The 130496-nt window shown below is 33.4% G+C and overlaps 5 protein-coding genes and 1 non-coding gene across 7 annotated transcripts; 4 read left to right on the top strand and 2 right to left on the bottom strand.

Annotated features, from left to right (window-relative positions):
- Positions 1 to 2420: 2420 nt before the first annotated feature.
- Positions 2421 to 3334, bottom strand: Dhfr (dihydrofolate reductase). Its single transcript, XM_077436205.1, has 3 exons — positions 3144 to 3334; positions 2777 to 3059; positions 2421 to 2697 (listed from the first exon to the last, which is right to left on the bottom strand). The coding sequence occupies exons 1-3, from the start codon at positions 3227 to 3229 to the stop codon at positions 2494 to 2496; spliced, it is 573 nt and encodes a 190-aa protein (XP_077292331.1). The 5' UTR covers positions 3230 to 3334; the 3' UTR covers positions 2421 to 2493.
- An 8625-nt stretch (positions 3335 to 11959) lies between these two features.
- LOC143915279 (putative transporter YutK) lies at positions 11960 to 32038 on the top strand. Of its 2 annotated transcripts, none has more exons than XM_077435838.1 (14): positions 11960 to 12311; positions 24803 to 24903; positions 24975 to 25013; positions 25136 to 25343; positions 25420 to 25591; positions 26792 to 27053; positions 27127 to 27216; positions 27304 to 27465; positions 27938 to 28031; positions 28257 to 28416; positions 28485 to 28696; positions 28772 to 28887; positions 30675 to 30855; positions 31117 to 32038. In XM_077435838.1, exons 2-14 carry the CDS (start codon positions 24853 to 24855, stop codon positions 31209 to 31211), a joined length of 1842 nt encoding a protein of 613 aa, XP_077291964.1. In that variant the 5' UTR covers positions 11960 to 12311; positions 24803 to 24852; the 3' UTR covers positions 31212 to 32038. The 2 variants fall into 2 exon arrangements, with proteins under 2 accessions (XP_077291964.1, XP_077291965.1); XM_077435839.1 differs by having other exon boundaries at positions 11967 to 12311; positions 24978 to 25013.
- Positions 32039 to 32187: 149 nt separating this feature from the next.
- On the top strand, positions 32188 to 32306 carry LOC143916271 (5S ribosomal RNA). The gene has a single exon (XR_013260961.1). It is a non-coding gene; the product is annotated as a 5S ribosomal RNA (ribosomal RNA).
- Positions 32307 to 40978: 8672 nt separating this feature from the next.
- On the top strand, positions 40979 to 52358 carry Hdc (histidine decarboxylase). Its single transcript, XM_077437163.1, has 17 exons — positions 40979 to 41006; positions 42316 to 42488; positions 43578 to 43691; positions 43766 to 43888; positions 43962 to 44130; positions 44207 to 44316; positions 49325 to 49464; positions 49535 to 49624; positions 49694 to 49764; positions 49841 to 49860; positions 49927 to 50025; positions 50098 to 50176; positions 50382 to 50546; positions 50606 to 50713; positions 51245 to 51415; positions 51510 to 51683; positions 51745 to 52358. The coding sequence occupies exons 1-17, from the start codon at positions 40979 to 40981 to the stop codon at positions 52356 to 52358; spliced, it is 2448 nt and encodes an 815-aa protein (XP_077293289.1).
- An 8038-nt stretch (positions 52359 to 60396) lies between these two features.
- On the top strand, positions 60397 to 111589 carry LOC143915281 (uncharacterized). Its single transcript, XM_077435841.1, has 6 exons — positions 60397 to 60551; positions 77451 to 79214; positions 96076 to 96187; positions 99482 to 99735; positions 110859 to 111026; positions 111093 to 111589. Exons 2-6 carry the CDS (start codon positions 78326 to 78328, stop codon positions 111320 to 111322), a joined length of 1653 nt encoding a protein of 550 aa, XP_077291967.1. The 5' UTR covers positions 60397 to 60551; positions 77451 to 78325; the 3' UTR covers positions 111323 to 111589.
- A 1561-nt stretch (positions 111590 to 113150) lies between these two features.
- On the bottom strand, positions 113151 to 129449 carry MetRS (methionyl-tRNA synthetase 1). Its single transcript, XM_077435953.1, has 21 exons — positions 129143 to 129449; positions 128831 to 128960; positions 128615 to 128756; positions 128395 to 128544; positions 128218 to 128321; positions 128010 to 128138; positions 127805 to 127921; positions 127254 to 127329; positions 125919 to 126046; positions 125742 to 125846; positions 125493 to 125670; positions 125240 to 125404; positions 116689 to 116790; positions 116483 to 116600; positions 116336 to 116406; positions 115901 to 116147; positions 115690 to 115822; positions 115477 to 115623; positions 115212 to 115404; positions 113791 to 113910; positions 113151 to 113717 (listed from the first exon to the last, which is right to left on the bottom strand). Exons 1-21 carry the CDS (start codon positions 129249 to 129251, stop codon positions 113649 to 113651), a joined length of 2733 nt encoding a protein of 910 aa, XP_077292079.1. The 5' UTR covers positions 129252 to 129449; the 3' UTR covers positions 113151 to 113648.
- Positions 129450 to 130496: the final 1047 nt, after the last annotated feature.

Below are 130496 nucleotides of genomic sequence, written 5' to 3'. Positions count from 1 at the left end.
ATGTTACATATTGATGATGTAATTTTCTGCAAATATAATACATATATATATGTATATAGTTGTTATTATAAAATCGTTGCTACTGACGCGTTTGAAAAATAAGTTGAAGTTTGATTAGCACTGCACTAGAGAAGTTGTTGTTGTTGTGTTACATAAAATATATACATATGTATATCAATTGTTAGAAGCTTAGTCGTTACTGCATATACTCGTTTATTCATAGTTTGATTTTTGTTTATTTTTTTTCATAACCTATGAGTATAAATGCAAGAAAATAATAAGGAATGTTGTACGATTGAACTTTGTAAATTTTGATTATGATATTACGATTCGTTTATTTTTTTTGATCTATGTAATATACATACATATATAATCCGGGTCAATTTAACACATTCCAGACCAATAATAAAAAGTTTGTGTATTATTACTATTATAATGATATATGTGATGAAGATGAAAGTATATATATTTACACGTTTAAGTATAGAGTTTAAGGCCTTTCTGAGCGAATTATTCGGCTTACATTACATACATAGATTTAATGCTAGATATATATTTATTTTCAACTTATACAAACGTTAGCATGAATGTTCCTTTACTTTTTATTAACAAAAAAATATGTAAACAGTACAATTTTCTTTCAAGTACATTCCATTTTATATACGCGAAGAAGTTCTAGTCGGAGATGAATATGTATTATGTTTATATTTGTATATTATATTTTGTAGACACACACAAGTGACACGCCGCGTACGATATATTATCACAGTTGTCGTGCGCGGAGAGAATATTACAGTTTGATATGTTCCGTATGTAAGGTAGTGTCGGTTGCGGAGAGATAATCAGCAGAACGATTTGCTTTCAGAGTCGACGCTAGCAGCTGAATAGGTTTATATGATATGTAGCTATTTTCAATATTTATCAGAAGCCTACGAAAATTATAACGTGTTTAACGGAGACAAATGTGAACTTTGACATCGGTATGATGTTCATAATGTGTTTTGTGATTGTCATTCGTTGATTTATATCATACAGGCGGGGCCGTAAATAATGGAGCAAATCGGGAATATTTATGATTTTTACTGTATATTTCATTTTTTGTGTATGTATATTGATTTTTTTTTTATGGTTGTGGCTATTTGCAGGTACTATATCTGCGAATTATTGGCTATTTGCAGGTAATATATCTGCGAATCATTGGCTATTTGCAGGTACTATATCTGCTACTGGCGCATGCGCATGAACTTATAATCCGATTATAATTTCTTACATTTAATATATGCTGGACTTGTTTAATTAATCGTCCATTATACATAACGAGGCAAATAAATTTCGTACGTTATTATAATAGATATATATCATTTAGGTAGTTCGTGGCTTGTACTTGTATGTAGGTATTATACGTTGTATATGATAATAATTTTCTAACAATTAATAATATTAACTAATTTGGATTATATTTTTTACTCTACGTCACTTTACGAGTTCGAACTAAATATTAAGAGGTTTAAAACAAAAATTTAACAGTAAACACGCTAACAGTGACAGTTCACGCGCATGCGCAGAAGGCTTTGCGTCTGTCGCAGATGTAGTACCTGCAAATAGCCAATAATTCGCAGATATATTACCTGCAAATAGCCAATAATTTGCAGATATAGTACCTGCAAATAGCCACAACCTTTTTTTATTGTATTTATGTATATATTTGTATGAAATGGTTCTCCAAAGTTGTTATATATTTCGGTCAAATTAATCAGTGCTCCGTTACTTACGGGGCCCGTTTTGTTCAAACGTTACAGCAATATTTTTCACAGTAACTTTAAATCAAATATATTTGACTATTGCACGTTGATCGTAAAATGCTTTAAATATATATAGGCCTTGACGTAGTGGACGTTATTTAAAAAGAAATGATTATATTTGATATATTCACATATTTTACTGAATAATTATTGCAAGTTGCATTCAGTACGTTCATTCTGCACTAAATTATTCCGTCTTTGGTTTTTGGCGAGGTTTAAATTTGCCTTTGAATCAAAACAGGGCTGCCGTTCCTTTGAAATGTGTTAAAAAATATGACATAGTATTATTTAATTATTATTATATAATAGATTGTATGTCTATATATAAATATATATATATATATGTATATTATTATTATTATATTTTTGAAAATGATGTTGTCGCGTGAATAGAAAAATGGATTATTTACACTTTACGGCTGTTGATGATTATTGAAAAATTTTATTAAAATGTTTTGCGTAAAGATTATTAAAAAAAATTCTATTATATTTAGGCAAAGAGAGTTGAAACGTTATCGATGAAATAATCTTCCTGTTTAGAAAAAGTTATCGTAAGAATGGTACTTAAAAAATATACATATGATTGTTATTGCAATAATAAAGAAAAATATAAAGAGTCTAGTACAAAGCAATATCGATTTTATTATAAAAATATAAATTTCCAAATCCGATCCGATCCAAACGTTCTTTCTCAAACGATCCTTTTATATATTCTGAAATAATATTCAACATCATTCTCCGATTGTTTTTCAATAGGCACTGGAATGGCTTCCGCACTGTGATCGTCTAATAATTTAAATCCTTCTCCAATTTCCGGAAAGAAAGTATCACAATCGAAACTCTTCCGTATTTCCGTCAGGTAGATTTGATCACAACAGGGATGATTTATAGCTTCCTGTAATCAAACAACCAAATTATAATCCTAGCTATTGTATGCATGCATTACAGTGTGTGTGTGTGTGTAGTATTATGACCTTATAGATATGAGATCCTCCGATTATCCATATCTTCTCGATATTCTCATTAGTGGCAACGGCTTTGACAGCTTCGTCCAGGCTGCCGAATACCATGACATCGCTAGGAACTGTCGATTTTAACACATCGGGTTGTTTTGTGAGGACGAGGTTGAGGCGTCCGGAGAAGGGTCTGTACTTTTCGGGGACGCTGTCCCAAGTACGTCGTCCCATTATAACCAAGTTTTGCTTTGTGGGATCTATGGTCGTTTTGGTCATTCTGTTGAAGTACGCCATTTCTTTTCTGGAGGAAACGATGTGTTTGTAGTTTTGAGGTTATAAGTTATCAATAGGTGAGTATGATTTGTGTGTGTGTATAGATATTTACTTCAGTTTCCATGGAATGTCGTTGTTTTTACCGATTCCCATGTTTTCACAAGCGGCTGCTATCAGATTTAATCGAATATTGGACATTTTTAAACAGGATTGTAAGTGTCTGTGTCAAACTGACAGTTGTTGCTGACGTTGAATTTGGCGCTGAGTTTATTGTGCTATTTCGGTGCGTGGCCAAAACAGCTTAAATTAATATTGTATATTTTTATTTTCTTGCCTTCTTTTACAATATTTTTTTTTATATAATTTTACTTTTTTTTCTATTGAATGTTTTATTGTATCTTTCTTTCATCACGTCTTTAATTAATTTATAAACTACTAATATAATATAGTCTTTGATTCCTTTTGACTTTTGATTTTATATTCTAAAAAAATCGATTCACTATATTAAAAAAATATATATACTAAAAATTTACGAGAATATCGAGAAACATTCCGAGAAAATTAGATTCTCGAATCTCGAGAGTCAAAAATAGTCGAGAAATCACAACCTCTATTCCGCACTGCACCGGTAGCAAGCTGCATACGCCAGGAAATATTCTCCTTTGACATTTTAACTATGTATATGATCACAATAAGTCATAGCGAAAGAAAAGTATAGACGGTGTGGGTGTATTTACATCAATTTGCCAATATTTATATACAAGAGAACCGAAAACCGAACCTGAACCGATATACATTTTTTTAACCGAAATGGGAACGAAAAAAATATCGATTTGGGTCCCTGAAAATTAATATCTATACGTAAATTAAATGTCGACTCGTAAAACTGAAATATGTACATACATCTTATACATAACGTTTCGGTGATTACTGGTCACAAAGTGCTCCCCCAAAAGTCACTAAAATCTCTATAACGGAACATCTGGCAGCCGAAAAGTCCATCATACTAACGATAACTATTGTTGCGTAGGGGTGGGTGGAAGATCCAAGTAAAAGGCCAAAGTTATGTCACAGCATTTATTGGTGATTAAGGAGATACACGCACTGGCAGTGCTCCGTCCAGAATGTCTTGATATGGTCTAAGTACCTACTTATAAAGGAACAGGTCGCTCAGGGCATCTTCGACGTCCGGTTACTTCCCTATTGCTTAAGCATGTACCCGGATATATATTCCCACGACACTTAGGGCCGGGCCGCACCGTGCAACTTTGTCGGCCGACTAGTTGCGCGACACGAAAAATGTATAGAAATGTGTGCGACAAAGAAGTTGACGGGTGTGGCATGTCTCATCTACCTGCATGCATTGGTCTGGTCGCCCTCAGCAAAGTTGTTCGCGAGTTGAGCGGTGCGGCCCGGCCCTTAGTCCCACGCTATCGGTCACTTCTGAGAACTCCACGGGAATGCGACCGAGTGCCGCTACTACGCCAATTCGGTGGCCATTGCTTAGCCTACTTGTACTTAGTCTGCAGACAATCCTCGAAACCAATTATAACGGTCGCACAGTGTCAGGGATGCGCCTCGGCCTAATCCGATTGCACTTAACCGGCGGCTCTTTTTAGTATACGCTACACTATCATACTAACGAGAACTTGAGTGCCAAATATTGCGTATTCACGATTTTAATGGCAAATATTGTCTTTGTGACTAATAATCCAATTACCCTTATAAGTTATAACATACTTCGAATTAGTTCATTATTTATTACTTTGGTTGGTTATTAAAATAGTAAAAATAACGATATGTAAAAAGAATTTTATAAAATTCTTAGTGTTGCTACCCGGCTTTGCCCGTGTTTTTGTGACTAAAAAATAACATAAAAATACTGGACTGACCATCTATGCATATAAAAATACTGACCAAAAATTGATTACTATGTACATATGAAACAAATATACAAATGTATACACAAATACATAAATAATAATTCAAACATCTTCGCCTGTTAAGAAAAACTTCATGCTTCATGCATATATTTACATTCTAAACAACGATTTGGGTCTGTCCTCGTGGGAGATTGGATCGTTATCATTGACGGATTGAATTCTTCAATTGAAACAGTGACTTCAGTAACTTCTTCCGGTGTTGCGAAGTACCTCCTTAGAGAAATCGGAATATAACCAATATATTTGTTTTCAGGTGGAATACATTGATTTGAAGAGCGGTCACAAACAGCCATTGAAGCCATTAAATCAAGCTCGTTCTGATTTCTCAGCAGTGACACTTCGTCGCGGTTCGTCCACTGATGTCTACGCCATTGGTGGTTTTGTAGTAACGAATATCGAAAAAAATACGGGAGATATTTTATCTTCAGTGGAAAGGTGATTAAATAATTAATAATCATCACCAGATCGATTGAAAGAGAAGTTGACGATTATTGATTTCGATCAGGTGGAGCAGCAAGACTGGGGATTGGTAGATCGTCGCTCCATTGTTGGTGCCCGTTGATGATCAAAGTGGTTCTGTCATCGCCGATAAAATATACATAACAGGCGGGCGTACATTTGAAAATGAAAAAGCTATATCTACGAATAAAGTGCAGATGTATTCAGTGGAGACCAATTCTTGGACTTACCACGCTCAGATGATTCAGGCAAGACGTGGTCATTCGGTGAATATATCAATAAATTAACTATGTAACGCGACGTTCTCCCGAGTGTCCCTTCAGTTGGTAGCGGTAGTAATATTTAGGGTGGCACCAGTGACTTTACCGCGCCAACACCATGCTCCTCTCGAGCGCATCGAGAGCGAGTCTCTCATCCGCCAGCCACCGTCGAAGAAAGATCTCTCCTGTGCACGTCTCCACGGGGAGACGGGGCCCAGAGATCCGCCATCTTACTGAAGAACCGCTGTGAGGTCGAGTGCAGCATCACTCCCTCCCAAGAGTACCAGCCCAACGTCCCCTGTATTCCTCACGCCGTTTCCGGAGAAACATCAGCCGTGAGAGGACCCGACCACGAGGAAGCTGTTATCAACGAGACGATTTGCAGTCAGGAACCTCCCCGACTATATATAAACTGTATCCCAAGGTTAGTTCACGTTTCCCTATAACCCCACTCTTGGAAGAAGAACGACATATCCGCCCTCTGCATCACCCACCGCGAGATCAGATAAGCGCGCGTAAAACCATTCGTTACAACTACATATTGCAAATAATACAAAACTCTCCAAAATAAAATGAACTAAATTTTGATTGTCACCATTTTAGAGCGCCGCATTCAAAGAGAAACTTTACGTCGCTGGTGGTTTTATTTGGGAAACTTATACTCGTCTATAGACTGTGGAGCATTACGATCCAAATGCAAATGTGTGGACAGCATTTGGACCAAACTACCGAAACCTGTAGAAGGAATCAGTCTCTGCTGTTTCCAAAATAAACTGCTTAACATGGGTGAGCTTTTTTACGGCTTAAGTTGAATCTTAAATGTAGGATCAATTTTGTACAGACGCCAGGGGTCCTCAACTCGAGAGACACCTGAAGTCGGTTTTGTAAGATAGCTCGTGGTAAGCGTGGGCGGGGCTGGTTTCCTCAAGGTGCCTTCCTTTATCGTCGGTGGTCTGGTCTCTGCTGATATCGGCTGTTCTGCTCTGTCCCTTTCTCCTTCGTAGGTCGTAAATCTGATCACAATGATTATATTTCCACGTTGAATATATATAGAGCAACCAGGGGGGAAGAAGGGGGGGGGGAGTCAACCAAGAAACCACGCGTGCCTTTTGAGGTTATCCACGCGTAGCTGAGTTGTCTGCCTTCTGGACGAAGACAGACCAGGCTTCCTCTGGCGCACACCGGACGGATACTGGAGCTGGTCTCCAAGTATCGTCAACCATCACCAGTGGACGAGCTGGTGATTTCGGTGGCGAGGAGCTAACTGCGTGTTTATGCCGAAGCCGTTGGCGAGCAACTGTCAGTAGTGGGTGGCCAGCACAAAAATATATCGGCCAAATCGTGGGTCGTAAGGCCCCGAAAGCCGATCATCAGACATAGTCTGAACAAATTTATTGTTGTGATTTTCAGGTGGACACGATGGATATGGTCGTTTAAGTGATGTTTGGGAATATGACGGACGGTCAAATCTTGGAAAGCTTCAACAAGTCATACAAGTTATAGCAGAACGAGAGATGATGCGATTGCACATGTCATTCCATATGATTCGATTATTTAATCGACTGCAGTTTTTTGTGTATTATTTGAAAATTAATTAATTAATAATAATAATCATTACATGTATTTAAGTATACTTTTTTAAATATTTGATATAAGAATTTTCCAAGAGTTTCAAAAACATATTTAAATATAAATTCTTATATCCATTAATTCTATCTTTCCCAAATATATGTATTAATTTTACCGATATATAAAAAAATATCGGTTCAGTTCCGGTTCGGGTCCCTATTAATTTTAAATATAATTAATTTCAATTTATTTAGAGACATCTATATAAATTTTTGAAATTTTTTTAAAGAATAACATTGACTTGAGACATCTATACAAATTTCATAAACAAATTTAATCGGTAGTAAATTTGAATTGTAGTATTATTTATATTTTGTTTGTAATAAAATTTAGATAGGGGTGTGTACTAAGTTGCATGAACGAGAATGGCAATAATTTGATATCTCATGTCAAATACCCCGTTTTTACGATCGACAAGTACGATATATACACGTGAGATTAGTTTTTTTTATTGTAGGTATGTACTAGCTTATCAACAAGATAGCAAATAAAATTTGAATGTACGTATGTATATTATATTTCGTTGTTAATTCATCTTTAAAACAAATCTCGATTGTACAACCTTATCACCATCATTATGACGTTCAATGAGATGGTTGAACTTTTCGAATGTCAGATCAAAATCACAGATTTTAGGACGTATGGTTGTATGGAGGATGAACGAATGAGACGACTGGCATGTTAATGCACGTGTTTATTATATGACAGCTGAAGACAGAGTGAGTAGTAGCTCTCCGAACCCAGCCGAGTTGGTTCCCACTCGCAGGAAGGCAACCAAACTCGACCATGTCGTATAAGCGAGCCGCCACATCACTCCCCCCCCAGCATCAGCGATACCAAAATTACAAAGAAACAAATTTTACCAAAAGAAAAAAATTATTGTTACACAAAGAGAAAAAATTATTACGTGGGGAGAAAAAAATTGTTGACGTGGGTCATCCGCTGTGTACATAGGTGTACCGCCCTGAATGGTCGGTAGATTCGAGGGCGGTGACGTCGCGAGCAGGACGGTGGGTGGTCCGATGGTCGCGCGATGCGATGCTGCGGCGGCGGCGCTCTTCCGAGGCTGATGTCGGTTGGTGGGGCGGCGGGGGCGGCAGGGGCATCGATGTGGTTGATGATACTCCGAGCTGGACTGTGAGTCGTTGTGGCTCGTGGAGGTGTTGTAGCGCTACCGCCCGTCTCGGCGTGACGACGCTCGTGGGGACGAACGGGGCCTTGATGATGATGATGATGATGATGGTGCTGAGGTGGTGTATGTCTTGTGGTGCTGGATGACCGTTCTATGTGTAGTGGATCGCGCATGACTCCACATCCAGCTGTCAAGATCGTCGTCTCATTCGCTCCCCCATTTTTTAAGAGCACCTGTCGTCGACGTTGTGGCTGGACGTCGGTAGGTAGGTAGGTAGCCGTGTCTGCTCGTTTATTGTCACCCGCGGGCCGCGACGCGTGTTGTTGATGGCGATGGGGGCGCGGCGGGTAGCTTCTCCCGCCTGACTCGGCGAGGCAGGGATGAGCGGCATGTTGAAATTGATCGAGGCTGCGTGGCTCGATGTCGGGGGTCACCAGTATGGAGGATGAACGAATGAGACGACTGGCATGTTAATGCACGTGTTTATTATATGACAGCTGAAGACAGAGTGAGTAGTAGCTCTCCGAACCCAGCCGAGTTGGTTCCCACTCGCAGGAAGGCAACCAAACTCGACCATGTCGTATAAGCGAGCCGCCACAGTTGGAATATAAAACGAATCACAGTCGACAGAAAGTATTTATTACCTTTTTGTAAAGTGTCATGTTGAAATTATGCGCGTTTAAAACCGGAATTTGTCAATATTTTCACGACTATCCAATAGATAATGCACCGAGATAAGTTTTACTGTCAAAACACGATATTTTTCAACGATTTCGTATGCTGAATTAATCACGCATCAACAATTCGTGTCTCAACGTATGCTAAACAAACGATGTGTTTAATTGCTTATTTTACGGTGGGTTTTAGGTAAGATTTGGTGGCGTATAATTCAGAAATTCGGAAAATAATGACATAAATATAACAAGAGTTGGGAGTTTAAAACGCACATTATATATGATTACCTACTCAGATAACCGATCTGATAAATTTTTATACGAGAGTATTGTATCCAATTCAACGTTATACTTGAATGTCGGGTATATGTACACATGCTAGTTAAGGCGAAAAGTCACTGAGTGGTACGTGTTTATTTTTAGATACTTTTAACCAGCAGCATGGACTAATGGTTGGCATATCTTCCTATGATCAGTTTGGTTATGATTGCGTTGCCAATTTTTCTGATTTTCATTGAAACGATTCCTGTAAAATTGGCTTTCCCTCCCCATATGAGTTATTATGTTATATCTCAAGGTTCGTCGGGTTTCTCTCTACAGATGTCTCTGTGGATGATTATTGTGTAGGTATAAAAATTTATATCGTTGTATAAATATTTGTTATTTGTATTGTATACGATGTTTGCAGTGCACATTGCTATGTGTGACCATAGATGCTTAAATACAACACACGTTCAATTGAATTCGAACATCTGCTGCCAGCAGATTTTTACGTTAAAATAGGTTGTTTGTATTTGAAAGCAATTGATTTTTGTCTGCGCATCTGTCAGTTGAATAGAAGTATCGTTCACACATGACAGCTATTGGTGAGTAACATTAGGTTACTAACGCAATCAGTGATAGATTTTCTTCGCTGGAGGCCGAGCCGTCACAAAAAAGGGTCGAGTTCCAAACTGCCCTCACCCGTCCTTTCCCAAATGAAGACAGAAACCATGCTTAATGTATTTTCGGAAATACGTACGTGCGCGCACAAACGCCTCATTGACTTTTTTCGCATAGGGTGGCAGATTTTAGCCAAACCCAACGAGAAAAATATTATGTAATATGACCAACCCAGCACTTCTCGTGGACCAAGTAAACAAACATTTATCGAGTTCCATCTTCTTAATTTTTTGTTAAAATGTAATGCTCACAATCTAAATGTCAAGCCACAATCTAAAATATTCAGCAGTTAAGGATTCTGCTATGGTTACAAATTCAGAAATTCAAATTAATGACACGGATTACACGACCCATGTTCAATGCTACCTGGAAAGGCTTAGCGGGTAGTATTATTGTTTACTTTGTGCATACATGCTCAAAATACAACGCCTTTCGGCATTTTTCAGGCCCATGGACTCGTTAGCAAAACGCCGATCGGCGTTGGTCAGCATTCAAGGGTTAAATATTCTAAAACTTCATAGATTTATACATTGCTTACCCCTGCGACAAATAGACCGAGCGTGAACCTATCAAAATATCTATCTAATATATAATTTTGAAAGAGACTTTGTATATATGTATGTATGTATATTTGCAACTGTCGTTGGGAACTATGTAAACAGGTAAGTTTCTATGACGATATATTTTCTTTTCGATTCAAATAAATTCGCCCCCGGCCCCGGGGGGCACCGAAGGCTCTAAGGGGCGCAGGCGCCGGATTCTGGTATACATATAATTTCGAAAGAGACATGTATATGTTTGTTTATTCGTGACAGTCAATTTAATAAAAAAAAACAAATGAATATTCAAATAAATTTATATAAAATAAAGCTATTCAAATAAAGTTAATAAAATGTTTACTATAAGATTAGTGATATTTAAGAGGTTTATATTACCGAGCGAAGCCGGGTAAAACCACTAGTACAAAATAAAGTTACAAATGAACATTCGACGATGCATATAAAGTGCATAGATTAACTTTCAACTTGATATCTTTATTTGCATTGTGCGTTTGAATCTTTAATGCATTCTATGAAAAGTGACAATGAGTAAAGTGTTGTCAAATACAGTCAAACCCATTTGATTTGATTTTTGATTTTTAAATGCTTTTTATTATTACGAAATTATGTTCACAATACATCTTATATCTATTTTAATAGCTACTGATCTACTGATCATTTTCTATTTTACAATTTAATTTAATTTGGTTAGTAATCATATTATTCTAATGTTAATCTACAGCATAATAGGAAAAAGAGCTCAAAAACCTATTTACAATCCTTATAAATGTTCATAATACATCTAATACATAATATTAATTAAAGACTCTTAAGTCGATGACTTAAAGCAGATTGTGTTTAGGTAATCTGTGTTTATACCTGAAGGGTATACACATTTTGTTGTAATCACCGAGACTCTTCACAAGTGTGCTAGTATGGTTATTAGTGATTCTGTCATAGAATATACTGGTTAGTTTGTTAGTAATGTCTTTAACAAATGGAATATTATATATGGCATGCAGTTTTTTCAAGTTAGGATATATGGGTGTATTATAAATTATTTTTAGGGATTTATTTTGTATTACTTGGAGCTTGGAAAGATTAGTATTCGAGGCGTTATTCCATACAGGTGAAGCAATCAAACCCATTTAAACTAATTTAAATGTATCACAAATTAAATAATGCATTAAGTATATTTTCGACAGCCATTATAATAACAGAAACAAATACTATAAAGGGGAAAGTGACAGATTTAATAGAAACGACTCAATAGGAATTTCGCACCGAACAGGTTTGAACACACATTCACTAACACCCACCCACTCGCTCGTCAATCAAATTGTAAATTTCATACATCAGAGAGCCCCTGACCAACATCCTCGAAGGTATGCAATGCATTGTATACTACATATTATAAATACAAATTATTGTATGTACGTATGTATGTTGGTGGGGGGTGGGAGGGGGGACGTGATTCGTCAAAGCGTCAATACGATACCTGCAACATACGATAGCGATACGTTCGACGTATACACACGTACTCTATGTACGTACGTTAAATGTGCCTGTTATTATATATATAAAGTGAGTGAAAACGAAGATGTCGGACATTGCGAAGATTAGCCAAGTTACAGTAAGATGATATCGTGTCATCGTTGTTTACAAGACTCCGCTGAACTATCGTCGACGCTCTCCCAATTCGGTAAGTCGACTATGTTTATGTTTTATAAGCTTTATAAATGTTAATCGTACTCGCCAATCAAAATGGTATAAAATTCACGGAAATACAGCTTAATAAAATTTTGATAAATGTGTCATTTTAAATTTTATTACTTGTATATTATCGTATAATGCGATTTATTTGAAAAATATCTCTTATCGACTGCGCTTTCAGGTTGAAACAAATCAATAGGTAATCAAAAACTATAGCGTTTCAGAGAATGTCATCAGTTTCCTAAAAAAAAAAATGGAAATCTTTCTTAACATTTAGCTTCAAAACTTAAGAAACCGAATTTTTTCACTAAATCGAAAACCGGCTTTTTACGGTTTTGTTTCCTCAAACTAACAAATTATGAATTTTAAATTTCTATGAAGGATCAAAAAAAAAGTGTATATCCAAACTTTCTTAGGGAATAGGCGTTTAAATATTATGCAAGCAGGGTTTCTCAACTAAGGCCGCAAAAATTTATTTTTAAGCAGGGTTTCTAAACCGGGCACAAAGGCACAAAGAGTATCAAATAAATTTATTCGCATTTATGAAATTATCATGTAGATATGACTGACAATTTCAAAACAGTAATTATTTTTGAAAACGCATTTGAAATTTATTGAAAAAATTGATTTTGCGCTGAATAGTCCATGCGCTGAATTGTCATCCGCTGAGTTGTCTGCGCCGAAAGGTCGGCGCTAAGTTGGTTTGCGCTGATTTGTCGTGCCACCGAATTTTAAATTTCTATGAAAGATCAAAAAAAATGTGTATATCCAAACTTTCTTAGGGAATAGGCGTATATATTTCTTTGGACAACAAAAAAAGGTACAGCACATAGTGGTGGCTTTGAGATTTAGTAATGGACCAGGTCTAAAATCCAATACAATATTATTGATAGTAGTTTCAATAACCTACACAATGCCTTTCAGAATTTTGGTATATTAGGTTTTCCATAATTTGTAGTTTTTGCGCGTTGAGGTATAAATAGTATAGAAAACGTTATCGTAATTTGTTATTAATTAATTTCCGAAACTTTCAATGGGTCGATAAGCTTTTGCTATTTTAACCTAAAACAGATGTTTAAAAATAAATTTGAAAGATGGAAATATTTTATAGTTTTCGAACACAAATTCATCTCAGACGAATTTGTCTTCAATTTGTTATTCACGATTCCACGATTACAATTTTTCTACAAGGTGAGAAATTATTTTTTTAATATAGTCTCGATAGTAGCTTATTTAAATCATTTAATTATTTGTGCGTATTCGGGATCTGCCATTTATAGCTGTGATATACACACATATATATATTTTTACAGATCGGTATTCATGGTGATCTCTATAGATGGTTCACCTCATACATTACGCGTCGATCACAGGCTGTCTCATTAAATGGATTTATATCGAAATGGATGAATATTCCTTCTGGTGTTCCACAAGGCTCCCTCTTGGGACCTCTATTATTCAATATTTTCATCTTCGATATTGAAAAATGTTTTCAGAATTCAAATGTACTATTATTTGCTGATGATATGAAGATTTTCAAGAGAATAGACAACCGAAATGATGCTTTGGCCCTACAAGATGATTTGTTCAGACTAGAGGCTTATTGCAGCATAAATAAGTTGGAAATTAATGTAGCAAAATGCTCCTGCATAACCTTCACCAGAAAACTATGTCCAGTTGACTTTCCTCATTCAATTAACGGACATAGACTCACAAGGGTATCGGAAATTAGGGATTTGGGAGTCTTTTTAAACTCTGATCTATCCTTTAGTAAACATATTGACAATGTTGTAGCTCGAGCGTCGAAGGCCCTCGGGTTCGTCATCCGGTCCTCCAAATGCTTTACTTCTATAAAATCATACAAAATACTATATTGTGCATACGTAAGAAGTATTGTTGAGTTTGCATCCCAAGTTTGGAACCCAGATTACTCTGGTGCAAGAGACAGATTGGAGCGCATTCAGAAGAGATTCCTGAGGTACGTCAGTAGCCGTTTTGGATTAACCTATACTTCCTATGAAGATGCTTGTAGGTGTCAGCATCTACTTCCTCTTGTCAAAAGAAGGGAGATAGCTGATATCTCAACAATTTTGAACATCCTTAACGGCTCGATTGACTGTCCTCAATTATTGAGCAGACTATCATTGCGTGTACCAAATAGAATGACTAGATGTAATGAGCTCCTTTACATACCTAATACTTTTTCTAATTATGGAAGAAGCTCATTCATCTGGCGTGCAAGCTCCACCGTCAACACACTAATCTTAACAATTTCTATGTTTGACTTATTTAATATTAATGCTATACAAGCTAGAGTAATTATTGCAAATTTGTTTTTCGATGATTAATTTTAATGAAAGTTTATGATTATGATTATGAATTTTTATTTTGATGTATTTATTTTGTCTTTTTGTTTTTTGTTAAATATTATATTTTTTATATTATTTCATAATTTTTATCATATTATTATTCTTATTATTCTGATATTTTTATTATACTGTTATTTCTATTTTTTTTCTTTTTTTGTTTTCTTTAACTATCTTACTCTATTATCATTTTTGTTTCTTATTTTAAATGTTTGAGCTTTTCTTTTTTTACCTATATGTGAAAATTATTAATGGTTTACTTTTTATATTTTTTTTACTATCAATCTAATAAACTGTAAACTGTAAATTTTCCAAATAAATAAAATAAAATAAAATAAAATATATATATATATATATATATATATATATATATATATATATATATATATATATATATATATATATAATACAAATTTTATTATTTCTAATAATAATATATAATAATGATCTTATGAGAGTTCATAATGTTTATAACTCAATTTAATTTATAATGGATTATTTTTTGCATATTTACAATTTTTTTTCAATATAAAAATTTAAAACTTAAAAAAATCTTAATTTTCGGAAACCGGTGAAAGCCGGTCGACCGGCTTTTTATTTTTAAAATACAGAAAACCGGTTTTTTCTTTCGGGCGGTTTTTTGGAACCCTTATAAATACATCCATAGCTTCGATGACATCTTCAGGTGAATCTTTAGATATTGTACGATGAAAATCACGAGTGGGAGTCTTATTTTCAAAATCATCGTGTTTTTAAATTAACACTGGATGATAATGATACGATCGAAAGCAGATACTGAGTAATAGCTAGTGTTAATCTGTCATTAACACTGTCTAGCGTTAATCCGTCAGATATTATACTGTCGTATTCTATTCGGTCAGTATTTGTGATGTTCCAGATAATCAAACTCTTTAAAGGTGTCAGTCATAAAAGATAGTTCTTATTTAGACGAAAACAAAAAGGCTGTAAAGTTTACGTATAGTTCTAATTGTTAAAATTTGATGGAATATTGATATTGGATTCTTTGTAGGCAAGTATTTTGATTTTAATTGTAACGTTGATCATTTTTTCGTATCATGGTTTATATGTGCAAGAAAAACCTTATCAATGTCGTTTGAAATTGAAAATAATGTTCTATTGTTTGTTTTTTTTTTCCATTTTAGTACAAATTTTTACGATATTAATTTGTTTTGATTGGTTATGTAAAACTTTGACGTGTTTGTTCAAATTGTTAGCATTTTGATATTTAAAACTGTTTTTCGAGTGTAGCCGGCCGCTTTAAATAATTAAACAATTAAACTAGTATTACCTAGTTACTATTAAAATTTTAATTAAACTCGTTTTAATTTTGTCATTCGTATGATACAGTATAAACATAAATAATTCAACACTCGTTCTGCTATTAAATAAATTATATAAACGAAAAATGTAATCTCAAATATTGTTTGTGGTATAAATATACATAGGTCTATCAAATTAAATTAATTTCTAAAAAAATACTATACATATGTATGTATGTAGATGTACGTAGTTTTATTTTATTCAAAGATTTGTAATTTTATATATAATATAATTTAATAATTTAAATATCATCAAATTTATCTCACACAGGAAGGTCAGTTGACCTTATTCTATTCGAATAAATAAATTTTCTAGTGTTTTTGAATTTATTAAACCGGATAAACGGGCTATATAATATGGCGATCGCTCACACGTTCATACGAAAATTACTCACATGGGAAATTGCTCACACGAAAATTCGCTATTTTTACTACATTGTCATTAATTTTAAATGTTGGTTCGCGGGTCTAAATTTGTGAGCTAATTTTCAACCACTTCCAGATTTGACTGATGCAACTTTCGTGTGACCGATATTCGTGTGAGCGATCGTCATGTGAGATATTTATTTTATTTTATTTTATTTTAAAAAATCAATACCACAGAGACTTGACAGGTTGCCCCAAAGCGTCAATGTGATTTTAATACAAATAATAAAAATCATAAAAATTACAAAAAAAACATCATAAAAAAAATAATAAAAATCATAAATAAAAAAAAAACATAAGAAAATAATAAAAATCATAAATAAAAAAAACATCATAAAAAAATAATAAAAATCAAGTAAAAAATATGTACACAAAATAAAAACAAAGAAATAAGATTGAAAAATTTATATCGTGCTATTTAGGATGTGTTCCACCAACTCAACATAACTGGCATCGAATAGGTCCAAGTATTGTGCCAGTAAGTTAAGGAGTCGAACAGCTCTCGAGAGGGGGGAGTTCATGAGCACGTTTGATTTAGCCCTAATTGGTAAAAATATATCATGTTTTCTTAAAACTCTACGATTTTCCGGGGCCCAGAATTTTAGTTTCTCCAGGATAGTGGGATTGTGAATCTCTCCTCTAAGTAATTTTACGAAATGTTTCCCAAGAAATAAATCTCTTCTCTTTGCCAGGGAGTTGAAACCCAAAGATCCCAAGACAAAGGCACTAGGGAACAGATATGGATAAAATCCAAATGTCTTCAGATATAAAAATCTAAGGAATTTCCTTTGGACTCGTTCCAACATTAGAGAGTAACGAAGTTGATAGGGAGACCATATAATGGAGCCAAACTCGAGCACACTGCGAACTAATGTACAATATAAGAGACGAATGGCAGTGAGCCCTAGTTCAGACGAATTACGGATTACGAATCCAAGGATTTTTGTTGCCCTATCACAGATATTCTCAATGTGAATGTTGAAACTCCAACTATTTTCGAAGACTATTCCCAGATCAGATATAAATAATTCTCTCTGAAGAAGAGAATCATGAAATTTATACGGATATTTAATAGGAGAACGAGAACGAGAGTAAGAAATGACCCGACACTTTAGGATATTGAAGGGAAGTTTATTAACATTAGCCCATTCATAAATAGAATTCAAATCCTCTTGCAAATAAAGAGCGTCAGGTAAATCAATTATTCTCTTATAGATTTTTAAGTCATCCGCATATAATAAAAATTTAGAATGGTGAATAGAAGATTGAATATCGTTGATAAATATTAGGAATAATAAAGGGCCAAGATTTGATCCTTGGGGAATCCCAGAAGTGGCAACATACTCATAAGAAAAGCAACTCCCAAACTTAACGAATTGACGTCGATCCTGTAAATAAGAAATAAAAAGACCAACAAGATTATAAGTAAATCCAATAAAACTTAATTTACTAACCAAAATTTTATGATCAACTTTATCAAACGCCTTCTCAAAATCAGTATATATTACATCCATTTGATTATTACAATCCAAAGTGCTGGTTATGTCATTAGAGAAACATAACAAGTTGGTAATAGCTGATCTGGCCGGACGAAAGCCATGCTGCTGATCAATGAGCATACTTTGAAAGTGATTAAAAATGTATCTGTGTAATATTACCTCAAACATTTTGGCTGGCGCTGACAAGATAGTTATTGGTCTGTAGTTCCTTACACAAGATTTATCGTCCTTCTTATGAATAGGAGTTACTTTAGAGCATTTCCATAAATTGGGGAATGAAGAGTTCCTTAGAATTAAATTAAAAATGAATTTTAAAGGTTCTAAGAGACTAACCTCACATCCTTTTAGGATGTAATTAGGGATGGAGTCAGGACCGGAAGAATAAATATTTTTTAACTTTAGAAAGCCATATTTCAGATCGGAAGAGTCAAGATGATTAATCGCTAAAGTGGGGAAAGTAAATTCCGAGTCATTGGTAGGTTCCATGGAATCAGTAGGATTATTGAAAACTGATTTAAAAAAGTCGGCAAATCCATTAGCAATGTTTTGATCACCCTCTAACAATCCAGAATCATTGTACATAATGGTCGTCTTTACACGATTTACACGTTTAGAATTGATGAAGTTCCAGAATTTCTTAGGGTTTTTAACTATGGAACTTTCACAATCAGCTACATAAACATTATATGCATTATTAATTAATTTCTTAATTTCCGTACGTAAAATACGGAAATTATTTAAGATAAGAGGATTGCTCGATTTCTTCCAGAGTTTATGTGTTTGATATTTACTTTTTAAGAGATTAATAATTTCTTTAGTAAACCAAGGCGGATAAATCCTTTTACTCGTCACTAATCCTTTCAACCGAAAACAATCATTAAAAATAGAATATATAATGTCATAGAAATTAGAGAGGGCCAAATTAACATCTTTGCACTCATAAACTCGCTCCCATTGACAATTACAAAGAATATCATTTAAATATTTGAAATCAACATTTGTAAATAACCATCCATTTAGGACAGAGGTATTAAGACAGTTATTTATTAAACGAAGTGAGGAATAAGTTATAGTTAATTTTAAATGAATATCAAGAGCAGGATGATAGCTGTCTTCAGGAACCAAGGAATCAACTGAATTTGAAATAATAATATTCTGACAATCTAAATTTGTTAATAGAAAATCCAACATGGAATTATTAAAATAGTTTCGAATAGTATTAATTTGTTTTAAGTTGAATAAAGATATAAAAAAATTAAGGTCATCAGGAAAACAGTTAGAAGAATTCAGATTAAAATCTCCAGATATAAAAATGCGACCATTACTTAAATGTGAATAATTAGATATAATTAAATCGAAAAATCGCTTATAAATATTTGGTGGAGATCTTGGTGGAAAATAAATAGTACATATGTATATAAAAAAAGGAATGTTAACAAATCTTAGTTTTAGCCATACACATTCATGAATGTCCTCAAGATGACTAAGTCTTTCAACCGAAATAATATTTGTATTTTTAACTGCTAGAAGAACACCACCACCTCTGGCAGATCTATCATGGCGATATATATTGAAACTGCTGTCAAGTACTTCGGCATCATGTACAGATGAGTTTAGCCATGTTTCAGTAATAGCAAGGACGTCAATAGATCTAGAAGCGGCGTTGTTGTAGAATTCCTTGAGTTTTGTATTTAAACCCCGCACATTTTGATAATAAAGTTTAATGTTACGGGTCACGGGTTTGGGCAATCGGTTTCGAAGAGATTTTTTGAGAAATAACCATTCTCTTATGCCAGTACCCATAGGCCAAAATTCAGGATTGATAATTATATTAAAAGTTTCAGTATCTACACTAATTTTAAATGACGAGCACATGTCAGTTTTAGCAACCTGAGAAACGTTGATTCTTTTATTTTTAATTTTATTTAATATGAACTGTTTCACAGTATCACAAGTGCAGTTATTTGCCAAATTAAAAACGTGTACATTCTTCAATTTCGGAATAGTGGCCACCTGTAAAGTTTTATCAGGTGCTCCAGATCCACGAGTGTATGGCAGTCTCCCAGAAGAAGTCCCAGCGACCTGACTGAACGAATTTGAAGGATCTACAGTAGAAGCAGAAGCAGGAGCACAAGAGACAGGAACATAATCAGATGTTGAAGCAGAAGCTGATGTAAGTGTAGCTGAAGATGAAGATGGCAGAGGTGAAGCAGTAGAAGATAGCGCTGCGACCTGACTGTAAGATTTCGCAGGTTTTATAGGAGAAGGAGGAGAAGCAGAAACAGAAACAGTAGAAGCAGAAACAGTAGCACACCCAGGAGTAGATGCTGAAGCTAAAGCAGACGCGAGTGAAGTTGAAGCTGAATAAGGCGGAGGTGAAACGGTAGAGGATGCCGCTATAACGTCATACGGGCATCTGACAGGTGTTTGTTTATGTACTGTAGTATTGTTACATTCAGTTGACAGTGTGGAGAGTTCTCGTAATGTTACCTCGCCCGATTGCAGAGTTGTAGGTTCAACAAAAACAGCTGGAGCCAGAGCTGCTGGAAAGGGACGACACATCATCCTCTTTATTTCACCGACATCAGTGTGGATAGTCTGGAGGGACTCCACAGCGATTTTTAGCGAGGCCAGGTTATTAAAAGCGACGCGTGCGATGGATACTATATTTTTAATTTCGTCGCTGATGTATCGCACCCTGTCCTTGGTAAGGACATTGGCACCAGATCCTTTTTTTGAAAGGTCCGCGAGTATTCTCTGGCTTATAGTAACAATATCCTCCATGGTAGAATGCGAACGATTTAACACGTCCAGACACAACGATAGCACAGATATGTACCATATGATATGTATATGATCTTATGTTACTGACGAAACTAAGTAAACGTCGAAAAATCAATCTAATCAATAAATACAAATTATTTCATATCTTTTACATATCGTATTAATTACATTTTATATAATATTTTGTTTTATTTTTCATTTTAACGTCGATTTATTTGAACATCACTATTGCAAAGTCCACATAATTTAGTAAAGCAATTTAAATGCGACACTATGTACGCAGTATATTAATAAAATGCGACAATATAATAATATCAACCTGACGTGCTTATTTTAGCCAAATAAAATCATAGGTAATTTGCTATTTTTAACCACACGTGTACATATTTAAGATACACATAGGAATGACTTCAGTTTTTATATTTGTAATGTACAGATTTCAATATACACCTTTAAGGTACATTTGAATGAAAAATGACTAAACATATTTAGATATAATATGCACAATCATATATTATACATATGTATTTGATTATCCAATGAAATGAAATGAATAATTAAATACATACAAAGTGAAGTTAATTAATATATCATATTTAAAAAGAATAATTCATTACAATTGTAATTGTAATATGTAGGTAGGCGATAGGGTTATATGTTTGTATATAATTTATTTTGACAATTCAATATGTACTTATTTGTAATTTTACGTGTTGCAATTTCAGCGAATTCACTGTTGAATCGGCTTAAGGAAAATCCACAATTTATTTTGCACGTATAGTTTTGCACCTACATATGTATGTACATACGAGTATATACATATGTACATTATAATATATACATCAATTTGTAATTGGTGATATATATATATAATTTTTTCAAGAACAAAGAATGCACATAAATAATTAAATAATCACCGATATCGAAACATTTTGGTATGAACTACATATTGGTAGACATTGTTTTAAATTATGTACAGTAGTTTGAAACAATAGACTTTATCATTTGAAATGCGTTAAAAGGAAGCTATAAGGATATTCAAATTGCATAATAAGTTTTACGAAAATAATAAATGACGTTTTCAATAACAAAAATGGTGGGGAATTACCCGTGTGTTTTACCTGTATTGAACTCTTTTTAGATAATATTGAAATATATTAACATACATATTATATACACATGTGTCATACAGTTGTAATTATCGATTAATAGTTTTGAATTTTATTAATTTTCGCAAATATACCTACATATGTATGTACATGTATGCTCATACAATACCCAGTTTGACCATATAATTTTTAAATGGCATACGTAAACTGCTAATAGTCTAAATTAACGTGTCGACATGAAAATTAACACACAAATGGAAAGTCTAGCGATGAAAATTTAAATGAACATTCTACGTGTCTACGATTATGATTGTAGCATAAAATCACATCACACAGTTGTAAAATACCGTCCGCGTGATTGACATGAACTATACATAGATATACATACCTACACCTGAATTAAGTGGAATTTGCAGCGCATCTCAGGACCGGAAGTCGATGATTTACCATCACAGGTAGTCGAAAATCCTGTTTTCTGAGTGCAATTTTTTTGCAATAATGCTGTCATACAAAAATTCACAAAATTTTTGTATAATATTTTCTCCGGTGTTACTTTGTAGTGTTGTTTGAATTTCGCACAGATATTTGATAGTTATCTATTATCTGTTATATTTTGGGAAGCCATCTAGAAGATATGTTTAATCTTATACTAGAGATGAAGATAAATATAATAATTCTTCGATGGGATTTATCGCGTTTAATAAATAGCTACATAAGTACATAAACGTAACATGTAACATGTGACTACTACAAAAAACGTGTTTTAATGTACCTTATCGTATTTTTCTTGGCGTTTCACGTGCATTTCGGATATACGTGTTTAATTTTTTTTATTTTTTAATACTTTCATGCATTCGATACTCATTGAGAAAATGAGATCAATCTCTTAAGTGGTATATGTACATATGTATGTACATACATATATAAAAGACGTGACAAAAAATACTGCAGGCATGTTTAAATTTATATATAATATGTGAAAAATCAATAGACGTACAATATAAGGCAAATTATGTATTAAGTAAGATAGAAATTATGATTCACAATCAGTAACAACAATAAACAGTTGGTAAATATAATAAATTTTCAGTACATTCAAGTCATTAAACCAATGGCTAGTAATTGTAATGAACGGTCAATATACATATGAACATATGTTATGCAAACCGATTGGTCAATTTATATTTAACGGTCAGTATTAAAATTAAATAATAAAAAAATTTTGACAGTTGGTTTCTAATTTGACATATGAAGTTTTTTTATGCTATTTGTTACGCATAATGAAACGATTTTCCAAAGCCAAAATCACGTGAGTGATTTTGTAATTTTTTTAGAATGGACATTTTGATTTCAACGAAAGTGTTTATCGACCGAACTGATTATCTGACCAAATTCCTACATAGCCACCGATCATTTCAGTTTAAAGCTAACTGCAATTAATAACTGATCAAAAATTAAGTTGCCATTATCAATACTTTAAAGAAGATAAGATCGAAAGACGAATTAAATTGGAATGGAATGAATTTGGGTTTATTTATGAAGCCATTTTTGGTTTCTGAACTGCTAGTTGCAAAATTGCAATGTTGTTTGCTAATTTTTTAGACTAATATGAACTTGAAAGATTTATATACGTGCTAATTTAAAATTAAAATATATAAATAAAAATGAAATATTGTTTTAAAAAAATACTGCTACAATATAATATATTGTTTAAAAAAAATACTACAAATCCGTTCCAAAACCTTATCAACTTTAAGTTAGTACATTAAGAATATATAGATATAAATTTTTAGCCTAATACATTTAGTAATGTGGAAAAAATTGTGTAGCCACAACACTTTTGGCTCTTCTAAGAGGAAAAAATCCCACTTCCGGCTTTTCAAACTTATTGATTTTTTTATTTAGATGAAATTGATGTAAATGATAATACTGGAGTTTTATTGTGAAGAGCAAATATTTTTAAATGGTCGAAAAAAATAATAGAAGAAAAGTGAACAAGAGTAAACTGTCACTTCTGGTTGTCGGATCTCGACCAAATTTTATATATTACTTGGTATAGAACTAAAACTTTTATATATGAAATTTCAGATTTATGGGCTTAAAGGTTTTTGTACGTCTTATGTAAAAATGTACGTCTTATCAATAAGCATTTCAATTTTTTTTCACCAAGGGCGTCATTTCAGTTTTTCCCACGGGGGGCAAAGTTTTTGACCAGTAAGGAATGACTTTCTAGGGGAGGGGGGGGGGTGTATTATATAAAAAAATGAGTGTAGGTATATTTATTTCAATCATTTATTCATTTATATATTTTTATCAATAAAATTAATAATTTTAAAGGATAAACGAGTTTTGCAAACCTTTTGTGTTTATATAATATAATACCTGACAGTGTTCTAAAGAATTTCAATATTCTATTTTTGTTGGTTTAATATTTTAATTCAAATTCATAATAATACATTAAACAACGTCGATAGCCCCGTTCCAATATAGTGGGGGGGGAGGGCGACTGCCCACCCCAACCTCCATCAAATGACGCCCCTGTCAGTAACTGATACGTTTCAGTGTGATAGGATTATCGGTGTTGGAATTATCTCCAAAATACACAGATATACATAGATACATACTTACACACACGTTTTCTAAAACATGATCAGTGATCGATTCCGAGTTCAAATCAGTCAAAAGCTCAAAGTTGAATTTTCGCATGATCACACAGCTTCATCTATTGTTACTACGTACACAGATAAAGGAGAAATATATAAAGAAACGTATACAAATTGAATATCATTGTCTGCGATTATTTGCGATTGCATATCATAATCTTTGATACTGATTTGTAATATTTATCCTAAAAAAACGACAATGGAATTGAAATATGTATCAATATATCTCAAATTAAGCATGTAGCTGGGCTCATTCATTAGTATTATTCAGATAAAATTTAATTCAATTTCAGGGCTATAGAATAAAACATCTCACACTGCAAACAACACCTGAACATTCAAAATGGATAACCCTGGCTTTACGGACGCAGAAATTCAAAAACCAACAAATCAAGTAATTGATTACGTTTTAAGCGATTTGTATTAATTTCGAATTATATTTTTGACATGATTTTCATTTGATAGCAGGACGAAAATGGTTTGCATCATAGAAAATCATTAAAGGTAACTAATTTTATAATTGCCATACTTTGGACACCATTACGCATTCGATGGCGTCCATTTTGTTTTAAATATACATTCATATATAACATTTATAAACATACTATGTTTATTTTCAATTTCAGAATGGAAATTTGGAAGCTATCGAGATGGAAGAGATGGAAGAACTGGAAGAAGAAAATGCGATATTCAAAAAAATCAATTCCATGTCCAAAGAAACTAAACAGTTTTTCAGCAAAAGGAAGCTCATGGTGAGATATGCGGCATTCGGATTATTGAACGCTTTGGTGTTTGCTTACTTTTTCGCAGCTCTCAACTATTGGTTTACTTACAGTAAGTATTGTCAGTAAATCACTGAAACAATCTACATAGATAGAATCGATCTAAAATTAATTTATTCGAATTTCAGATAGGAATAAGTGGGAATTTTGTGATGGATTTGGAATGTTGTTGATTCTGATGTCTCTGGTGTACTTTTTTCTGGTCTATTTCATCATTGTGAAGCCGTTCTTCGGCAAAGCCATCTACAGGCTGGTGCTAAAGCCCATTGATAACATCTACTTGAAGCTGTGGAGCATTTGGTAAATGAAACCGCTGATTGAAAGTATACGTAGATTAGTTCAGGTCACGTAACAACATACGTATTAAACGTAGACGTGTAAATACTGTTTGGCATTGGCAGAACAAAGATTGCTGAAAGCCATCATATTAGTAATGGAGTTCATATGCATCATATACGCAATTACCATTTAGGTATTTTGTAAAAGCCTATTTTGTAAGTATGAGAACAATTGTCATTGCGACGGTCTAGATCTACTTTTTAAATTGGGCGGAAATTCAAGTCAAAATTTGTCAGCGCATTTTAATATGCCTATTTATAACATCAATAATGAAAGTATTCAGTCAGAGAAATGTAATAATAATAGAAGTGGCTTTAGGTGTCATAGTGTTGTAAGATTGCGGTATGGCTATCGCCATACTAAATGCATTGTGCAACCTTTAACGATGCACTTTCCCACCTTGCGAGTAATATGAACAAATTTTTATCAAACACTAGCTGTATTACCCGGCTTCGCTCGGTATTTGTAATATAAACCGCTTAAACATGACTAATTTAATAGTAAACATTTTATTTAATTTATTTAAATAGTCGTTTGTTTTTTTTTTATTAAATTGACTGTCGAACAAACAAACATATATAGTAAGTCTCTTATAAAAAATTATATGTACTATCCCGGCGTCTGCGCCCTCTAGGGGGCGGAGCCCTATGGCTTCGCCTTCGGCGCCTACACCCCCGGGAACTTCGAATCCTTTGAATCGGAAAAAAACGATTTTTTTTTCGATTACGTCACGGATTTCTACGTACGAAGGATACATACATACATATATAAAAAATCTCTTTCCAAATTATATATTAGATACGTCGAACACCAAACACCAAACACGACTGTGGAGGAAACTAATTTAGTATGGCGATAGCCATACCGCAATTTTACAACACTATGTATGACGCCTAAAGCAACTCTTATTACTCTTATATTTCTATGTATTCAACTCTATTTGGGCTCAAATTCTTGTATATATGTATTAAAAAAATCGTTTTGACATTAATTATGTAAGATTTAGACGATTATATAATCGAAATCGACGATCTTCTGCAAGAATTGATTGTCAAAATGGTTCCGTATAAAATTGACTTACCATTGCTTGTGGAATGCAAATTACTGTCAATTTGTCAATTGTTATAAAATTAATATTAAATAATTGCTTTTTTGTTAAAGGATTTGTCGTTGGGTATTCTACTTGATCCTCGTGGCAGCTTTGGTAGTATTTTTGGTAATAGACACTGCAGGTTCCAGAGAACGACTAAAATCACTGATAGGCTTAGCAGTATTACTTCTTCTGGGCTTCATATTCTCCAAAAGTCCGACGAAAGTGATATGGAGGCCTGTCGTCTGGGGTGTGGCCCTACAATTCATCATGGGTCTCATCACCATAAGATGGAGCGTAGGTCGCGACATATTCCAGTGTATCGGTGATAAGGTTTGCTTACATCTACATATTTGTATGCGAAGTGGTACCCAAAACTTTGTCTCACAGTTTGTTTGCTTCTCAGGTTTCGACTTTTTTGATGTACTCCAACGATGGTAGCGCATTCGTCTTCAGTGATTTTCTCGTCCTCGAAAAGGGCGTGTTTGCGTTTCAAGTCAGTATATTTTTTGCGAACTGCAACTTAGGAATGCGGTCTGGAGATGGGGTTCACTAATTAGCTTGGTCGAATTCTGGTTTTTAGGTGTTGCCCGTGATCTTCTTCTTCAGTTTGATGATTGAAATCATGTTCCATTGGGGTGTGATGCAGTGGGTCTGTCTGAAGTTGGGTTGGTGCTTGCAAGTCACGATGGGAACCACCGTCTGCGAGAGTATCATCAGCGCGGCCAACACTTTCTTGGGAATGGTATGGTTTTTGTATTAGTTTAAATGTTATTACAATGCGAATTTCAGCCCAACACAGCTACATAGATAGCTTATTTTCCTAAATTGCATTCGATGAATATATAGCATATTTTTTTACCAGGAAGGCCTAATAGGTAAATCCCGATGCGACTTTCTGGTCAATTACAATCATCAATATACAATCTAAGAAAAATTTTAACAAAGCATCATAGAGCAGCAACCAGTGGGACTCGAGCCCGTAACCACTATGTTCGAAAGCAGTATATGTTAACTACTAGTCCATGCTGCTAGTTTAATGAAGTCGAGACCAATTTCAATAGATTTTTTGAATCTGAAAATGTTAGTTTAATTTAATTTCATCAAAATCGCTGGGCCTATTTTCAAGAAAACTAACAAACGTGCAATAATTTTCGTTTAATAGCATGTAGATTGTATGTATGTATGTATGTTTTATTTATTTTTAAATATTTCAGTCCGAGTCCCCTCTACTGATCAGACCCTACATACCAGATTTAACTAATTCAGAAATTCATTCTATTATGGCATCTGGTTTTGCAACAGTATCAGGTAAGAATTAAATTGACAAAATAATTAAAAAGTTCCTTTAGAATAAGGTCTAAAGTCAAAACAGGAACACATAGAATGTTTGTATAAAACTAGCATACGTGTAACTTGGAAAAGCTTCTTGGAAAAAGATATTTCAGTATTTTTAATTCTAGATATATGTATATACATATGTATACTAAGTTGATTGTAAATACTTATTAGATACTAAATTTAGTATCATTGCAGGTACTGTACTAGCTGCTTATATATCCTTCGGAGTGGAGCCAGCTCATCTCATCACAGCCAGCGTCATGTCAGCTCCAGCATCCCTGTGCTTTTCGAAATTATTCTTCCCCGAAACTGAAAAGTCCAAAACATCCGTAGACAACATTCAAATGTCCAAAAGGTAGATTTGACTGAAAAAAACTTGTATAAAAAGTGATGAGGGAAGATTTAATCTGCCGCTATTTTCAGTGACAATTCGTCTGCTTTGGATGCTGCAGCCAAAGGAGCGTCAGCAGCCATCTCATTAGTGTTAAACATAGCTGCGAATTTAATCGCTTTCGTATCTCTCGTCGCCTTTTTGAACGGTGTCCTCAACTGGCTGGGTGTCCTCATCGGCTGGGACTTCTTGACCTTTGAGTGGATCTTTGGGAAAATCTTCATACCGCTAAGTTGGGTCATGGGTATGTCTCATATTGAGTTTTAGTGTTGTTTTTGGGGTATTTTTTTAGTTTGGTACATTTTTATGGCATTTTTAGGTGTTCCTTGGGAAGAATGCGATTCGGTGGGTACCCTGATAGGGTTGAAGACAGTAGTTAACGAGTTCGTTGCTTATGAAAGACTTGGAAAGTTCAAGGAGCAAGGTCTCTTGAGTGTAAGTACCTCTAGAAATAAACTTGTATTTTATTTTGTAGAACCTTGTGATACTCAATACGAAGTCGTGTTCCAAAAGCAGTCAGAAATTTTTGGTTTTTTAAAACGTTTGTTTAATAAAACACTTTAATTGCCTTCAAAATACTCATTAAGCGTGTTTTTTTTAGATATCAAAGCAATTCTAAAACACTTCATTGTCCTTGAGCATTTTCGCTGTTTTCTGTTTAACATCTTCCATACTTTCAAAACTCTTCGGTTATCGTTTTGTTCAAGGGAAGAGAAGAAAGTTGAATAGTCCCAAATCAGGGTAGTAAGAAAAATGGAAAACAATGATCGTACCAGTTGTTTTTGTTGACAAAAAATTGTAAACTTCACGTCGTGTGCGGGCGTGTCACGACATAAGGTCCAAAGCTATAAGATCCAACGACAAGGGCACACTAAGGTTGGACGATTTTCGGTTGGACGTTTTTATCATCTGGGCTTTTTATTGTCTGGATCACTTAGCAGGTGGGCATTCTAATGGGTGGATCTTCTTTCGTGGTGCCCTTGTCGTTGGATCTGGACTGGTTGGCATTGGACTTTCTGTCGTGGAACCGTGTGCGGGTACGTTGTCGTGGTGCAAGAACCAATCACCTGTTTGTTGCAGTTTAGGGCTTTTAAACCTCATAAAGTTGTATAACCATATCAAGCCTTCCAGATAAAACTGGTAGTCGACTGTTTGGGCACTTGGGTGCTCGCGAGTCCCGTGTTGCTGATTCCAGAATATTTCTCTATTTTGCCTTTTGGGCATTTTTAGCGCCGGAATCCACATGTCATCGTGCGTACAGCGCACACAACACAAAACCGTGCTCCACTAGTGCGAGTTTTTAGCTCGAAATTATACCGATTTAAAGTTCATCACACTTCCAATTAACCCTTTTAAACGAAAACAAAAAATATTGTGGCCAGAACACTATCTCAATAAAGATGTTTCAATAGAAAATACTCAATATAAAATAGTATTAACAGTGGGAAAAAATCCCAAGTGAAAATACGTACTTTTGAATTTTGATTTGAACTGAATGACTAATTAGAGAGATTTGAAAGCTGAAAAGTACTACAAATGAAAGATAAAATACCCGACTATAGATTCCAATATTCATTTTGAACAGGAAATTGACAGATTTTGAGACATCGATCGAACAACACCGAGATAAAATCGCGCGATTTAAAAAACACATATATTTACGAATCTCGAGCCGATCAACATTTTTTATTACCAGATTCGTATTTACTGGGCATAGATCTATAAGAAAAGTCATATCTCGTCTCCGAACCATTTTTCGTGTCGAACAGTGTTAATATCCACAGAGACATCTATGGTCAATTTTGTAAATTTGCAGCATTTTAAACAATCAAGCGAAATTCGAGATTGTTGAAAACTCGAGATTTTGCGAGAAAATGGGTAAAGGTTGCCAATTTTTTGGAATGTGAAAACCAGATAAATGGGCAAACTCTGATAGGAAACGATCGACCTGGAGTCACAAATCCAGCAGAAACCAGTGGGATTTGAACCCGTGACCATTCTGTTCATATGCTAACCACTAGTTTATTCTGCTGGTTTTATGGTTGATATATACATATTTTTATGCTTATTCTACACCCTCAAAAGAAGATCATTCCATTATGAGACTTTCACATACAGACTTGTACTAAAAAAGGGTGTGAAAATATGTGAAGTTTTGTCTTCAGTTGATGTCATCGGCCAAGGTCCTTACCGATGAATAAGATTTTTTTTTTAATTTTCAGCCAAGAGGTGAAGGGATTGCGACTTATGCCTTATGCGGCTTTACAAACCCCAGTTCTGTCGGTATAATGGTTGGTGCTTTGAGTGCCATGGCTCCAAATAGAAGATCGGACATTGCCAACGTTGCTGTCAGAGGCTTTTTTGCCGGCTGTGCTGTTTGCTTCATGACAGCGTGCATAGCAGGTACTTTACATGACTTATTTTCAACGTCATAAGCATATGATTCGTTATCTATGTACATACATACCAAACATGAGATAATCACAATTGAATTTAATCACTTAAAATGCCACCGCGTATCTAGAATGATTTCTCACTCGGCAAAAACGAATAAGGTCACATTGTGGCCTTCTTTATGTATAAAATATACTCGAATCAACCTTGAATTGTTGTGTCAAATGCAAGAGTGGTGATTTTAACGATGACTCGTGTTTATTATTTCAGGGCTTTTGATGGATCCATCAGACTATGAAATGAGTAGTAATTCGACAAAAATTGCTACAACGATTGCTACAACAATTACTACAACACTAGCATAAGTGGTTTTTTTTATATTTAAAATGTACATATTAATGTATCGGTACTTAGAATAATGTTTAATTTATTAAAACTTGATATACATATAAGTGATTTATTTTAAATTATTCATATTGTGATAAATATTTGTATTCCTATTGTGAAGTATATTTGAATTGTTGATTAATATTAGTATCCAAATATTTTATTATTAAAAGGTTATTTTATTTCAAAATTTAGAATATTTAAAAAAAATTATGAGACATCTATCGATTTTATTTCAAATGTTAATTTTTAATGGAAAAAGGTGGATTTTCAAACTATAAGGAGTTTATGACAAAATTAGTCAATTCAGTGATTGAAAATGTATTATTCTCGACAATTTTCATATTTTCTAAGATAGCAAGAGTACATACATAGTTGCAAGTTTTATTCATTGATTAATATAAGATAAATTTACTTGAATTAAACTTCATAGAACGACGAATCTGTGATACCGCTCCATCTCCAATAATAATAGGAGAACAACTCATTGATATTTAGATCGACTTTACATTAAAGATAATATTATAAAGTTGACATTGCAAATTTATGGCTTCAAATCATGAATGAATATCCTGAGATTGCTAAACGAGCTGTGTACATACATAATATATGTGTGATCTGTATTCGCAGGGAAAATAGAGAAATAAATGGTTTGGTGAAATACAGTTGCAAATTACTAGGAATTTTGAATATATGCATATGGTTTGTAATAATAAAAAAAATAAAGTAAAAACATGTTCAGTGTAACTCAATTCTAGTCGTTGATTCTGTAATAACATTTTAAAGAAATAAATTCAATTTTACGAAAAACTTGTCTTCAAATTCTTAAAGCAAAATTCAAAATTAGGTTTTCAAAATAGTACTATTACTTACAATAAAAGGGTTTTAAAAATTAAAACTTTGATTTAATAATAAAAAAATAATTTAAGTAAGGTATTTAAGTGGCAAGCGTTCGCCAACGACCATACCACGTTGAATACACCGGTTCTCGTCCGATCACCGAAGTTAAGCAACATTGGGCGCGGTCAGTACTTGGATGGGTGACCGCTTGGGAACACCGCGTGCCGTTGGCCCCACTTTTACCATTTTTATTTTGTATTTCATTTTTAAGAACTTTTTTTATAATTCTCTGTTTTTATAAAACTCAAATTAATATTTAAAATCAGTATCTCTCACCATAAGAATATTTTTTGTCGTGGATTATGTTTTAATTGGTGGCATGACAAATCAGCGCAAACCAACTTAGCGCCGACCTTTCGGCGCAGACAACTCAGCGGATGACAATTCAGCGCATGGAATATTCAGCGCAAAATCAATTTTTTCAATAAGTTTCAAATTCGTTTTCAAAAATAATTACTCTATTGAAATTGTCGTTCATATTTACATGATAATTTCATAAATGCGAATAAATTTATTCGATACTCTTTGTGCCTTTGTGCCCGGTTTAGAAACCCTGCTTAAAAATAAATTTTTGCGGCCTTAGTTGAGAAACCCTGCTTGCGTAATATTTCAAGGTACAAAGAGTATCAAATAAATTTATTCGCATTTATGAAATTATCATGTAGATCTGACCGACAATTTTAATAGAGTAATTATTTTTGAAAACGCATTTGAAACTTATTGAAAAAATTGTTTTTGCGCTGAATTGTCCATGCGCTGAATTTTCATCCGCTGAGTTGTCTGCGCCGAAAGGTCGGCGCTGAGATGTCGGTGCACCGTTTTAATTGTATCGGACTATATATGCTTTTTATTTTTAAATAGCTGAACCCAGCATTCGTTGCAATGCTACTCATTTCGTTTATTGACGTGCTTTTGCATACATAATTTAATTTGTTTTTCCGTCTGGTGCGTACACGTATATATACAAACATCCCGTTTTTCCCGTTCCCGTGTTTGGGTGATTTTTTTACAGAAACCATTGCGGGCGTGCACACAATAACTCATGTAAGTCTCATCGCAATCGATTGAATGGTATAGGAACTATACGACATTGATTTTTACACATATAGATTACTAGTTGTTTTACTCGGCTTCGCTCAGTTTTTGTAATATAAACAGCTTAAACATGGCGAATCTAATAGTAAATATTCATTTGTTTGAATGTTCCACAAGCTTTGTCAGCCAAATATTTAGGACTGCATCTTGACTCAAGGCTTACGTGTAGTCATCATATTAAAAAAAAATAGAACAGATTCGAATGAAACAAAGAGAAATGCACTGGCTCATAGGAAGACACTCCAAATTAGACCTACACTCCAAAAAACTGATATACCAGACAATCGTGAAGCCAATATGGCATATGGCATATGGCATACAACTGTGGGGATGCAGTAAGCCATCCAACATCGAAAAAATGCAAAGATGTCAAAACCAGTGTCTGAGGATTATCACCGATGCATATCGCTTCGTCACAAATGAAGAGATCCACAAGGACCTTAAAATCCAAAAAGTAAATGAAGTCATCCGAGAATGCGCCGGGAGGCACGAGTTGAGACTGCTCCGTCACCCTAACATAGAAGCGTTGCAGCTACTGGACACAACTCACCAGCAGAGGCGTTTAAAGCGAAAAAAAGCCTCACGAATTGGTGTTCTGAATGTGAGAGATTCAGAAGCCCATTCACAATTTTGGGGGACGGAGTGATGATTCCGTAGTGCCCGTACATGACCTGAAGAGCCGCGACATCACTGGTGATGATTTATCGGGAATCGATAAGATGGCACCACAAAAAAAAAAAAATTGTTTGAATCGAAAAAAAATAATATTATTCAACTAATCTACTCGTCGTCAAAGATACTAACTTACATACAAAGTCTCTTTACAAATTATATGTATATTAGATTTCCCTCAATGTGGTTGGTTACATTTATTGGATTTTTTCTTGTAGATATATAATACTACATAAATGTATATTATTTATTTAAAATTGGACCATTGTGGCATTTCAGGAATCCCTAATATGTCATAATGGTCGAAAATATAACAAGGAGAAGATATAGAAAAAATATTAATATGTAGATACAGACAAAAATTAATTTATACATAATCATAAAACACAATTGCCTTAGCAATAGTAGAAATATCAAATATAGAATACATATTAGTATTTATGTATTTCACTCGTGAAACTTAATTTGAATACAAAACCGTGACATGTGTAAACATGATATTTTGTCATTCGTTTGTTTGTTGTGATAATATTTTGATGGTGCCATAAATATGTTTACAATATATTATAATTAAATTTTCAATACCTTATAGTGACATCTATTGAAAATAATCTTTACTATAATTTTAAATCAATAATAAAAAAAACTTTATAGAGACATCTTTTTAAATTAATTTTAACTATTAAATTTTCACTTTCGGAAAATTCATCGACATGGAGCTACATTTGTAAAAAAGAAATTTCTATTATGTATAATGGATTATTTTCACAGTATAGAACAATATTAATGACATTGAGATCTGCATAGATTCATATATCGATACGGATGACGAGACAAGTATCGATTATTCAATAATAGTCGATACAAGACATCTGACAATCAAGATATTTGCAACATCTTGTATATAACAGCAGTTTTAAAAAGTGATTTGTTATTTATATTTACATTTAAATATGTAAATGCGTATTTTAATCATATAAAATTTTTACTACAGTTTATATTGATATTAAGATATTATTATCATCAGATATATGTATGTATATGTACATTTGTCATTAAATCTAATATATAATTTTGAAAGAGACTTTTTATATATGTATACTAGCTGTATTACCCGGCTTCGCTCAGTGTTTATAATATAAACCGCTTAAACATGACTAAGCTAATTTAATTAAAAAAAAAAAAAAAATTAAAAAATTAAAAAAAAAAATAAAAAAAAAAATAAAAAAAAAATCAAAAAAAAAATCAAAAAAAAAATAAAAAAAAATCAAAAAAAAAATTTAAAAAAATCAAAAAAAAAAATCTTTTTTTTTTTTTTGCCTTCTAGGGCTTCGCCCTCGGCGCCCCCCTGAGCCTTTGCCTTCTAGGGCTTCGCCCCTCCACGCCCCATGAGCAATTGCCGTTTAGGGCTTCGCCCCCATGATCAGTTGCCTTTTAGGGCTTCGCCCCTCCGCGCCCCCATGATTAAAAGCCGTCTAGGGCTTCGCCCCCCTAAGTTAATGCCTTTTAGGGCTTCGCCCCCCGCGCCCCAAAGGTTAATTGCCGTTTAGGGCTTCGCCCCCCTTAGTTAATGCCTTTTAGGGCTTCGCCCCTCCGCACCCCCATGATTAAATGCCGTCTAGGGCTTCGCCCCCCTTAGTTAATGCCTTTTAGGGCTTCGCCCCCCGCGCCCCCAAGATTAATTGCCGTTTAGGGCTTCGCCCCCCTTAGTTAATGCCTTTTAGGGCTTCGCCCCTCCGCACCCCCATGATTAAATGCCGTCTAGGGCTTCGCCCCCCTTAGTTAATGCCTTTTAGGGCTTCGCCCCCCGCGCCCCCAAGATTAATTGCCGTTTAGGGCTTCGCCCCCCTTAGTTAATGCCTTTTAGGGCTTCGCCCCTCCGCGCCCCCATGGTTAAATGCCGTCTAGGGCTTCGCCCCCATGATCAGTTGCCTTTTAGGGCTTCGCCCCCCGCGCCCCCAAGATTAATTGCCGTTTAGGGCTTCGCCCCCCTTAGTTAATGCCTTTTAGGGCTTCGCCCCTCCGCGCCCCCATGATTAAATGCCGTCTAGGGCTTCGCCCCCATGATCAGTTGCCGATAAGGGCTTCGCCCCTCCACTTCCCCATGGTTAATTGCCGTCTAGGGCTTCGCCCCCCTTAACTAATGCCTTTTGGGGCTTCGCCCCTCCACGTCCCCATGATTAAATGCCGTCCAAGGCTTCGCCCCCATGATCAGTTGCCTTTTAGGGCTTCGCCCCCCACGCCCCCAAGATTAATTGCCGTTTAGGGCTTCGCCCCCCTTAGTTAATGCCTTTTAGGGCTTCGCCCCTCCGCACCCCCATGATTAAATGCCGTCTAGGGCTTCGCCCCCATGATCAGTTGCCTTTTAGGGCTTCGCCCCCCGCGCCCCCAAGATTAATTGCCGTTTAGGGCTTCGCCCCCCTTAGCTAATGCCTTTAAGGGCTTCGCCCCTCCGCGCCCCCATGATTAAATGCCGTCTAAGGCTTCGCCCCCATGATCAGTTGCCTTTTAGGGCTTCGCCCCTCCGCGCCCCCATGATTAATTGCCGTCTAGGGCTTCGCCCCCCTTAGTTAATGCCTATTAGGGCTTGCGCCCCATGAGGCTGGGCCCCCCGGGCCCCCTTCGGGGCCCCACGGGGCTGCGCCCCTTGTGGCGCCCCCTTTTGAGCCCCATGGGGCTGCGCCCCATGAGGCTGGGCCCCCCGGGCCCCCTTCGGGGCCCCACGGGGCTGCGCCCCTTGTGGCGCCCCCTTTTGAGCCTCATGGGGCTGCGCCCCATGAGGCTGGGCCCCCCGGGCCCCCTTCGGGGCCCCACGGGGCTGCGCCCCTTGTGGCGCCCCCTTTTGAGCCCCATGGGGCTGCGCCCCATGAGGCTCGGCCCCCCGGGCCCCCTTCGGGGCCCCACGGGGCTGTGCCCCTGTTGGCGCCCCCTTTTGAGCCCCATGGGGCTGCGCCCCATGAGGCTGGGGCCCCACGGGGCTGTGCCCCTTGTGGCGCCCCCTTTTGAGCCCCATGGGGCTGCGCCCCATGAGGCTGGGCCTCCCGGGCCCCCTTCGGGGCCCCACGGGGCTGCGCCCCTTGTGGCGCCCCCTTTTGAGCCCCATGGGGCTGCGCCCCATGAGGCTGGGGCCCCACGGGGCTGCGCCCCCCGGGCCCCCTTCGGGGCTGCGCCCCTTGTGGCGCCCCTGGCGGGGCCCCATGAAACTACTCGCCTTGCGCCCCCGCGGGGGTGAATCCATTGAATCGAAAAAAACAAATCGGCGCCCATGGATCGAAAAAAAAAAAAATCGAATCACGTGTTCGATGACGTCACCGATCTACGGACGACGACGAAGACGACGACGAAGACGACGACGACGACCAAGGATATTTACATACAAAGTCTCTTTCCAAATTATAGATTAGATAAGGTTTTTTGGTAATCGAAAATCAAATCAAATTTTCTACGACGACGATTCAATATAGTTGAATTATTATTTTTGGATTCAAATAAATTAAATAAAAAAAAAAAAATGAATATTTCTATTAGATTCGCCATGCTTAAGCTGTTTATATTACAAATACTGAGCGAAGCCAGGTAAAACAGCTAGTCTAATATATAATTTCGAAAGAGACTTTGTATGTATGTTAGTTTTGGATCGTAGAATCCGTGACGTTAAATTCAATAAAAAAACAAATGAATATTCAAATAAATTTAATCAAAATAAAACTATTCAAATAACTTTAATAAAATGTTTACTATTACATTAGCCATGTTTAAGCGGTTTATATTACAAATACCGAGCGAAGCCGAGTAAACCCACTAGTATAATATACGTAATATAGTGTCAAAATCCACTGGTAATTTAATTTACATTAGCAATTGCTACAAATAACGTCTGGAAATTTATATACATAATACAGTTGGAATTTTAATTAAATCGTCAATCAATAATAGCGCAAATGTACCTTTTATTATTATCATATTAAATACTATAATTGGTTGAAATGATTTCAGTATAAAAAAATAGTTCTATGATTTTCATGAATGAAAGTCGTTATACATTTATACAATCTACATACATATATAGATAAAATTGAATGTCTGTTTGTTTTTTGTTTGTCTCGTATAGGCTCCTAAACCACTCAACCGATTACGACGAAACGTTCAGGATTTGTTGTATGCATGTCCGGGAAGCTTACTGTGAAAAAACCTCTTTATAATGATATTCGTAATTACGATTTTACCGACGCTAAAGTCTGAAGCGTCATTGTGTAGTCAAAGAATTCGTTGGTAACCACGTTACCAGTTGGTTTATGACGACACGGCGTTGAAGAGACGTTTGTTGAGCTCCAACCATCACTTGAAAAGGGAACGGGAATTGCATGCCTTTTTCTGGCATTGCAACGCATGCCGGGGTTCAACTAGTATTATATAAAAGAATATACATTTTCTACCATATTGTAGTCAGTGTCGTGAGAAAATTTGCATCGAAGTTACATATCAATTTCGATTATTTTTTTAACAAATCCACATAAATATCGTGTCGAACCAAAGAATTTTAACAACCTGCATAAACAATTGGTTTAATTGTGCAATGGATTAAAAGATAGCACGCGCATTGATTGGAATTCAAAAACACACGATATTAAATCAATCAATCATTGTTAAGTCTGCTATTTATAAATAGTTAGCACGTATGTATATAAATTGAAATCTAGGAGTTATATATAAAGGCCACCCTGTTTCGATCTTCACTGTCAATACTTACAGTACACATACAGACACACACACAGAAGAAGGACAATGTAGTCTAGCAAGACAGACGAAGCAAAACGGATATATAAAGAGGAGTCAAAAGGACCTGTTGCCACAGTTTCCCACGGACTCCAGACTGTTTGCATCTCTCCCGAAAGAAAATTATACAGGTAACTTTACAAATTGAATATGGCGAATTTAAGCACAACGGTCAGAGTTCAGTATAACGTTAGTTCAAATCTCATTTTGCAACACGTCCAGTGCGAATTCGTAAACGGATTTCAAACCAACCCTATCCTATCTGCAGTAATATATACAACTAAATTTATTATTTTCCATGTACAAACTATTTTAGTATTAAATTTAAAAGCTGATTATTGAATAGTTTATATACATTAGATTTTTTTTCATTAGATTTTCTTATATATTGACGCATGTTTCATATTTAATTTGTACTCTTTATTTTCGTATGTTTTAAATATAGTTTTTGCAATTTTTTCCCTGTACTCTAAAGGGTCAATATATTGTGTTTTTAATGCGCCAATGTGAATATATATAATTTTTTTGGACGATTTAGTTAAATTTAATAATAAATGCAGTATCAATTCTGTGCCAAAACTATTCATTGAAGAATTATCGTGCTAAAGTAAATAGCATGCAATTTGCAGATATTTCATCATAATTAACAGCCACTTATTTCATCCACTGTTGGATAAAGGCCTCTCCAACAAGCTTCAATTCATATCTGTTTTGTGCAACTTTCATCCATATAATCTCATACGTATTTCTAATTAAATTCACCCATTTTCTTTGCACCTAACTTTCAACCCTTTACATTCTCTCGTGTGCCATTCTGGCACTTCTTTTTTTGATCTTGCATCCATTTTTCTAGCTACGTAACCCGCCCATCGTCATTAAAATCCCTTCACTCTCTCCAATAAAGACTTACATATGACAAAAAGTTATTTCCAATAGCGTAATTTGTGACACTTTGTGACAATATGTAGCAAAAATATGAGAAACGCGTGTTTATTTTAACGCTAGTAGGTAGTTCGGATTTTAACCCACATGTTTTGGTAAAAAAAACTCCAAATTTTTTAACCTAGGGATGAATAAAATAAATAATCAGTTCACGGTCAGTTTTCACCCTGCTAACGCACTTCACAAATTATTTATTATTGATTTGAAAATAGACTAAAGCTTCAAATTTTTTAAATAAAATATGTAAACTACTACTTTTGTGTATAATTTGTCGTGTTTTAACGTACTTTTAAATTTTTTTTTCAATTTTTAAACATTTTTTTTTAAATGGAGAAAAATCATTTCAAATGCTGTGAATATGGCCATTTCAACCCTTATTGGTATATCAATTACCCTTGTCATATTACGTTTCCTATCCGTTTCCTACCCTTGTCATATTCCGTTCCATACTTTATTATTAGACTTTATGTTACATTAATGTCTATTTTTCAATATATATAATATTAAATATAATATATTTGTATGTGTATATATGTATATATATATATATTTTCTATACGTATATAGACATTTTACTGAAGTAAATGATTTGTTCCGATATTTAAAACACTGCCCCGAAAAAATCAGGCCTTATATATATTATACATATGTAGGTACTAATCCTGCTCTGAGTACGCGATATCTACTATAATACGATTCAAATGAATATTATATTAAATGAATAACAATATTGATTCACGAAATTATCTAGTATTTGGTATAAAGATAGAATTTTTTTCTTTTTAATAATGTGACTATTAATCGTATCGATTTGAAGCCATACAAACTACGCACGATCCGTGGTGTAGTGTTTAAATAAAAGTGAATACGTAGATATTAAATTTGTAGTGATAAATAGTAATAATATTCGTTTGCATATATTACAAATGTATATTGTAATTTCGGAAGATAAAACAATAAATACTTTTATGTTTAAATTTAACAGTATAAAATACGAACGCAATTTTTTTTGATTTTATATACGTACATATTAGTATCGCTAGATTTTTCTTATACTATTTTAATAATTATATTATTAAAGTACATGTTTTATGGGAGTAATGATACAGAGTGACCGACGATGCCAAGACGATTATGCGATTAGAGCTGAGTCAGTAGGTACATGTGTGGGGTAATTCAGTGTTTCAGGTTGTTTTAGCATGAGATGTTCGTCTCTGTGCATATATTTTCAGCCCATCGTGTTGTAGAATAGAGTAAAATTTTCAATGAAAATTCTGCATTATGACGTAACAGAGTGTATTAACTAGTTATTGTTTGTTTTTCCTGCTAGATTGTGTGATTTTTCCGGTTTGAAAGGAACATGGATAGCAACGAATACAGAACTAGGGGTGAGTTTTGTTTGTAATACCGATTTTTCGACTATTTAACACATCTTTGTGATGAATATTGTATAATATATGTATGTATATATATTTTTTTTAAATAGCTCAATAATTTCAATTACACTGTTGGACACGAAAAATGGTTCAGAGACGAGATATAACTTTTCTTATAGATCTATGCCCAGTAAACATGAATCTGGTAATAAAAAATGTTGATTGGCTCGAGATTCGGAGATGTGTTTTTTTAATCGCGCGATTTTTCTATATCTTCGTGTTGTTCGGTCGATGTCTCAAAATTTGTCAATTTTATGTTCAAAATGAATATTGGAATCTATAGTCGGGTATTTTATCTTTTATTTGCAGTAATTTTCAGCTTTCAAATCTCTCTAAGTAGTCGTCCAGTTCAAATCAAAAGTCAAAAGTATGTATTTTCACTTGGGATTTTTTCCCACTGTTAATGCTATTTTATATTGAGTATTTTCTATTGAAACATGTTTATTGAGATAGTGTTCTGGCCACACTATTTTTAGTTTTCGTTTAAAAGGGTTAATTGAAAGTGTGCTGAATTTTTAATCGGTAAAATGGCGAGCTAAAAGCTTGTACTAATACTCGTATTAACACGAATCTTAATTGGATTAATAGGGATAATATATTAAATTGTCTTTATATGAGAATTAAATAAAATTCCATTTTTCTCAAACATATAAAAATGCCGATAAATATATGTAGGTTGAAATTCAGATTTTAAGATGTGGTTACAAAAAACGTTATTAAAGAATATAAATAATTACATTATATTCATTATAATTGCATTAAAAAACTCGGACTCTCAAATATGTGTATGATTTTTCCTCATACATGTCTTATGTATTGAATTTTCCGAGAATTGACCGTAAATATGTATATTTCTGAAACTTATTTATATGTGTACGGATCGGACAATATATTAAAGTCAGTGTCGATAAAACGACTTTAGTGCATATATACTGCGTCAGATCAACACCCCCAGCATCTCACTGAATTGATTCTACGAGAAAAGCCGAGCCTAATAAAAACATATGAGACCTTATGAGGGTTTTATTGGCACATGTAAATTCCTTTCTAAAGCTTTTCCGATACACACATCCACACGTGCAAGCCGGGAAATCCTATTTTATCTAAGCGTTAATCGAGTCCGGTTCGCCTTTGTGCTGCTGCAGATCGATTTGTCAATTTCTTTTTGCCAAGTCCTAGATGGAATCTTGACTGTGTTAAAAAGGAGACTAAAAAGAATAAAACAGCATTTTGACTGTTGGTTTTTCTTTATTGTGTTCAGGAAAAGAGATGGTGGACTACATTGCCGATTACTTGGACACTGTGTCGTCTCGAAGGGTTTTTCCCGATGTTCAGCCTGGTTTTCTTCACGCCCTTTTGCCGGAAAGTGCGCCGCTTGTTGGCGAGCCCTGGCCTGACATCATGGCTGATGTTGAAAGGGTCATCATGCCTGGAGTAATGATTTATACTAATACCAATTTAATAAGTAAAGTTAATAACAAAAAAGTCAAATTAAAAAGTTTTTTTTATCAAAATTGGATACTTAAATTTAAAAAGGTGTACTAATTAAATTGCTCAGCGTTACCTTGACGAATAAAATTTGGGAAAAAGATAAACATGTGTATATATTTGAAATGTAAGTGTATGTGATTGTATTATAGTTATTTATTTATTAAACCATTTTACACAGTGAAAAGAAAATGCTTTTGCAAGATAGGACAGGGATGCCAATTTCTAAGAACCGTTTCAATGAAAATTAGATAAATTTCCGAACTGTGATAGGAAATGATTGACCTGGAGTCACATATCCACGGTTTGGCCAGCAGCAACCAGTGAGAATCGAAACCGTGACCACATTATATGCTAAGTACTCATCCATGCTGCTGGTTAAAAAATATACTTAAAAACTTTTTCTGGATAGACTCGATGAAATTAATATATGTATTTTAGTGAATAAGGTGACCAAATGGTAGAAATTGATTCTAATTAATTTCTTACTACATATAGGTACATATATTAGTATATAGGTAATACCTATATAACAATGTATATATTATTGAACATTCTACACTGGACTTCGCTTAATTGGGCCTCCAGTTAACCAGATCAGCCAGTTATTTGGGACGAATCCCAAGGTTGATCCTTCAGATTCGCTTATTGTAGTCAGCCGGGTATTTGGGACAATTTTTTTGGCCCGATGTGTCACAATTATGAGGAATCCACTGTATTTAAGCAGGAACATTGTAAATCAGTGGTTAGCATGTAATACTTTCGATTGGGTGGTCACGGGTTCTATCCCTGGCTTTGTTGCTGACTAGACTCCAAGGTCGATTGTTTCCTATCAGAGTTTGCCAATTTATTTAATTTCATTGCAGAAACAGTTCCTATGTACCCACTTTATATTTGAATATGATTTTAAATTTATCATATATACATACGTATATGCAAGTTTAATACCATTGGTTTCACCTGGACAATAGCATTATGGAAAAATATAATAAAAAAAAGAAAACAGTTTTTATACTTAAATTTAAATTTTCAAAGGTTACCCATTGGCAAAGTCCTCATATGCATGCCTACTTTCCGGCATTGAATTCTTATCCATCACTTTTGGGAGATATGTTGGCAGATGCCATCAATTGCTTAGGATTTACATGGGTATGTTACATTGATTTCACTAGCATTATATCTGTTAAAAATAAAACTTTATATAATGAAATTGAAAATTCAAGGCATCGTCTCCGGCTTGCACCGAATTGGAGACAGTAATAATGAATTGGTTAGGTAAAATGATCGGACTTCCTGAAGACTTTCTGAGGCTGAAGAACGATAGTCCTGGAGGAGGAGTAATTCAAGTGAATACAAACACTGATTAAGTCAATTCAAACTTGGAACTTGTTTTAAATACATTCGTAAATTAATTCATAGACAACTGCTAGCGAATCTACGCTCATTTGCTTGTTGGCTGGAAGGTCCAGAATTATAAGGAGGCTGCAAGAAACCAATCCAGATTTAGAGGATGCTGAAATAAATGCTCGCCTCGTCGCCTATTGTTCCGATCAAGCTCACTCTTCTGTAGAAAAAGCTGGACTTATAGGTTAGTATCGTATTTTTTGAAATTTCGTTTGCAATTACTGTTGGTTTTATATAATACTAATGTTTGGACTTTATAGGACTGGTAAGGATGAGGTATATCGAAGCCGATGACAATTTGAGTATGAGAGGAGACAAATTGATCGAAGCCATGCAGAGGGATCGCGCCAAAGGGTTGATTCCATTTTGGGTGAGTTTTATTTGATTAAACTATACCAGTACCACTCAAACACTGGTCCGCGGCCCAGTTCTTGAGGTCGTGGACATAGACGTAATTAAAAAAAAAAACAATAGCCTAATGGTGCGTACGCACCAAGCCAACGAACGGCCCACAGGCCAACTTTTAAAACCAGTAGCGTACAAAATATCGAAATAAAAATTAAATTTAAAAATTGAAATTAAATATCAAAATTAAAACTATTATTATTATATTAAAATTAAATTCAAGTATCAAAATAAAATTATAATCATTATATTAAAATTAAAATTAAATATTGAAAGTTAAAACAGAACATGCACAATTTAAATAAATTTTCGAGATTGACCTAAAATTAGATCATCAACAATCACATACAGGTAATCCTCGACTTTTGTTTGTCGAAGATGTTTTGACTTACGAAGATACGCACTAAGATCGAAAAAAATCAAAGAATTATTATTTTTACTTCCCCGTAATGCGCAGTTACTGAGAATATATCATGTATTAGTATGGGTGATCCAACGATTTTTGCTAACCCGGGGTGTTGTCGGTCACATCAAACGGATTTTTTTATTCTTCAATTGTTTCTCTCGTCGAAATAAATCAAGTAATTAAATCATTTCAGAAGTAAAATTTATCGGATAATGTGTGATTATTAATTTTATTTCGACGAAAGAAAAAAAAACCCTTTGACAAATCACCGACATCCGACACCGCGTTTTTTTATGAATTGTTTTTTTTTTGTCGATCATCCACGTGGAAATAAAGTAACATGTCGTGACGACTTTAACAATATTTTTTTTCGCTCGTACGCAGAGAAATTATAATATTTCTCTGGTTTTAAATGCGGTATCGTCGTAATTCAAAACATTGTTGTAATTCAAAACATCAACGATGATCTAATTTTAGCTCAATCTCGCTCTTTAGCTTGATTTTGATATTTAATTTCAATTTTAAAATTTAATTTTTATTTCGATATTTTGTACGCTACTGCTGGTTAAAAAGTTGGCCCAAAATTGTCGTTGGTTTAGTCCGTAAGCACCATCAGACAACGTTGCATCATCTGATCCGTTATATAAATTATACAAAGACAGGCCCTGCAAACTCGAGATTATTTGGGATACTATGCCAATATATGGGCGCCGATTCTAAACGACTATTATCGCATGCTACTATACGTTGGTTGTCAAGGGGTAAAGTGCTGAGGGTGTCCAGTCAAAACCGCGCGGTCAATAAGGGCCACGACATAAACGCGCCGACGTTACCGCGCCGCGCCAAAAATCTGAATACAGTCAAAAGGCAAGTCTGAAATATAGCCAATATATGTAGGTAGTCGTCGAGTAGTCAATATATGTAGGTAGTAAAACATAGTCATACAACAAATTTTTGCTACTTTACATACTTGCATTTGAAACGATTGATAAAACTGTTGACTTGATAAGTCTGATTATAAATTGTGAAACTATCGAGATAACGCGCGTGCGCAACTTGCATCTGATAGTGGATTCTGGCGCGGTTTTGTCGCCGAGCAGTTTTTGCTGGCGCGGTTTTGTCGCGGCGCGTTAACGTCGGCGCGTTAATGTCAGGGCGTTTATTGACCGCGCGGAAAAGTCGGGGTACCACTGAAGATAGTGTTTCAGCTCAGGGATGAGATCGCTATATTTATATAACAAACCCAAAATCTTATGTATGTCAGAACAATTTCAAAACAGACATTTTTTTGCATTTTGAATGACCTTAACTTATCCATACAAGGAAGAATGACATCTTGTTTTAAAATAGCAGACAATACAGATGGGTTGAAACGAAAACTAAAATCATGGAAGATTCGTGTTTAGAAAGATTTGGGCTGATATTATTCACGAGGAGAGGAACTTAATAATACGTCTTTGCGCGATGTAATCATCCGCGAAAGGGAAAAAGGATGGATCCAAAACCATTTTTGCCATGGACTGATAATTGATGATTGATAATTTGGAAGATAAACTAATTGACTGCAAATCAAGAATTAAAAGTGTTTTGAAACCACAATTTCACTTGCGTTCTTTTGGATCAAATTGAAAGCAGAATTCCCAGATCTTTATGAACTTGTACTGAAAACTCTTTTACCATTTGCATCAAATTACCTTGGCGAGGCTGGTTTCTCAACCATGAGGTTAATTAAGACAACACATCGTAATAGTGTGGATATTCATGATTCGATAAAACTACGACTGGATAAGTTGTCTAATAACAAACAGGGTCATATGTCTCATTAGTTTTTCTTTTTATTTCATTTTCATTTTTCATCGTTGTATAACTACATATGTATATACATATTGTTCATCTTTGAAATAAATTAAATATATTTCACTACGTTTTATTTTAAAATATGATGCTAGTCCGTGAGAATTACTGAAAAATATATACTAGTCCACCAACTGAAAAAGTTTGAGTAGCACTGCACTATACAATAGTAATTTTAAATGAAGTCTTTTTACAAGCCTCTTATTAGCTTTCTTTCGCAAAACATTGTTTATTATATAATATGTCTAGTATGTAGTCATACTTTTAGTATATCAAATAAGTCGCATTTGCATCATTATTTTTATCTATGTAATTTATTTCAATAGATGGAACATACTAGAAAACCTTTTGTATTTATATACATATGTATTCCGTACAATTTTAACGATTCGTCGCTCTCCTCGGCAACAAGTATTTATATACATATACATGTATAATATTCATTTTAAGGGGTAGCAGGGGTGGCATTGGGGAGGGTATAGGATCAGTGTCCCGCGGGCCGCTAATCCCGCGCCGGCCCTGCTACAAATTGGTCTCTCAGGGACGAATTCTTATTACTTAGCGCAAATAAATAAGACCAACAACGGGACCAGATGCTCTGTCGGTGAATTAATACCAACTATGTATCAAATGAGAGCCAACGACAAGCAGCAAATAAAAATCCAAACGGTATTAATACAAAACGGAACCTTGGAGGTTTTATAATTAGAAAATATATTAGTGGATGACATTCAATCTGAAAAATTAACTTTTATTTTATCTACAATTCGATGAAGTATTTTTATCGTGACAAAATTCGACCTCAAAATTTTGAATGGGTTAGACATATACATATGTATATCTCTGTAGTATCGATCCTTTATCACGTTTCCACGGTTTTTAAAAAATGTATGTATATAAATACTTTTTTATACCCGAAGTAGTCCTAATTTTTTCTAAGTTCCTAAGAGTTTCGAGATTATTCCCGAAACTGCTCGTATTTATAAATTCAAACTTATTTTATTGATAACTATGTACAAACATACATAATAATAATAACTTTTTATTCCAAGCGAAAGGGAGAATAGTGCAATCCCCAATGCCCATATAAATAATGTATATGAGTATATATGGACATAGATAGTAAAAACATTATTGAAAAATAGTAAAGCAAAATAAATAAATATATAAATAATAATAATAATAATAAATGATAATAATAATAAATAATAATAATAAGAGCAATCAATTATCAATCAACTCAACATATGTAGTTTATGGGCGGTTAATTTCTAACGAATGATCAAATCAAATATAACGGATGATGTTTATTGTTATATGTAGTTTATTGTTTGACTTAATTTTATAACCTATCTATGTATGTATGTATTTTAATTTATAAATTTATTAAATTCATTCATTGGAGCATGACTTTTTTGAATATCAATATTCATATTAATAACATAATAAACATGATTTATATTTGTACCTACATATGTATGTATTTGAACTATAACTAAATAATCAGTAGCGGCTCGTGAGATTTCATAGTGGGGGGGCTGCAGAGATTATTCAGGCTGTAGTAGCTCGTTAACCAAACCGTTGATCGAATGAAAACAAAAATAGCTTGAATATGTACTTTACTGGGAGGTCTGCAGCCCCGCAGCCCATGTGGACGACAAAAATAGCATGCATTTGTACTGTATTGGGAGGACTGCAGCCCATATGGACGAGCCGCCACCGACCAAATTACATTTCTAAACTTAAATAATGAATTTACTGGAAAAATACTACATTTCATGTTTTAAAAAATATTTTTTCATTAATTTTAACTTAAAAGTTGGAATTTCAATAACAAACATGCATAATATATATTTTTAAAAAGTAACACATTGATAATATAATATTACCGCACATATGTATGTATGTAGAGAAAAATAGATATTACTAAAATAACACAAAAAAGTAATAATAACAATGAAAATGGTAATAATAATAATAATTCCATATATCAAAAAATTTATTTAAAAAGAAAACAAAACACATAAAAATAAGTAAAATAAATCAATAAATCACAATTATGCATACATTTATTCCGCCTATTAAACGGATAATTTTTTTTTTCGTAATTCATCATAAAATAAACGAAATGTATGTATGTGTAATTGTGGGGTCTACGTGACGATACAGAATGTTAAATTACAGAAAACACAAAAATCGGAAGGCAAAGATCGAAAATCGAAAGATCAAAAAAAAAATGGTGCATGGTAAACGGTACATACTCACTTAATTTGCGCGAGCAGGATACAACAGGAACAAGAGGAACATGCTTTTCCTCCCGTATTCTGCGCGCGCACATTAATACGGGAGGAAAAGCCTGTTCCACTTGTTCCTGTTGTATCCTGCTCGCGCAAATTAAGTGAGTATGTACTGTTTACCATGCACCATTTTTTTTATCTTTTGACTTAAGATCTTTCGATTTTCGATCTTTGCCTTCCGATATTTGCGTTTTCTGTCGTTTAACATTCTGTCTCGTCACGGAGACCGGTAATTGTGAAATGTACATATGTATATATAATGCTGTAATAACTGTAGATATACAAATATCTACAGTTATTACTGCATTATAAAATAAATATGTCGAGTAATGCTCGTAACTTTTTATGATTTACCTTTTAATTGGCATTCACACTTTCATTTCGTACCGCTTTTCATTTCAATATTATTCTCAAAGCTCTGCGCAACTTTGGGAACCACGGGAGCCTGTTCTTTCGACAATGTTCAGGAATTGGGACCGATCTGTAAAGAGGAATCTTTGTGGTTGCACATAGACGCAGCGTATGCAGGAAGCGCATTCATATGCCCCGAATTTAGGTAGATTCTGAACTTTTATCATATATCTACATATTTGTAAATTATTAATAATAAAAATGGTAAACATTAGGCACTGGATGACCGGAATCGAATACGCAGATTCCATTGCTTTCAATCCATCCAAATGGTTAATGGTACATTTCGATTGTACAGCATTATGGTGAGTACGATTCTACTATTCATATATTTCCAACATGATTGTTATTAATATGTAATAAATTTAATTTAGGGTTAAAAATAGCAAATCTCTGCATAGTACGTTCAACGTCAATCCTATATATCTCCAGCATGAAAATTCAGGTATTACATATTTTAACACCACGTATATTGAATTTAATTATTAAATAATTGAATTTATTTTTATTCCATTACACAGGTCATGCTATTGATTATATGGTAATATATATTTTTTGTCTGTTTTACAGTAATGATTTATAGTTATTGATGTTTGGATTTTTACAGCATTGGCAAATACCACTGAGCAAAAGGTTCCGCGCTCTAAAACTGTGGTTCGTAATAAGGAATTATGGAATTAGCGGTCTTCAAAAACACATACGAGAAGTATGTAATTGAATTTTTATTTTAATAATATTATTCTGGTTATATATTTTATTTTATTGATTAAAATTTTAGGGCGTGAGATTAGCTCAAAAGTTTGAAGCCTTAGTATTGGCCGATCCTAGGTTTGAAATACCAGCTGCCAGGCATTTAGGTGAGTTTATTTTAACTATCTCTTGTCGAGTGTAAATAATTTAAATAATACCTTTAAAGCAAAATTAGAATCAAAATACTATTATAATATATATGTACATAATATGCATCAAACAGGCATCACCAAAGTTAGGCATCATCAAAATCAATACTTTAGAACAATACACAGTCTTAATTTAATATTAATTAGTTTTAATGTATTCAAGGAATGGTAGTGTTTCGTCTGAAAGGTGCCAACGAGTTAACTGAACGGTTGCTTAAAAAATTGAACGCTCGTGGACGTATCCACTGTGTGCCAGCTTGTCTCAAATCGAGATACGTCATAAGATTCACCATAACATCGACCAGGACTACGAACAACGACTTATTGGGTATGCAGTACGAGACACCATAGTGTCTAGAATCGTTCCTAACGAGTATTTGATTTCAGAGGACTGGGCTGAAATTCGCATCGTGGCCAAAGACGTGTTGATGGAAGAATTCGGCACCGAAGATGGCAACTTGCAACCGCACAAAAAGACCAGAGTTCCTCTCAAAGGTATTGTACATTGTGTATTCAATGCGCTGAAGACGAGGTCTGCTTTGTTTTGGTTGAATTTCAATAACAGAATTATCATCAAATTTTTTCATAAGTTGGAGCTTTACATTATCATGATAATGTTGAGCTGGCTAGTAAACTTTTGTATTGAGTTTCTATAGTAACCGAAAAGCATTTCGATTTGATCCTCTGAGTGATTTCATATGTATTTTGTATTTCTTTTTTGTCATCTCAATCAAATTGTATCCATAATTTCAATTGTATAATAGTTTCAATTGCTTTAAAACTATAAATCCAATTGAAAAATGATCGATGTATCGTTACATATTTTTTTATAAATATTTACCTTTATTTTTGCAAGCTTTTCAGAAGTTGGACGTGTTCAAAATAGATTCTAATGGTTTAGATTTTTAATGAACAATAAAATTATTATTTCTTTGATTTTTTTCTTTTATTTAATCCCAATTTGCCTCGTGTTTAAACATTTAAACATTTAAACCTAATGTATCGAGAAAATATCCGAATTTTTAGATACTCGCGAGTTGAATGCTGCTTTCGGTACCAGTTTGCTTCTGGCCAACAGTCCTATGAGTCCCAAGATAGTCGATGGAAGCTTTGCAGCCATCAGAGACTATGGTGGTCTTTTGACAAAGTTTGCAGAGACTTTCAATTCGTTGCAGATCGAGCCAAAGGATAGTCCAGGTATGATGTTGTCTTTCTCAAGCCACATATGTATATCAGATGATTCCTATCGACTTTTATGATCAAAAAGATTTTAACCATTGTACTTTTGAAGCAATGAGAAGACGTATCCGAGGAATGATGACGGCGGGAAAACAATTCTCTTTGGACTCCTGCATGGATATGGTACAAGGAATATTGGCAACGGCTGCTGACTATCAACCTGGTAGCCAAGACTTGGCTCTGATGAAAGAAGACGACCGAGAGGATCAATTAGCAACATCTGGAGGTACTTTTGAAGGTCAATAAAGTGATTTTAATAGAATATGATTGATTTTGGCCTTTTTTAGGTTCGACACCTGGTGATTTGTCGGCTGGATCTCAAGAGACGGTATCTCAAGATGATTCTCAAAATAAGAAGTCTTTTGATAACAACCAATTGATGGTTCCTTGTTCGACTAATAGGCATTATAGGTCCAAATCCGTCGACACGACACTTCCTCTGTATCAAGAAAAAGGCATAAACAGCGAACAAACGTCTTCTTTTAAAGCTTTCGATGATAAAAAGGACGACGATATCAATGGAAGTAATGAATTGAAGTCTCAAGAGAAGGTCGACTGTGAAGTAAAGTGTATAGACGAAGATGGATTTCCAAAAGATGACGTGTTCAAGATTGATATAGAAGAAGAGAAGATCGATGTAAATGAAGAAGCAGATGTTTTCACACCGATGTCGGAAAAAGCTACATCTTCTTCAGCTTCTGGTGGATATCTGAAGAAGCTTCTGCAACAATTCAGCGAAGGATCTTTCAGCTGCGACGAAGATGAAAAGTCCAAAAATAAACTCAGCCAAAAGTCATCTTGGGTCAAAGGAGAAAAGAGCTCTCCGATTCGTAAGAGAGTCGATGACATATGCAAAAAGTGTTTGCATTATAAGGGTCAAGTTAATCAGAATCAGCAATAAGCGATTGCATATTTTTCGTAGATATCTATATGTCAGTAGTGCAAAATCAAAAATATGTATCAGCAGCATCATTTTTTTTATCGATAATCCATCGATAAATAGTTGCATTTACTCGTAGAGAATATTAGAAATATCTATTATGGCTAAATGTTAATTAGTTTTACGAGCAATGAATTATTTTATGTGCTTATGATGTGTGTAAATGTATTGAATTTGAATATATATGTAGGTACATATGTATTGTAGTCGTGTAGGTGTTATAAATTTTGATCAATGATATCATATAACAATTAATAATACGTGATAAGTTATTATACGTACGGGTTTATTGTTAATTTTGTGTATTATGTTATTTATTTATTTTTTAGCTATGCATAGCTATAAAGTTATGATATGGTTAACTATTTCAAAAAAAATAAATATATGTATATGAATGTATGTGTGGGTTGATTTTTGTATTGTTTTAATTCATTTTTAAATATTTGGCTAATGAATTAAATAAAATTCAAAGAAAAACTGCTGTGTGAAATCAATAAATACTTTCGATGTAACATATTTAAAATATTATATTATATTTATTGTTCAATAAATGTTTGTGATGTAGCAATATATAATTTATGATTTAGATGTATTTCAAACTTCCAATTATAATAATTAAATTAAATATAATGCACTCCAAAGCCATAAAAATAATTCTGAACGTGGAGTGGTCATTTTTTTAAATTTATGAACGCTTGATGACATACAGGGATTGAATAAATATGGGAGACGATAAATATAAGTTGTCTAAGTGTGGGCTTAATCATGAGCAAAAAAAGAGAAAATTGTTCAAAAATGTAGGCTATTTAATACATACACACATGTATATGCGTTTTTTTACGTTTTATTTACATATACATACATACATATATAAAATAAATTAATGATCTCTAGCATTGACGTTGTCTGTAACGAAAAATCAAGTCATTAGATATCACGTCAGAGCATTGTCACCACTCGTTCCCAAAGTGAAATTATAATAATCTTTCAGATTTATGAAAACGGCACGCGAGCGTATTACAATATATATAAAACACACATACACAATAAAATAAATGACTTTTCATTGTTGTTGGAAAGTGATCCCGTCACCTTTTTCAATGTCGTTTACTACACTGTCAAGGAGAGAGCATTTCCCATGGGGAGAGGCCGTGCGAATTGGACCGCACACGCAGATTTTATCCAATTAACACGATCTGAAGACAATGGCAGACGAAGAAGAAGACGAACAATATAATCAGATCTAAAGAAATCAAATATATTTGCACACTTATTGTATACGTACTTTTGGGTGGGTGCTAGTTGGGATTTCGATAACTTTAACAAACAAAAGTTGTCGTAAAAATAAAGTCCATTGACTAATGCATGCTTTTGAAATTGAGCTATGAATGCGATAATGAATCTATTTTTTCCGTTTACATACATTCTATCAAAAATTGTTGAAAAGTGTAATATAAAAATATAATCACAGTAGGCGAGGAAGTTGTCATTTTATTACAAGAAAAATCACTAGAAGTTTTTCATAAATAAGTATGTATACATAGGTTTATACATCTAATATTTATTTAACTATATATTATATGTTATATTAACTATACAGAATACTATATATTATATTAACTATACAGAAATTTAATACTGAATATATGTATGTAACACATATATTTATTTATTTATTTAAAGTTTGGACCAATGTAGCATTATAGGAATTCCTAGGGCACCACAATGGTCAAATATATAACAGAAAAGAAAGAAAATAATAAGTAAAGAAATTAGATAAGACAAAAAATATATATATACATACACAAAAAAACACATTTAACACAATCATAAAAATAATAAGCTATATAATAGCGGATAGCGCCATGTTTACGCTGTTTATATTACAAATACTGAGCAAAGCCTGGTAAAACAACTAGTATAATATAACATCGAATAATTAAGAGGTAGTATTATAAATAATAATAAAAAAATCGGTTTATATTCCATTTCCCAAACACTGTATTTTATTGTAAAAATCTTTAGATATATATAACATAATAATGGTTCACACAGCTAATGGATTTTCATTGTGTATTGCCCAATACAGTGTTCAAAAATCACTCTTATGTGAAATAGATAATAAAGTTAAAGATTTTCACTCGAAGAAAAAGCTTGTTAAGAGATATAATATGTTATGAAGGCTTATTTGTATGTCGATTCTCCAAAAAATAGACAAATTTTACACATGTGCATACATATGAATGTACTTTGATATATTTTTGGAAAGTTAATATCAAGATATTGATGGTAACCTTTGAATTGAGGAAAATCGTTGTAAAGATCTTTACAAAATCATAAAATGAGGTCTCCCGTTGAAGAGGAAACTGAGGCATTTAATTAAATGAATGAACATACTCATGTTGCTCCATTGGTTTATTGTCCTGTTTTAATTTTATGTAATTGAAAGAATGTTTATATTACCAACACATGATATTTGTTTGGAGTAAATTCTAATTTTAATTTATTTTAAGCCCTACAAATTATATGTTTAGTTAAATGTTTTGATTTTTAATTGCTTTTTATTATTACCAAATTATGTTCACAATACATCTTATATCTATTTTAATAGCTACTGATCTACTGATCATTTTCTATTTTACAATTTTAATTTTATTTTGTTAGTTATAATGTTAATATGTACAGCGTAATAGGAAAAAGAGCTCAAAAACCTATTTACAATTCTTATAAATGCTCATAATACATCTAATACATAATATTAATTAAAGCAGATTGTGTTTAGGTAATCTGTGTGTTATACCTGAAGGGCATAGATATATTGTTTTAATCACCGAGACTCTTCACAAGTGTGTTAGTATGGTTATTAATGACTCTGTCATAGAATCTACTGGTTGGTTTGTTAGTAATGTCTGTAACAAACGGAATATTATTTATGGCATGCAGTTTTTACAAGTTAGTATATATGGGTATGTTTAGTAAATAAATCATATTTGTTGTATGAAAAAAGTTACATCAGGTAAAGATCAGGCGTAATGAGGTCAAAATACATATGTACTACCTCTGTACATATGTATATGAAAAATTTTCCCTTCAGAATTTTGGTAGATTGAATTTTATTTTAAATAGGCTCGTGTTTTCATCTGTATAATCTAATCAAAACGGATGGATCTAATCAGTCAGTTTGAAATTCGATTAAATCTGGACATCCATTATCGGAATTTTTGTATGTCACGAATTTGACCCAAACCCACTTTGGGCGAGGACTTCTAGGAAATTCAGCGATGCGTGCATTCCCATGAATCACCACGGTGTGGTCAAATGAGAGAAATCTCCACTCGAATGTGGTAATGTATGTATAATCGACAATGGTAGTGGAGAAAATCGAATTTCGTCTCTCCGGTTGCATCATTCGGATAACGTGTTGCGCAATCGAATTGAATAAAAAGCTTTGACACATCGTCGTTGACCCGCGTGCGACCTTAAGAAGGGCTTAGTCATATTTTATATTTGTGAATAGGATTTTAATTGAAAAGCGGTCTTAAATCATAGCAGGAAAGTAGAGGATGGGTCACGAATGCTGACACGATAGTGATAATATTTAATATTCGTATGTAAAACCCATAGATATATGTACATAAAAGCCGATGAAAGTTTGAATATCCAATAAGGTGAAGGCGAGTTTGTTTGCAAGTGTTTTTCAATGATTAACTTTCATAATTTTATTAGATAAGCGCTGATTAAAGAATCACTAAACAAAATATGAACTCAAAATTAATGTATTTTTCAGTATTTTTTTTTTTTAAAGCACGTTCCTTGCAATCAGAGCCGTACAAAAGGATATTTGTCATATATGTATGAAAAACACAGTATGAACAATACATTTATTAAAGGTAATTGGATATTCGGCAAACAATATTCAATGGGAGATTTTCAAACCAATGTCATTCAAAATGATTAAGAACATAAAGTACATATGTACATATATGATCACATTCATCTGTTGATGACATTCGTTATGAATTAACTTGTGATAATCGCTTTCACTGCATTCGACAGATTGCGGAAGAGTTCTATTTTTTGACCGGGAAAGGCTTAATTTCATCATCAATAGAAGAATTAGAAGAAAAAAGGAATTCTATTGTAGGCGGCATACCTAGAAATAGACAAAAATAGGTTACTAAATGAATTGAAATGTTTTATTTTATTTTTATTTTTATTTTTATTTTTATTTTTATTTTTATTTTTATTTTTATTTTTATTTTTATTTTTATTTTTATTTTTATTTTTATTTTTATTTTTATTTTTATTTTTATTTTTATTTTTATTTTTATTTTTATTTTTACTTTTATTTTTATTTTTATTTTTATTTTTTATTTAATTTACACCAAGAAGGCCTAACAGATAAAATCAATGCGCCTTCCCGGCCAAAGACAATTATATAAACATATATGTACACCATCCATATATACACAAATACTTACACGTATACACAAATACACATATATACATACATAAATATAAAAATACATATATATACATATACATACATACATACACACCTACACTATATATTCACATATACATACATATACGTATATATATACATATACACATACACATACAATACATACAAACATTATACATGTATATACACATAAACACATAAATACACATAAATAAAGATAAATTACTCATATATATAAAAATAAAAAATAGCATACATATATAAATTAAGATAAAACCAACAAACATACACATTATGCTAAATAATAAAATTACAAAATGAAAACAACATGTGTAAATATGTATGTAGCTAGAAGTCATTTAAAATATGCTGCCTGACAGAACTGTATGATGCAGTAAAAACATCAAGGTTCCCAGAAAGCAGGTTAAATAATCGAATGGCTCTTGAAAGGGGTGAGTCATCAAGCACATTAGTTCTGGCCCGAATAGGCAGGAATAGAGTTCTGGAGCGAGATTCTCTCAGTTTCTCAGGTACCCTAAGTTTAAGATTACACAGAACTTCAGGAAGATGACATTCACCCCTTAGAATTTTTAGAAAAAGCTTACCAAGATGATTGTTTCTACGTGAAGCTAAGGAGTCAAAGCCCAAGGAGCCCATGACAAACTTACTGGGAAATAAGTAGGGATAGCGCCCAAACTCTCTCATGTAGAGATAGCGCAGAAATTTTCTTCTCTCTCTAACATTAGCGTGTACCTTAAATTATTAGGACTCCATATGGCCGAGCCAGATTCAAGCAAACTGCGCACCAATATTTTAAATACCAAATAAAAAAAAAAATTGGAAAATAAAAATCCGAGCACTATTATGCGCGTATTTTTTAATTTAAATTAAAAATTAAATCCGAATTCCAGTAAATGTGGTTCACCAGGATAATTTCGTGGATCCAAATGATAGTGAAATACATACGCAAAATGTGTGGATGCATGTGAAAAGAAAGATGAAGCGTCAATTTGGCACAACGCGTGCCCGTTTTGATTCATATTTAGATGCATTTGTATTGAACCACAAACGAATGCGTGTATATTTCATTCGCAATATGTGGAATATTTCCGTATGCTGCCCAACCATCTGAAATTATATGTGAACCAGGCAGTATATGTCGAAGTATTTTACCGATTTTTTTGTGTGCGTGTGTTTTCTGGCATTTTGGTGACAAAATTCATATGTATTCGTCATATGGATTGCTTAAAATGGTTTCATGCCGTGGATCCATTCATTTTCCGTTCGACTTGACACTGTCGCCGAGGTGCAATTTGTATGGTCACGGTGCGTGCTATCAAAAATTATTGCGCGCGCCATCGCAAGATGGCCGACGATGGTACAAGATGGCGCAGCACGCTCTTTCGTGCAGTGCGAAGATCACGGCGAGTCAGTCACGGCCATTAACACTCTCGGTCATTAACACTCCGTCGATTATAATGAAATGGGCATTGCCTTTTCAGAAATTTCAGCCACGTAATGTACGAACTACATAGGTTTTTTTCGTTGTACTACGGCATACGTATTACGTTCAGTTGCGGAGAAATTTGTGATGGTTTAATCAATTTCATTTTATTATTATTAAATTGTCGTTAACCCTTTGAAGTCTCACCGATATTCAATACCGGAGAAAATGCTGTTGGACGTCGTAGGTTTAACGTACTCGTTACGCTAATATAATCCTATATCATACACGTGTAATTACAGACTATAAAATTACACAGTCCCTCCTTCCATCTTCGTTGGATTATTTTTTACATAACTTACATATATTCCTTCACATTTCCGAACACGATAATACACGCTTTTGAATAATTAAAAATAGAAATACATATACATATACATATTTATATATTAAATGGCTTTTTTTTTTGGAGATTGTACCTATGTACTATCTGTTTACGAGTTCAGATAGTCGCCATTAATTTCACGGTTGGATCACAGATCTTCAATATTTGTAACTTAAATAATATTATGTACATTTATTTTGATCCCTATCTATCATTAACCAGCAGCGTGGTCTAGTGGTGAATGTTGAATTATTTCATACTTGTTGTTACGAGTTCGATTCCCCGCTAAGTCTCGTTGTTGGCCAGACCTTGATTTGTCTAGGTCGATCGTTTCTTATCAGAATTTGGCGTTTCCTTCCCAATTTTCTGTTGCGAACCTTTAGTTATTGTTATATCTTAGGTTTCGCCATATTGCTCACCATAGATGTCTCTCTGGTTGTTAACAATACGAATATAAAATTCGTATTGTTACATGAAAGTTATTCATCGATATTTATCGTATTTATACGATGTTTGTAATATACATATGTATACTGACCATAGATGTCAGATATTTAGATTTACATGTATATATGTTATAATTATGTGGACCAGGAAGGCGCATTTGGGGTTTACCTGTTAAGCCTTCCTGGTATATTTGTATATATGTATGTAAAAAATAAAAATAAAAATAAAATTAACATATCCAATTATATTAACCGTTATAATTGAAAGTGACATAAGTCCACTTTTCTTAGATATTTCGAGAAATATCTCGCAAAACCTTCAATGTATTGTTTAGCGTTTAACAAAATTTAAAAATACTGTGATACGTTTATTCTGGTTTATAGTGGTCTGTAATACGTTTATAGTGGTCTGTAATACGTTAATTCTGCTTTTCTAAGATTCTGGATATTTCAAATTAAAATAAGTGATGGCAAATTGTAAATTACAGCAAACGTAAATAGTGTTTTTGGAACTGAAGATTGGACTTCCGCAACTTTCAAATATAACGGCTCATATAATGTATGTATATGTATATGTTTGTTTATCAATTTACTTATTGTATACATACATATGTACTGTTTATATGTTTGTTTATCAATGTATTTATTGTATACATATGTGCGATTGATAGTATATTTGGGACAATCTTAGAAGCTTTGAGTGAAACAATTCATTGACAAATTTTCTAAGAATCTAATACAAATTTTCCATAAATATATGTATAAAGATACGTATCTCTTTAAAAAAGAAAGGATACGTTAATTTGTACATACATGTAGTACGTACATAGAATTACTGGTATTGGTGTGGAATTACATTGCATCAACATAGATGCCATTTGTTACCATTTCCAGAAAAAGTTTGAACATCCTTTATTGTATCACATTTCTGGTATTACATTTATTTTCAGTCAGTTTATTAAATTAAAATTTAATAGTTAGTATTTTTTCTATGATGAATTACAAAATATTTGTAATATATGGGTTAAAAATGTTCAACAATAATACTATCATAGTTTTATTTAAATACAATTGCTTTGGGATATTTTTACGTGAAGTATATTCGATTCAAATAGTTTGAGAATCTGGTGTTTTAAGCCTGACGCTTACTACTACACAATCGGCCAGGTAACAATAGAGAGTGAAAGAAATACAAAAAACTAAACTAAAAAAGAATGCAGATGAAACAAGTTTGATAGCGCCGACAGGTGCTTCTCTTCAGTGAAGTGGCGACCGTTCGACCGTAACGTGCCGTCAAAGGATATACATCTATCGATGTTATAACACTAGTGATTATAAGTGGTTACGACTGATTTGTTTGGAATATTTCATCAATATATTGACTGGAGGAAAGCACCCGAAGATTCGTTAAAATGTAAGTAGACGTGTTAATTTGCTTGTATGGAATTATTAGTCGGTATGTAGAGTGTAATTTCAGTTTTCTATTATTTAAAAGTGTTACCTGTCTATACCTACATAGATAATAATTAAAGATAAATGAGCTGTCAGTCAAGCTTCGATCCGCTCAAATTGACACACCTCAGCCCTGCAAGTAAACGGGCTGTTTTCCATAATTCGTGCCATAATTTTAAATGCATTAAAGAAATAGCAGCAATTATCGATTAATTGTACAATACTTCTTGTACACACATACATGTACTGCCTCTACATATGTAAATATTCATGGAAATGCGTTTTCTTTATCACATCAATGCAAATTTCACAAAAAAATTAGCTTCGCATTGATTGCTGTAGATTATGGATGTACATATGTATATAATACATTATATATATATATTTATTTAAAGTTTGAATCATTGTGGCATTACAGGAATTCCTAATGCGCTGCAATGGTCAAAAATATAACAGAAAATAAACAACATAATTAATTATACTGAAATTAAATAAATAATATATGTATGTAATACATATATTAATTTAAAGATTGGACCATTGTAGCATTACAGGAATTCCTAATGCGCCACAAGTAGCTTCGTTTGATTTAGTCACTAAATAGATGATCAGTAAGTTGTATTTTCCGTTACCGACTGTTTGACTGTTGTCTGTTTCCCAAAAAATATTCAAAACAATAAGCGGTTTAATGACCGTTAATTTTTACTGTATACTATTATTTTTTAATTTTCGTAAAGGTTATTGACCATTTATTGACAAAAATTGACCATTCAATTTCTTGCGGGAGCATCGCACCGTCTAAGCTAAAATTATTCGATAGTAGACTTTATTTAATTTTATATATGCATATACATAACATACGTACATATGTATGTAGAACATTCTTTGATTTCAGCAACATTAATTGACCGCCAATTGTTTATTATATTATTACATTATGTTTTTTTTTATTTTATCATTCACTGGTGATTTTACCCGGCTTCGCTCGGCATTTGTAATATAAACCACTTAAACACGACTAATCTAATATTAAACATTTTATTAAATTTATTTGAATAGTTTTATTTTATATAAATTTATTTGAATACTCATTTGTTTTTTTTTTTAAATTAAATGTCACGAACAAACAAACTATATACTGTCTCTTTCGAAATAACATATATGTATCTGGCACCTGCGCCCCTGGAGGTTTGGCGCCTAGGGCATCGCCCTCGGCATCTGCGCCCCCGGCGCCTTCACTTTCGGCGGTGCCTACGCCCTCTAAGACTCGCCCCCAAGGATTTCGAATCCTTTGAATAGAAAAAAATCGAATCGGCGCCTATGAATCGAAAAAAAATATAAATCGAATTTGTCTACGAACTTGAACGACCCAACGAACGAAGGTTACATACATACAAAGTTTCTTTCCAAATTATATATTAGATTTGAACTATCTATATATTATTTATAAGGACGTTGGGGATGCACTATTCTCCCTATCATATCGTCTGGAATTTTTTATTCTAGTCTGGCGAAGCCAGGTACTTGTCGGCTAGTGATTAATATTATCACAGTCATCAGAAAACAATTGTCTTGGTTATTACGAGCCGAAAAAACGAGGTCAATATCGCTAAAAATTGGCCTAATCCACATACGGTGATTAATTTCATAAATAGACACAAAAATTTTTGATTTAAAAAATATATAAAAATAAAACATTTGAATATAGTAGATTTCATATATGAATTATTCTAATGAATTTATCAGTGAATCTTATTGGTAGATCAAACTCAGCCGCCATTACAATAAAATCGATTATGATAATTGATTGGTTGACAAAACGACATTTTATTGAATTAATACACATTTGATAGCTTATAATTGAACGCATATATGTATATCTATCGCACTACGGGCGTAGGGGTGGTGTGCGAGTGCGAGCGAGACAAACGCATATATCGTCATAGCGCTTGGCGCCGCGACGCGCTTTCGAGCGAGTACATCACAGTGAAAGGTGAGAGCGAGATGCTGCTATACGGCAGATTGGTACGTGCGAGCGAGACGGTTGTGCAACAGTGGCGGGAAAAATTTTACTCTCTCTTCTGAGCGGCACTTTTTTCAAATTCGAATTCAGTTTTTTTTCACGGTCGCGAAAGAGCTGTCGGGTTCACACGGCCGGCCACCTTCAGTGTTGTTCAAGTGTCGTCACTGAACGGAAACCGTTCGCTCCTCTCAGGTTCTTTAACCCTTTCGAGACCCCCCCCCCACTCCTGAGTGCTAACCCTTTAAGATCCGGCGTTTGTGTTGATTCGTCAAAATCATTCGTAAGTGTTTGCTTATGTATAAATATTTCAAACAGTCGACTGGATATGCACCGACTATAAAATTCCAGTAGTGAAATTAAATCGTTGTTTTAATTTGATTGTTTTCGTGCGCGTTCTCTACGTAAGAATATTGGTTATTCAATTTGCAAATTTAAATTTAAAATAAGTACCCATTTTTTAATGTTTTATGCGATTTATACTATAGTTGATCTAATTATCCAGTGAATATAACGAATGTATGGCATTGCTGTCATTTGGAATCACTTTTTGAAAGTATTTTTTTTTCGTACAGTATTTAAAAAATAGTACAGATAGATATATTAAATCGGGTATTTAATATTTTAGCTGATATATTTGAAACGGGTCTACGTGACGGGACAGAATGTTAAATTACAGAAATTCTGCGCGCGCACATTAATACGGGAGGAAAAGCCTGTTCCTCTTTTTCCTGTTGTATCCTGCTCGCGCAAATTAAGTGAGTATGTACCGTTTAACATGCACCATTTTTTTTACCTTTCGACTTAAGATCTTTCGATTTTCGATCTTTGCCTTCCGATATTTGCGTTTTCTGTAATTTAACATTCTGTCTCGTCACGGAGACCGATTTGAAACGCACAATCAAAAATGGAAATGCTAATTTTATAAAATCTTTTTTTAATTGTCTTTTTATCATATTTTTTGACATATTTTCTGCATCATCGCGCTTAAACGAATTGTGTCTTTGCTAAGTTATTTTTTGTTTTCGCATAAAAGTGTATATTTATATTCAAAAGCATACTTTAAATTGTACTATTAAAATAATCGTACTACGTTTATCGTTTTAATATTAAAATTATTTAACATTACACTCAAATCGGTTGAATTTTCAGTTGTTGACCGGTTAAAGTTTAAATCTGTTTTACAGAAATAATAATAACATTCCGGACTAACCAATGTATGTATGTAGAGGTTCGGCAAAAAATTTGAGCGTTGGCTTTTAAATCTTTTTATTACTTTAGTAAATTAGAAGAAAATATAATTATAATAAATAAAGGAATAAACTAAAAATGGTTCAATTTTATCAAATTTACAATATAAAAACACATATGTATGTATATAAAATTTTGAAAATAAAATATGACTTATTATATACATACCTGTTAGGCCTTCCTGGTATATTTTTAAATGTGTATGTATGTAAAAAATAAAAAATAAAAAAATATATATAAATAGATGTAGATTGATATCGTGCTTCATTGTTAGCATATTTTTCATATATGTACATATGTGAATAAATTTATAATAAAGTTAAGGACTATGATTTGAACCATAATTAGCCTCTATTTTAATGATAAAAATCGTGAAAATCAACGGATGAACCACTAGAGAAGAACAATAAGAGCAATATCGATATGATATATTGACATTTCTAATGCGCCTTTTTAATTAAGACAAAAACGACATGAGAGACTCATGGGAATAGAAGACACAATAACACAATCGGCACATCTACCATATGTCGACATACACACACTTGGTGATGTTGAAAAATAACCTGACCGATTTTCCAAGCAATTATGCGCCATTATAGAGAGTGGAATTTTTTTGTACGCACTTTTATACAAGGTCACAAAAATTTCACGCTCGCTTTTCACTCTGAAAAGTCATCCGCGGGAGATTAGGGAGATATGATAAAAGGTGTAGGTGCTGATCGAAGGGTCGTCGACCCATCGGGTATTGATGATACTGGTACGGAGGAGTATCAGCACTCCTTTCACTGGACAAAGCTGGTAATCGATCAGCTGAGAAGTGGTTAGTCGCGTTGCATCCACTCGCTTTCCTACCTATGAATCCCTTCTTGCTCACCTATATAACTGTATATTCATTTGTGGCTTCGTTTCTTACTTGTATTCATATGCAAGTATTATCAATTGCTTGTTATTAGATAAATACTTTAGGATTTATTTGTAAACCAAGTAGTCAAAGCATGTATGTACTATTGTATATATTATGTTCTAATGACCATTTCAAGTTTGATTTCGACTATGCACTATTTTTATATTATTTTATCATACAATTTTTTTGTTTGTGGATATTTATCATAAGTTTATTTGGGATTTGAAGTTTTGATTATAAAAATATTGAACTTTTGTATTGAATACTGTTTAAAAAGACATTTAAAACTTGATACATATTTTTGTTGGTTATACTTTGTTTCGAAAATATTTTTGCTAGTTATATTATATTGTTTGGTAAATATTCTCCAATCAATGCCGTCATTTATAAGGAAAATCTATGTGTATATTTTCATTATTTTTATACTATTTAGAAGTACATATATAGTTCAATACCACTTTATATAATAAATTTTTATACAAATTACTGAAATAGATCGAATTTTTAATGCATGTTTGGAATTAAACACTAATATTCATATATATTTTTTAAAATTCCCATGCATCAATAATGGAAAATTTCTAGGAAAATACGAGAAATCGAGGCTTACAATAGGAATTTTTAGATATATACATATACTGTGACTACTTATTAAAAGGGGATAGCTAGTGAATAATTCTTATTTTCCAATCACTCAAATAGAAAAATGTATATTTTCCTATATATGTAGGTAATCATAAACTGTTTAATAACTATTTTCTTTTGATATCGATCCGTTTTGATAACCTTGGCCATTTAATAAGGATCAAAATCGTTATTTAAAGGGTTGATCAACCTCGAAAGTCAATTTTTTTATTAAAACCATTTACTATTTTATGGCGCTATTCAAATATATTCATTGCGTTTGGAAAAATGTGTCGTGCGTGAATGTTTTATGAGAAAATCCGGGCCTCAGTGCAAACTTTAAAATCCGCCCCCCCCCCTTGACCCATTTTAGTAAAAAAAAAAATTCAAAATATGTATGTAAAAAAAAATATGTTGGTATTTCCATTAATATCGTTGCTAATTAATAAAAATATATTTCATATTAATTTATATACATAAATAAAATACAGTGAAACAAATGAAATTAATTAAATACAACAATTAACTATGAAAACACATCAAATTAAAAATTAAAACATATGTATGCACACGTTAAAAAATAGTTTCATTAAAAAAAATAATGCTGTCATACATGAAATAAAAATTAAACATATAACATTATATAACACAAAAAACCGTAAAATATCAACTTATATTATTTATGGTAAACCAGGTACACATTGAATTTGGGATGATTTTTTTCTGTGAGAGCTTTTTAAAATGTCTACATATACACATATACATACTTATGATTGATACAGGTTCATTATGGGTTAAAATAAAGAACATAGAAAACAGTTAAGAACATAGAATAATAAAAATTAATTCGTAAACGACAAATATTATTAATTTAAAAACTAACTTTGATTTGAAATATTCTAAATCCAGTCTACCGTTCCCCAAATATACAGAAAAATTTTAACATGTTTGAATAACGTATTTTCCTAAAGTCGAAAGACAAACGGATACTTTTAACGATTAAAATCAATCCTTTATTAGTATATTTCTGTTGAGTTATTCTAGAAATAACACGTGCATCACATTTGCAATTATAAGTTAAAATTTTATAGCAAATTTGCAAATAGGTAAATGTGAAAGATTTAAATCTTTATTATCGATGTAAAAATGCACTAATTTCGTACTTTTAACTGTCCGCTTGTTACCTGCTTGAATCGGCCAAAGGTTATTTTACTAATTTGTTTTGGATATTGTGACGAGGCAACTGACCATTATGAACACCAGAACAGATCTTTCCCTAAATTGTATTATGCCATAAGTAGATAAAATCCGTTTCTCGAAAACGGTTATACTATTTTGCTTAGTGTTCAAAAAAAAAACCCTAAGAGTATAAAGGCCAAATAATGCTTTTATACTTTTGCTAAAAATGTACATATTATTTACGGGGGCCCTAGGCCCCCATCGAAAGCTGGGCCCGGGTTATTTGCATACCCTTTCCCCCCCACTCGTCGGCTCTGTATATAACTATAGGGTTTTTTCAAGGCTCTGCTCGTTTAAATATCTAAAGATCATGGGTAAGAGTACCTGATATGATTAGAAAATCGAATTATATTCAGCAGTAACATTGACAGACTCAATCAGTCCAATTTTGTGCAACGATTGATCCATGTTAAACTTCGTGTTCTAAGATTTCACTACACCCGAGTATACCTCGTCGTGCTCTTGTACATGTCCATCGTCTAACTTTCTTCGTCCGTTATAATATTAATTTCAACTCTCCAAATCCCACCGGCAACGGTTGCATAATATTATAGACACACACACACACGCCAAACGAGTTCGATCGTCTCCCATTAAGATTGAGTGGAGGCGAATGCGGAACTTTTAAAAAACCAGACCTCTTCCTAGGCGTCTAGTTTTAGAAGGAGAAGAAAAAAATATGTTGTCAAAGATCTCGACTTCCGTGGGAAATCGGACTAGTTTTGAACCTCTCGGTAATTCCCATATTCGTATGAGTCAACGCTTCCTGGCCCGATGGTTCACTCTCACTCATTCGAGATCATAAATAAGTGTACGCATACGGCTTTTGTCTTACACAATTGTCAGCGGTTGAGTAACCCGATGATTAAAAGTAGGTAGGTAGGTGCCTCTATCCGGCTACCGTTTCAGTTATAGTTTTTTGTGAAAGTGTGAAAGCGAGAGCGTTCTTCACACTTCCAATTGCAATTCTTCGCTCGAAAGATGATATTTGCAGTGGTCGAGGATCGTGTTTCGGTCGAGGTGGTATTATTTTATTGTCTCTCGCTGGCAATGACCCGAGATGAACGGATTTGGATGTTATGGATTTGGTATTTCCTAATGTTCGTTCTGCTTTAGGTACTTTCAAGATCGAACGATGATATTTATCTTCATCGAAATCGCCTTGTGAATGATACAAATGAAGTATAAAATATAATTCATACTTAAAACACTCTATTCCTATATCATTTCAAGGATACTCTGATGCTTTGTTGTTGACAATTTAGAAAATTTCCATAAAACGGAAGTGCAGGAATTCTGAATACATCACTTATTACGATGGGAAAATGCCATATTTTTCATTATTCTCATCAATTAATCAGAAAGTAACGCAAAATTTCACGTATAGCAAATTATTGCAGCCTTAACTATAATGTATAAAATAACTAACAATCAATCAACAAATCAAACTTTTTAATAATTATAAACGATAAAAGATTATTCGCACAATGAAAATAATTTGAAGAATTGGAAAATAAATCATTATGTATACAATATATTTGTTTTTCATACTAAATGTATGTTTTGCTAATTTTCCGTATGCATTTTGTTTGATTTTTATATGCTTTTTATTATTACTAAATTATGTTCACAATACATCTTATATATATTTTAATAGCTACTGATCTACTGATCATCTTCTATTTTACAATTTTAATTTAATTTTGTTAGTAATCATAGTATTATATTATTATAATGTTAATGTACAACATAATAGGAAAAAGAGCTCAAAAACCTATTTATTTACATTTTGCATTTTGTGAAATTTTAATTATTTAAATATTTAATTATTTAATATAGAAGTGAGATTTACATAAAAGCTTTGTGTTTATAGTTTAAAATAAAATATGTAGCTTCTATTATGCAAAATACTAGAAAAAGTTTAATCAATTCAAATCTAAAATCATCTATTGAAACAATGTCGTACGATACATTTTATATTTGTATGGTATAAATAAGTGTATATAGATATTTGTATTTCATCTAAATATTATATTATTATAAAATTAACTTAATTGGTTTGTATATAAAATATAAAATAATTCATTTTGATCATTGAATGTATAATAGTAAATGTCTGAATGATTGGATCTCAAATTTTACAAATCGTTAAAATAAAATTATTTTAATCATTACAAGATTTGACAATTTTGACACCAACGTTCAAACACAATTCACTAATCACTTAATTTATTTCCGAACGTTAGAAATACCTAACTGACTGCAATAAGACATAAAAAAAAACAGCGACAAAAGGTAAGATTCCGAAACGACTTTATAATGGTCATTTCACTTCAAATCGATTCACAATAGGAGGAAACGACAATGTCTTTCTCTGTTTTACGAAATAGAACAATGAAAGTGACACTAACCACCACACATACATACACACACAGAGTATTTAAAATTCCGCAGCGTAGTCGTTAATTCGGGGATTCCGAAATGTGAAATTTTCTCAATCGCACTTATCGACAATAAATTTGTACACGACGATAAATTTGAAAACACGATAAGACAAAAAAAGAAACTGAGTTTCCTACATGGACGTTCGTTCTAATCGCTGAAGACGATGGAAGAATTATTATAGCAAACAATGCCACAAACCATCAAGTTGCACAACGCGAGACAACAATGGTTGCAAACTGAGCGGGACGTTGCAAAATTTCAGCGCGAAACAACCAGCATTCGTTCGACGTGCATACGGGATGTGCTCCAATCAAAATTGCATTAGACGTGTACACTTTGCATACGGAGAACCTTTAATTTAGGTATCAGTTTTGTAACGCTTAAACGCCGTCGTAAATGCAAATACGAAAGTTCGTTCGGGTTGTCAAAATATCCGGTCGCAAGTTTCCGGGTCGGTATAGAATATTATATTCATTAAATCGATAAAAATAACAGTATGCAATAAACCATGGAAGAAAAACGATATATGTACATATATGCCTTTATTATTTTAATGCTAATTTTATTTATATTATTTTAACTATCAAGCTAATTTAAAAATACATCTTAATTACTTAAGATTTATAATTAACTTATATGTACTGTCCCTCACAGAGGTGTCTCTTCGCACCTCGCAAGAATGCATCCATGGTTTTAGCAGACCTGATGCACTCAGGGAAGGCATTATACATGAGCACACCCCTGTGAAAAACTCCCCCCGCTGTCCTATTTTTTCTTACGCTGCTTACAACTAGTTTGTCCTCATTTCTAGTATAAAAACTATATTTATCTCCATTCCTTATTATATAATCATCAAAATACTTAGGTAATAACTTATGATCTAGCTTATAAACAAAAGACAATGTACTAATATTTAGACTAATTCTAATACTCATCTATCCCAATTCATCTAACATACTTCCAATACTCTTGAATCTACTCACATTCAAAATATCTCTCATAGCTTTATTCTGTATAGGTACAGCATAATAAGAAAAATAGCTTAAAAACCTATTTACAGTTCATGATATATTTTATATTATTTTTACATAGATATACATATATAATATCAAGAAGGCTTTATCGGTAAACCCTAATGCACATTCCTAGACAATTAACTACAAACATTGCAGCATTTTTTATTACATAAAGGGTACCATTTATCGGTCCGGCAAATAAAAAGAATGCCCCTCTCTAAAATAGCTCGCACTACAGATTCGGTTTTCCCCCGGCAAATCAAACGTCAAATGGGTTGCACGTAACAAAAATAAAATTTGACAAAAATAAATACTGATACTAACAACGTAATCTCAAATGAATAGGGCCAACCCTAACTTAACTCAACCTAACCGAACCCTTAAATAAATAAGTGTTGGCTGCTAAGATATTACGATTACGATAATTTTTCTGATTTTCATTGAAATGCTTCCTGTAAAATAAGCATCTCCTTTCCAATCTCAAATTTCGAGTTATTCAGCGTTTTGAGATTCGCCAATTTGTGTAATAAAATGCTACAAGCATTTCTCCATGCATATTACTGTGGATATAATGTTTGTATGAATAAGCATTGTATAAAATGCTTGCATAAAGTGTATGTTGTATGAATTGTTGTTTTTCTTGCAAATTTCAGTATTTCGAAATTTCTGATATTGTAAAACGCTAACAAGTCTGTTTCTATGATACTGTATAATTGTTTGTAATTGACCAGAAAAGCACATTGGGGGCTACCGTTTAACTTTCCTGGTATGAATAAAAATATAGTATACTATTTTTGACTAAAAACTCTTTGAAGTCGACGATCTAAATCAAATTGTATTTAAGCAATCTGTATTTATACCTAAAGGTGTACACATTTCATCTGAAAGTATGATGTATGACAATTATATACATATATGTATAAAACATTTTTCACGTAGTTATCTACGTATAAAACATTTTTCATGTGACACAGTTTGATTTACAGGTAATTCGTAGATCAAAATTTTCGGTAACTTTTTGCAATAATTTTAATTTTATTCCATAGCCACTCCAATTTTGTATTTCATTGAGTTGAAATTGTGCTAATTACTATTATTATACACTTTATATCATTTTAAAATAGAACACACAGAAAGTCATCACATACTTTTGGAAGTGATAGCGAAATAAATCGTTTTTTTTTGATGATTTGCAGTGGATGTGGAGGCACTTTGTTTCATTATAAATAAATTTCAATAATCAAATCGAGGTAAATTTGGATGCTTGTTTGTAAATATATTTATTTAATTATTTTAAACAGACCATTGTGGCATAACAGGAATTCCTAAAGCGCCACAATGGTCAAAAAATATAACACAAAAAAGAAAAAAAACAAAATAACAATTAAACATAAACATAAATACATCCATACATACATAAAAAATAGCATTTATAATAACAGATAAAGTAAAAATATCAAATAAAATATAGCATATGGAATGCCTTGCACCTACAGCCAGTTTCAATAAATATGTAAGAAACAACTACAAATACAAAACATCCCTGTAAGGCCCAAATGGAAGAGAGTTAATCAAAATTTCACTCATAAATCACAATCAATCATGAAAACAATGATGAGCGCAGACTACCAGATAAATGGGTTAGAGTAATTTCCGACAATTTACGCTCACTAAGGTGGAAAATATCACATTCAGTCTCGGCAGCAACGATTTCATTAAGAAGTCGGATAGCTCTTGGAATAGGAGCCATTCGAAAAAGGACTGTGCGGGCAGGAGGTACAGCCAGCAAATGATGATGTCTACCACGCACATAGTGAATAGGGACATAAAGCCCCAACTGCTCCAGCAACAACGGGCATGACGTATTACCACGTAAGAGCAGGAGAACGAAACGAATTAATGAGAAGTTTCTCCGAAGTTCAAGGGAATTATACCCAAGCATGCCCAAAAGGAAAGGAGTGGGGTAGAGATATGGGTAATACCCATATTCTTTCCTATATAGGAAACGAAGAAATGTTTTTTGCACTTTCTCAATCATCAGAGAGTAATTTGCTTCATGCGGATTCCACACAATCGCATTATACTCTAGCTTACTTCTCACAAGCGAATTGAAAAGCAAGCGAGAAGACAAAGGATTGGAGAATAATCTTGCATATCTCAAAACAAATCCAAGTCGACGAAAGGAAACGTCAGCGACTTTTTTGATATGGTTGTGAAAGGTGAGCTGAGGATCAAAAGTGATACCCAAATCGACAATAGATTCCACACGCTTCAACAAGACGGATCTAATGGAATATCCGTGACAATAGAGTGAATGTGCACGTCCATAGCTCATAATTGCACATTTGTTTAAATTAAGTTCAAGGCCTAAACTAGAACTGAACTCCAAGACAGCGTTAATATCAGCTTGAAGGAGAGAGGCTTGCCTCTCATCCTTGACAGCAAAAAATAATTTAACGTCGTCAGCAAACAAGAGACATGATGCATTACATAAAACTCTAGGGAGGTTTAACTAAATGAAACCGCTGCTAACATAGTGACGACTTGGATCTACTCTGTAATGTCACTGACAAAAATAAATATGAATAATATGTTCTATGTTTGTTTTTTTTTTTTTTAAATGCTTTTTATTATAACGAAATTATGTTCACAATACATCTTATATCTATTTTAATAGCTACTGATCTACTGATCATTTTCTATTTTGCAATTTAATTTAATTCAGTTAGTAATCATAGTATTATATTATTCTAATGTTAATGTCTGTACATTATATAATAGGAAAAAGAGCTCAAAACCCTCTTTACAATTCTTATAAATGCTCATAATACATCTAATACATAATATTAATTAAAGACTATCTAAAGTCGATGACCTAAAGCAGATTGTGTTTAGGTAATCTGTGTATGTATGTTCTATGTACATAGGTAAATCAGAAATTTCCGACGTTTACTTACAAAATAAGTGTTTTACTTAAAAAAAGCTTTCCTTCATAACCGTTGGATCACCCACTTTTTCAACACAACAAAGTTGTCATCTATAGAAAGCATATCTTTTCATTGGTAGAAAAATAATTGAATTCCGACGAAAATAGAAAATTGCCCTTTTATGATCAATCCGCAATCTTTTCTCTTTGGTGTGCGTGCACAATTTAAACAAAACAATATAAATTTGACGCAATTTAGTGCTTGCTCTTTAGAAAGCGAGAAATATTGATAGGATTACAAATTAAGCTCGTGGCGTTGAATAGTCACATTCGTTCTCTTTAAACGTTCAGTTTTAATCGAACATTTCAAAGTCGAAAGTTAAATAAATTCGTTTAAATGTGTTTCTGCTAGATTTGATCGCTTCTTCATAATGAGATGTCGGCTAATTAAGTTGGGTTTTGAAAAGACGACGAATTAAAAATAACATTAGTTCGGAAAATATGAGCGGAGGTTGAAAACGTCATGGCGGCAATATTGAAGCTTAAGTGTTGTTGAAAGTCCATTAATATATTATCATTTTCATAGATTAATATGATTTCACTTTATCGTTGAACTAATGAATGTAGCAGAGTAAGCGAAAAGCCATTAAATTCAATTTAAATAGTCCGTTTGAAGTCAAAAGCTCGTAACAATTTACAATGTGTGAAATTGATTGTATTATCAATTTCGTTTTATGAATATTGTCTAGCCTTGAATGTTCATATAAAATTAAGTATATAATATGTATTTAAAAGAGCTAATTGACCCCGTCACATTTACATAACAAGGTACTTTCAATAGAGTGAACAAAACACATTAAATATATGTAATTGACACTCAAAATTTAACCGTTTGTTTCTTTTTTTTAATATCAAATAATATTCTTTGTTTAAATAATAATACTTCAATCCCTGCCAAATTTACATAGATCAAAATCAAATAGATTACATGTTTTTTTTCTAATTTGTGATAAATAAACCTTTAGCTCTTCTCAACTCATAGAAGAACTGCATAAGGGAAATTTTCTAAGGGTAGCACCAAAACCTTGAACTTGAAATTAAGTGCGAGCAATGGATCAGTGGATCAGTAGACCGTACAGTTATTCAATAGCAAAAACAATAAATAATTCACGACGACGACGATTATATAAAATAAGACGATTTGAAATTGAAGGTGAAAATGAAAGAGGCGAGTCGAGCGCGAGGGCCGTGACAGAAGAAAGTGGCCGAGCGAGAGAGAGAGACGCCGCTACACGGTCCCTATAGTTGCGTCCCTCTCGCACGTCGATTTCCAAACATCGCGCACTCACTCGTTCGATTGTCAAGAATCATTGCACATTTTTAACGATCTCGTTTCATCGAAATCATATACAATACGCGCACGTATATAATAGCTATAATATATAATCATACTATGTGAAAATTCGTACTGTTTTGTCTGTGAAATTGGTCGTGTTCGATTTTACGTAACGCGAGACAATAGTAAGCTCGAGTCGTTGTTGAAATATGGTGACACTTCTTTTACCGCGGAAAGTGCGACTAATCATGTCCGGATAATCAGTGATATTGGTTTCAACGGGAAGTGTGTATGGTTTTATAATCAATTGTTGGATTTAATAGGGTCAATCTGTATTGTATTGTTGTTTAGTGTGTGTGAATCATATTTGGGTTTTCAAACATGAATCAGAATTAAAGTTTTACGCAGGTTTCAGTTCACATTTTATTTACAACTATTAAGAATTTTAAAAATACAAATTAATTAACGTGTTAAGTGAGTATCAAGTGTATAAAAGTATAGTTCGAATCTATAAATTATATAATATGAATGTTTCTTTATATACATTTTTGTATATTTAATCGAAAAATAATTCATAAGATATTATGTATATAGAAAATTACATATTTTTTATATTTGTATCTTAGTAAGTATCATATATGTATACGTACTTATTCATTTAAACGATAAAAAAACATATAGTTTGAGTGAAATCGTAAATTTATTAAGCAAGCATAAACAAACATTCATTTTTTCATTAATAATGCCTTCTAGGATTCATGATAATTTCTTATGATGAAAATGAAATTGTGGTACAAGCAATGTTTGATTTCGTTTTCCAATGATTTTTTCACAAGAAAATTTTGAAACTAACCGCTGCAAATATGGCTTTCATTGAAAAATATATTAAATAATAATTTCTACATAAAAAAACCATGTGTGAGTCATTTATTTTTAATATTCATTAGTAGACGTAAAAAAATCCCAATCGACGAATGTATGTAAACGTAAACGGATGCGTTGTTAAATCGAGGCTAACGGTTATGAAATATTGTATAAATATGGTGGAATTTCCGAAAGCTCTCATCGTGTGTTGGTTAAGTAAGATATTTTCATGATTCATTGACACTAATTGGAAAATGCATCGATCTGGTAGGGAAAATTATCGACAGATTAGTACTGGGCAGAAATACTGGATATTTACTAACGTTCACTGGGTGAACGACTTTTGTAAAACGAGATTATTATTACTATACCATACCTTCACGAGAACGGGTAATGATAACGTACCTGTGAAAACTTTCGTTCAATATCGTATGTACGTGCGATAGATTCACTTGGTATCATTGGCTCTGAGATGCACTTCTCGTTGATTATTCTGATGAAACTTTGGACTGGTAAATACGTGCGCTTTCACGGAACCTTGACATTTAGTGTAAACGTCGATTTTTTTCAATTTAAACTTTCTAAAAACCGCAATTTTCCACGTACATATGTATATTCACATTGACAATTAGTTGGCGCGGGTTTTGCGTTGACACGCTCGTTGAAGTCTCTTTCGCAATAACATTCTTATTTTAACGCACTGAAAATTGTTATGTAAAAAGTGATAACAAAAAAGCGCTATTCGTAATATAATGTTTGTTTTGATAAGATTCTGAATTAATTTGAATTATTTAATTCGGAAAAGAAATTTTTCATACCAATGTCGGTCGTCGACACGCAAATCTATTTCTGATTTTATTATTTCTAATACAAAAAACACAGACAAAAACTAACAACAATCATCATTCTGAAACGGGAAATCGTCATGGAATTATCATTGTTGTTTATTATCACGCGTGTGTGGTTTGCATTATGTGTAACTTTTCCTACATGCTCGCGGTTTAAGGTCGCGGTTAAGGCGTATTACGAAACTACGACCGTGTAATGGTTCATAAAGATTAATTAAGTTTCATATGCATTATTCAAGGCACGCGAGGAAAGTACCGTATATTCTAGAGTAAAAGTAATAAATTATTCATCGTGCGTGGTATTGTTACTCAAGACGACGACTGATAATATCTGGAATCGTCCATCCATCTGGCTAATTCGAGTTAATGTAAACAACGTTGGTAATTTTCCGGGATGCTATCACGCCACTGAGATGACAACGCTAATGATAATGGACGCTTTAATCAAAGAAATCGCTTAAATAAATGGAAAAGCGGAAATATTTTTAATTTTCCATACGCCATTCTGATTAAAGTGGGTATATTAATTCATTATGTCATATAAACGGAGTTGAAAGTGATTCAGATTTTTTATATGATACTTAATTTGATGGAAAATTTTCAGCAATTGGTTTTATTACGAGAGATAGGTGGCCGACGATGGTTTATACACAAAAAATTGTTCACCATTTTTTTCTCTGTTGCTTTATATGTACATAGGTAATGGAGAGGTCTTTTGTTATTTTATGGCGGCATTTTCTGCCGCCGAAGTCTATTTATTACATTTATTTCAGACTTATACCTGATAAAATTGACGAAAAGCATGAAAATTCTTATCATCGATATATAATTTTGAATCTAAATATACCACTATTATATAAAAGCTATTTAAATTTTTTTAGCTGAATTGATTTACAACTTTGTAAATTTGGTGAAAAAAAACACAAGTAGTATTAAAACTGAATGAAAACATAAAATTAAGTATTTGAATCTCATTTGCCGTAGATCATTTTAAATCATCCTTGTTAAAAGTACTTTAAATTCTCATACCAATATTTTATATTGATTTTCAATAAATTAAGCATAATGATTAAATGGAATATTGAAAATAATCATCCCGTTTCATAAAATAGTTAACATGACATTTTTCAACAATCGTTATAAAAATATTGATGCTGTCATTTCTTGTATAAAGTAAAGTTGGTTTGAAGACAGTTTAGATACGTAATTATGAATAAAATAAAATAGTCATTATACAAATGTTAATAGAGTCAGTTCAATTTTAAAATGGCGTTGAAAGTTTGACTGTTACTAATTCTAATAGCACTGTATTTTTAACTTGTTTCTTGTACTCGTATGTACATATGTATTTGTTTGACTAATGATGTGTTTATGTTTCTTTTCAGATCCTCACGAGACATCATACAACACGGACAAAGCGTAAACCATCAACATTCTTCCAAAACAAACGATACTATGCATCGATACGACGCGAAATAGAAATTCGACCGAACGAAAAGCACAATAGATGGACGCGATAACGTGCGTTTGTTTATTCAAGTGAAAATTCGTGTGAGATAATATTGTTAATAATTGGTCAAAGTGAAAGAGAAGACGCCGAGGAACGGGTTTCGTAACAGTCCGAGACAATAAATACTCTCGCATACTGCATTCGCACACACGTATCATACATTCATAGCAGATTGTACAAAAGTGGATAGGACGGTGACAGTTGCCCAATGGCACTGGAAGAAGTCCCCACCGTTGCATATTGGATACACTGTCACTGACTTACCACTACTTCTTATTCTTCTTCTTCTTCCACTTCTTACCACAACAAAAGAGACCGTGCGCGCGCTTTTTAGTCGTTTTTCGGTCGCCGGAACGACCAGACCTCACCAACACTTCTTTCACTTCTCACAAACACACTTCAAAACGCTACAATACTATAATCTTCAACAGTGCCTTCAAATCCGAACATAATCCTAATACTAATAAGTGTTTAGTATTTAAATAAAAAGAAAAAGCAAAAATAATCAGTGTGACAAAGTGAAATCATCATCATCATTGAAAATTTCTTCGGTTGTGTGTGAATTAGCCGCAGATTTTCAAGGTGCAAGGAGAAAGTGGTCGTTGTTGTTTTTCGACAACTTCGCAGCAGTAGTACGTGGAAAAAAAATGAAAGTATTTATTTTTTGACTCGTACAATTGTATAACACAATGATCGAATAGATTCAACACTCATTCGAATTATTAAATACTTCTGCGAATACTTTGGAAGATGTTCGGGGAGAGGAATTGGAAGATACTCGTATTAGTCACTGGCGTTTTGTTAGCGCAAGCTATAGACAGTCCTGGCAGAGGTCCTCCCAAACTTCAACACCCAAAAAATCTTAGAAACATTTACATACACAACGATAACAACTTCAGAAGACAGGGTAAATCTTTACCGGAATCCTATACAGAAGAAGAGTACGAGGAGTTACCTGGAGCTAGACGATCCCAGGTGACTTTCAGAGACGATGCATACCCAGAAGCGACCAATCAAGGTCGACAATCATCAAAGATAACCTTCGAAGATAACGACTATAACGAAGCTACCGAAAATGAAGATCGAAGATTGACCAACTACCAAGAGCCTATAGCCCAACGGGGATATTCTGACGAATATGCAAACTACAATGTTGGGTTTAACGAAGCCCAATTTGCAAGAAGACGACCTCCATTCCCATTGAAATCATACCACAGATATCCAATCCAAAATCCGTTCTTTGCCCCACCTAAATCCTTCAGTCCCGACTTCAACGAGGGATTCTTTAATGCGCCTCCATTCCAAGGTGAATTTACACCTGTGTTTGGAACAACTGGATTTGCACCCAAAACCCCACCCACCACCAACAATGCACAACCTTTTTGGAAAACGAGAACTCCAAGAGTAGTTTTCCCATACGGAAACGAAAATGGTGTACAATTCCAATCGAACTCTCATCAAGGTGGTACTGGAAATTCAGTATCGAATGGGATTAATTATAACAACGACAATGTGGTGTTCCGGGATCAGAACTTCGGTTTGAACGAGCTAGCTGCCGTTCAGGATGTGAGGAACGACTTTAATCTCCAAGATTTGGGAGCGTCAACGACAGGTGACGACAGCCAGATACGCGATAGAGGTGAGTAATTTGTTCCAGTTCTTTCGCACTAACAACTATTAAAGCACAGCTTCCAAATTCGTTCGACTAACATTAGAAATAGTTAAATTAGGCAGTGTACGATGAGATAAAAGTAATGATGATAGTGACGAGACGTGTCAGAGTGAAAAACTTCGAAGGCAAATTATGTATTGGCGTTCGTGCGATACAAAGAAAGTGAGAGGTCACGAAGTCTCGTAGAGATAGTTAGGAAAAATAATAATAATCGTTCCGTTTGTGAATAAATTAAATTTAGCGGTTCTTCTTGTGCTAGTACGATAATTCGTCGTTGAATTAAAGAGGCTGATTGTTAATATTTCACATTGTGATCGTGAGCCTCTCCGACATTAATAAAATGCTTGAGAAGAGAAGTTAAATTCAAGTGTACATATATACATACATACGTTAGTCGCCTGTTATTATACTATTGTTATTAAAAATATGCGAAAAAAATTCATTACATTCACAAATTCGGTTGATCTCGAACATAATGCAAAATAAAATTGAATAAATTTGCAATTTTATACGAAGTAAATGTGTATCATTAACATGTTATGTATGTATACGCAAAGAAAATTCAACAATGAAAATTTTGGAAGTTTGGCAGTTAATATTGAAAATTTTCATATAAAAAATAATTTAAACAACAGTAGGGGGGTTATTTTTAATTAAAAATATGCTAACTTGATAATAATTGGCGACTATTGTGAATATTGTATTATGATATAAATATTACTACTTACAATACATTAAAAAAACTTTATAATTATACTACAAATAACAAAATATCCAACAATTAATATGAATTTAATACTTTTTTTATATGATAATCCATTTATAAAAGAAAATAACAACAAATCCTTTGCTGTATAAAAAATGTTAAACATACGTTAAAGTATGCGTAGAGTAATTTAACAAAATACAGTGTACAATTTTCCTTATATAATCATTTTAATCATAATAATAATTCTAATTGTTGTATAATATTGATAAATTGACACAATTTCAATATTGGATACCTATGATTCAATATTTTTTGTCGCAACTATGATTTATTGCTTTTGTAATATACATAGCAATGTATTAGATAATCCAAACATTTTTTATACCGGGCGTAATACCTGTAAGAGACCCAAAAGTATAACACATACGTACATATCTCTTGACGTATTATCTAAGCATTTTAGTTTTCTTTTTTTCTATATTGTAACAGAAGTTTAAGTTAATTTAATAAAAATATTACAAGAACGTCTGCCATATCATCTTGAATCGGTTATATTTAATATTTATTTTATTAAATCAAACATCAATAAAAATATTGATGTTAATAAAAATTAGCAGCGGTGATAATTTGTATACGAATTGCTTATTTTTTACAGAGAGTTGGCAGTGAAATCAAATTTTTTTTAAAACGCCATAATATTGCAATATATTTTGATTTTAATTTAAATATATTAGTATTATTTTAATTCATATTTCATTAAAAAAAATTGCACGTGAATTATTTTATCAAATATAATGTAATCTGAAAATAAATTCTCAAACACATTAACATTTACGTATTATATGTATTATATGTATGTACGTATTATATGTATTACGTATTATATGTATTCGTAAGTTCAATACACATATTATTTTATATGAATATTACTTTTACTGAATTATCAGACTAATTAAAATATAATTTCACTTAAAGCCAATGTATTAATGTTGACATTTTTGAATAGGATAACATAAACAAATATATCTATGAAAAATCAGTAAAAAAATAAATGAATATATTTCTGCTGTTTATTTACGTATTTATTTCGTATTACTGCATTATTGCATATTTTTTAATGAAATATTCTGAAATAAATTTCCTTCAGTAGTAAATAAAAACATATTGATAAATCATTAATTTATTATGGAACAGTTTATTTTTATCACAATTTGGACATAAATTAGACCTGATCTTTTTCGAATACCAATGAAAATTTGAAAACCATTGAAAGTTTTCAACTTATACCAAAATTTGAACCCGAGATAATTCAGTTCAAGTACGGAATTCTGAAATAACTGTTCAAACTTATGTTATAAATAATCAGAAAAATATTATGCTTCTTCATCTCAACTTACATAATATAATCAAAGTAATATTTTACACGCTTTCAAGTCAAGTCCACATTAGATTTTCTGCCGCAATTCAAAACATATTATTAAGTATTTTTTGAGAGTATTTTTTCAACCGATTATATCATCATCATCTCGGAGGGATTCAGCGGAGAGTGCGAACTTTCCGCTGAGGGGCTACTTTCACTGAAAGTAAGTACACGACGAAAGTGAAATATGAGGCTTCGCATGTAAAAGCACTTAAATGCAGCGAGCGAGTGCACGTCGATGCACTCACCTGCGCTTATTATTATATACGTGCTTATATGTATATGAATATTGTAATAATGGCATCGATACGTGGAATCGGACCGATACCGTTCCCTTGGTCAAGGTCGATTTTGCATAAAATTAACTATAATAATACCGATCGTGGCTAACGGCACTGCAAATTACATTATACGTGCGTTCGTGAAGTGCAGTCTGTAATTGAAATATCATTTAATATATCTATATAGACGTCTTTTATAATTGAGAAGATATTGACGATAGGTAATAATGATTTCTGAATCACCCGAAGCAGTCTTATAATGAAATAATCTTGCTTTAGTATTATTTAGTAAATTGTCACGATTGATCGCTCCTACATTGATAATGCATTAAATATATTATACATATAAACAATACAAAGTCGACAAATGTAACTGTTCACGGTTGCTGTGTTTTATAATGATTATATGAAATAGTATTCTTTATTGTTTAATTTATTACCGTTTGATACTTATTTTTTATAATAATTCAAAATAAATAATCCCTCTAATAGATTAACATTTGCTTTTATAGTTTTGATTTTAATTTATATTTTATTGCCAACTTATGATATTGAAATAATTTTTTTTTAAACAATAATATAATATGTACGCACTTAAACATAAAATTAAGAAAATGTATTTATAATACAAGACCACAATTTGTGAAAATTGTGATAAATTTTGCTTATGACCGACGGGTCGATTGCAAATATCTTAAAAAAAAAAGGCATTTTTTGTTATTGACTATATAGACAAAAAATATCAAAATTTTTATAATATGTATAAAACAGAATTCGACATTGACCCTTTAGTATAGCAAATGCACAATCAGTGTCCATTTATTTAAGCGTTGAAAGAATTTACGTACAATGAGTTATGAAATAATGTATTCAGTTTGAATTTCAAACACACCTATAGACATAGAAAATAAAATAAACAAAGAAAAATTGTAGTTTTCCAGGTTTTTATAAGGAAAATTCAAAATTTTCCTCAAAAAATCATATTCCAATAAACAATCATAGACTACATATCAAAATAAAAATTCTTTCTTCTTTTGTTCATGTCTATTTTAGTTCCAAATGCAGTTGTATCAAAAAAGTAACATGATGTATAAAAAGCGAAATTTTACAAATAACGGATATACAATTTTCCCGTAAAAACAAACTTCAACCTTCAAATTTGATTCAATTCCGAATTGTTTTTTCGACGGCAGAGAGGAGATTCCCCGGGTGTTAATAAACGGTGGTCGTCGATGACCGCACGGCTCGCGGCTCTGTGTGAAGGTCGACTCTTCGGGAGCTTCCGCCATCAGCGAAAGTCCGCTTACACAATGCCCGGTCAAACACTTTCACTCGACTGGCGCTAACTTACACCATCTCAGCTCTCCTCGTGTGTATATTTATGTTTGCATGTGCTGGTAAAATGTCTTATCGTTGGCGCCTCTGGACATGTAAGCGGATCGAGAGTACAGTGTTAGCGAAAGAAATCACGAAAGTAAAAGATGTGTTATACAACGCGCGCGTCGGGCCAGTAGGTCAACCACGATGGCCGTCGATCGGATGTTGGTGTATTTTTGTTTTGAATGTTGAGTGTTAGCTTTAAATACGGCATAAAAATTTCGCATAAACTTTCATGCATTTTTATGTTGCGAGGTTGGGTTTCGCTCTTTATCGCTCGTTGATGTTTCTTCTGTAATTAATCGTTTAATAAGCTTTTAATGCTTAATTACTTATAAATAATAATATATATATTATTATATTAATTACTTATAAATAATAATATAATATAATAATATAAGCAACGTGTATTTGTTATTTTAATACTGAGTTTCAGTTAAAAATTAAGTTTTAATATTTGACCTAACCTACATATGTTACTAAAATTTCCGGAATAAATTAAAGTTGGATTTGTAAATATAGATTACTTAAAGATGTATAATACTTACCTGTATTTCAATGCGTAATATCTTCTTAATTACGTATTAAAATCTTAACATGTATATTATCAAGGTGAAATAAATTAATGCCATACCTAATAAAAAAAAAATTAATAATTGTGAAATCTATTTATATATATATATATATATATATATATATATATATATATATATATATAAATATATATATATATATATATATATATATATATATATATATATATATATATATATATATATATATATATATATATATATATATATATTCTTAATAATAAGACTAAAATATATCTATTTATACATGTACTTGAACGAGGTGCTTGTATGATGTCGAATAAGCTACTGACGTAAGACGATAAGAATCTGACGACATTAAAATCCATAGATACCGTTTATATAATGTTATAATGGATGTACCATAATACTAAATAAACAACGAACAGCATATAAAATTATAATATGGAAAACTCATTGCATGCTGTTGATTATATACAGTAGAAATTGTACAATGTAATAAAATATCATTAAATAAATATACATAATACTTATAAATACAGTCATTAAATTATACATACTTTTACTTAGAAATGTAATAAAAATATTTAACATAATGTATCGAAAATAAAATTTTCAGGATGTAAATTTCAAAATATGTAAAAGAGGTTGTAGAGCTTTATATGATTACATATATAAATAACAAACCCGCTTTGTAAACATTGGCTGATTCGGAGAGCGTACAATAAAAGCTCACGAATCAAACAACATCACCACTATCGTTCGGATTTATTTATTGTATATTTGTAATTACGATCCGTATATACGAGGCCTACCGGTTTTACACCGACGAACATTATTTACACACATTGTATACATTCGACACGTGAGTCACTGTATGTATGTATACATACGTATAATGGACACTCGGAGTGTTTCGTAAATCCACTTTCTCCCTTTCTCAGAGCAGATGTTTTATATTTTCGACAAACGAAATGACGCCATAAGTGCATATAAGATAAGCCGGATATTATCATTCACATAACACACACACACACACAAAGCACACCCACACACATAAATCATGTACTAAACGTTATATTGTTTGTAATACTCATAGAAAAAGTCATCGTCGACAAAGGTAGATACTTCAAGAGTGAACACAGATTCAAGAGAAATAAATTCGAAGCTAAAAAGCCTGCGTATTTCAAGTACGCCAAAGTTTATCCGAAGAAGGATACGTCGTTCCTCAACGACACTCTTCACTATAAGAGTGTGAGGAGTTTTGACGGAAGACGTCCGAAGACTTTGCAATACTTGATAGGAAGCAGACCGAAGTCGAGTCCTTTTCTGTATCCCAATCCACCGCTGGTCGATAGAGAGCCTGTGGAATTCACCACGCCCAAGGTGAGGACTACACAGAAGAGACAGGACGAAGAAAATTGTGCCCAAGGTGGCACTTGTGAATTTTTCCTGTACTGTTGGATGAGCGGTGGACTTTTGGACGGTTCTTGCGGTGGTTTACTTAAAGGATGCTGCCATCGTCTGTCCAAGAATGGTGCTTTGGGAGTTCAGGACTCCAATGCGATCGATAACAGTGTGGCTTCCTCGGCTGCTCCTTTCGATAGCGGTTTGGGAGTGATTAACGACAACAGTAAGTCGTCAATGCGTTGTCTACAGTAATACGGTATATTGGTCACGTTGGAAAATTTATTGTCACACATATCTAAAACACATGTACAGATCTTTTCAAATATGAGAACTCATCCTTACAAATACTCATAAATAAATCGGGAATAAAACGTATTTCAAATAAATGATACATATGGATGATATATGAGGTCATTCTGATTAAAAAAAACATAATATAATAAAGGAGATTTTATATCATCATTGTTTATTTTATCTTAAGAGTGTTGCCTTTTAATATTTCAAATAATATTACCGTCTGCTGTCTAGAGTGTTCAGGAAATCAGTTATTTAGTATCTTGATCTTACCTTCTATGGATATAACAATGATTCATAAAATATAACTACGTATGAATGAAGGAAAGTGTATATAATGACATTTGTGTAAAATACAGTTATATAACACGTGAATTGTGACTATTTACATATATACTTATATTATATTTACTCATTTACATACATACAATATGCGCCAGAGTGGTCCTTACTATTTTCTATGGGTTTTTATATTTTTCACAAACAGACAAATAAATAGACAGACTGACAGACGGACATCGAGCCATTATATTTAAAAAAATATTTTTAAATCATTTTGAGCTTCACCATAACTTCTCCTGGTCACTTTCTTGGTGAAAATACGATTTTAACCGTATAAGAAAGATAATGGAAATACTTTCTATTACAGTAACCAACCAAAAACAAAAAAAAATTATATATATTTGATACAAATAAATAAATGCTTAATTTGAAAACCAACAATATAAAAAACACGTAATTATATACATGTTACAATTTTTTTATGAATTGAATAAGTTTTCTTATTTGACAGAATTTCACACTAAAAGTGACCTCATCTATCAAGCTTTTAAATTAAACTTTCAATCGGTGAGCTTTCAAATTTGAAAAGAGCTTGTAAATATAATAAACAATTTAAAATTTGCATACGGCTTCATATTGTGTGTAAATATAACACATTATATGTACGTATGTAGATTATATTGTATCGTATTAAAACGGAATGTGAAATTATTTAAATAGACACTACAAATATGTAGACGAACTAACGGGTGTATTATCATAATAATATGAGGGTGTAAATTATTATTTATTATCGACAAAGCTAATTTGTAAGTGTAACTTTCTTTTTAAACTTTTATATCTATAATATGTATGGACAAGTGCTGTATTCAATTTTGCATTATTGGATTGTTTTGCGATAAAATTAATAGATATGCGCTTTGATCTCTCTCTCTCTCTCTCCATTGTTAAAATGTAAATTTATCATCGCCCACATTTCTTTTATCATTCGCTTTTTCCGGTACAAATAAATAGCTCTATTTTATCGGCGTGTTATTTGTTTATCATTTCACCTTTCCAATTCGCTATTTCAGATTTGATTTATATGCAAAATAAATCTTAGAAACATTTATTATTTAGAAAATGTATTAACCATATGAATCAATTGCATACTCGTATTATATTATATTAAAACATAACACAAAATAAATAGCTTAGAATATTTAACTGCACGCTGACTAACTGAATTAATTAAATTACATAAATTTGTAAAAATTGTTCGATTAAATAGTGGTTTGTGTATTGGATAAATGATGGGATTTTAATTTTACTGCAGTGACATCTATCGGCGATTTTACTAATTTATTTTATTGTAATAATAAATTCGACGATTGTCAAACTGTAAGTGTTTTTATGTGTGTGTGTGCGGTGAATTTTTAATGATTTTACTATATTATTTAACGTACTAACATTTGAATTTTGGTTGACACATATGCATGTGCATGATTTGAATATGAAAAATAACACGATATGTAACATTATATAAAAGTATGTTTTAAACACACAGATATATGTATGTATTGTAAGGAAGACTTGAATCGTTTAGTGTTATTTTTTTATTATTAAATAAAGTTCTGCAACCTCAAAAATGTATGTTCAGTGAATTTTACACAGTCGATTAATAGGTAAACTTTCTTCAGACGGTTTCCTGAGTTGTTAGAAGACAAAAAAAAACAACGCAAGTTTTCTACGACCGTTGTTATGTTTATTATTATTGTAAAGCGCATACGTAAAGAAAGTGAAACCTATTCCAGACCGACAGACAGACAAACGAAAATACATTAGATCATTATTAGTCTTAGTCGTAATAGCACACTCGAAATTGCAGACAAAACATTATTAATATTTATGATGTCGTTTCAACGAACTGTCATCTTTAATGATGGGAAATGAATATTAACCTGAGAGACGATTCACTTTCATTTTTTTTATTACTTGTTTCTTTTTTATTATTATTATTTCACGACTTGAATGATTATTCATAAGAGACAAAACTAAGCAAATTAAAATTCTAAAATCGACAGAAAAAAACTAATTAATAAGGACACATCATAAACAATGACTTGAAATATATAACCATTATGATGATTTGAATATATTTTATCGACATAGGTTGTTTCTAAACGATGTAACGTTTGTGTTCAGCTTTTCAAATGTTCATTATTTAATGTTACTAATTTATTATGTATAATTTAGGCCGGAGCAAAAACTGCAAATATTGGATTTTCAACGATGAACCTAGTGGAAAACTTGCATCGTATCAAGAAAACATTTAGTAAAAAAAAATCATCAGTTTTAAGCAACGTCAAGAAAAAGTGGGTTTTCTTCATATATCAGTTTTATTATAATAGTTTCGATTTTTTCACTATTTTTTAAGGAAAATAAACGCTTAATATTTATCTATTGCAATTTAATTGGGTCGATTGTGAAAAGTTTTGACTGATTAAAGAATCCAAAGTTGACGTTTTACCAGAAACTCCCTTACAAAGTGCATCGCGCTCGAGAAATACATACATTTTACAGATTGGGTACAATATTTATATAATAATCAATACATTCAAGATGCTTTAAATTCTATGCTAGAAACAGGATAGGTTGCCAATTTGGTGGAACCGTTTCAAGAATTAAATCAAATAAATTGACAAACTCTGATAGGAAACGATCTTCCCGAAGTCACATACATATATACAAGGTCTCTCTAGCAACACCGGGCTAGGAAATGAACACATGAATTCTCAGTAGAGAGCATTATACGCTAACCACTGAGATATGTTGCTGGTTTAATATTGTATGGCGGAAGCGATCTTTTTAGGAAATCGTATTTTTTTTCATGTTTTCGTTGTTATTTTGAAAATAAAAGTCGTTGAAAGGTTTCTTGGGTATATATACCTTTAATTTGAATATAAAAATTCTGAAAAATATTATGAATTTTATGAAATATAAGGAGGCCAAAATGACCTATTTTGACGTACGTTATAATTTAATTATTTTTTGCCAATAAATTGATGTCGAATTTAAATCACATATGTATATCAGATACATATGTATGTCCCAATGATTTGATTTTGCTAAATAAGAACATATAATTGTATTTTATGGATGTCAACAACTTAAGTAATATCGTTTCTTTTTTTGCACGCAAAAAAGTGTCTCTAACTTAAAATTTACAATATATTAGATATATACATATAATATAATAAACAATATATAATATTATATAAACAAAATGAAATAATACAAATAGAAGATACCATATGTATGTATTTAAAAATGCATATAACAGCTGATACAATATACAAAAATGTCAAGCAATTAAAATTTATTTAGAAAAGGGTATTGTATCCAATAATTATAGTATATATAGACAAATAATCATAATAATATCATTTCAATATTTAACATACATAAAATATTCATTTATGTATACGCATACGGCGATAATAACATTGAAAACTACACACATCTCATTGTACGAATATGTATATTGAAAAGAAAATAAAAAGACAAACACGTCAATTAATTTCAGCAGCGATCGATTGTGTCGAAACTTATATTAAAGTGAAATCGTGCGAATCTTTTTAAAATCCATCTCTTTGTCGTGACTCCATTGTTATCGTCATTATTCGCATCTAGAGAGCTTTAGAACGACAATAATATAAAATACAATAGTCGAAACCTCTCCAATTAATCTCTTAAAGTACGCTTCATCGGATCGATCGCGAAACTTTCAATCGTCGCACGATTATTGCATAGACGATAATTTTCAAAATTAGCATACGTATGTATGCATGTTAGCGTGAGCATTTCTCCGCTAAGAATATTATTGAGTAATTTTGGAAAAGTAAAAGTGAAACGGCCGATAAATAAGAATAATAACAGTGTGCGCTAAACATTCGTGAAAATTATGTGAAATTTTATATAAGAATGCGCAATATATGTATGCATGTATGTATGTGGAATGCAGGTATGCGTTTTGTATTTAAATCGGTTGAATTTATTAAACGTTTATCATTGTCGACGTCGTTTCGATTGTATTTTTTTCAAATTTTATTCGTACATTTATATCGTCTGTTTATTAAGAGCTTTGTATGCGTCTGGCGATTTTCAACATTTGAAACTATGCGCTGAAAATATATTGATGTATATTAAATCGAAGAGTGAACGTGTTGAAAGGTCGTTGCTATGCATTCGAGTTCAAATTGAATTGATTTATTATTTATTAATATGTTAAATCATATTCTGTCTTTTATACGAATAGTGGATTTAAGGTTTCAATTATAATTAATTAAAAACCTGAATGGATAACAATATTTGCATAGATAAAATATAAATAATATTATAATACGTTTATCAGCATATTTTTGTCTTTGCATATTTTAAGCTATGTAGCGTTATAGGCGAACCGATCTAGCTGAGTGAAATATTATTATATTATTATTATTTTTATTACATTTTTTACCAGGAAAGCCTTACAGGTAAACCCCAATTCGCCTTGCATTTTTATTATACAAGTCGCTGAATTACGAGACATCTATGAATTGTACGTAAATTTTATTGTACATTAATCATACTTAAATAGTGGTGACATGGTAGGTAGGATGGATTTTAGCCAATTTTTAATCGGGAACCGTTTCAACAATGAAATCAGAGAAAATTGGCAAATTCTGATAGTAAACGATCGACCAGGATATACAAATAGGTCTGACCAGCAGCATTATAGATATACTCAGAAAAAATATTTTCAATCGAGGTCGGGTCTTGGAATCTAACCATGCGCCTCTCGGTGTTAGGCAGAAGCTTAATTTTTTAAGCGTTAAGTATTAAATTTTTGGTCAAGAAATATTACAACTTTGTTCGTGAGGAATTTGACTTTTATTTTTTGTTAGTTTTGAGTTCGTGTTTCATATTTTGAAATATTTACATTAATAAAATTTTAATATAAAATGCGTAAGTTGTCGATATTATTAACTTATTTATGGAATACGTATATATTTTATATAAAATTTATATTTTTAGACGATGAAAGTAATTGTCAACGTCATGTTATGGACAATAAAACTTACAGAAATATTATTAAAGACCTTGCATTGAATTATATTGTAAAAATACTATATAGTTATAGAAGAAATAATTAAAAAAATAAATGAGGAAATTATATTGTTATAACACTTTGCACGAATGCGACAGCATGCTCGGTTCGACTTTAATAGCTTGAGAAAAAATGTGTAAAAGTAAAAGAATATTTTTGACTTTTTGAAATTTGATAGATAATTAATTATACATAAGTATTTAAAAGCAATAATAATTCACAATTAATTTAAAAAACATCTGCCTATTGATTCCAATACTCACTTTTGTCATAGCAATACTAAATTTTGAATTAAAGACTGCAAAAGCCAAAAATCTGTAAAAATTGCGCATTATTTTAAACGTTCATATCTCACAAATGAGAGAAAACCAACAAAAATCATTATCATATTCGAACTCAGTGTGTTATACTTAGTAAAGATTGGTTAATCTCCGCTCCGGTAATTTTTTTTATTAGGATAACTTATCACTTATGAATTTAATATTTATCAAACAATACAGTCATCTGGACGAAAAACGAGCACATCCTTTAAGGACTCGAAGTATTATTATAGACACGATGATTTTCCAAACACTCATAATCTTTTGATCAATTATATATTTTTTGTTAAATGGTACAGTTTTTTTTTAATATTATAGCCGTCTTTCTATTGCTATGTCTTCGTAGTTTATGATCATCAAAAACTGTGACTTAAGATTAAGACACACTGAATGGTATGGCACGGCATACCTAGGTAGACTCCAGCTATGAATGGGCGTGTCTTCATGTCACTGTTAACCACTTCATAGCCATAGGCGCATCGTCGTATTTAAGGCTATGACTCGAAATCAATTTTGGTTTCTTCACAATGATATCTAAAAAAATGGATATCCTGTGATACTAATGAAATTGAAAAAAAACAATATTTTTCGTTAGTTTGTGATATATTCAAGAGGTAGTGTCAAGGGTTGGCACTAAACACATATTAGAAAATAATCGAATCGGTTTCTACAAACGCGTGGCGATTAAGTCGTATAATATTATTATTTCTATAAGTTTCTTCTACACTTTTTCAAATATGGGAATCGCCGTTATCGATCACTGTCAAACTAAATTGGGATAAAATATCACCAAAAACATTCCAGTGGGTGAGTTTTGGCTTGGATTGCAATAGTATTTATTGGGTGCGTTAGCATTTTTTTACATGCGCAAAACTATATTGTATATGAAAAAACAGTGTCGCGTACCACTCTGTGTGTTTATACATATGTAGCAAATTCCCATACACTCAATGTCTGTACCTTTTGGCATATAATTTGGATCTTGAATCCACCCTTACGCAATATTTGATATTAGATATGTACTAGTATATTGTACATTAATAACTATGTTAAGAATTGAAAAACTTTTAATAAGAAAAATGGGTAGGTATCTAGGAAAAATGCATTAGTTTGAAAAGTTGGTATCAGTACAAAATATAATGTATCAAAACTCTTTAAAAGTCATATTTGTAGAATAAAAATTCAGTTTAAAATCCATTAAAAAAAATAGAAAAATTTTAGCACTTACTCTCAATTTTTAATGAATATTTTTACAAATTCAAATGATGATTTGATGAAATTTAGTGATTATGAAATCAGATCGATAAAGACTTTGTTAAAATATTATCTTACATATTAATGCCAAATTCATTATATTGAATTAATATTATTTATTTATTTATCATACATATGAGCCGTTATATTTGAAAGTGGCGGAAGCCCAATTGTAAGTTCTTAAAACAATTTATGTTTGACTAAATTCAAAAATTGTTATCAATTTTTTTAATTCGATATGTCCAGAAGCTTGGAAAAGCAAACTAAACGTATTACAGGCCACCAGTATTTTTAAATATTTGTTAAACCCAAAACATTATATTTAATGTTTTGCAAAATATTTCTCAAAATGAAGAAAAGTGGACTTATTCCACTATCAAATATAAGGGCTTAAAAGTTCATTTCTACCATGAGTGCCACGACAGGTTGCTCCAAAGCGACATCTGTGGTCAATTTTTTTTACATAAGTACTAAATAAATCTAAGCATTAAAATACAATAGAGTCATCTATAGACAAACTGGTACAAACAAATTCGACATACGAATTTACGAGAAATAAATTCTGTTTACATCTGTACATTTCTAACATGCGTGCCATGACAGGTTGTTCCAAAGCGACATCTATGGTCATTATTTTTACATAAGTACTAAATATTCCTAAGCATTACAATACAATATAGTCATGTATAAACAATCTGGTACAAACAAATTCAATATACTATGTATGTACATAAATAGGCATATAATATTTTATTTTATTAACGAATAAATTCGATATACGACGAATTTGCGAGAAACTAAAGGAGAGGATTATTTAATGAATTATTTAAATTAACCGTAGAGTATAAAAATATTCGTATCAATACTTGCATTTTCGAACATTTTCGACTTACATTGAACTTTGAACCAAATTTCGTAACCCTGATTTCTCTCAACCACACATTTTGACATTGGCACTCTAGGAACAATATTTGGTCAAAGAAAAATCTTCTCCATCTCGCTCTACCTACGAACAAAACCCAAACGTGAAATAAAGAGAGAAAGAGAGAAACGTAGCATACAAACAATTTCTAATCCATCACTGGATTGCGCAACCGTTGCAACTTCCGCATGTGTGGTGAAATCGACAGAGGAAGTTCGACACGTTAATTATTTATCATCTGTATAATATTGACCGGGACTGATCGAACTGGTTCTTATCTACCTAATAATGTTATCTGTAATAGTAGCTCTTATACGATGGACCTAATTTCCGTTGCGCAATTTCGATTTCTATAGCAATTTCAAAATATGGGAAATGATCTTCACGTAAAATGTACATACATATATCCTGAATGTCAAATTGCAATGTCAAATCCGGTTGATTTCAGTTGGTTATTCGTTTCACGCAGACTATATATCCCCTTGGGCAATGAATGGTGTTTCGTTTTTTAGTTATTCAAATTGTTCGTACGTCAAGTGTGTGCTTGCCTTTCGAGGAAATATAGAGTGTTCGGAAAAGCATATTAATTACTATTTGGATTGACGTAATTTTCTGAGAAAATTCAAATATATGCACTCACGATTGAATGTCTGCAGAAATCCATTGTTTGCTTGAGAAAACAGTTGATTTTTTTAAGAATTCATTTAATTTAAATATATATGTATACGTACATGTATGTACATATAGTATCGGGTTAGTTTTTGAATACAAAAATTTTAAGATGAAATGGTCTAATGTGGATATTTTCAGGAATTAAAAATTTTGAGAATTTAAAAATATATGTTGTGTTGTATTATTATATATTGAGGCAATGTCTATAAATAAAATAAAAAAATACACAGTTAAAAGCGTAATTTTAATTGAATAAACATATAAAAAAAGTATTGATTCCTTTCAAAATTGATTAAGAAATAGTCGTGTGTTTTCATTGTATACCTAAAATAATTGTTAAATGTAAAATTTGTTCCACAACTTTTTATGCAAAAATACATTAATTAAATAGTTTGTTCATCGATGGTGGTCCTTAAATTTGACGAAAACATTTAAATTTACATGGAAAATTCAATGATATTTAGCCTTTTCAGTTTAGGTATTAAAATCTATATAATTCGATAGAATTATTATTCGTTTTCATGAAGTAAAGACAATAAAAATATGTTTTCGAATGAATTTAATGAATCCTAGTTGCGTGAAGTATTTTAGTATTCTTGAGGAAAGGCTTTTTTTCTACCTCAAAAAATACATTAAAAAGTCAATTGTTTATTCTATAATTATAATTATGCAGGTAAAAAAAGAAGAAGGTCTGTCTTTTTACAATAATATCTACCAATAAAATTAGCTCTATCATCTGCCCATAGAAAAAATTAATAAATCAAAAAGTTCATTTTGATCAGAAGAAAATTCAATGTGGTCGAATGTTGCATTCCAAATTGACTAATAATTTATACAAAAATTGAGAACAATCACTTAAAATTTATGCACTTTAAAATTTTGAGTTCAAATTAGCATACAATACATTCAAAATATACAAACACATAAAATACTCGATATCGCATATTTTGACAGAATGTGCTTTCGCTTTTGCGTCACGTTTGACAAAAATTCAATCAATTTTACAATAATCACGCGAACGATTAAACGCAACCAAACAAACACCCGCATAATCACCATCATTTTATTTCATTACCGAAACATCGTTTGAATCGAAAGCCTTCACGGGAATTTTCATTAACGCGTCGAAATCGCCGCATTGATTGTTTAACCGCGAATCACTTCCGGTCAAAAATAAACGCCTCGTAAGCTACGTGCGGTAATCGATTATTAGATAGCCTAAGTACACACATCTACACCTCTTACTCTAAGATGCCACACTCAGATGACAAACCATCATCGTCAGTCGGCGACGAGACGCGGAAGATAACACACCACCATATCACCTCTCACCGCCGATCAGAGAGGGTTCATTGACAAATTAGATCGATTTGTTTTAAAACATCCTTGAATTAATATAGATAAGAATTTGAGAATCAACATTTCGGTCGGATCGTCTCGAAAATTCGTGATTGGAATCGCCAAGATGGAAACATTTGCAAATCGGCGGTTGTCAACGAACGCAGATTGACTGTCCGATCGTGGAATCGAGGTCGAATTTGACAATAAATTTAAAACCCACACTTGTTCGATTCGTCTCTAGATACAGACGTGTGTGGATTTGAATGGGGAGCTTTCGCAGGATGGATTCAAAGTTTGTGTGTGGCAATTGAACGGTTAAAATGGTCAGTCTGTCGAAAGTGAATCTGTTACTGTTGATTGTGACGTGCGTCGGATCGGCCCGTCTGAGGAATTATCGTTCTCTCGTGAAAAGTGAGATTTTACCATGTCGTGTTTGATTTAAATCGTGCTTTTATTTGGTCAATATTATAATGTGGGATGCTGCTTACTAACCGGTGAAACCATTAACAAAATTTGCATGGATTGAGTGTATATTTGATTTGAAAATAATACATTGAAAAAAAAAGGCATGGTCGTGTTCATCGTCTTGATTTAATTTGAACACTAACTCTAACGTTATATCATATCATTTAAATCAATATTTTATGCCTTTTATATGCAATTTGAACTTTGAAATGGGACCCGTTTTATAAGGTTATAAAACTGTAAAAAATATCATATCATTTTGATTTTAAATCAACTATATACATTGTATCGACTGAAAAAAAATGTATTTACTCCCAGATTTTTGAAATTCAAAGTTCAAATTTTAATGTGAGCACTTTTATCACTGCAATGATTTAATGTTTCTGATTGAATTTTCAGGATGTGGCATATCTGTGGCCAAACAGGCGGCTCAGAGGAGGATAGTCGGAGGAGATGATGCAGGATTCGGCTCCTTTCCATGGCAGGCCTACATCAGGATTGGATCGTCGAGGTTTCAATTTTTCTTTTCATCCTAATATAACACAATAGCCATACGAGTAGACCATAAACCAGTGAAACCAAGGAACGAAATGATATCCTTGCCCTTGTACCATTCCAGATGCAACAGTCTAATGTCCCTATTCGAGCTAATAGGATGGCGACAGTGTTGGATAGAGAGGTAACCATCAGTAGTTCTCGTAGTCGAAAAAGTATAGTGTTATCGAACCACTATCACTGTTTTTTTGTATTGGATTTGATTTTTTATATTTATCTATAGTAGATTCGTTGCTCTCCTCTCTGTCTGGTAGATAGTAGTTGAAATAAAAGTCTCTTCTATCCAACACGCACCGTCTTCCTTGCACATTGGTCTAAACGAGCTATGAAACGGCATATTTTCGGTGCTGGTCTTCTCGAAAGACTCAATATTTGAATGTGTTCGACCTTTAAAATCAAATGTTTAAACAAGTTCATTCAACCTTTCATTAACCATCGATTAGTATTCTTTAAGGATTTTTCTCAAATTACATACATTCAAAGATTTTTATGTAAAGTACCTATGTATATAATGACCGTCAAATGTAATAAAGGCCGAACGTGTAACATTGTCACGATTCGAATTATCTATAAGTAAATTTGAAACTAACCAATAAAAAAAAAGGTCTCATTGTGGTAGATGACGTAATGCAAATTAAATTGGAACTAAAGGATAATTTTTATAAGGTCACACATACATACATATAGTGTGTTGGTTTTCGTAGTGTGAAGATTGAAAACAATTAGTGGAGAATTCATTCTGTAAGAAACCGTGAAAAATTTGAAGGATTTCTGATCAAAATTAAAATTAAATCTATTTCTGAATTACGTAATGCAATTTCATCTACGAACTCAGCACTTTCGCATCCGTATAATTTTCCACGTACAGTTATTAATATGTACTCATGGCAGTATAGATACATACATATGTATGTAAGTCAGCTATTCGTACATGATCAAAATTAAAATATATTAGTACAGTGCTCGAATACGTAATAAAATTATATATATATGTAAATATGTACGAGTATAATATATCAATTTTCAGTAAATTTTCGATTTTTTTTTGATTTCCAATTAATATAAATTTCTTGGTGAAAGCTTTACAGTCTAGTTTTTTCCTTATAGAGATCTACAATTTGCTTAACCTAGTTTTTAAACATTTAAAATTATCTACTCGGCATTTTTTCTTTTTTCATATTTATAAAAACATTTTGAATATATAATATTAGTAGACATTAAAATTTAACATTATCTAGCACTTAAAGATCTTATCTAATACTAAACTACATAATACTGCATATCTATCTAAATTCTTATACCTATAAATACATTTGAATACAATCATTAATACTCAATCAATCAGCATGCGGTCAAAATTTTAAAAAGTAATCTCTGTACTTGATTTATAGAAAAAAATCAACAATACCTAATATTAATTGCTCTGCAAACGATTTGAATGAGATTATTAAAACAAATTATTTGCTAATTTCTTAATATACAATATTTTTCCAAGTTAGCGGTTAACCACTTCAGCAATTAAGTAATTCCAAGCACTCATCAAAAACATAAAAATAATAATGCCCAATTAATGATCCACGTTCTTCGACTCAACAAATCATTATTTTTCTAAAAAAAAAATCGTACATATATATTTATGGAAAAAATTAAAGCTTATAACCTAATAATATAAAATTAATAACCATTTGAAGGAATTCTATATTCACTGAAAGCATTTGTATAATACTGATCGATATAATAAGCTTCTTGGTATTCTTACAGTATACAATTATAGTATACTAGTGGTTTTAAACGGCTTCGCTCGGCTTAAAAATGGCTAATCGAATAGTAAACATTCATTTTATTTTTTTATTAAATGTATTTGAATCGGAAAAAAATAATATTCAAAGTCGTCATAGAAACTTTGTTTTGTTTTCGATGCTTCCACACAAACATTACTTACAAAATCCCTTTCGAAATTATATATAAGTAAATAAATCCAATTATAAAATATACACTAAAATGTCAAATCAGCAATTTGAATCAAAATTTTTATTAAATGTGTTAGAATCGAAAAAAAAATACATTCAACGATATCTACATATATCGTCTTCATATAAACTTTGTTTTGTTTTCGATACTTTCACCCAAACCTTACTAACAAAGTCCCTTTCGAAATTATGTATATATAAGTAAATAAATCCAATTATAGAATATACACCAATATGTCAAATCAGCAATTTTAATCAAAACTTTTATTAAATGTATTTGATTCGAAAAAAAATAATATTCAAAGATATCTATATCGTCGTCATAGAAACTTTGTTTTGTTTTCGATGCTCCCACGCAAACCTTACTTACAAAGTCTCTTTCGAAATTATGTATTATGAAATTAAATTATGTACCCCTAATCGGTCTCCGTGACGAGACAGAATGTTAAACGACAGAAAACGCAAATATCGGAAGGCAAAGATCAAAAATCGAAAGATCTTAAGTCGAAAGATCAAAAAAAAAAAGTGCATGGTAAACGGTGCATACTCACGTACATACTCACTTAATTTGCGCGAGCAGGATACAACAGGAACAAGAGGAACAGGCTTTTCCTCCCGTATTAATGTGCGCGCGCAGAATATGGGAGGAAAAGCATGTTCCTCTTGTTCCTGTTGTATCCTGCTCACGCAAATTAAGTGAGTATGTACCGTTTACCATGCACCATTGTTTTTTTTTGATCTTTCGACTTAAGATCTTTCGATTTTCGATCTTTGCCTTCCGATATTTGCGTTTTCTGTCGTTTAACATTCTGTCTCGTCACGTAGACCCATATCTAATATATAATTTCGAAAGAGACTTTGTATGTAAGTATCATTGGTTGGCAACTTCGTAAACAATACAAAGTTTCTACGAAGACAATTCAATTGGTTGAATATTATATTTTTTTTCGATTCAAATAAATTTAATGAAAAAACAAATGAATATTTACTATTAGATTCGCCATGTTTACCAAATACTGAGCGAAGCCGAGTAAAACAACTGGTAACTAAATAAATCCAATTATAGAATATACACCAAATTGTCAAATCAGCAATGTGAATCAAAACTTATTCCAACATTGTAAACATGTCAGATTATACCTACACATACTACATACAATAAAAAAAACTGTCATTTCTAATCTTCATCTGTATTACTCAGCATTCTTTCATCTTTTATATATGTAGGTATGTAAAGATCCAATTTAGGACTTTTATTAATATATATTTTATCCTTTTAGATGCGGTGGATCATTGGTGTCGAAGAGACACGTCGTGACAGCGGGTCATTGCGTGGCCAGAGCAACCCCCAGACAAGTCCACGTGACTTTGGGAGATTACGTCATCAACTCAGCAGTGGAGCCCCTTCCAGCATACACCTTCGGGGTGTCGAGGATCAGCGTCCACCCCTACTTCAAATTCACCCCTCAAGCAGATCGGTTCGACGTGGCCGTGCTGACTTTGGACAGGAACGTCCATTACATGCCACACATAGGTCAGTTAGTGTGCGGTCAAACGTCGTAGCTCACTCTCCACGAAAATAACGCACGGCCGAGAGAAAGCCGCTTTCATTTTTTTTTTACTTAGTCAATTTCTTTCCGACCATAACTCACGCTCTGATGTCATGGCGGCGTCAACGGCCGTCGTTTGCGTGTGTGTGATCCAATATTCGTAATGGCGAAAACTTTTACTTTCGTCTTGTGAAGAGCAACAACGATGAGCTCGATGGCGTGCGACCTTCGCGGCCATAGTGCTTCGGCACGTTACCGCTGGTGAATTTTAATCGGATGTGAATTTTAGGCTGTTATGTAATGCTTGATAATATATATATATATATAAATACATATGCGAAGGAAAGGTGCCTAAGCAATGGTGTCCAGTCAAAAGCGCTCGGTACAAAAGCGCCCAGACGTAACCGCCCCGACATAACCGCGAAGGTTCGGTGATTACACTGAGCAACAAAAAATCACGTTTTTGAGCGGAGACAAACCAACCTTTACTAAGTTTGACCCACTGAATTCGAATATGATAATGCGAGATGGCATGTAATCCACCTGACAGAGTTCAGCGGTCGGACTACATGTCATCTCGTTTGCACCAACGTTAGCCGCGTTACAAATGTCTACAAAGCGAAAGCATTTCTATTGAAATTACCGTTCGAATTAGTACGTTTCGATAAAAAAAATATTGAGATAGAAAACGAATCCTTATAAACGTGGTGAAATAAAAAAAACTGTCCAAATAAATGCAATATAGCACGGAGAAAATATCCGTAAAAAAATATTTTTTTTTGACTTTTAAAATTCGCTAGACAATTAATTATAAGTATTTTAAAGCATTGAAATATCAAAATCAATAACAAAAACATCTGACTATTGATTCCAATACTCACTTTGAGCACAGTAACACTAGATTTTGAGTTAAAAACCGCAAAACCAAAAAACTGTAAAAATCGCGCATATTTTTAAACGCTCATATCTCGTAAACGATCACTATCCAACTAAAATTATTATCATATTCAAATTTAGTGGGTCAAACTTAGTAAAGATTGGTTAGTCTCTGCTCTGGTAATTTGTTTTGTTGCTCAGTGTAAAAGCACTCGCCCAAAAGTCACTAAAATATCTATAGCGTAACATCTGGCAGCCTAAAAGTTCATCATACTAACGAGAACTCGAGTGCTAAATATTCGGTATTCGCGATTTTAATGGCAAAAGTTGTCTTTTGGGTGATCGCAATGTGACTAATAATCCAATTTCGACTCCTATTTTTGTACTTTTCGTGTCAAACAACGCATCGGTCCGCCGCATATATGTACCTAATATACGCCCCCAATGTTCATATGTATGTGTTTATGTATGTACGAGGCGACCTGAAGCTTTGATTAACATGGAAAGCACACAAAAAGATACTAAAAAAGAAGTAGAAATTGCTCATTAAATGTTTTCATATATTCTGGCGCGGTTTTGTCTCTCGCGGCTATGTCGGGGCGGTTACGTCGGGGCACTTTGTCTCTCGTTATTAAGTCGATTAAGTCCCTAAACAATATGTCATCAATTTTTAAATGAAAAATTCGTGAAACATCTAATGTGTTTGACGCTATTGCGACTAAGTTATTTGGATATAATGTTTGTAAATGTTCATGTGCCAAAAGAAAATATGAGCCGTTATATTTGAAAGTGGAACAATTTGTGAATTAAGATTTAAGAAATATTTGAAAGATTCTGAACATATCGAATTAAAAAAAGTGATAACAATTTGTCAATTAAGTCAAACAGAAGTAGTGATTTTGGAAATGAAAATTGGACTTCCACCGGGTCATATGATGAAATAGCATTTAATATCACTTTTAAAACAGTTTTTGTGTGCGACTGTTCAGTTTTTCATATAACTGTTGGAATTGAGCAGCTATTAATGTTTGCTTAGTAAAATATATTCAAAAGTATATAGAATTCTGAATGATTTTTTCTCAATTTAAATAAAAATTACAAGCAGAGTTTTTGGTTATGGGGCCTGGAATTATTATTTTTCACTGGGAGGATTCACTCTCGACGGTTCTAAAGAATATAAGCGGAAAAACGTTGGATCTCATCCAATTTAGAATATTTAATAAAAGGTAAAAAACGCTTGATATAAGATTGTTTTTTACCATGTCCTTAATTTTCGGTGTGCGGTTCTTTCGCGTTCGCATTTTTCGTGTACGGTTTTATAATATGACCCTACTATCTGAAAAAGCTCAATTTTTTACTATTTCATCTAACGTTTTCGCTCTTGAGCAACGCGGGGCAATTTGATTAGGAACAAGGCTGGGGAGTCGCTTCAAAATTTACCGACTCCGACTCCGACTCCGATTTTATCTTATGATTCGACTCCAATTCTGCTATTTTAAAATCATTGTAATATCTTTACAGAATACATTTCACAATACGTAAATTATGTACCCTCCATTAAACTGTTCGACAAATGACGACTTTTTTTTGGTTCGGAGACGAGATATGACTTTTCTTATAGATCTATGCCCAGTAAATACGAATCTGGTAATAAAAAAATGTTGATTGGTTCAAGATTCGGAGATATGTGTATGTGTTTTCTAAATCGCGCGGTTTTTCTATATCTTGATGTTGTTCGGTCGATGTCTCAAAATCTGTCAATTTCCTGTTCAAAATGAATATTGAAATCTATAGTCTGGTATTTTATCTTTCACTTGTAGTACTTTTCAGCTTTCAAATCTCTCTAAGTAATAGTCCAGTTCAAATCAAAAGTCAAAAGTACGTATTTTCACTTAGGATTTTTTCCCACTGTTGATACTATTTTATATTGAGTATTTTCTATTGAAACATGTTTATTGCAATAGTTTTCTGGCCACACTATTTTTTGTTTTCGTTTAAAAGGATTAATTGAAAGTGTGCTGAATTTTAAATCGGTAAAATTTCGAGCTAAAAACTCGTACTAGTGGAGCACGGTTTAGTGTTGCTAATACTACTCGTACTAGTGATACAAATATATATCAGCAGACTGAAATAGTTCGCGCAGTCGTGAATCATATATGTATTAGCGGCCAGTAAGCGTTGTGCACCCAACATGATACAAATATGAGTCAGCGGCCGTCATAGTGTTACGAACAGACTTGACCTACGAGCAGTCGGAAATTTTCCGGTGAGTCAACTGTAGAAAACAGGGCTGTTCATATGTACTGAGGCTGTAGCCCTCTTAGTATAGTACAAATGCACAATATTTTTGCCGTCCATATGGACTGTGGGCTGCAGCCTCCTAGTACAGTACATATGCATGCTATTTTTGTTTGCATTTGGTCACCGGTATGGTCAACGAGCTACTACAGCCTGATTCTATGACAACAATTGGCCAATGCAAGACTTCCAATCACACATGATAGTAATGGTGAGAGAAGGCCAATTTTGTAATGGACATTTTCAACAATTAAGTTGAATAGGACCTTTCAGTTGGTAGTGTCAGTAAACTATGTACTTTCTAAGCTTTATTGTACGTAAGGATTTGCATAGTTAGAAGACAGGCCACGGTAGATTGATTTCAAATCTACGAACACGCCTAATTAACGATTTCATTGACAGTTTCATGTTTGCAATTCGCAACAAGGCGGTTTAAATCTAGCCTCGAAACGCAGTGTGCAATATACGTGAGATGAAATTTCAAGAAACTTAATTTTAGCAAGAATTCTCGGTATTTTCTCATATTAGAAAGTGGTAAAACGTGAAAAGAATTTATATCATTTGTCTGCAATTCGTACAATATAAATGCCCACACACACACACGTTCAACTACACATCAAATCGATTGATAAAATAGTACAATAGTATATCTACTCACATAATTTCGGTCTGGTTAGAATAGTTTGAACAAGCAGAATCATATACCATTATAATAGTATACTTTCTATAAATATTATTATACACTTTAATATACCGTTTTGCTTCAGTGTTTTTCATTTTTTGCTAAGTTTAAGTGCTCGGCTAAATTTCAACTAGGATAAACATCAGGCGTTGGCCATGCTAAGGTCGTTTAAAATAGTAAAAAAAAACCTGTGACATTATTGAGTATTTTTGTACCTTCGATAGTGCTGTTCACTGATTGGAATATATTAATTAATCGTCAATTGGCTTTAATTTAACAACTATCGCACGGTCTCAATTTATACTAGTGGTTTTACCCGGCTTCGCTCGGTATTTGTAATATAAACCGCTTAAACATAGCTAATCTAATAGTAAACATTCATCTGTTTTTTATTAAATTTATTTGAATGTGGAACTGAAACAGGAATCCGGATCCAGAACTGAAAAAAAAACTATTTTTTTTATATATAAGGGATCTGGAACTGAAACAGGAATCCTGATCCGAAACTGAAACAGGAATCCGGATCCGAAACTGAAACAGGAATTCGGATTTGGAACTGAAACAGGAATTCTGATACAGAACTGAAACAGGAATCCGGATCCGGAACTGAAAAAGGAATCTAAATCCAGAACTAAAAACGGAACCGAAATCGATATCGATATCATTGACATAGAATTTTTTTTTTCGATAACGTCACAGATCCTACGAACCAAAACTTACATACATACATACATACATACAAAGTCTCTTTCGAAATTATATATTAGATAATTGTCAACCTGATGAACAGGCCTGCCAAATTATCCCTAAACTAAATCCCTCAACACTTTCAATTGTGTCTTCTATTGAACGCCAATTATCTCATTCCATTCCACTTACATAATTTTCACTGAAAATTTATAATTTTCAGTTCGACGTTTGTCGCTGCAATACATTTTCTCCGTATGTGAACTATTCTTTAAACGTTTTCTCATTTTTTTTGTTCGTTATTAAACAAGAGCTATTACTTTCGAACTGTGGGGGTCACACCGACACACGTGTTCAAATTCACATTGTTTACGGAGTAAAATTGCACGTATTCGTGCGTTAATTACACATAATTGGCTCGCTTACGTGTTGTGGAAAAAAAGAAAAAACAAACAATTAAGAACGTGTGTACATATTTGAATTTCGTACCATTTTCTAAAAAGTTGTAAGTTCGAACGTGTCGAAGAGCGCCATTATTATCAACCAAAAAGGCGATTATAATAGCGCGAGTGTTACCGATTGTTATCGACAACTTGCTATTATAGATTGTATTATAATAAACCTTGTAAAAAACAAAACAATTTCTCTTCGAGTTTTGTGTTGAGGCTACGTGCATAGTAACGCGACGAGACGCGATATGACCGACTTGAATCGATTAGAACTAATTTATTATACCTTGCATTGCGTCATATGCACCTAACTTAAAATAGTCATCATTAAAGATGGTAATTATTTGTTTTATAAGTAAAACCAGTTATATGTAGACGTCATATGTTGTTCTAATTACCACCATACATTGATTAAGATTTCATTTTTGTTTCATAACAAAAAAAAAAAAAAACAACAGGTTGGGTCTGCAGGCCGTTGGCGATTGCATTTTATGATTTTTTTACTTTTTTTAAATCATTATAATATATTTTCAGTATGGTTCGTTTCGCAATACGTAAATTATGCACTCTTCTTTTTTCTTAAACGTTTGAATTGGGGCTGCAGGCTGTTGACGGTCGTCTTCTTTCAAATGTTAATACGATTATTTAAGATCATTAGAACAATTGCCTTAATTTAGGCCAAAATTAAACGAAAGAAATTTATTCATATATAATTAAATTTATTATTAATAATAATTTTAAATTTATTTATATTATAATTAAGGACAGACTTGACCTCCGAGCATTCGGGAATTTGCCGGTGAGTCAACTGTAGAAAGGATGAAAGATTCATTGATAACACTGAGCAATAAAAAACCACGATTTTTACTTATCTGAGCGGAGACTAATCGATCTTTACTAAGTTTGGCCCACTGAATTTGAATAAGACAATGATTTTTGTTGACTTTCTCAATGATTTTTGTTGATCTAATTTCATTTTATTTTATTTTTACGTAGATATGTACCAGGAATACCTAACAAGTAAATCCCAATGAGCCTTCCTAGACAATTAATAACAAACATTGCAGCATTTTTATTACATAAATAGCTGTATTTAGAGAGGCTTAAGAACACAAAATTAACAATTAATTAATTAATTAATTAATCCATAGACACATCTATGGATTTAGATTTGTACATAAATTTTTACATATTGTACATAAATCAAATTCAGATATTTTTGACATAGCAGGTGGGATGGCTTTTGCCAATTTGATGGATAAATTGACAAATTCTGATAGGAAACGATCGACTTGAAGTCACAAATATCCTAGTCTGACCAGCAGCATTAAAGATTAGCACGAGATCGAACCCGGTAACCTCTCGGTGCTAAACATAACCGCAACCACCGAGCCATTCTGCTGGCTAATGAATCCACTGGGCCAGTTTTATATTCTAATACGTTTATAAGTATTGAATTTCAATCTCAATATCTATTTTTTTATCTTAAACGCACTCATTCAATTAATTAGTACTAGCTAATTATTAAAAGTAATTTAAAGCAATAAAAAATCACAATCAATAGAAAAAGCATCTGACTATTGATTTCAATACTCACTTTTGGCATAGCAATATAAGATTTTGAGCTAAAGACTGCAACAGCTAAAAATCTATAAAAATACGCATTTATTTAAACGCCCATATCTCATAAACTACAGGAAACCAACCAAAATCATTTTCTAATTCAAATTCAGTGGGTCAAACTTATTTAAACGCCTATATTTCATAAATAAAATACGCATTTATTTAAACGCCTATGGGCGCGATCACACAGCGAGGGAGCGGTATGCTATACGCGGGATATTTTTTTTAGATAGTTTTAAACACACACAAATTGTAGGGTCATACCCGGTACGATACGCCGGATCTTACGGGATCGTGCGGGATCGGAGCGGTCTCGTTGAAATTCTATAGAATTGTTTATACTAACTTGACGGTGATATATACCAATTCGTCGACGCTCGGACGACGCTTGACAGTGATCGATAACGGTGTATCCCATATTTTTTTTGACATCTCCTCCCAAGCTTCATTGCGAATGTTTTGGTCCTTATATTTTACGGATCTGACGTCATAGACACATTCGTACTGTCGCACAACTTCTATTAATTTTTCTGACATTATGAACTGCGATGTACCGATATTATGAACTGCGATGACCGAGCTCAAAAGACGAACTGTTTGCAGTCACCACTTTCTTGAGTATAAAAAGTATAAATAAAAAATACTTTGTTCTTGATATAAAATAAAGTAAAAATGGGCTCTCTTTAAACGAACATGTTATTGTATCGACATGTACATACATTCATACGGAAATGCATTCAGTATCAATTAGTTACAGTCCATATTGAGTGCACTATAGCCCTTTACGTAAAAAACATCTTTGTTCGTTTATCTGTTGATGGTATTAGGGATTTAAGTACGTATTTAGTTTTTGTACCAAAAAACTTGAGTCCATTGTCTAGTCATTTCTGTTTATTTAGTAACAATTGGTTCCGGTAAACAATTAGTGTACTACAGTGGCGGACGGTGGGTGTTAATACCGGGTGTGCTGTGTATGCCGTAGGGCGTAGGGTATAAAATTAGCAATTAAAAAAAAATACTCGTTTTGCATTACAAAAATGTTTAATTTATTAGTTATTTATACATAAGTTCAATGCGACGTTTCTGAGACATAAACTTTTCAATCACGTCTGCATAGAATGTGTCTTTCTGTTTTAATTCCATCAATAACTTTTTTTCTATTGAAATTAAGCTAAGGCCACATAATCTATCTTGACCTTGCGTACCTCTATAGCAAGTTTTTATTCTTTTCAGCGCCGAAAAAGACCGTTCTGCTGAAGCTGTACTGCTTGGTATCGTTAATATTAATTCTCCCAGCTTAAACACCTCTTTAAAACCAGATTCGAGGTTATTTTTTGTCATGAATTGTATTAATTCATGAACAGGTTTCTCTGAAAATTCAGAGCTGGAATATAGCACAATGAGTTCGTTTTTCAATCGAATATAATCAAACAGTGATCCATAAAAATCTTTTAATTTATTAATTAAAACATTTGGAAAATTTTCTTTATATTCGTCATATTTATCATTACAAAGAAGGTGGAAATATTCTAATTTGGAAAGTGAAGAATATCTACATTCGACTTGTGCGATTATGCTATCAACTATTTTGAAATATAATTGACGAAATGAAGTTTTATCTTCTACTTCTGAATAATTTTTTAATCTTTGTGGCCACGATCATGATCATCATTTTTTTCATTTAAATAATTATTCCATAACATTTCAAAATTATTATACCTTTCGTATTTCAGTTGCTGCAAAACATCATTAATTTTTTTACAACAATATAAAACGTCCGAAGATTTAGATTGAAGAATGTTATACAAAACATCAGTTATTCCAAACAGTTTTGAAAAAAATTGAAGAAGTTTAATTGTTTGAAAATCCTCTAAAAAGCCTAAAAACCCTCGTGCTTTTATAACAGTATCTGTGTCCCATAATTCACAATTTTCTATAACATGTCGAAAAAAAATATGTAAATTGACTTCTGTATTGTTGTACTGTGCTACTTAAACGAGATGTAAAATTCCACCTTGTGGGTGCTACAGAGGGAAGTCTTTTTGTCACAAATTCCTGTAAAGCGAATACTCTTTTGGAAGATTTTGAAAAGTATGTAGACAATCCATTTAAAGTTTGAAAAAATGATTTACTTTCTTTAATATCAGAAAGACCTTGCTGCAATACTAAATTCAATACATGAGCATAACAGTGTGTAAAAAGAGCAAAAGGATAAGCATTGAGGACTTTGGATTGCAAACCATTTACGTGTCCACTCATTACACTTGCTCCATCATAAGTCTGTCCAACCAATTTGTCTTGAATTTTAAATTCTTCAACTATGTTCACCATTAGAATAGACCATTAGATGTTTTATCAGCACTAACGTCTGTAAAACTAATAAACCGTTCATGTACATTGCCTTTACATACAAAACGTAAAACTGTTGAGAGCTGTGATTTTGTCATTATATCTGAAGTTTCATCGAGAATAATAGCAACAAAACTTGCTGACTCTACTTCATTTTTTATATGAACTTTAATAACATGAGAGATTGCTTCGATTATGTCATTTTGTATACTTGGAGAAGTACCACGAAAGGTAGTAGCAGTATTTAGAGTATCTAAAACAGAATCATATTCTCGAAGAGCATTTAGATATTCAATGTAATTGCCTTTGTTTACGGAATTACATGACTCGTCGTGACCTCGCAGGGACAGTTCTTGTTTTCCTAGATAGATTATTGCGTTAATAATTCGTTTTAAAACATCTCTATTTTTATTTACTTGTTCATTATGTCGACTTATTTCGGCTTTACGTTGACTGTCAATTAATACGTCGATTCGTTGTTTGCCAAACATTTGTATGGAAAGAAATGATTGAACGTGTGCCTGCGATCCTTTGTGTTTCTTCAGTGCTGCTGTCAAATGGTTGAGATCAGCAAATCCTTCTTTGTTCCACACATTAATATCTTTGGAGAACAATAAACATGGCCAGCAGAAAAGTTTGGATCGAATTTCACAGCCTGTAATCCATACGAATTTTTTATAATTTGAAACGCAAAAATGTCTAGTGTAAACTTTTGTTTTTTCTTTATGCAAACTGGATAAATTTGGAAGAGACGGACACGGTTTCCCATCTTTAATTATTTTTAATTTTATCTCAAAACTTCTATTTGAAAACGGAATAGTTAAAATGTCTTGAACACTGTTAGCCATTATTAGTTATTAGAGGTAATAATATGACCATAAAAATACGAATGTGCGAAAAAGTACGAGACCACGTGCCGCATCGCATTCGGTCAATTGCCGAGTGGTGCGGTGCGGTGCGGTGCGCGGTGCTCTGAAGTCGTAGCACACCGTACGTCTTAATATCGCGAACAAACCTATACAAGCGAATATCCGCCTGCACACTCCAACCAAACCCACCAATTTGCTGCACGGCATAGGTATTCTCTCGTCGCGGCGCACAAACTACATACACACATCACACAACACGCTGCAGACTGCACACCACACCATACACCATACATTTAGAGCACGCGGTAAATACACCATACACATCAATGCCTGCTTATACAACAACACATTATTTTGTATTAAAATACTACTTGGTTTTCACGGGTGTGCGCCGCACACCTAGCACACACCCAATATACGCCACTGGTGTACTACATAAAACCCTTTATGCTGAATACATCTTTGTCCGTGATCGCAGAGTTTGTTTATGAAAGTATCGAATGAGTATTTAATTCTTAAACCTACCCGGAAACATTAGTCAATTGTTGTTATAAACCGGACACTTGTTTGTCTATTTTTGTTAATTGTTTACTAATTAAGTTTAAAACTGAATTATTAAACAATAAAAGCTTGAAATCCTTAATGTAATTTGTATTTTCTATAATCTTATTATTCCGACAAGTTCTGCTATATTTTTTTGCAAATATGGGATACACCGTTATCGATCACTGTCAAGCGTCGTCCGAGGGTCGACGAATTACTATATATCACCGTCAAGTTAGTATAAACAATTCTATAGAATTTCAACGAGACCGCTCCGATCCCGCACGATCCCGTAAGATCCGGCGTATCGTACCGGGTATGACCCTACAATTTGTGTGTGTTTAAAACTATCTAAAAAAAATATCCCGCGTATAGCATACCGCTCCCTCGCTGTGTGATCGCGCCCTATATCTCATTAACGAGCGGATACCGACAAAAATCATTGTCATATTCGAATTCAGTGCGTCAAACTTATGTAAACGCCTATATCTCATAAATAAAATACGCATTTATTTAAACGCCTATATCTCATAAACGAGGAAACCAACAAAAATCATTGTCATATTCAAATTCAGTGGGTCAAACTTAGTAAAGATTGATTAGTCTCTGCTCCGGTAATTTTAATTTTAGTTTAAAAAAATCAATGAATATAAAATAAATAGATACACATGAATGTTATGTAAATCTAAATCCATTGTAGCAAAACATTTTCATATTCCTTTTATTTTCAGCACCAATCTGTTTGCCCGAGAAGGGAACTGACTTTTTGGGTCAATTCGGTTGGGCAGCTGGTTGGGGAGCTCTGAGTCCTGGATCTAGACTCAGGCCGAAGACTTTACAAGCCGTAGACGTGCCAGTTTTGGACAACAGAGCCTGCGAAAGATGGCACAGAGCCAACGGTACAAATCTTAAAGCTTTCACTTCTATTCTTAGAGTGCCTCAACTCAATATTACAATACTTTCAGGTATCAACGTCGTCATATACCCTGAAATGGTATGCGCCGGCTACCGAGGCGGTGGTAAAGACTCTTGTCAAGGAGACAGCGGAGGTCCCCTGATGCTGGAGAGGTCCGGACGATGGTACTTGGCAGGAGTTGTCTCCGCCGGGTACTCCTGTGCAAACCGACAGCAGCCCGGTATCTATCATCGCGTAGCTCACACCGTCGACTGGATCACACACATCATCAGCCTTTAAGCCGTGATGTGACTGGATTGAGAACTTTGTTATTTCAAGTTGAGCGACCGGACTGGAGATTCACATAGTGAAGTGTTCAAAAGGTTCATTGTTGAATTGTTTTAAACCGGCCATTTAACATTTTATGTATGTAAGTTATATAAAATTTTGAATGTGTGTGTGTGTGTGTGCGATTGTGTATACTGACTGTGTAGGTTAGGTTAGATTACGTGCGTGTAAAGTGAATCCCTATTAGAAAATAATAAAAAATATTGGTAAAAATAGTTCAAGAAAAAAAAAAGAAATATTTTGTACATATTCAGATCTTCAGCGGAGTGTCAGTGAATATATTTAATAATATATTATTATCATATGAAATAATTTAACGTTTTTAAAATATGTACACAACGATGGACTTATATTATATGTATGTTGGTGCGTATTTTAGAACGACTTTTATATAAAAATGTAAATAAGTCATAAAACTATAATTGTATTACATTTGTATATGAATGTATATGATGCAAAATTGACCGAAATGCTATTTAGAAAGAATTAAAACTTATAGTTTAATTGTTTTGCATTAAATAATATGCATTTATATTAAAATGTGTGTGTAAATATTATCATGTAACAGTTACCTGAAAAAAAAAAAATTAGCAATGAAAAATATAATTTAAATTGATTAGTGATATTTTATATACTTATGTAAAAATATATTTTGTGGATTATTTAAAAGTGTTCAATTTTTGCAATATCGCCGACAATGATTGTATTTTTATTTTATAAAATACTAAAACGTTGAATATTTATTAAATTATTTATATTAATGAATATTCCTAAGAGGCATTAACGAGTTGCCCTAGATCCTCGTACAAAAAAAAAATAGTAACAAATTATCAAGCTTGATGACGTTCACTTTTAATAACGCGTATTTTAAATGCCATTATAGTGAATTTTTAGCAAAAATTTAAACTTAAAGTCGAAACATTAAAATTATGTAGCAATTTCGAGTGAAAATATTCCTATGTATATATTTAATAATATTGATGATTATTATGAAAGCATTTTTATTATATAAAGCTAAAATGTCATTGATAATAATTAAAACGATGTTTATGTCTTCTTATTGATATTTTAATAAATGATTTAATGATATTTATTTTTTGATTAATACGCCTTTTCATAGCGAAAATAGCAGACATGAAAATATAATTAAATACATACATAAAAACGGATAAGATTTATGTATGTATGTATGTGGGCATGTGGCGGACGCGTCGACAAGTATGGAGATTTCAATAAAACCTCTATATATACTATTTGCTACCAATGTTTCCTCTAGGGCAATAGTCTCAGAGTATTATGCGCCATCTATTGACTAAATTTATTTAATTAATTAATTAATTTTTCTATTGGTGTTTTGTATTATTTATGTTGTACGTAGTTTTACGGGAAGTGGGGACCTGAGCGTCTGACATGTGCTCCTGATATTGAGCGAGTTGGAACGGGTGGGGTTTGCAACAGATGCGCGGGAGCGTATACACATCCACAAAGACACACACACACACGGGCGAACGGGGAGCATTTTAATACGCGCGTGCGCTTATAAATTACCTTACACTATATTTATAAACAACTCTATTTTAATTCCTGTATCAGTTCCTTTCTGAAGTCACCCGTTAAAATCAACGGGCACAACACTAGTATTTTACAACACTGTAGAAGGGAAGGAATTATACTTATTTTATGTTTTTACAATCAATTAAAAATTTTATATAAGATTCGTATTATAGGGAAAAAAACTTGTATGGAGGATTATTGAATTTTTGTGTAAAAAAACAATCAAAATGTTAAATGATATCACAATTTTAATATTATATAAAATGCACAACCATACAAAATAAATATAAATAAATTAACTACCATACTTCAAACACATTAGCCTTTATAACTTAAGTATGACCTGCATTATTATTCTGTATCAAAAAAGCAATAGCATTAAATGTGACCAATGGCATTATATACCATATTCAATTTATAAAATAAACACATGGAGAATTTCAAAGACGATTATATGTAGTACGAAAATAAAGTACACATTGAAGCAAAAACATCGCAATGACATATTAAACAAGCTTAGAAATGATCAAATGTCATCTGTGCTGTTCAACCACCATCATTAAGGATTACTTAAGATCTTCTACACATGATAGTCTAAATATAAAGACAGACCGAATAGAATTTGGTCTAGACACATATAATAGTAGATTTTATAGTGTCATTGCAACGGGGTCGATTAAAGCCATTACACATGAATGTATTACAAATATCGAAAATGGAATTCTTAAGCCTTGTTCTTCTTGGAGCCCTTTTTATTCTTTGGAGTTGTGTTGGCAGCAGAAGTCACATCACCCTAAAAATTGAATTGAATGTAATAAATGATGTGTAATTATAAAGCTTGACATTTTATAAAATGTAAATATTACCTTTCCGTCTTCTTTGAGAGCTTGAGCCAATTGTGCTTTGAGTCCGAGTAGAACTTCAACCATCGGAGACCACACCGATTTGTCGGCACCGCTCGTCTTTGAATCGCGTACTTTAACACCCTATAATCAAAACAGCACTAATATGAAACAAACAGCATCTTTCGAATTGTCATAAACTACAAAGACATAGCAATAGAAATAAAGCTATAATAATGTAACGTGGGAACATTATGGGGATTATCCGCCGCCTAAAGTGGATTCGGGGGCTAGCAATGGAGACCCCCGAATTGGCCTAGCGGGACTCTAAGTGGTCGGTAGAATTCCTAGAACCCTGAGAGCGTGAGACTCACTTAAAACTGTACGTGTCTAGATAATGGAGAAATAAACGGATCGAGGAAGCTGCAGTGAGCCACTTCCCTTTTATAAGTAAGTACTTACATAGGTCATATCAGATCATTTTATGGAACGAGTACTGGTTGCGCGTGGACCTCCTGAATCAGTCAATAAATGCTGTGAAGCGACTTTGGCCTTTCATTTGGATCCTCTACGCAACAATATTTAAGAACACTACCATTTGACATTTGACAAAATTTATAATCGATCAAAAGATAATGAGTGTTTGGAAAATGATCTTGACTATAATAATACATAGTTTGAGTCCTTAAAAAATATGCTCGTTTTTCGTTCAGATAACTATCGTGTGAAAAATATTAAATTCATAAGTGATAAAATATCCTGATAACAAAAATTACCGGAGCAGAGACTAATCAATCGTTACTAAATTTGACCTACTTAATTCGAATATGATGATGATTTTTGTTGGTTTCCTCTCATTTATGAGATATGAGCGTTTAAAATAATGCGCAATTTTTTTTACAGATTTTTTTGCTTTTGCATTCTTTAATTTAAAATCTAGTATTGCTATGCCAAAAGCGAGTATTGGAATCAATGGGTAGATGTTTTTTTCTATTGATTGTGATTTTTTATTGCTTTAACATACTTATAATTATGTAGCGAATTTTAAGTTAAAAATATACTTTTTTGTATCCATTGAGTCAATTTTATTTACAGGTTTTCATTCTCAATATACATATATATTTTTTTTATTTACGTACTTATTCGTGCGGTAAATGATTTTCTGCTCAAATACTCCAAGAGCCTTGATTGATTAGTCTTCGCTCCGGTAATTAAAAAACGAGATTTGTTGCTGAGTGTAATTTGAACAATTATGTAGTTGGAAGACGAATCAAATTATCAATGAGTGCCAGTTGAGTTTAAATTACCACTAATAGGCCCAGTATTAACAGGCCAGTTCATAGAGCTGTCAGATTGGACTCATTGTGACTCATTCAAATATCTTCAATTACATGTCATGTTTATTAAGCTTGCCATGTATTTAAATCTAGTAAATATAAACGAACTTGTTCCAGTATCTTCGCTTCCAATTCTGGAATGGAAAGTTTATCCGCATTTTCTTTAGCAGGACTTGTTGACTGCCTTCCACTGAACCGTTTCTTCAATTCTTCAACCTTGGCTGTTTCAATCTTAGTGAAGAGAGGGGATGGTTTACCAATCTTGTGTCCACCGGGCAATAGCAGATAGAAAGATGGTCGTCTACGATACATAACAAATAGATATATAACTCATAAAAATCAAACTCGTAATTTGAATACTCGTAGAACATACTCTGGATTGACTCTGCCGACTTTAGCCAGAGACGTGCCGAGTTGGGTCAACACGTTGCGTGCAGTTTCAGGCATGAACGGAGCTAACAATACTCCGATCAAGCAGGATATATTACAGGAGAGGCCTACTACAGTTCCAGCGCGAGCTCTAAAACGATAAAAACTGTCAAAAAGAGTCCAAATCACATCTGAAACCTTTGAAATTGACGCTCACTTTGCATCGTCAGTTCCCTTGAGGAGCACCCAAGGTTGTTGAGATTGCATCAGCTGGTTTCCGAGTCTCGAAATGTTCAAGATGTGCTTCAAAGCGTCGCGTTGCTTGGCGACCTCCATAGACTCGACGTAACCTATGCAAATGCGATGAATAAAATTAAATTTCAATAAATGAATAATACTTTATTATTGATGTCATGTAATGGTTGTACTTTTAATTTCCCTATTGATCAATGCCAATAGATTCATGTCTTGAGCTTCCAATTGTATTGTCGGGATCATAGCGTTGAACGAATTGAAGCAGAATACGATAGCGCGGTTTACAAAGTTGCCGAAATTGTTTAGAAGTTCGGAATTGTTCCTCGTCGCAAGGTCGACCCAACTGAAGTTTGAATCTTGACCTTCAGGTCTGATGCTCAATAGATAAAATCGGAAAATATCAGCTGGAATTCCCGTATCCTGAAAGAGCAAAAGTTTTAGATTGATGTTTTGCTCAATGTATCATTAAAATGTGAGAAGGTATTTAATTTCTAATTTTAAAATCTACATACTTCTGCGAAATGACTTAGAACATATTTTAATAGAACCACCAAAACACAAATAAGGTAGAAATTTTCAAAAAATAATAATATTAAACACTATTATACCTGAGCATCCGATCCGAAAACACCGACACCGCGTGACTTTGAAAACTTTCCATCTTCATAATTTAAATATTCTGAAACCAATACATTTAATTAATAATTCAACAAATACATATATAATAATACAGGTATATAAAAAAAGGGACATACCAGTAGCCATAATATGCTTGACCATCACATGCTTTTGGCCAACACCAAGAAGTGTAGCTGGGAATACGACAGAATGGAACGGAACATTATCTTTAGCCATAAATTGATAGAGTGTAACCTTTAAAATTACGTATACATAAAAAAAGTTTAAAACATAACAGTTACTATGCTACATACATACATATATACAAAATGATAATTCTTACATTGTGCTTAGGGTCGGGTTTCCACCATTGTTCATATTGATCTGTATATCTCTTTGTGATCGATAAATAACCGATTGGAGCATCAAACCACACATAAAAGACCTAAAAATAATTTTTTAAATTTTCAATACTACATATATATGTATATTTTTATTTTATTTTATTTTAAAAAAAATCAATACCACAGAGACTTGACAGGTTGCCCCAAAGCGTCAATGTGATTTTAATACAAATAATAAAAATCATAAATAAAAAAAACATAAGAAAATAATAAAAATCATAAATAAAAAAAAAACATCATAAATAAATAATAAAAATCAAGTAAAAAATATGTACACAAAATAAAAACAAAGAAATAAGATTGAAAAATTTATATCGTGCTATTTAGGATGTGTTCCACCAACTCAACATAACTGGCATCGAATAGGTCCAAGTAATGTGCCAGTAAGTTAAGGAGTCGAACAGCTCTCGAGAGGGGGGAGTTCATGAGCACGTTTGATTTAGCCCTAATTGGTAAAAATATATCATGTTTTCTTAAAACTCTACGATTTTCCGGGGCCCAGAATTTTAGTTTCTCCAGGATAGTGGGATTGTGAATCTCTCCTCTAAGTAATTTTACGAAATGTTTCCCAAGAAATAAATCTCTTCTCTTTGCCAGGGAGTTGAAACCCAAAGATCCCAAGACAAAGGCACTAGGGAACAGATATGGATAAAATCCAAATGTCTTCAGATATAAAAATCTAAGGAATTTCCTTTGGACTCGTTCCAACATTAGAGAGTAACGAAGTTGATAGGGAGACCATATAATGGAGCCAAACTCGAGCACACTGCGAACTAATGTACAATATAAGAGACGAATGGCAGTGAGCCCTAGTTCGGACGAATTACGGATTACGAATCCAAGGATTTTTGTTGCCCTATCACAGATATTCTCAATGTGAATGTTGAAACTCCAACTATTTTCGAAGACTATTCCCAGATCAGATATAAATAATTCTCTCTGAAGAAGAGAATCATGAAGTTTATACGGATATTTAATAGGAGAACGAGAACGAGAGTAAGAAATGACCCGACACTTTAGGATATTGAAGGGAAGTTTATTAACATTAGCCCATTCATAAATAGAATTCAAATCCTCTTGCAAATAAAGAGCGTCAGGTAAATCAATTATTCTCTTATAGATTTTTAAGTCATCCGCATATAATAAAAATTTAGAATGGTGAATAGAAGATTGAATATCGTTGATAAATATTAGGAATAATAAAGGGCCAAGATTTGATCCTTGGGGAATCCCAGAAGTGGCAACATACTCATAAGAAAAGCAACTCCCAAACTTAACGAATTGACGTCGATCCTGTAAATAAGAAATAAAAAGACCAACAAGATTATAAGTAAATCCAATAAAACTTAATTTACTAACCAAAATTTTATGATCAACTTTATCAAACGCCTTCTCAAAATCAGTATATATTACATCCATTTGATTATTACAATCCAAAGTGCTGGTTATGTCATTAGAGAAACATAACAAGTTGGTAATTGCTGATCTGGCCGGACGAAAGCCATGCTGCTGATCAATGAGCATACTTTGAAAGTGATTAAAAATGTATCTGTGTAATATTACCTCAAACATTTTGGCTGGCGCTGACAAGATAGTTATTGGTCTGTAGTTCCTTACACAAGATTTATCGTCCTTCTTATGAATAGGAGTTACTTTAGAGCATTTCCATAAATTGGGGAATGAAGAGTTCCTTAGAATTAAATTAAAAATGAATTTTAAAGGTTCTAAGAGACTAACCTCACATCCTTTTAGGATGTAATTAGGGATGGAGTCAGGACCGGAAGAATAAATATTTTTTAACTTTAGAAAGCCATATTTCAGATCGGAAGAGTCAAGATGATTAATCGCTAAAGTGGGGAAAGTAAATTCCGAGTCATTGGTAGGTTCCATGGAATCAGTAGGATTATTGAAAACTGATTTAAAAAAGTCGGCAAATCCATTAGCAATGTTTTGATCACCCTCTAACAATGCAGAATCATTGTACATAATGGTCGACTTTACACGATTTACACGTTTAGAATTGATGAAGTTCCAGAATTTCTTAGGGTTTTTAACTATGGAACTTTCACAATCAGCTACATAAACATTATATGCATTATTAATTAATTTCTTAATTTCCGTACGTAAAATACGGAAATTATTTAAGATAAGAGGATTGCTCGATTTCTTCCAGAGTTTATGTGTTTGATATTTACTTTTTAAGAGATTAATAATTTCTTTAGTAAACCAAGGCGGATAAATCCTTTTACTCGTCATTAATCCTTTCAACCGAAAACAATCATTAAAAATAGAATATATAATGTCATAGAAATTAGAGAGGGCCAAATTAACATCTTTGCACTCATAAACTCGCTCCCATTGACAATTACAAAGAATATCATTTAAATATTTGAAATCAACATTTGTAAATAACCATTCATTTAGGACAGAGGTATTAAGACAGTTATTTATTAAACGAAGTGAGGAATAAGTTATAGTTAATTTTAAATGAATATCAAGAGCAGGATGATAGCTGTCTTCAGGAACCAAGGAATCAACTGAATTTGAAATAATAATATTCTGACAATCTAAATTTGTTAATAGAAAATCCAACATGGAATTATTAAAATAGTTTCGAATAGTATTAATTTGTTTTAAGTTGAATAAAGATATAAAAAAATTAAGGTCATCAGGAAAACAGTTAGAAGAATTCAGATTAAAATCTCCAGATATAAAAATGCGACCATTACTTAAATGTGAATAATTAGATATAATTAAATCAAAAAATCGCTTATAAATATTTGGTGGAGATCTTGGTGGAAAATAAATAGTACATATGTATATAAAAAAAGGAATGTTAACAAATCTTAGTTTCAGCCATACACATTCATGAATGTCCTCAAGATGACTAAGTCTTTCAACCGAAATAATATTTGTATTTTTAACTGCTAGAAGAACACCACCACCTCTGGCAGATCTATCATGGCGATATATATTGAAACTGCTGTCAAGTACTTCGGCATCATGTACAGATGAGTTTAGCCATGTTTCAGTAATAGCAAGGACGTCAATAGATCTAGACGCGGCGTTGTTGTAGAATTCCTTGAGTTTTGTATTTAAACCCCGCACATTTTGATAATAAAGTTTAATGTTACGGGTCACGGGTTTGGGCAATCGGTTTCGAAGAGATTTTTTTGAGAAATAACCATTCTCTTATGCCAGTACCCATAGGCCAAAATTCAGGATTGATAATTATATTAAAAGTTTCAGTATCTACACTAATTTTAAATGACGAGCACATGTCAGTTTTAGCAACCTGAGAAACGTTGATTCTTTTATTTTTAATTTTATTTAATACTAGCTGTATTACCCGGCTTCGCTCAGTGTTTATAATATAAACCGCTTAAACATGACTAAGCTAATTTAATTAAAAAAAAAAAAAAAATTAAAAAAAAATTTAAAAATTAAAAAAAAAAATAAAAAAAAATAAAAAAAAAATCAAAAAAAAAAATTAAAAAAAAAATTAAAAAAAATTAAAAAAAAATTAAAAAAATTTTTTTTAAAAAATCAAAAAAAAAAATCAAAATTTTTTTTTGCCTTCTAGGGCTTCGCCCTCGGCGCCCCCCTGAGCCTTTGCCTTCTAGGGCTTCGCCCCTCCACGCCCCATGAGCAATTGCCGTTTAGGGCTTCGCCCCCCTTAGTTAATGCCTTTTAGGGCTTCGCCCCTCCGCACCCCCATGATTAAATGCCGTCTAGGGCTTCGCCCCCCTTAGTTAATGCCTTTTAGGGCTTCGCCCCCCGCGCCCCCAAGATTAATTGCCGTTTAGGGCTTCGCCCCCCTTAGTTAATGCCTTTTAGGGCTTCGCCCCTCCGCGCCCCCATGATTAAATGCCGTCTAAGGCTTCGCTCCCATGATCAGTTGCCTTTTAGGGCTTCGCCCCCCACGCCCCCAAGATTAATTGCCGTTTAGGGCTTCGCCCCCCTTAGTTAATGCCTTTTAGGGCTTCGCCCCTCCGCGCCCCCATGATTAAATGCCGTCTAAGGCTTCGCCCCCATGATCAGTTGCCTTTTAGGGCTTCGCCCCTCCGCGCCCCCATGATTAATTGCCGTCTAGGGCTTCGCCCCCCTTAGTTAATGCCTATTAGGGCTTGCGCCCCATGAGGCTGGGCCCCCCGGGCCCCCTTCGGGGCCCCACGGGGCTGCGCCCCTTGTGGCGCCCCCTTTTGAGCCCCATGGGGCTGCGCCCCATGAGGCTCGGCCCCCCGGGCCCCCTTCGGGGCCCCACGGGGCTGTGCCCCTGTTGGCGCCCCCTTTTGAGCCCCATGGGGCTGCGCCCCATGAGGCTGGGGCCCCACGGGGCTGTGCCCCTTGTGGCGCCCCCTTTTGAGCCCCATGGGGCTGCGCCCCATGAGGCTGGGCCTCCCGGGCCCCCTTCGGGGCCCCACGGGGCTGCGCCCCTTGTGGCGCCCCCTTTTGAGCCCCATGGGGCTGCGCCCCATGAGGCTGGGGCCCCACGGGGCTGCGCCCCCCGGGCCCCCTTCGGGGCTGCGCCCCTTGTGGCGCCCCTGGCGGGGCCCCATGAAGCTACTCGCCTTGCGCCCCCGCGGGGGTGAATCCATTGAAACGAAAAAAACAAATCGGCGCCCATGGATCGAAAAAAAAAAATCGAATCACGTGTTCGATGACGTCACCGATCTACGGACGACGAAGACGACGACGACCAAGGATATTTACATATTTACATACATACAAAGTCTCTTTCCAAATTATAGATTAGATGAACTGTTTCACAGTATCACAAGTGCAGTTATTTGCCAAATTAAAAACGTGTACATTCTTCAATTTCGGAATAGTGGCCACCTGTAAAGTTTTATCAGGTGCTCCAGATCCACGAGTGTATGGCAGTCTCCCGGAAGAAGTCCCAGCGACCTGACTGAACGAATTTGAAGGATCTACAGTAGAAGCAGAAGCAGGAGCACAAGAGACAGGAACATAATCAGATGTTGAAGCAGAAGCTGATGTAAGTGTAGCTGAAGATGAAGATGGCAGAGGTGAAGCAGTAGAAGATAGCGCTGCGACCTGACTGTAAGATTTCGCAGGTTTTATAGGAGAAGGAGGAGAAGCAGAAACAGAAACAGTAGAAGCAGAAACAGTAGCACACCCAGGAGTAGATGCTGAAGCTAAAGCAGACGCGAGTGAAGTTGAAGCTGAATAAGGCGGAGGTGAAACGGTAGAGGATGCCGCTATAACGTCATACGGGCATCTGACAGGTGTTTGTTTATGTACTGTAGTATTGTTACATTCAGTTGACAGTGTGGAGAGTTCTCGTAATGTTACCTCGCCCGATTGCAGAGTTGTAGGTTCAACAAAAACAGCTGGAGCCAGAGCTGCTGGAAAGGGACGACACATCATCCTCTTTATTTCACCGACATCGGTGTGGATAGTCTGGAGGGACTCCACAGCGATTTTTAGCGAGGCCAGGTTATTAAAAGCGACGCGTGCGATGGATACTATATTTTTAATTTCGTCGCTGATGTATCGCACCCTGTCCTTGGTAAGGACATTGGCACCAGATCCTTTTTTTGAAAGGTCCGCGAGTATTCTCTGGCTTATAGTAACAATATCCTCCATGGTAGAATGCGAACGATTTAACACGTCCAGACACAACGATAGCACACGATATAACTAGTGTTGTGCCCGTTGATTCCAACGGGTGGCTTTGGAAAAGAATTCATACACGAATAAAGATACATGTTATATATAAATACTAGCTGAACCCGGCATGCGTTGCAATGCCACAATAACGCATGCAATTTCCGTTCCCATTCCCATTTGTCGGAAAAACGCAGGCAGCGAACACGTTGGTCGCGACACGAAAACATTTGAAATTATAGCGTTGCAATGACACTCATTCTCGTTTTTCCCGTTTCCGTTCCCATATTTTCCCGTTTTTTTTCACAGTAATCTTCCCGGACATGCATACAACAAATCCTGAAAGTTCCATCGTAATCGGTTCAGTGGTTTAGGAGCCTATTCGAGACACACACACACACAGACATTCAATTATATACATATATATAGATAGTGTAAGGTAATTTATAGGCGCGCGCGCATATTAATATGTTTACGAATGCGTTAATAATACTAAGGCGCATATTAATGCGTTCGCTCATGTCGAAATGATGAATGCATGTGTGCATGTGTACGCTCTCGTGCAGTGCACCTGACGCCGACGTCGCCCGTCCTAAGTCAAATGCTCAATATCAGGAGCACATGTCAGACGCTCCACACCCCCCCCCCACTTCCCCGCGTCTCCCCGACACGGTCGGTCGTCATGCAACATCTCTATGCATAACGTATACTCTTGGCATTCTAAAATTTGTTTTTTTGAAATCCCCATATTTGTCCACGCGTCCGCCACATACGTATCCACTAGGGTTTCTGACCCGGGTCGACCCGGGACAGACATTCCCGGGAATTCACGGAATTTTTGTTGTCCCGTGTCCCGGGAATTTTTATCTCGAATCCCGGGAATTGGATTTAAAAAAATCTTGAAAACATACAACATTTTCACAACTGCACGAAGGGAAATAATAAATCAAATACACAAAGAATCGTAAAATATTCTCAAAAATTAAAATCGAAGAAATAAGAAGCATAAAACTGATTTTTTTTAACAGAAAAATTAAAATAATTCTGATTTTATACCGAACAAAACATTCTTTAAATGTTGTAATAAAAGCGAATGTATGTACATATGTACATATATCCTACGATGAAACTATTATGAAGCGAGTATATCGTTCTTGTATTGACGAGTCCACAATGGAAGAAACTCTCTTAGATTCGGATGAATACGAAACAATTGTGTGTTTGACGATGAATGAAGAATTAAATAAGGAGTTATCAAAGACGAATATACAAAATAACGTAAATAAAAATAACCGCCACTTTAAAAAAGAAATTAAAATATACATGCTAACATTAGAAAAAAACGATAATTTAAAAAAATAGTCCAACTTCGACCGGAACTGAAATAATTTTTTGCATTGCTGGAAATTTTTGTACCAAATCTAGAATTTTTGTACCAAATTAGACTTTCGGATTCTCATTTAAATATTTTAGTATTCTTAATAAGCTTACTTTTATAATTACATTTTTTCGAGTTAATAGATATATTATGTATTGTTTTGTAAATAAATAAATATTTTTTTAATAATAAAAAATATATTAAATTGAAAAAAAAAAGTTTTTTCACACGTGTCCCGGGATCCCGGGCTCCCTCCCGTGTCCCAGGAATTGAAAAAGTCCGGGAAATCAGAAACCCTAGTACCCACATACATCGCGTCCATTTTTATATATATTGTATTACTATTGTTGTGCCCGTTGATACACGAATTAAAATAAAGTTATATGTATAAATATAGTGTAAGGTAATTTATAGGCGAACGCGCGTATTAATGCACCGTTCAGCCTTTCGAAATGATGAATGAATGTGTGTGTGTGTCTTCGTGGATGTGTGAAAGTGTCACCCGTCGCTCGGCCTGACGTAGCAGATGCCTGTTGTCACTCGGCCTGACGTCATATAACGCTCCAAACCCCCCCCCCCCCCTATTTCCCCTTTACTACCGCTTCCCCGAGTCTCCTCGACTATTTGACTCTGATTGGCTGTGTCTCCACAGTCTGTTTTTATATATGTATATTACTAATTGTTTTACCCAGCTTCGCTCAGTATTTGTAATATAAACAGCGTAAACATGGCGAATCTAATAGTAAGTATTCATTTGTTTTTTTATTAAATTTATTTGAATCGAAAAAAAAATCGACTCATCGTCATAGAAATTTTGACTTGTTTACGACATTCCCAACCAAAGATATATACATACTTACATACAAAGTCTCTTTCGAAATTATATATTAGATAGAAGAGAGATTATCAATACTATATATAATAATGTAACGTATGCGTAAAAGGAGCCGTCGGTTAAGTGCAATCGGATTAGGCCGAGTGGCATCCCCGCTATTTCCCAGAATCCAGACGTTATAATTGGTTTCGAGGATTATCTCCAGATTAAGTGCAAGTCGGCTAAACAATGGATGGACTTAGCGGTCGGTACCGGCACCCAGCCACTTCCCGCTAGAATTCTCAGAACTGACTGCGCGAGAGCGTGAGGCCACATATCTGGTACGCGATTATAACAATAGGTAAACAAACGTGTCGAGGAAGATGCCCTGAGCGACCTGTCCTTTATAAGGAGGTACTTAGACCATATCAAGGCATTCTGGACGGAGGACTGGCAGTGCGTGTATATCCTGAATCACCAATAAATGCTGTGAAACTTAGGCCTTTTACTTGGATCCTCCACCCACCCCTACGCAACAATACCAATAGTTGCATCCAGCATTGCTAAGCATGTTCTCTTCCTAATTTAATTTAGCCTTCCTTTATTCCTCATCTATCTGGAGTTGTATTATAACGATCCACACGTATGTACATATATCTTGCTTTACCTTAGACTTGAATTCTTCGATGGGCACAGGTACACCCCAATTCAAATCCCTAGTAATGCAACGAGGCTTCAAACCGGTCTTCAACCAAGCCCTCGTAATCTGCTGAGCGCTGTTGGACCATCCGCTCTCACTGGAGGCCACCCAATTTTGCAAAAGTGGTTCAATCTACAAACAAAAATCAAAATTTGTTCCAAAAATTTACACAATTACCACTCCCTTAAGTAACACCGGAGCTGAACATAACATAACGAACCTGTGGAAGATCCAGGAAGAAGTGAGCACTGTTGCGCAGTACGGGAGGTTGTGCGCATAGTTTACAGCGAGGTTTAATCAACTCTGTGGCGTTGATGAGTTTCCCACATCCGTCACATTGATCTCCGCGTGCGTCTTCGTATCCGCAGCCCGGATGAGGACAAGTACCTTCGACGAACCTGCAACAGATTAGAACATAAGAAACGGCAATAGGAACAATACACATTTAATTTATGGCAAATTTATTCACCGATCTGCTAAGAATCTGTTGCACTTCTCACACAGCAGCTGTTCAACTGTTTGCGTTTCGACGAATCCGTTTTTGTACAGGCTCATAAACATGCCCTGTGCAATTCTAAAAATCAATTTTACGTTAGGTTTATGTAGCGTTCAGACTCGATGAAACGGTTTTAATGTGGAAACTTACTCGGTTTGTTCCGGAGTGGTTGTACGACCGAAGTAATCGAAACCGATTCCGAACCATCTGTATACGGAATTGTGAATTTCAAAGTATTTGTCACAAATTTGCCTTGGAGAGATGCCTTCTTCTAAAGCCTATTAAATATGAAAAGAATAATATATGAAAAATTTGTCAATATGAACAAGGCTGATGAGATCATATCAATCTTATCAGCCTTCACCTCATTACATAATAAACTGCCACTTCCGGTTGACGGGTGCTCACGAAATTTTATATATAGCTTGGTAGTAGGTTTAAAGTTCTAGATATTAAATTTCAGTTCAATAAACCAAAAGGTTTCTGAGAAAAACTTGAATAACCTCGATTCTCTAGAGTAAAAGTACTACTTCCGGTTGAGGTAAAAATAATTTTAAAATATTAGGGTAAAGAATTTATAATTTCTATTACATGTAAAAGTTTTCAGTCTGATTCGGTTAGCGGTTTGGGAGATAATTAAATTCAAAAACTTAAAAAAAGGACTTAAGGGGAGGTACTATTTTCTATTTTTTATAAACTTAGGAGGGCTGTACACACGAAACCTTAATTTTGTTACCGTTCCTTTCTTCGATATATATATTGAGTGTATATATATATTGAGTGAATGCGACAATATATATCAATATATATATTGAGTGAATGCGACAGTTGCGCTTCGACCAGATAAAACGTGTTTTAAATTGACAAAATCGAGGTTTCGTATTCTACTATTTTCTCCTCCAAAACTCGACCAATTTTTAAAAAAAATTCATCATCGGTATGAGAAAGATATTTTCTGTGCATCTATCGGCGTATTTTTTTTTAAATCGACCGTTAAATAACCACGCTAGACTCTTTTCGTGGGTGTAAAAAAGAGGCGATTTTATAGATGTTTGGCGGCTCCTAGCTCCTATAAAAAATAATTAATCAAAAAAAATAAAACGATAGATGCACCCCAATGGTGGATATCCATAGCATATTAAAAAATAATTTCTCTAGTGCCATAATTGAGCTAGGGAGAAGTATAGTACGTTTGTATGGACAAGGCGCTGCTGTCCAGCCCTCTTAAGGGGAGGTACTATTTCCGGTCAACTTAAAAATTTGAAAAAAATTAACGTCGTATCGATAAGAATTTCAGTAACCGATACTAAGTTTCAATTCAAAAAGTCCCCAAAATGCACACGCACATTTTTTTCTAGAACATGAAAACGTGACCAGTGATCGATTCTGAGTTCTAATTAGTCAAAATTTCGAGTTCGAATTTTCGCATGATCACAAAACTTCATCTATTGTTACTACGTACATGGATAAAGTAAAAAAGTATACCTTTGTTTCAGTTGCAGTTCCATATTCATCAGTTCCACATATGAATAATGCATTGTAGTTGCATAGTCGGCAGTATCTGAAACATAATATTACAATCAATAGTTAATATATCAATGCTTTATAATGGAGTTGTTTATTATTCGACTTAATTGACTGCTAGATTCACTCCCACTCATCCATACATATCTCTTCAAAGATTGTTTTGAAAAGACATGACATATTGACAGATGAAATGCAGATATCTTTAGTGTTATGGTTTAAAGATTGACATTCAAAAGTATATCTGTTAGTATTTAATATATAAACCCACTTTAAAAGTCAATAAAGTCGACCTATAAAACCCTCAACATGAAGCCACTCCCCCTGAGAGACACTTTTCGTCAGAGAACGAGATGGTTGTTAAGCAATATTGTATTAGAACAACCGTACATCACTGTTCTATTAAAAAATTATTATTACCAGTACAAAACAATCACAGCACATAATAAATAAATAAATAAGGAATAGCTAGTATTTATTATAAAATGAAATGCTAATTGAAAGATAGGAACCTTGCGAAAACGTCAGCAGAAAGAACGCATCCAATAATGTTTCCAAGATGGGGCACGTTGTTGACGTAAGGAAGAGCTGATGTGATGAGTATGTTCTTGTATCCTTCTTTAGGCAGTCTGAAAAATGTTTAATTTAATTTAATTAATTGATTTATTGACATTTTAATTCTTCTTCGTGTATCATGTATAAAAAAAATTAAATTACATTATTTTTTCATCAGGCAATGTTTTTTCCAAAAGTTTCATTCCATTTTCCCAACTTTCCTTAGCGAATATCAGTTCATCTTCGGTAACGGCAACTTCTACCTTCATATCCGGAGATACATTAGCAGATCTGAATCAAAATAAATTAAAAATGTATTTGAATTGTAATAAAAATATATGTACATAAAAATTAAAACATTTAAAATTACCCATCAGGTGAATTTTTTTGCTCAGGAGCAGATTTAACCGAAGGAGGTCCTTCTTTTAGTTGACCAATGGATATCGTTTTAATAGGATGTTCCTTTAAAGCTTTCTTAAATATAAAAATATTATGTATATTATAAATTTTAATACAAATAATATCGATTTTTCAGAAACAAAATTACTTGGACTTGTGGCAAGGTTTTAATTCTTTCGTTCCATTTAATTAGATTAGCAAATTCGTCCGACTTACTAATCATTTGCATACACTTATCATCTTGAAATATGGGATAAAGAGTGCACCAAAGAGAGATATCTACAGCCGACACTGCAATCTGTAGGATTAAATTTTTTATTAAATATCAAACAAACATCACAACAATTAATATAAGCAAGTCCACATACCCCTCCTAAAATAAAATTTTGACTTTCTAAATGAGCGCTGATTTTTTTCAAGTATTTTAAAAGGTTAGATCCTTCACTGGAAGATGACGATTTTAAAACTGCCGGCGATAACTTCGAAGATTCCCATTCGAGCCATTCCGAGCTGAAAAGTTTGAAGTTTAATATACAGCTGATACTGATGTAAATGATCTGTGGAATAGTGTTATGAAATGATACCTTTTAGAAAGCAGATTTGAGTCATTTAACGGAATGGGCAGTAAATAAAGACAAGCCGCATTGCTGGAGAAAAAATTTATTTCTTCATCCACTTGTAAGGCGGGAGACAGTGCGGAAGTTGCCTGTCCATCTAATTGTACAAATTATTAAAATTTATTATAATAAATTAGTTAATACACAAAATAAAAAAAATGTACATAAGATAATATTTTGAATTATTTTAAAAATTTACTTCAATTTGTTCATATGATGTTCAAACAAATCTGTATTTGACTATATTCCGACGTATAGAAATCATAACCTCAAACTCACCTGACGTTTTGGTTTTGCAAATTTCGAATTTCTTCTCAGAAAATTCGGCACAGATGAGTGATTTGAGCGATGAAGTGCTACTTTCATTGAAATAAATAATCATTTTCATTTATATTTCAGAATTTTCGTCCGATTAACAAACGTGTCAATGTGACAGCAGGTCGATGAGGCCATAAAAGTAAGAAATGCAGCCTATTGAATGAAGGTGAAATAAAAGGTAAACGGACTACTAGTCAAATGTGAACCGGTCACAGGACAACCGGTCGCTCTAGATCGGCCACACGTGATCACCCGTCACACTAAAACTGGTCACACCCTAAAATCGGTCACGAGAAAACTGGTTGACCGATTTTAGGGTGTGACCAGTTTTCTCGTGACTAGTTTTAGTGTGACGGGTGATCACGTGTGACCGATCTAGAGCAACCGGTTGTCCTGTGACAGGTTCACATTTGACTAGTAATCACCGAACCCGCAGCCCATGTAGACGAGCTGCCACTGGTTAGTTCTTCTTGAGCATCTTTGAAAGTTTGGATGTCTCGACAGTGCGGTCTAGATTGGTCACTCGTGATCATCCGTCACGCTAAAACTGGTCACGAGAAAACTGGTCACACGCTGAAACTGGTCACGAGAAAACTGGTCACACCCAAAAATTTAAAATTGGTCACACAACCAAAAATATTCTCAAATACTTTTTATTTACGAAATTTTTATTATTATCGACTAGACATATGTTCAAGCCAAAGGCCCTCGTGGCCGTGGCCGTTGTTTGTGGTCTTCGCGAAGAGTTCGCGGGCATCTCATCAGAGTCAGCTCATCTGACGCTCTTTAGCCTCTAGCCACGCCGACAAGGTTGGCAATCGCTTTTGCGTTCATTTCACTTTGACAGTTCGCATGTCAAATCACAAATCTTAATTCACCGCGTTAAATGTACCGCAGGGAGGTCTATGAAAACACTGATTGTGTACTAACACTAAGAGGATCCTTTATTTATGTTCACTTGTTACAATAGTAATTATATGTAAAAAAGAAGATCGTTTTCGTTTCTCAGCTTCGGAGCCAATGGGACGTTGCCATCGTCTTCATCTTTAATATGGACGGTATCTAAAAGTGAATTCGTCATTTTATAATGAACTTGTTACATCTCATCTACATAAATAAATCGTCGGTAACATTATTTGTTTATCTTTGTTACATTGTATAACATTTTCTATATGTCATCTATATATTATAATATATATTCAATTGTAAATAGGTTTTTGAGCTCTTTTTCCTATTATGCTGTGCATTAACATTAGAATAATATAATACAAATGATTACTAACCAAATAAAATAAAATTGTAAAATAGAAAATGA

This window comes from Arctopsyche grandis, chromosome 8 (genome assembly GCF_051622035.1).
Source record: "Arctopsyche grandis isolate Sample6627 chromosome 8, ASM5162203v2, whole genome shotgun sequence".
Lineage (NCBI taxonomy): Eukaryota > Metazoa > Arthropoda > Insecta > Trichoptera > Hydropsychidae > Arctopsyche > Arctopsyche grandis.
This window is presented reverse-complemented; position numbering and strand designations above follow the sequence as displayed.

What these genes read in the sequence shown, in the direction of transcription:
- MetRS (XM_077435953.1), bottom strand. Translation starts at nt 129,251, where the DNA reads ATGAAAATGATTATTTATTTCAATGAAAGTAGCACTTCATCGCTCAAA. An exon ending in TTGCAAAACCAAAACGTCAG is followed by an intron (nt 128,961 to 129,142) that starts GTGAGTTTGAGG and finishes TTGTACAATTAG; the next exon opens with ATGGACAGGCAACTTCCGCA. An exon ending in CAAAAAAATTCACCTGATGG is followed by an intron (nt 128,139 to 128,217) that starts GTAATTTTAAAT and finishes ATTTTGATTCAG; the next exon opens with ATCTGCTAATGTATCTCCGG.
- LOC143915281 (XM_077435841.1), top strand. Translation starts at nt 78,326, where the DNA reads ATGTTCGGGGAGAGGAATTGGAAGATACTCGTATTAGTCACTGGCGTT. An exon ending in CCATTACATGCCACACATAG is followed by an intron (nt 99,736 to 110,858) that starts GTCAGTTAGTGT and finishes TTTTATTTTCAG; the next exon opens with CACCAATCTGTTTGCCCGAG. An exon ending in AAGATGGCACAGAGCCAACG is followed by an intron (nt 111,027 to 111,092) that starts GTACAAATCTTA and finishes CAATACTTTCAG; the next exon opens with GTATCAACGTCGTCATATAC.
- LOC143915279 (XM_077435838.1), top strand. Translation starts at nt 24,853, where the DNA reads ATGGATAACCCTGGCTTTACGGACGCAGAAATTCAAAAACCAACAAAT. An exon ending in ATCATAGAAAATCATTAAAG is followed by an intron (nt 25,014 to 25,135) that starts GTAACTAATTTT and finishes TTTCAATTTCAG; the next exon opens with AATGGAAATTTGGAAGCTAT. An exon ending in CATGACAGCGTGCATAGCAG is followed by an intron (nt 30,856 to 31,116) that starts GTACTTTACATG and finishes TTATTATTTCAG; the next exon opens with GGCTTTTGATGGATCCATCA.
- Hdc (XM_077437163.1), top strand. Translation starts at nt 40,979, where the DNA reads ATGGATAGCAACGAATACAGAACTAGGG. An exon ending in AAAGGGTCATCATGCCTGGA is followed by an intron (nt 42,489 to 43,577) that starts GTAATGATTTAT and finishes AAATTTTCAAAG; the next exon opens with GTTACCCATTGGCAAAGTCC. An exon ending in TTCGATTGTACAGCATTATG is followed by an intron (nt 49,625 to 49,693) that starts GTGAGTACGATT and finishes AATTTAATTTAG; the next exon opens with GGTTAAAAATAGCAAATCTC.
- Dhfr (XM_077436205.1), bottom strand. Translation starts at nt 3,229, where the DNA reads ATGTCCAATATTCGATTAAATCTGATAGCAGCCGCTTGTGAAAACATG. An exon ending in GACATTCCATGGAAACTGAA is followed by an intron (nt 3,060 to 3,143) that starts GTAAATATCTAT and finishes CGTTTCCTCCAG; the next exon opens with AAAAGAAATGGCGTACTTCA. An exon ending in GAGGATCTCATATCTATAAG is followed by an intron (nt 2,698 to 2,776) that starts GTCATAATACTA and finishes GTTTGATTACAG; the next exon opens with GAAGCTATAAATCATCCCTG.